At 46.3% G+C, this 144,179-nt stretch overlaps 3 protein-coding genes across 5 annotated transcripts; 2 read left to right on the forward strand and 1 right to left on the reverse strand.

Annotated features, from left to right (window-relative positions):
• Positions 1-8,643: 8,643 nt before the first annotated feature.
• On the reverse strand, positions 8,644-112,921 carry SSTR4 (somatostatin receptor 4). 3 transcript variants are annotated; one of them, XM_074947188.1, is made up of 2 exons: positions 110,790-112,921; positions 8,644-8,753 (listed from the first exon to the last, which is right to left on the reverse strand). In XM_074947188.1, exon 1 carries the CDS (start codon positions 112,188-112,190, stop codon positions 110,949-110,951), a length of 1,242 nt encoding a protein of 413 aa, XP_074803289.1. In that variant the 5' UTR covers positions 112,191-112,921; the 3' UTR covers positions 8,644-8,753; positions 110,790-110,948. The 3 variants fall into 3 exon arrangements, with proteins under 3 accessions (XP_074803289.1, XP_074803291.1, XP_074803290.1); XM_074947190.1 differs by lacking the exon at positions 8,644-8,753 and adding an exon at positions 56,657-56,748; XM_074947189.1 differs by lacking the exon at positions 8,644-8,753 and adding an exon at positions 91,529-91,903.
• On the forward strand, positions 70,967-77,696 carry CD93 (CD93 molecule). The gene has a single exon (XM_074949703.1). It carries the CDS (start codon positions 71,124-71,126, stop codon positions 72,918-72,920), a length of 1,797 nt encoding a protein of 598 aa, XP_074805804.1. The 5' UTR covers positions 70,967-71,123; the 3' UTR covers positions 72,921-77,696.
• On the forward strand, positions 97,713-102,291 carry THBD (thrombomodulin). Its single transcript, XM_074949704.1, has one exon. It carries the CDS (start codon positions 97,713-97,715, stop codon positions 99,354-99,356), a length of 1,644 nt encoding a protein of 547 aa, XP_074805805.1. The 3' UTR covers positions 99,357-102,291.
• Positions 112,922-144,179: the final 31,258 nt, after the last annotated feature.

Genomic DNA, 144,179 nt, shown 5'->3' on the forward strand with positions numbered 1-144,179 from the left:
GTACAGCATGCACTTAAGAGTCAAGAGCTCCTCTAAAAAAAAAAAAAAAGAAAAAAAAGAAAAACCCAATAACTCATTTCTCAAGGTGACATGCAGTAATGTATGGTTTTCTTTTCTGGATTTATTTGAAATCAGACATTTTCCATAAACCATAAGATGACTGATCTGTGGCTAAGGCTGATTCAGAAGATCTGATTTTAATTCCTGGCTCTGCCCCAGACTTCCTGAGCGAGGCACATAAATTGCTCAGTGCCTCAGTTTCTCTATCTGTAAAACGGAGATAGTAGTCCTCCTTTTCTCCCTCCCTTTGTCTGTCTTGTCTATTTGGACTGCAAACTCTTTGGAACAGGAACTGTCTCTTACTGTGTGAGTGGACAGCACCTAGCAGAATGGGGCCCCAATCGTGGCTCGAACTTTTAAATACTATAAAAAGAACAAGGATTACTTGTGGCACCTTAGAGACGAACAAATTTATTTGAGCATAAGCTTTCGTGAGCTACAGCTCACTTCATCGGATGCATGCAGTTGAAGAAACAGTAGGAAGATAGATACACACACACACACACACACACACATACACACACACACAGAACATGAAAAAATGGGTGTTGCCATACCCACAGTACGAGAGTGATCAGTTAAGGTGAGCTATTATCAGCAGGAGAAAAAAAAAAAACCAAAAACTTTTGTAGTGATAAACAGGATGGCCCATTTCCAACAGTTGACAAGAAGGTGTGTGTAACAGTAGGGGGAAAAATACTCACTCAAAAGCATTGCCATTTCTCGGCAGCATTTCGGCGGCGATGCTTCTTTTGGCGGTGGGGTGTCGGGCGCCCGCCACAGTCTTCTGGGAATAGCAATATGCTATTCCCACAAGAAAGGTTGGGGATCACTGATTCTATTCTGCAATGCAAATGTGAATTAAAGACCCCCTACTGATACACAATAGACCATACCAGCTTCAATGGATTTCCTCTGCATCTCATTGATACGCTATTGTTTCAATCCAGCCCCATAGCAATGTCATTCTCCAATATGGCATGTGCCTCTGTCATAATTTTGAAATTAAAATGGCACTATGAAACACAGTCATTATTTAAAGATAAATGCTTATCTGCCCTTGCAAAAGGTTTTCTTACAGTCTATCTGACTGCACTGTTGTCTTCTCTCTTTCCCACACCTTCCATTAAGCCGCTTTGAGTCAGCACTGTTTATAAGGAAAAGGAGAGGTCACAGCACATTTGCTGTTGCCATGAACTAAGCCCCACCAAATGGCATAGGAGAGACACAAAAATTCCTGTGACAGAAAAGTTTGGATGATCCTTATCTCTTCACTCATACTGTGCAATCTCTCTCCTTTCTGAAGAGTCTGCTATTTTTGGAGCCTTCCCACATCACTTTCACCAGCTGGAAAACTCAGGGGTAGTCAGAAATTCCCCCAGACCTCACGTAACAGTGTAAAGAGCCCCATGGAAGAAAGCTGAAGAGGGGGTTCCTCACTGTAGATGACATCCATTTGACCCTCTGCTCCCTAACTAGGAAAAGCTAATCAAAATTAATCTTCTGTGTCAGCTACTGGGAAGCTCAGACAGTCATGCAGGTACCGCGAGGAGCCTTTTTAAAGGGAAAAGATGGTGCAGTGGTTAGACTTTTAGCTTAGGAGTCCGGAGACCTGAATTTAATTCTCTTATCTGTCAAAAACATCCCCAGTGACCTCTGTGCTTCAGTTCCCCATCTGTAAAATGGAGATATAATAGCACTCTCCTACCTCTTGGGGGCTTTATGAGGACAAATCCCTTAAAGACTGGCTGGTGCTCAAATGCTATGGTAATGAGGGCCAAAAAGTACCTAAGGTAGACAGAAACTCCAGCCCAAATTTGTAAGCTTGTGCAACCCCAGTGTGAGACTTTGTTCCCCTATTGTGGCTAGAGCTTGCAAAGAGATTTTAGGAGTCTGCTAGCTTTGCCCACCTAAAAGCCCTGATCCATAGGTTCAAGCAACAGCATGGCATGCGCCTCTAGATACAGAGGTCTTGGGTTCACTCCCTGTAGATAATCTGATGTAGGGCACTGTTACCCATGTATGCTTCTGGGGTGGGGGGATGGCATGGTCACAATCTCCCAAATGACTACAGCAAATTGGGTTTGTGTACACATCCCTAAAGGCACACTGAGCATGGTGGGATTTATGTCTAAATCAAGACTGTATGAGGGGCGGCACTTTGGCCTGAATTCTTAAATGTATTATTTGGTGTATTCAAAGGAACCTTTGTGTGCGTTCACAGGAACAACCATGTGTCAGAGTCACCAACGATTATGCTTCTGTCAGCAATAAAAGTCAAAATCAAAATGTTGCTTTGAAAATAATGGTGCCCCAAAGCCATCCGCTTTTTGCTTGCTACTCGCTGGAATGCCTTTTGATCCACCTCCTCTATTACTAAGCTAAGAATGACACAGTCAAAATATATGTCCCTGCAGATCAAGAAGAGGAAACACATGAGATATCAAGAGGTTAGGCTTCCAAACGTGACCCCTTTCTCCACAACCATGAGGACCAGAATTTTTTTTAAATGAAAACTGAGATTCTCACATAATCCCATGACTCCAAGAACTAGGCCATTAAAAAAATTGGCCACCACCAAATATTGACTTGCAATAAAAATCAGAAAAGTTGGCAACACTTCTCCCTATAGTCTAATTACTTAGCAGAACAAGTGCTTCCCCAGAAGCTAACGTTCCCTCATGGGCACACTGGTCCAGACTACATGCTGTAGAAGTCGCTGCATATTTGTGCTGGTGTTGAAATGAGCATCAGACTCACACTGACTTAAATCGGAGAGCAAGCAACATTGCCCAGTGAATCATGAGTAGGGATTTGTGCTGTTAAAATGCGTGTAAAAGCATACAGTCAGCATGTAACTATGGAAAAAGTCATTTAACTATTGAAGGAAACGCAAAACAATAAGCACAGAGATAAGAAATCCACCCAGTTAAACCTCTCCAGGGCTTAGCTCCACCCTTCTCCACCCCTCTATCCAAGCAGCCCTCCACCCCATCATCTTTGAGGCTTTGTCCTCTCAAGGTCACACTGCTGTGTCTGTGTTAGGAAATTTTCTTAGTACAGAACAAAAATATTTGTCTTACATGAATGTAAACCCAGTAATTTAGATGCCAGAGCCTCAGGTGGTGTTAATCAGTGCAGCTCCACTGAAGTCAAGAGAATTATAGAAATGTAGGGCTGGAAGGGACCTCAGGCAGTCATCAAGTCCCGTCCCTGAGCTGTGCCAGGACCAAGTAAACCTAGACCATCCTTGAAGAACCTGTTTTTTAAAACCTCCAATGATGGGGATTCCACAACCTTCCTTGGAAGCCTGTTCCGGAGCTTAACTACCCTTAGAATTAGAAAGTTTCCCCTAATATCTAGCCTAAATCTCCCTTGCTGCCGATTAAGCCCACCACTTCTTGTCCTATCTTCAGTGGGCATGGGGAGCAACTGATCACTGTCCTCTTTATAACAGCCCTTAACATATTTGAAGACTTCTCAGCTCCCCCTTTAGTTCTTTTCTCAAGACTAAACACACCCAGGTTTTGGGGTTTTTTTTAAACCTTTCCTCATAGGTCAGATTTTCTAAACCTTTTAGCATTTTTGTTGCTTTCCTCTGGATGCTTGCCAATTTGTCCACATCTTCTCCTAAAGTGTGCCACACAAAATTGGACACAGTACTCCAGCTGAGGCTGCACCAGTGTTGAGTAGAGCGGGACAATTAACTCCCATGCCTTATGTACGACACTCCTGTTAATACAACCCAGAATGATATTTGCCTTTTTTGCAACTGCATGACAGTGTTGGCTCACATTCAATTTGTGGCTCACTGTAACCCCCAGATCCTTTTCAGCAGTACTATCCCCTAGCCAGCTGTTTCCAATTTTATGTTTGTGCATTTGATTTTTCCTTCCTAAATGAAGTCCTTTGCATTTTTCTTTATTGAATTTCATTTTGTTGAATTCGGATCAATTCATCAACGTCAATTTGAATTCTAATCCTGTCTTCCAGAGCGCTTGCAACCCCTCCCAGCTTGGTCTCATGTGCAAGTTTTATAAGCATACTCTCCACTCCATTATCCAAATCCATTTATAAAAATATTGAATAGTACCAGACGCAGGACTGACCCTTCCGGGACCCTACTAGATACCCTTACCCAGTTTCACAGAAAACCATTGGTATCTACTCTTTGAGTAGGGTCTTTTAACCAGTTGTGCACTCACCTTATAGTAATTTCATCTAGACCACTGTTCCCTAGTTTGCTTATGAGAATGTCATGTGGGACTATGTCAAAAGCCTTACTGCCATCAAGATATATCACCTCTACTGCTCTCCCACATCCACTAGGACATGTAACCCTGTCAAAGAAGGACATTAGGTCAGGTTGACATGATTTGTTCTTGACAAATACATGCTGGCTGTTCCTTATAACCCTATTGTCCTCCAGGCGCTTATAAATTAATTGTTTAATTATTTGTTTCAATATCTTTCCAGGTACTGAAGTTAGGCTGACTGGTCTATAATACTCTGGGTCCTCTTTGTTCCCCTTTTTAAAGACGGGTGCTATGTTTGCCCTTCTGCAGTCATTTGGAACCTCTCCCCCTTATTGCTAACGGTTCTGAGATTGCTTCAGCTAGTTTCTTAAGTACCCTAGGATGAATTTCATCAGGCCCTGCTGACTTGAATACATCTAAATTACCTGAATATTCTTTAACCTGACATTTCCCTATTTCGTCTGGCATTCCTTCCCTGGCCACAATAATTCTGTGCCGATCTACAGCAGCTGAGGATCTAGCTCTTAGGTCTTTCATGAACCAGGAGTCAATGGAAACAGGAGGTAATTTTGTACTCGACCACTCCTTAGCCATGTTGAAAAACTAAATAACCTCATTGTGCTAGGGGATAGGAACCAGAAAGTGACCCTGACTAATCTATTTTCACTGTCCAAACTGAATGTCAATGCCAAGGAGTCAAAGAGAGAGTCACTTTCTTCTAACACTGAAGTAGTAACTTTGTTGAAACAATATGATTCCTAAAATTATTCTCTCTCTCTGCTTCACTTCAGAGCTTTGGTCTAGAATCTTCCCCAACCTCCCTCCTGTCCAGTTTCCTGCTACAGATTTAAATAAACAGTGCATATATCCTCACACGGAGTGAAGTAAAAAAAGGAAAGATCTAGCACAAGTGATTATGATCTTACATTTATTTAATGAAGCCCTTAACAAACCAGATTTGACAAATATGCATAGGTAGACACAGCTGGGATGAAACATGGCAGGCAAGCAATTCAGGACCAGAGTGAAGACTATCATAACTGGCTGATACTGCAGGAGAAATTTAGGTGGAAAGGACATGACGAACAACTGGGAAGTTTGTCAAGATACCAGAGCTGAAATCCCTAATCTTGCAAAAAGTTCCAAAGAGGCTTTCATGATCAGAAGTGTCCGGGTTTTCCATCTAATGTGAAAGACAGAATCTTCTAACACCCCTGTGTTGCTCTTCAGTGCCACAATGAGTCATGGAGACACAATATTCAGAACGGGTTGTTTCTGTTGAAAAACTGCCTGATTTGGAGTTTGTGAAATGTCCTTTAAGTAGAAGCAAGTTGAGGAATTTTCCAAAGAAATTTCAAATGAAAAATGTGATTCACTGTTGAAAGGACTAGGAACATTCTGTGACTCTGATTTTCTAATTTCCTGCTAAGTTGGTTGTGTAGTTAACATGGCTGCTCAGGGCCATCCTACACCAAAGTTTGTAAGGTGCTCAATAGTGCACCAGACATACCATGGCGCAGAGGTAAATGTTGTCCTATACGCTCCTGCCCCCACGGGTCCCAGTCAGCATTCATATGGCTAAAGTGATGTTATACGAGGGCTAGCACGAAAGAGAAAGGTTTCAAATAGGTACAGTAGCATATGCAGGTAAAATATAATAATTCCTAGCTTGCCCCTACGGGCAGTCCAATATAGGGGTTAGGGCCTCTCACACTTAATGCCTATGGTGCCCTCTTCAGTCCAGTCCTCTGTTGGAGACCATTGGTTAACTGACGGAATACACCCCTGTATTCATACCCTATGCACTACTGTAATAATCTTTGTACAAAGTATGCCTTGTAAGTATGCCATTTGAAAACTCATATTTTGCTCGTCAGTATTGTCCTGATAAACGATGTGTGGCAACCTTGTATGTGAAGTTATAAGATTTCTCTGCATGGCATTATTAACACCTGTTCCAAACCCCAGAAGTTGGCAGACAAGTCTGTTCTGAACAAAGGAATGTGTGCTCTGCTTCATTTGCATTGTATCAGGAAACAGAGTCATCAAGCAGGAAGGGAAGACAAAGGATGTTCAAACAGGTGAAAAAGACAGCAGGGAACATCCTTCCACACAGACTCTTTGGCTCTTAGTTCTCAGCTGGAAATGTTTTTCAAGAGTGGGAGTAAAAGTATAAAAAAGAGGGACAAACACCCCAAGGGACCCCTCTTTGTCCATGCCCATCACATTCACTGCACTTGAAGAGACACAGAAAGCAGGGGTTGAACTCAGGAGGAGGGGACCTGACCTGAGAGTTTGGTCAGTAATCTGTGGTGAGAAACTTTGCTTGAGTGTGACCCAGTTTAAGTTTGGCATTAGTGAATGTCCTATCTTTATTTTTCTTGTAACCATTTCTGACTTTTTTGCCTCACTTAAAATCTCTTTGTAGTTAATAAACTTGTTTTACTGTTTTATACAATCCAGTTTGTTTAAACTGAAGTGTCTGAATAACTATTTGAGATAATAAGCTGGCATATTATTCCCTTAAAGGAATAACTGATTAAAAATATTTGTACTGTCCAGGAGAGGGCTGGGCAGTACAGGACATACTTTTCTGGGAGAATATCTGGGACTAGGAGTGTTTTGGGGTCACCCTGTAGAATAACCGAGGCTGGTGAGAGCCAGAGCATAACCCATGTGTATCTGGCAGGCTGCAGTTACATACAGACACTCGGGGTGCAGCTTGCATGCTGGAAAGCTGCTTGTGAGCGGCCCAGATAGGAGCTATTTCAGCAAGGCATTGTAAGTTGCCCAAGGTTGCAGGGCAGGGGTGACACAGCCCCCCACTGGTCTGTAGTGTACCCTGGTATGTCACAGTGACCTGCAGGCTTCCTGGAGAGGAGCAGTCATTGGTGTGTCCCACTGGGTGCGTTGTCCCCCAGCTGCTGTGGCAGCATTTCCAACCTGGCATCCGCTTGCAGGCTGTCCCAGCTGCAGTGGCTACTAGGCTCAAAGGCCCCCCGCAGTTCCTGATTGTCCATTTACAAGGACAGTGCCTCTTCTCTTGGATCCAACAGCCGGCCAGAGCACACTGACCACTTCCCAGGCTAACCCTTGGTGCCCAGCCTTTCACCAGTTCCCATCCCTAGAATGCATAAGAGCCTAATCTAGCCACTGGCTCTATGACTCAAGACTTTCCCTCAGGTCCCTCTCTGCTCAGCCCTCTGGTCCTATTGGGATCCAGGAAGTGGGCGGGCGGGAGGATCGGAAATAGGCCCCACGGTCACAGGAGTCTCCATCGGCCAACCTCCTCTCCCTGGTCTTATAGATGGCAGGGCCACTGCTCATGCTCTGCTGCTTCCCACAAGTTCTGCACACATCTGTGTCCTGCTGCAGTGCCTGCCACTTCCCTGCAGCCCGATTCCCTGCTCTGCTCCCAGCCTGTCATGCAGTCCCTCCAGCCAACTCCTGCTTCCCATGTGGCTCTGCAGCCCTCCTCTCCACCCAGGCTTTCCCCAAGCAAGAAGGATCACATCTGGGATCAGGCCCTTTCCTCCCCTATTGGCTTGGAGAGAGGCATGGGTCTACTCCCCCATATCGGAGGGACAGAGGTCAAAGGGGAAGGGGTTGACAATGGGAATACTAGTTAATTTTCTGCTTAGTAGATTCCAGACGGCTGCTTGTTCGCCAGCCAGACCCCCTGCACCGCAGTCCCTGGTACAGCAAAGAACTTAGCACATGCGTAACGGTAAGCACGAGTCATCCCAGTGATGTCAATAGGACAATTCACATTCTTAAAGTTATGCACGTACTTAAGTACTTTGCTGGATTGGGGCCCAAGAGCCCCACCAGCCCCTTCCGAGGTGAACTATAACAGCTCAAGGGCCTCTAGTGGGAAAAGAAAATCATCAGCAGATTTTACAGCCTCAGGGCGGCGGGAGGCCTGATTCATAATGAGAAAGAGCTAGAAACTGAGGACTTGGTGCAAACAGCCCAATGCAGCCAATGGGAGTCTTTGCACAGATAAGGTCCTTATTTTCCCTTTGTATATGAGAGCTGATATTTTGGGGGTACTGTTCTCCCCACCTCCAGCTGAATCCTGCAGCTGTCCTGGCATCCACGCTTAGGGGATGAAAACACCACAGGACACTCTTTGTTCCCTTAAGTCTGACTTCCAGTTGAACTCTGTGCCTTGTAAAACAAAGCTGTCATAAGATGGGGCCATCTAACATGGACCGTACTTACCTTCGGCTTTGTCTTGACTTTCTGTTTATGTATGATTGTATTACGAAGCCTACATTGAATAATGTCTGCTCAAGATAACTCCCTTGTTTATGTTGGATTCAGCATGCTTGGATGACACAGGAAATAAAGTTTAAGCAATGCTTACCAGCTGGACTGTGACAGGTCTCTCATTTCTTCAGGGGCAATCCCAGTATACCTCAGACTACGTCCAGCCTAGGAAACAAAGAACCGTGTGCTAAGAGTACAAATAAAAGCCAGGGAGCTTCAGGAGGAAGGCTGCCACTCCACATCTAGCTTGGCCCCTGGTTGAAAGCTCTTGGAAAACATTCTGACCTTAGGAAAACCTGACAGAGACATCCTTATTGCAGGGTTGCAAAGAAGGAAAAAACTTTTCTGTTTTTGCCTCCACATATTTTTCAATAAAATATTAAACCTGAGATTCCCAGTGGAAGTGACCAAAGAGGAGTTGTGTCTTTGTGCAGACAGCTGAGGGCTTGTCTACACTTACCAGGGGATTGTAGGGCGATTATCGATGCATTGGCAGTCGGAAGACCTGCTAAATCAACCACCGATCGCTCTCCCGTTGAGTCCTGTACTCCACTGGGACAAGAAAAGTAAGGGGAGTCGACAGGAGAGCGTCTCCCGTCGACATTGTGTAGTGTGGACCCCGCGGTAAGTAGATCTAAGCTAATTCGACTTGAGTTACGCTATTAACATAACACAAATTGCATAGCTTAGACCGGCTTTCCGCTGTAGTGTAGACAAGGCCTGAGCAAGGGGTGGTGTATAAGATCTACCACCCCAGGAGTAGCCCTAGGAGGCAGATGCCCCTCTGAGTCACTGGACAAACCCCTCCCTCCCCCCAGATAGAGTGCCTGAGGCCCAGACTTACACATTGGTGAGGGAATCCCTGCATTTGGGTCCTATTACTCTAATTTTGCTGCCATAAATTGCAGAGCCACAGGCTTGTTGGCCAAATTGATTAGATAGGGAGTAAGTAAGCACCAGACTCAGCATACTTGACAGCTCTTTAACTTGTGATCTTTGCTAATCACTTTCACATTTATGCAGGATCAAGCCCTTAACAAATAGATGTTTAAATTATGGCCCAGACTTGCAGATACCAGGACTGTGCAGAGGAAGTTTTACCATTAACTTCAGTGGAAGCAGAGACAGGCCAACACTGAGTGCTTTTGAAAATCCAACTGGAGTTGCTTATTGCATCACAAAGGGACAAGGCATGCTGAAATTGAGTGCCAAATTTTACCTGTGGCTCCAGATGCCCATTTAGCATTAAGCTCAACAAGACTGTTTGAGTTCAGACATTTGCTGGGGTACAGTCCTCTGTCTAAACAAATATCAGTCTTTACAAAGGTTTGGTTTCACATCCCACAAATGTAGAAGCTTTAGTTCAGGATGGTTCTGATATTTTTCAGGCCAGTTGATCCTTCCCTAATATAATTGTTCTGGGATCTGCTGAGCAATGACCACAGCATTTTCTGTCTTATAACAGACTGTTTTCTGCCTTATGTTAGCAGTAAAATTTTCTCTCCACTTGCACTGAATGACAGGTTCACAGATATCACTGACAGCCTTACCGCTTTCACCACTCCGCACACCAGAGAAATAAATCCGAAATAAATCCGACTGTATTGGAGTGTTTAAAGATGGAATTTCTTTGCTGGCAGATCTAGCTTCAGCCTGATCTCTTCCTTATAGCACTATATGCTCTTCTCCCAAATATGTAATCCCTGGGATCTGACCTTGAGAATTGCTGATCATTCTCAGCCCACAAAGTCAATGGGAGTAAAGGGTGATCAGCATGTCACAGGAATTGCTCAGTGTCAGGGCCCATATGTATACATTTTCAGAGAAACGTATACCACATTAATAATTTCGGGGGTATTTTGCCAATAAGTTTGGATAGCGAATTGCAGTCTCTTTGATGACTAGCAATTCTGGTTGATCACATCACAGTTTACAGCTCTAAACCAAAGGAAACTATAAAATAGAACATCTAAATACACCAGTGGATGTAAAGGAAGATGTCTTGACCCTGTGCCACACTACCTCGGAGCCTGGTAGAGTAGAGACTGCTGTGACTGGTCTTTTCACACCTGGTCAGATCTATACTACGGCTTAGTACACACCTCTGTGGCTAACGGTCACATTCCAATAGAACTAGTAAAGAAACAGGAGGAACTCTTAGTTGGAAATGTTGCCCTATTTTTTGTTACATCAAAATTACACATTTCAAAGAAAAAAATGTGTCAGAATTTCAAATTTCAATGTTTTTTGACCAGCGATAGAGCTCATTAAAAATGGGGAGGAAATTTTATGAAGATTCTTTGCCGCTGATTACTATGTATGTGGTGCAATAGGAGAGGAAGGGGAGCAACACACAGCTTTGTAAGCTATGGTATATGTAGAGTACAAACCAGCTCCTGAGGTACAGTCTCATAGTGAGAGTGCTAATCTGTCACTTGGGACACCTGGGCTCAATTTCCTGCTCTGCCAAAGACTTCCTGTGTGACCTTGGTCAAATCACTTAGGCCCATAGCCTCAAAGGTATTTAGGTTTCTAATTCCCATAGAAATCAATGGGAGTTGAGCATTTAAATACCTTTGAAGATCTTGGCCTCAGTTCTCCATCCATAAAATGGGGATAACACCACTTCCCAACCTCATATGGGTGTTGTGAGGATAAAGATATTAAAGATTGTGAGGTGCTCAGGTTGTATAGTAAGTAGAGCTATAGGGTACGTCTACACTAGAAACTCTACAGTGGCACCACTGCAGCGTAGATTCTTACTAATGGGATGAAAGGGGGTTGCTGTATTAAATCCATCTCTCCCAGAGAGAACAGCCAGGTTGACGGAAAAAATCTTGACCGAGTGGTGTCTAGTCCATGGCTTAGGTTGGATTAATGACGTCAGAAAGGGTGTGACATTTTTCGCAGCCCTGAGCAATGTAGTTAAGCCAGCTGAACCTGGTAGCATAGACCAGCCCATATAAGCACTAGACAGACAGACCAACAGACAGAAGCAAACAATGGTAGAAATGGGTAAAACCGCGGCCCTTCCTAGAAGGAAGGTGGTGAGAGGAATTGGCTGCATGTCCTTATACCTCTCATGGCCACGATGGCCATTTTCAGAAGTGTCTCAAACTAAAATGGGGGTTAACAAGGAAAAAACTTGGGGATCTGGCTCCTGCTGATAATTTGACAGGTTGATGAGAGGCTGAGACTAGGATGTTCACTGCCGTGGGCTGCATACACGTACACATTCTGCCTTATAGGCACAGCCCTGCATAGGGGACGCTGTTGGAGCCACACATTGCAGCAGGACCTCTGGAAGGCACCACAATGCCCACCAGAGCCTTTTAGCTCTTAGGGGAGTTACCTGCTGTGTCATCCACCACCAGGTGCAAGATGTGCTCCTCATCTCCATGGGCAGCTAGGTGCAGAGTCAGGGACCCTGCCATAATTCTGCCTCCTCCCCATCCCTTCTGGGGTGCTTGTGCCCACCCCGCAGGAGACCAGAAGCCTGTCTGCACTGATTCTTTAAATCTACAGCAGGAAGGCAGGCGGGAGGAAAATTGGAGAAGATTCTTGGCTGAAGCTTGAGTGAAGCAGAGAGAATCACAGTTGATTTAGGGGTAATCCTCTTTTCCTCGTTCTAATCAAATTCCTTGTTCAGTGCTGGAAGAAAGTCTTTTTAGCCTGCACCCTGACCCAAAAACCCTCTTTGCACATTTCTTCCAGGGTCAATACACAGTTTCAGCTGCTCCGTCAGCATGGCTCCCTTTCCCTTGGTCTGTTCTCAGTTCCTGAGGGTACGTCTACACAGCACAGAAAAACCCACGACAGGCCCATGCCAGCTGACTTGGGCTCGGGCTGGGGCTGCAAGGCTGTTTCATTGCAGTGTAGATTTATGGGCTCAGGCTGGAGCCCAAGCTCTGGGATCCTTCCACCTAGCAGGGTACTACAGCTTGGGCATCAACCTAAGCTCATATATCTACATAGCAGTGAAAAAGCCCCGTGAGCCCGAGTCGGCTGGCACAGGCCACCCGCGGGTGTCTAGTTGCTTTGTAGACGTACCCTCTGTGTTCTCTTCCTCCCCAACACAGCTGGTCACAATACTCAGTCAAACCCTCCACCCACCTGGCGCTCGTTTCTGGGCACTCTATGTTAGGTTCTGTTTTAGGTGTGGCCCCTTCACTCGCTCTTACAGACTTCAATGCAGGACTCATTCACACATCAGTTTAAAGAGGTTTTAACTCAGCCCATAACATAACTCAGCCCACCCAGCTCACAATTATACTAATCATAATAATGATGCCCACAATTGATGCCCATTTTATAGCCCCCGCTGGCTCTTGTCTGTTTGTTAGACTGTAAGACCTTTGGTGCAGTGACTGCATCTTCATATATGCTTCAACATTGCCAGCTCTCGGGATTTCCTTCTGGGTAATTCTGGCTGGGGCTAGGCCCAGCATCTCCACCAGGCAAGGCACTCCAGCCCTCTGAATTTCAGCCCAAAGGAAACGAGCAAAGCATGCCCCTCTCAGCTCCACAGCGCAGGGGGAACCGACACCATTCTCGAAATGGGACGGTGTGTGGGGAGCAGAAAAAGCCCCATTCTGTGAACAATGGGTCAATCTGCTCTCTTGTCTCCATTACCAGGCCTGGGAAAAGGGAGAGGAGAACCAGGCTGCAGCCAAGCCAAGGAGATGGGTGGTGAAGAACTGAGGTGAGACTAGAGGACAAAGCTGATGTTGTGGTTGGAGGCATAATTAGTTACAGGACAGGGGGATGGGCAGATGTGGGCCTGGGGGGTGGCACAGAATTAGGGGAGAAGCTGGAAGCGCCTCTCCATCCATCACCTCACTGTATAAAACTTGAGGAACTGGCAACTGTGTGTTTCACACACACACAAAGTTGGGCAGGGGGAGTTCAAAAACCAAAAGACCACAAACCATAATATAATCTTGTACAGAGCTCTCATGCTTTGGGGGACAATCTCATGAGATTTTGAGGGTCTGACTCATGATTTTTGAACTTTTAGGATTGACAATACGGTGTTTGTACAGCACCCAGCTCAACGGGACACGGATGCTCAATGAATGGATAGGTATGGAGTACACAGGAATCAGTGGTTGGTATGCAGACCCCTGGGGGTCCACAGACTATGCCTAAGAGTTCTAAAGGAGTCCGCACCTCCATTTGAAATTTTTTAAGGGCCCTGCAAATGAAAAAGCGTTGAAAATTACTGATTTAAATAGTTCCTGAACTCTCTAGTGGCTCTGTCTTCTTCATGTCTCGGAAGCCACCAGAACCCAGCCCGTGCAACACTGTATGTGTAGCTTAATCTTGTGGGTTGTATATCGCTCATAAACATGGTTATTTGGGTTCCTTCACGTTACATTTGTTGGGTAAAGAGAAAGAGTTACAACAGTGTAAAAGATAATTACTTTTCCTCTTATACGGCAGAAACCCTAAATAAAATATGGAACTAAAAGGCCATGGGAGAAAATTCTCTTGGTGATAGACTTTTGTTGGTGTTGGGCCTCGTAGTTTATTATTAATAATAAACATTTATACTGCTGTAGTAGCTAGAGGCCAGCTAGGTCAGGGCCCCCATTGTGTTAGGAGCTCTCAGAGCATGATTAATATACATGAACACATGGGACTCATTTATTCCCACAGAACCCCACTGACTTCAGTGGGCCTGCATGGGCTATCAGTCAGGACAGAATTCCATCGTATGCTTTTAAGAATAGTCTACTTTGCTTGCAGTGCCATGGAAGCCTGATCTAGCCTCTTTACTGTCTTCACTATTGGTTTTTCACGAGAACGAGAGAGTTACATGACATTGAAATTTTCCTTGTAAAATGTTATTCATTAAAAAAAAATTCTGAAGCCAGATCCTTAGCAAGCGTAAATTGGCATCATTCCACTGAAAGAGCTGAGTAAATTAATAGCTATTAAAATAGCTCAAAAGCAGTTGAAGTTTGTTCCATTTTCATTTAGTTTGTCACTTTTAAGTGGCAGCTGCAATCATTTCGATAAATCTATCAAACGTACTTATATGGTCCCCATTATCAGAGTCTCTGAGCCCCTCACAATCTTTAATGCCTTTATAGTCACTACACCCCTGTGAAATAGGGAAGTGCAACTGTTTCCATTTAAAACTGGAGCACAGAAAGTCTTAGGGCTTGTCTACACAATGACAACTAGAGGGGTGTGATTTCTTAATCACTCAAACGGGGTTAAGTTCACGTTGCTGTAGTCCCATTTCAAACAGGACTCCATTACTGTGCACTAGGCACCTTTTAGAGCATGCCAGGACGTCTACACAGGAGAGTTACCTGCTTCAGAAATCACACACCCTAGTTCACACCTCTAGCACCATGTAGGCAAGCCCTAAGTGACTTGCCTAAAGTCACACAGGAAGTCTGTGGAGGTGCAGAGACATCAAGCCAGGTTTTCCTGCTCCTGGGTTACTGCCCTAACCACTGGATCATGTATCCTCTCAAATGGATAAGAAGCTGTAATAGTACCCTATTATTTTAGGTACATACAGCAGAGGGTGCTACTGTGATAAAAAAAAACTCCTCATAGAGTTGGTATCTCCTGGGATAAAATAGAAAGCATGTAGGAATGTTAAAACTAGTGATGTAGTAATAAAGCAGCTAGTTAATAGTGCTGGTAAAAATACTGACATTTCAAAATGTTGAAATTTTTCATGAAAATGTTTGAAAATTCTTTCCCGAAAATTTCCCACCCACCCAAGCAGCTTATTGAGCTAATCAAAAGCTTTCTGAAAATTAAAATTATCTTCCCCCCCACACACAAAATTTGAAAAACTTTCACAGCCTTGACTTTTTGTAACTAAAATGGTCCACATTTTCCAACCACCTCTGCTAATTAACTGTTCATGAACATTGTCTCTATGTGGAATTATTCCAGCTTCAAACTTCTTTTGTTAACATTTTTATTTTCTTTACATTCATTGTATTGTACGTAGATTAGAAGGGCAGAAGTGACCTTTGTAATCATCTAGTCCAGTGGTTCCCAAACTTGTTCCGCCGCTTGTGTGGGGAAAGCCCCTGGCGGGCTGGGCCGGTTTGTTTACCTGCCGCGCCCGCAGGTTCGGCCGATCGCGGCTCCCAGTGGCCGCGGTTCGCTGCTCCAGGCCAATGGGAGCTGCTGGAAGCGGTGGCCAGTATGTCCCTTGGCCCGCGCTGCTTCCAGCAGCTCCCATAGGCCTGGAGCAGCGAACCGTGGCCACTGGGAGCCGCGATCGGCCGAACCTGCGGGCGCGGCAGGTAAACAAACCGGCCCGGCCCGCCAGGGGCTTTCCCCACACAAGCGGCGGAACAAGTTTGGGAACCACTGATCTAGTCTGATCTCCGGTCTAACACAGGCCATAGGCTTTCCCTGAACGGATATGTTTGAACTAGAGGATGTGTTTAGAAAAACAACCAATCTTGATTTAAAAATTGCTAGTGATGTAGAATCCACCATGACCCGTGGTAAATGTTTCCAGTGGTTAATTACCCTCACTGTAAAAAAAAAAATTGCACCTTATTTCTCGTCTGAATTTTCTATCAAGTGGTACCTCAGATAATGCCCCAAATAAACTACTGGGGAACTTCTCTTTACTCACACAAATAGCACTACTACTATTAACTGCAGTAGATCCACAAGGTCTGGATTCAGAAATGTTGAAAACTAATTTGCCCATTGTCATTTGTATAGGTTATTAGAAATAACGAAACAGTAACTGTGATACTTGGGCTTGCTGTGACAGGTATGGCAATTTACTGTAATATCCTTGGAAGACCTTAATGTACTTCCAATATCCCTAGAAGTCCGGGCTGGTATGTAACCTCTCTCGGTGGGAGATGTGAGACCTGGGCATTCAAAAGACTACACTGAAAATGTGCTAGACAAGTATGGACTTTGGGAACATTAAGTATTAAATGGATTTCCCGGGGAGAGGTTAATGCAAATTCCCCAACTCCAGGTAAACAAAAGCCCAGCCTTTTGAAGCTACACCCTGAGGAGACGGTCAGTGTCTGCTGAGTGCAGAAGGACAAGATCAATGGCCCAAGCTGCATAAAGAACTGGCTGACCTGTCCAGTCTGGCTTCTGGTTCCATATCTAAGATGGAGAGGAACTTGTAACCATGGGGAAAAACCAGTTGTGGGTTTTACAGGACTAAAACCTACCAAAGCACCAGGCTGGAGTTGGGGGGTGACCTTTTTAGTATGCATGTAGGTTCTTTTTGTTTTTAATATGCTCTCTCTAATGCTTTTACTTTAAGAATAAAAAGTGCTTGCTTAGAAGGAGCTGTGGGGTAACTTATCACTGCGAGCAATACACAAGTCATAGCCTTAGGAGAAAAAGCAACACATAGGCACTAGCCTTTTTAGGCAATCTGGCTTGCTGGGCATATCACAGTATAAGGCAGGGAACTGTGCAGCCTTTGAAACCCCAGTCCAAAGGGAATGAGTCATGGGTGTCCACCCAGGAGAGGTGATGGCTGAGAGCCAGAAACCTTTAAGTGGGTGCCCTCATGGGACCACAGAGGGGGAATACAAGTGCCATTACCCTGAAACTGTGACACTTAGCACAGTATCATCTTTTGAAACATGAAGGCCTGATTGTTCTATCAACTATCCATTTTCTCCTACTGAAGCCTTTTCAGCTGACATCCTTGGTACATTGTAGTGCCAATGTGTAAATATTTGAGAGACTCTTCAGGTATGTTTAGACACTGCCACTGGAAATTAAATAGAAAACAATTTTGTGCTTACATTATGATGCACTCAGAACACACAGCCACATGACAAAGTTCACTTCTTTGAGTTGGAGCCATCCAAACGAATTTTTTTCCCAGTTAATCAAGATTTCAAGCTAAAAACTCCTAATGTTGCTGATTCACAAAGCTGTGACTAGGGTTGCCAGCCCTCCAGGATTGCCCTGGACTCTCCAGGAATTAAAGATTAATCTTTAATTAAAAATGGTCATGTGATGAAGCCTCCAGGAATATGTCCAACCAAAATTGGCAACCCTAGCCATGACTTGTTTTAATTGGGCCAGGTTTGAGGGGTTTGTGTATCCTTTTACATCTATGGCCTCAATCCAAAGCTCATTGAAGTCACTGGGAGTCCTTCCATCAACTTCGATGGACTTTGCATGAGGTCCTCTATGCATGTGTATTAGGCGCACAAGGATAGGAAGTAGCAGGAGAGGTGGAACAGAGAGCTGCATAAGATTACGTGGTCTTGATTTGATTCAGGGTCAGACTGAAATCTTTACTCACATAAGCATTCCCCAAACTAGATTGCTTTTTCAGTGTTAATAATAGTATTAAGAGTGTGACACTCAGCGTAGTCTGAGATTCAAAGTTAAGGCTGACACTACTTAGGTGTTGCTGATAGGAGACTATGCTACTTTTTGCATGTCTTTCAGGCTCTCTGGATAGACTCGTCCCACTTCCAGAGATGTGTATGCACTGAAATGTCAGAGTAAACTGAGCACCAGAACTAGGGGTCACCAAATGAAATTAATAGGCAGCAGGTTTAAAACAAAGGGGAGTATTTCTGCACACGACACACAGTCAACCTGTGGAACTCCTTGCCAGAGGATGTTGTGAAGGCCAAGACTATAACAGGGTTAAAAAAAGAACTAGATAAATTCATGGAGGATAGGTCCATCAAAGGCTATTAGCTAGGATGGACAGGGATGGTGTCCCTAGCCTCTGTTTGCCAGAAGCTGGGAATGGGCAACAGGGGATGTGTAGCAAAGCAAGTCTTATGGGTACAGTGCCTCCTGCTGGTCATCTTGGGAATTAGCTCTTGTCCAGCCCAGAGCACCCTCCAGTTTCATCTGCCTTAGAGCCCCTGTATCCCTCCCAGACCCCAGTGCCCCTTACTCTGGGGTTCTGCCCACGGCAGTACCCCCACACACTGGGTCTCCCCTTCCAGGGGAACCCCAATCCTCTACATCCACCTTGCCTCAGTGGCTACTGCCAGTCATCATCTACCCCCCTCTCACTGGGGCAAACTGCAGTCCATAATGGCCACTTATCAGCAAAGGGGTTGGACCAGCTGCCTCCACCTATCTCTGGGCTGCACCTCTGTAGCCCCAGTACCTCCTTTGGCCTTAAGCAAGGTCTCAGCCTGGGAAGTTGCCAGGCTAGAGCTCCCCAACTTCTTTGCCTTTCCCCAGCACTGCTCAGCCTCAGGTACCCTGTGCTCCTTCAGGCAGCTAGGTCCTCCCCAGAAAGGGAGACTCTAACCCAGCTCCTCCCTGGGCCCTTATAACAGGACCAGGTGTGGCCTGATTGGGGCATGGCCCTAGCTATGGCTGCTTCCCCAGTCAGCCTACCTTTTTCAGGACTGGGGCAACGGCCCCGCAACAGGAAGGATCACTTTGATGACCTGTTCTGTTCATTCCCGTTGAAGCACCTGGCATTGGCCACTGTCGGAAGACACGATACTGGGCTAGATGGACCTTTGATCTGACCCAGTAAGGCCGTTCTTATGTTCACATATTCACAGTTTGGGGTGGCTTATGTTAGGATACCAAAGGGATTTTTCAGATGTAACCAGAATGAGTCTGCTGCCAGAGAGTCCCATTGCAGTGAATCCTAGTCAGCTGATGTGGTAGAGAAAGCGGATCACTGCCGTGCATGGTGAGCCCCCGCAGGCACTTGCAACAGCACAGCCTTTTGGATTAATTGTTTCCCTGACTTCTTGGCTTACAGCTGTAATTGTGACTTGGCATTTTTGTTCTGGAGGCCAGATTTCATCAACTCCTGATGAACTGCGACCTGTGTCGTGGCCTCTAATGAATCACTACGATACCAGTTGCTCTTATTAGGACTGTAATAGCATCATAGCCCTCCCTGGCACATCGAAGCAGTGTGGCGGGCTCAGTTTCCATCACTGGTAGAGAGAGCGCTTGGGGTTTAGATCTCCAGCCAAACCTCTTAGAGAGTCTTCCCCTTTCTGGGGGATCAACAAAACGATACTGTTCTTCACCCCTGTTAGTTCAGGACTTATGCTTCTCAGGCTAAACAGTCTTTTGTGCAGTCATTGTAGTCTGAAAGTCAGACTACAATCAATATTACTTTTGCTGCTGCAGACTTGTGATAGTTTCTTAAAGCCCCAGGACCTGGAGTCAAGTGAATATATGAGACTCTCAGCTTTTGTTTACAGGCAGATGTAAGGTTCTAGCTCTCTTCATGTGGAGAAAAGCTTAAAAATGTGACCTGAATGGACACTAGAACTTCAAAAACCAGACAGCAAATAAAGATACCCCAAATTCATTACTTTAAAAATCATGGCTTTTTTTTTTTTTTTAAACTAGGCTGATGATTTTTGGGGGGTCTGACCCCTGGATTTTTTGAATGTTTGGGGTTGGCAGTACTATAGTCAGCATGGCAGAAGTGAGTCATCGACAGGGACTTTCAGAGAAGGAGCTTTATGGATGATGCTTACATTACTCTAAAGCAACACCGATGATTCACCCTGCAAAGAGTAGCCAAGGGGTAATGCAAAAAGACCTCATTTCACATCCAAATTAAATAAAGCTTGTTAAGAAACTCTACAGAGAGAATTTTGGATTTCTCAGCAAGTGGTTTGGGTTTTGTTCTTCCATTAATTCATACTGTGCTTCTAAGCAAGTAATCTTAGTTCTAACTTCTTAGCTATGAAATAATTCCCCTGAATCCTACCAGGTGCTGAGCACCTCCTGGAAGATGCTTTGTGCCCTCAGTTGAACTGAAATCAGTCGGAGTTAAAAATGCTCAGCACTTCTCAGGATAGGGCCTTTCCTACAAGCCACAATCTGACATCAGTCACTTTGAATAGTTTCTTACTCCTTGAACTCCTAGAGGAAGGTGCTCGTCAGAATGAGTAAAGGGATCGGAATCTGTTCGTATCCTATGAATCTTACAACATGTTCCTTCAGGGGCAGCAGAGGGTAGAGGATGGAATATTAATTTACCTCAAAATATTTTATTTAATTTCCTTTTTATTCTACTGCTGGCTGAATCTGAAGTTAAACCTGGAGATGTTGTCAAGTGGCATCCATCGTTCTATCCCTTTTTCTCAAGGAATCAAAATTATTCCTTGTTATTTAGGACTTGTATCCCAGTAGCACCTGTAATATGTTCGCTTGTGCCCAGACAAGCGGGACGGTTTGGGCCTGGCTGTGAAGAGCTCCCAGGCCAAGGTCTGATCCAAAGCCTGTTGAAATCTGGAGCTGCAGGGCTTTTTCTGTTCCTCACACACCCTTTCTCTTCGAGAATGGTGTCGGTTGCTCCTCTCAACACTAACTTCAGTGGGCTTTGGATCAGGCTTCGTCCTGTGTCGTTTGGAAGTGTTTGCAGAAATCAGTATTTCTTTCCTGGTCCCCATGCATTAATTCTTTTGTATTATTATAGCAACTGGGCTGCTGAGGAAACAGAGAAGCAAATGCTCCCAAAGGTACCTGATTAAAATGCAGATCAGCAGCACACTAGCTGCAAGCTGATATTCTTGTGCAGTGGGAAAGGTTACACCGAGCTGTTCTTCTCCTTGTAGGATTTCCACCTTTCATTTCCTTCCATTTACTGCCACACGCTGAGCCAGGCTGAGAGGGTGACTCCCATCTCCCTGCCAGGGTTCACGTCTCCAGCTCTTGTTTCCTTTCCTTCCCCTTCCTCAGTTTATTCCCAAAAGCCAGGTTGGCTATCTTCAACTCATCAGTCCCACCCTCAGTCAGTTCCTGGAACCCTGAAGGTAACAATGGAGAAAATTCAATCATTGCGCTGAACTGGGGCTTTAGGGATAGTGCTGAACAAAGGCGGGTCCACTGGTCCACACCCCCCCCAGGGGGACCCAGATAGGCACACGCCCCTCTGAGTCACAATCCCATCCCTCCCTGTTCCCACATTGTGGTAATTTATTGTTGGCCTGTACGTTATTTAACAGAAAAATCTCAGCCCCTCCCCACCTAGGTTATGAATGTTGCAAAGACAAGCACCTGGCAGCTAGGTTGCCTGTGGAACCCTAATTCTTCCCCCTATGCTATGTACATTATAATATAGGTCTTGGAGTTCTCCGAGTAAACATTAGATGCTAGGCAATTTAGTGTTGAAGTAACAGGAAATTTAAAAGAACACAAATTTTGTAAAAGAACCCCAAACATGGGACAGGAAACTATAAGTTAAGGCTAACATTCCAAAAAAGATTCACATTTAAGGTCACTGAAACAGTCTTAACTCCGCCACAGAAAAAGCAGGCACTTGGAGGCAACCTTTATCCACGTGTGTGCGTGCAAGTGTTTGGGTTTAGTCTCCATTTCAGTATTGCTCCTTAATGCAGGTTCACCTGGTCAGTGACCACAACAGCTAGAAGTATTCCGTTCTTGTGACATTCCTGTCGTTTTCTGCCAGCCCTACTGCTGAGCCTTCTTTTACCCCATCTCTGGGTGCCAAAATGGAGCAGCACCACGGTACAGGGCAAGGGTCAAATGGGGCAGGGAGAGGGAGGAAAGGAAGTGGTACTCTTCCAAGTTTTGCACACAGAATACATGCCAACCAGGTGTCACTATAAATGAGACATGGCTCAGAATAGATTGTTCAGAACATGACTGAACATGTTCACTGAGAGGCACTGGACTTTTCAAGCTTAACTCCCCCTTGGTGGGACTTGACTTGGTGGGGCTCAGTGACTTGGTTGGGGGGAAGGGGGAAAATGGTGGCATCTCCCAATGCCACCCAAGATGTGGCACCAAAGGGTAACCTATTCAGAGTCAATTTGTGGCCCTCCTTCTGCATTTGTACAGGAGGAATGAAATAGTTCCAAGTTGTTTACATTGGCCAGGTTTACACTCAAACAAGCTAGCTACATCACTCCGGCATGTGAAAAACCCACTCCCCCTTAGTGATGTAGTTAAGAATACAGCGGGTCCCCGGTATATGTTGCGGTTGTGTTCTGGAAAAGGGCCACGGACACCTAAATGATGTATACCGTGGACCCTCCGGTACAGCAGTGGCATAGGCAGGAGGGGACACTGGGTGGGCCCCGGGGTGGGAAGGCAATCATGGGGGTGGAAGTGATCTGGCGGCCTCTGCCCACCTCCAGGTGTCCTTGCGGGGGAAGGACGCAATAGATGCTTTGGCCAGGGGCTCCTGTAAAAATAGGGAGCCCCCTAAAAATGTACACCCCCACACTACCACCTGCTCCGCTCCCGGTGCTCGGTGCCCCTTCTGCCCGCCCGGGGCTCCTGCCAGGGAGCTGGAGCTGGGTGCAGGGGCTTGTCCTGCTCCTCCTGCCAGGGGAGCAGGAGTGGGGCATGGGGGCTTGACCCACTCTGACCGCCTAGTGCTCCAGCCGGTCAGGGACTTGCCCTGCTCCGCCCGGCAATCCTGCCGGGGAGTGGGGTTGGGACGCTAGGGCTTGCCCTGCTCCAGTGCTCCAGCCAGGGAGTGTGGGTTGGGGGCTTGGAAGCCCCCACACTCTGACCCCGCTCCCCAGCTGGAGCGCCAGGCGGGCAATGTGGGGCAAGCACTGGGGTGGGAGCAGAGCCAGGACTGGGGGCAGTGAGGTGTGCCTGGATGTTAAGTGGGTGGGCCACAGCCCACCTGTCGCTATGCATATCTGTGGCATATCCATCGCTCATCAGTAGGGGAACATGTTCTGATTCACATCCATCCGCATAGCCATTGTTTGCAACTTACAGTACAGTACTGCAAATGACGGATATGCGGATCGGGACCGAGGTGAATCGGAACACTGGAGGAGTGAGGGATATGCGAAACAACGGTTAAGAGGGAGATGTATATCGGGGACCCCCTGTACCTAACCTCCAATGTCCACAGCGCTAGGTTGATGGAAGAATTCTTCCATCGACCTAGCTACCACCTCCTGGGGAGGTGGATTAAGGAGAACCCCTCCCATTGCTGTTGCGAGTGTCTATAAAGAAGATATGCAGTGGCACCACTGTAGTATTTCAACTGTAGACAAGCACATTATCCCTAGGCATCTGAACCACCACCTCACGGAGATGACTGGGGCATTTTACGCCTCTCAGATCTATTGTTCCAGGCTCTCTGCAGACTCAGGTAGAACTAAGCAAAAGAGGGGAAGCTGAAATTCTGGGGAACAAGACAGCAACTTGAAAGAGGTGCTCACAGACTGCCCCCCTGTGTGCCAGCCCAATTCCAGCCTGTCTTCAAGGCATTCATTCTTGATATTTCTATGATTAAAAAGCAACAACGACAAGGAAGCAGGGATAGCCTCTTTCTGTGTGGAAAACTTTTCAGCCTTCGTTATGCATCATGAAAAAGCCAAAAAAGCCGTTTGCAGGTCACCTTTAAGAGGAATGATGCAGCATTTCTTTGTTAATTCGATATATAGACTAACACCAACACAGGCATCCAGCCATATCTGGCCTCCTACCTTTCAAGGCTTAAAGAAGTTGGTAGCCCGCAGCTGTCACCATCATCCTAGTAGAAAATGATATGAGAAGGGGAGTGGCATGGTATTCCATTCTGTCAAGCACCTTGCCCTCAGGCACTAGGATTTCATTTCCTGCTTTGCCACAAACTTACTGTATGTCCCTGGGCAAGCTGACACACAGAGGCTATCTGTACAATGGGACTAGCAGCACTGTCCTACCTCACAGGGGTGTTATGAGGATAACTACTTTAAAGATTGTGAAGCGCTTTGAGCTGTCCCAATGAAAAGTGCGACATAAAAGATAAGCATTGTAATTATTATTACTATTTGCAGACACCAATGCTGATTTTTTAAAAGTGTTTATTGCCATTTGGCCTTTCCAAATTCTATTGAGTTTGGAAACGCCACAGATGTTAAATCACCTTGCACAATGCTTCCTTCTATTACCACTGCATAAGTCACTTTCTTAAGTGACCTCAGAAGTAATACAGCAGCAATGAAGGGGAGTTACAGGGTGTTACAACAATCTTCCTCTTGCTTCCTGATGACCCTTTGAGGTTATGGCTTCTCGATATGCAAGTCTTCACCCCTGAGTCTTATTTCTGATTATTTTTGAACATTGGATTTGGCAATACAGAGACAAAGAGCCATATTCTGAAAAGCATGAAATTTTTAAAACAAATAAGTTTTGGTTTCTTTTCATTTGCATTCTAGCGTTTGATCCGTTGGGGTCACATTTTCAAGCTTTTCTCCACAATCATGAGGGCTAGGAACTCCCCACTCCCAGTTTTTCCATGATTTTTTAAATTTTCATTCAAAAGGCTTGTTTTAAAAGTGAGCAAATGCATTAGATGCAGTTAAAAAAGTTGATAGCTATTTTGATTCTTTCCATTTGAAAGGGTTTCTTTTTACAAGTATTTGGGGGGGTGGGAGGGGGAGAACCAAATTGAAAAAAATTAAATGAGTTCATTTGGAGCCCCAGTGCTGATATCTCGAAACTTTTTGCTCAACTACTTTTTCATGTTTGGACCAGTATGTGACTAGGAACAATACTAAAAATAATTACTACTACAAATTTCCTGGATTTCTAACATTTGAGTTTGAAAGCTAGTGTTCTTGAAAGGCATTTAAAACCTTATTTTAGTGGCACATACCTTCCATCTTAACTCCAGTTTAAGAACATTTTTCCTTTGCTTGGTTTCCCTTCCTCTACTGCTTTGCGATCTCAGTGGTGTCAAGCATCATGTGGCGCACAGGTCAACAGCAATCCACGTTAAGTCCCTGCTTTCCACCCCTCCACTGCTGAGCATTCCATAGTAAGTATATGGCCGGGCATTCAAGGTGCAGGAGGGGCATTACCCACATCAATTATTGCAATATAATGCAGTAATGCACAGAAAAGCGTTTCCTAACTTTTTCACAAGTTTGGGTACAACATCACTTTTCATACAAGCTCTGACTGAGTTTATCAGGCTGAACTGGAAAAGGCACACTTTTTTCCCCTAATAAAAAAAAACTATCCAGCAATGCTGTTATGAAAGAGCCTAGGTTCTATCCCTAATAAAGCCTTCAATGCACTATGCTTTTGATTACTTTTTCTGAATGATACACAATTGACTGGAAAGTGACAAATTGTGGGCACCTTGAAGACCCATCTGCGTTGCATTTTGGGTCTGATCCCACTCCTGTTGATGTCCATGGCAAAACCCTCATTGACGTCAACAGGGCAGAATCAAGCTCTCCCTGTCAATGACCCACTGCATGGAGAAGAGGGCTTGCTGGCTGTTGTATTGAATAGCTGATCAGAATTTATGATTTTAGGGAGATATTTGCAAAGGCACAGATGACAGTTAGCTCTGATCTGCACTGGAAAGTTTTACTGGCCTAATAGCTGTGTCAGCTAGAAGTGTGGGAAGAAAAGTCACATTCCTAACCTAGTAGCTATGCCAGAAAGACTGTCCTTTTGCCAATATATAGTAGAAACTCAAAGTTACAAACACCTCGGGAATGGAGTTTGTTCATAACTCTGAACAAAACATTATGGTTGTTCTTTCAAAAGTTTACAGCTGAACAGTAACTTTGAAACTTTATAATGCAGCAGAAAAATGCAGCTTTTAACCCTCTTAATTTAAATGAAAACAAGCACAGAAAGTTTCTTTACCTTGTCAAATTTTTTTAAGCTTTCCCTTTTTAGTAGTTTATGTTTAACAGGGTACTATACTGTATTTGCTTTTTTTTAATTATTTTTTTGTCTTTGCTGCTGCCTGATTACATAGTTCCTGTTCCAAATGAGGTGTGCGGTTGACTGGTCAGTTTGTAACTCTGGTATTCGTAACTGAGGTTCTACTATAGCTTATTCCTTTTGGGGAACCTTTTGCTGATATAAGCTGCATTTCCACTAGGGGGAGCGACGAGCATATCTGTACTAGCAAACCCTTTCTTGTGTAGGCAAGGCCTCCCATAGTACCCAATTGCCATTTGGGCCCTTTAAAATTGTCCCCCTCTATTATTAAAGGGATAGAACTATTATTTTACCTCTTAGCTACCTAACTATATAGATTCTTAAATGAATAGAAGTGAACAAATGTTAAATGTCACCATTTATGCTATTTGTTTACTAGGTGCATTTAAATCAGCTGTTGAATGGTGGGTTCTCATGCAGCAAGGGGGGATGTTTAAATTGACAACCAGCTGTTTGCACAGAATTTTTTAAAATAGCCTAAAAGCATTTTTATGTATATTAAGTTTTGTAAAAAAACTCTTTAAAAGATAAAGTATACATTTTGGCCTACATTACTTGGTGAAGCCCTTTCAAATGATAGTTTAGCTGGGAGTATGGCAATGTATTCCCAAATGGGTTAAAGATGTTTAAAATAGCTTTTAACCAGGAATCAGATTTTTGCCTCCCAGTGCCACCTATTGGCTGGAAAAAACCTCCAGCCAAAAGGCTCAGTTTTCTATCATTTGATTTTAAACAAAGGCCAACTCCTATATAAAAACAGACGACATCATCTCTTGCAGTAACACCCAGAGGCCCTAATAGGAATGGTGCCCCATTGTGCTAGACACTACACTGACATATGAAGAGACACATTCCCTGCCCCACTGAGCTGAGGTGCCAGGATCCCCCACACAGGCAGTCATGACAAAGGGTCAGCAAACCTGAGGGGAATAACAGAGGAGTGCTTAGTGGTGTTCCAGGCCAGGGTTGATACCAAGGGTCAGAGTCCAAGTCAGGTTTCAGGATCCAAGGCAAAGTGCAAAGCAAGCCAAGGTCAGAGCAATGAATGGTCATGACAGCTATAAGAGAATGAGGCCTGGGTTCTAGACCCCTGGGGTCTTACATGAGTCTGGGATTTTCAAAGGCTCTCCAGGGAGTTAGGCACTCAAGTGACTTAATTGTTGCTACTTAGATGTGTACATTTAAGCATACCTTCCTGAACCAGACCAGGGTGAGACTCTTACTTAGGCAGGGTTGAAAAAGGGGGCTGTTTAGGTTGGACATTAGGAAAAAAGGAGGTTTTAGGTTGGACACTAGGAAAAAACTTCCTAAAAACTTCAGGGTGGTTAAGCACTGGAATAAGTTGCCTAGGGAGATGGTGGAATCTCCATTATTGGGAATTTTTAAGAGCAGGTTAGACAAGCACCTGTCAGGAATGGTCTAGATAATACTTAGCCTGCCATGAGTCCAGGGGACTGGACTAGATGACCTCTTGAGGTCCCTTTCAATCCTTGGGTTCTAAGAAGGAACTACCATACTGGGCACTTTACCCACACAACCATGGAAACCTAGTAAACATCCCTCTTGCCCGATGTCATGTCACTGTTGAATCTAATTGTGGGCCAGTTTGCTCCCAATGCTGTCAAAAAGACCAGGGTTGGCCTAGCAGATTGTAAGCTTTCTAGGGAAGATTCCATGAGCTGGATTCTCTGGTCTGCCAAGAGTTTAAGCTGGCTAGAGAGTCCCACAGGAGAATTCCCTCTGGCACAGAGCGGTGGAGATGGTTTCCTTTGATGCTAGCTCCTGCCTGGGACTGTTAGGGCTGGAAAGGGTACGCTAGATCCAGACAGCACCAGGCCTAACCCGTAAGATCTGTAATGCTGGAAAAGCTGATGCCCCAATCCCCTCTGGGCCCAGCATCCAGGGATAAGAGAGCCACAGCTCAGATGTAGGCAAGAATCAGGGCCAGACTCTGTTCTCACCTTGCACACCTGTGGTACTATATATAGAGGCATTACAGTGAGTGCCCATTATTGCCTCCAGCCTATTGCACAATGCACAACCTGGCAAAGTTCAGCCTTTGACACTCAGTTACACAGAATCAGGACTCCCTAATAACCTTCAGTCCAGTGGTTAGAGAACTAACCCAGGGAGTGGGACAGGATTGTGTGGGGCTAGGTGTGCACTGCTGTTCATTCCAGAAATGGCTGAGGCCTGAAGAGGGATCCCAGCTGCAGATTCAAAATGTAGAGAGGCTCCTTGCTCCAGCCCAGACTTAGGCACCGAACTCCTTGTGGGGCAGGGCTGAGGATACACCCCTCTCCCCTACATTTGCTATGGGCTAGCTTAGGCATTTTCCTGCCTAGCTGTGTTGACTTTTTGAGGATCCCATTCTGAGATGCCAGTCTCTCCCCATTCTGTGTACAGGGGGCCTAGGTGGCTCATTCGGGGTTTGTGGATTGCACTGGGTGGCTAGGCACCTAGGAGTTAGGAGTTGTGACACTCGGAGTTGCAATGCCTACATCCCTTTGTGGGTTTGGGCCAGAGAGACTAAGTGACTTGCCAAAGGGCACACACAAAGTTTGTGGCAGCGCAGACAATTGTAAGGAGACTGGGTAGTAGGTGGTCAGGCCCAGTGCTCAGAGCAGGAGTCATAACTAGTGGTTGGAGCGGGAGGTCAGAACTGAAGTCAGACTCCAAGTGTCAGAGCCAAGGTTCATGACAGAGTCAGCAGCAGGAACCAGGGCCAAGGGTCAGAACCATCGCCAGAGTCCAGATGCCAGAACCAAGGGCCAAGCCAGAGTTGGAGCCAGGAATTATAGCTGACAGTCATTCCTGGAGTCAGGAAGGCAGGAGCCAGGCTGGTGCCAAGGCAGGAGCCAGGCTTAGGCAGGACTGGAACAAGGCTGGGAATGGAACGGGGCGGGGCGGGGCGGGGTGGGGCGGGGCAGGGCGGGGCAGGGCAGGGCAGGGCAGGGTCTGGGCAAGAGCAGTGCAAAGCAAGGAGAAGCAGGGCTTGCAGTGAGTCAGGCACAGGAAGACAGAGAATCCAGAGGCCCATGCATTAAGTAGTAGCCACTGATCCTCTGCAGCTGCTGGGTTTAAGAGCAAGCTACCTGACTGCCTTAGCCAATCAGGTGGTTCTGCTGTGGCCTAGTTGTGCTTGTTGGCCCCCTGTAGGCTCTGGGGGTGAGTGGGATCAGGTGCAGGCCCTCATACTGGACTGAACTTCAGTCTCCCAAGCACTAGGTTAGCACCCCAACCACTGGTCTGGCCTACTTCTCTTCTACTCCCGTATTTGAGACCAGGCAATATTTACTAATAATTCAGAGGTATAAATGCCTTAGAAGTGGAATGAGTTTGTTGGGATTTTTGAATTTAAAGATTGCAGTGAGAAATTTTAAATTTCAATGGCAAAATGGGGGGGTGGAATTTGTTGGGTCAAGGAATAAAGTATGGAAAGGCTGCAGGGAACCCCCCAACAAAGATATAGGTCCACAGTCCTTTACTGCGAGCTCCAGTATCTATCACCTGGTTGGTGCCAAGCTAGTCCTCCTTATGTAATCTCCCTTCCCCTCTCTCTGCTGGAATGAGGCAAGTAGAATCCGGTGTATAGAAACCAAACCAATTGTTTTTATTTTGGGGAAACTGAGGTACATAAATGGGAATGGGAAAAATGCATAAAACAATATCAGAAACTTATTCTTTCTCTAGGTACAGTAACTCAGAACATCTGTGGACTGAAGCCAAGACCCAAACTAGACCCCCATGGAGTACAAAAGGTAAGTGAACATACAATGTCACCCTTCTGGTGGTCGCCCAGGACCTCGATCCTTTGGCTCGTACAGAGCCTCAGGAGAGGAACTCTGAGGAAACCCCTCGATGACTCATCCTTCTCACTGGCTCCAGATGACACGGCGGCAGACTCATGAGATGACAGCTGGGTGTTCACAATGACCACGATGGATGTTAACTGCTGCAGAAGGTAAGTAATAGCTGGAGATGACACTTGTCCGGAGTGTCGATCACTTTTGGAAGCAAACCCCTGCGCACGTGCCACTCGGATGGGCAGCCCCCAACTGAGGTCACTGCCGCTCTTATATAGACTCTATAGCGCGAAACCCCTTAGGGAAACCCCCTAGAATCCCCGGGAAAATCCAGTTAAAACTGGAACTTGTTTACTACTTGGGCCACTGCTGACCATTGGAAAGGGAGGGAAAACACTCCAACTGCCCTCCTGATCACGTGACCAAGTCCTCCATTTTAGATAACAAAATGGGTTCCATACAAACATAATAAATCATAATACTAATAGCCTTACAAACACAGCTTCAGGAATTTGCCCCTAACAAATTCAACCAAATTTTAGCAAAATCTTCTCTCCTTGAATTTTCCATCTATCTTTAAAAATCCCAAAGGGGATTGTGAAGACTCTTGACATTGTCTAACAGAAGTGTTCATTAGACTCTTATAGTTTTCAGATGTAAAATTATCAGCTGTTGCTCCATCGAATATAAACATCTCGCTGTGTTGTAAGTTGCACAATGAATAAAGCAGAATTAGCACCTGATTATGATTATGCATATGCATGCAGCAAAATGGGATCATTTGGGCTGATTTGGTGCAAAGGATTCTGGGATGGCATTAGAAAGATTATGCCAGAGGGACTCGAAGAATTCTGCTGTGTAAAGTGAGGGAAGTATAAAGTGGTGGCCTTGTGAGTCACAGATGGGAATAGATTAATTACCTGGAATAAATCAGGATGAGATGATATTTAAGGTGGTATATACAAAGACTAGCTGGACCCAACCCAATGACTTGGCAGGAAAGCGTGTGGGAAATTTGGGTTTGGGAGCTTCTCAGGCAGGTGATACACATATTCATTAATTATAATAGAGGTGATTTGCGATGATCTGTCCTTTCTCCCTGTATCTTATTTTGATCAGTTCAAGGTGTGTCATTCTTGTTGGCCTTGGAGAGAAATTCAGGATCCAACCTTGCAGCAGGAAAAGCAATGGTGAGATGTTGTTTCGCAAACCATCTGATAGTATCTAAGATCACAGCTTATTGTGTTCCTACAAAATATCAGGGCCCAGATTCTGATCTCATCCACACTAGGGTGAAATTTGCCCCGTCCATACTGACAACATGAGGCCCAGGCACCACTTAGGCCCCTGAGAAAAGGGTTTAAATGGGATTTTAAGTGGAGCCTTAGCCTGGAGCAGAATTTCACCCTGTATGAATAAAAATTTGTAAGTGTGCCATTGGCAAAGCAATACTTTTAGAGCCCCCTCCGAGCTTCTTGTGATATTGTTCTTCCTTTTCCCATGGAAAATGGGGTCTAACGGAGATATCTGATTTATTTATAGTTCTTCTTTAGGTTTATAAACTAGGAAGAGGCGCCTCTCTGAACACTCTAGGCAGCTCTGACACATTCTTAAAAACACAACTAGTCGAAGCAACAGCACCATAACATAAAAATAGGTACCCAGACAGCACACACACAAAGCAAATCCCCCATTTATCTCCAAACATCCCCCCCAACAATCATGCTTAATTTTAAATATACAAGTAATCCCATCGACTCCAGTGTGCTTAAAGTTAAGCGTGTGCTTAAGTGCTTTGCTGAATACAGGGCGATGTTTGCTCCTTCAGCAGGTGTTGCTTGTGACCATGGATGAGAGGGGAGGTCGTCACTGAGATAATTTCTCTATTAACATGTGGTCCATGCCAGGAACACACTTGAGAACCCCCTATTATACGCTGTTCATTTGCAGTGAAAAATAAAACTACCATTATTGGGGTAACAGAACTAACTAAAAGCCAATCCCTTCAGATATGCTTAATCAACGGCTGGGAAGTGCCCTAGGCATTGCAAAATCAACCATATATTCCCGTTACATTCAAATGTTCCAGAAGGAGCTGCCGTCGTCTTGTCCTGTTTTGCCATTGCAACCAGGTCCAGCCTGAAGAACCAAGCATTGCTCAAGGCCTTGCAATGCATAGTTGTCTTTCCACATGTTATCATTCAAAGATCTATTACTTAGGCAAATACAAGTACCCCATTCCCTTTTATTCTAACAGTCATGGGTAGGCCAGGACCGTTGTAATTCTCCCTAATCTACTGTTCCAACTAGTACTTCAAGTGGACCTTTTCACATACTAGCTAGAGAAAAGCCAGTGACAGCATTGCCAAACAATCTAATCACTCACTGTGATTTCATGCTTAATTAGCACAGTAACCTTGCAGTCACCACAGATGAAAGAGAGGCATGTCTTGACTGGAGTTTATTAGCTTGGCTCACTTGGCTGCTACTAAGCCTGCGAAAATGTATCAAGCCAAGTCTTCAAACCTTATTTGCATTTGTGCTGGTGCATCTTTGCATGCAGCAGTCACCGGAGTGAACAGTTTCTGTCCGCTGCATAAACGTTGTCATTCGGGATTGAAAGCTTTGTGCAAGTCCTGGGCACAGGGGTGAATTTCACCCACAGGTGAGCACAAGAGCGAAAGGATGATCCAGTGGGCAGAGTGCTCACCTGAGACTTGGGATGGCCTGGGTTTATTTCCTTAGTCCACCACAGACTTCCGGTGTGATCTTGGGCACGTCGCTGTGGGTGTGTCTACACTGCAATAAAAGACCTGTAGTTCGCCCAGGTCAGCCTACTTGGCCTCATGGGGCTCAGGCTGTACAGCTATAAAATTGCAGTGTAGATGTTTGGACTGGAGCTGGAGCCCAAGCTCTGAGGCCCTTCCCCCTTGCAGGGTCTCTGAGCCTGGGCTCCAGCCTGAGCCCGAATGTCTTACCCTGCAATTTCAGAGCCCCGCAATCCAAGTCCCACAAGCCTGAGTCAATTGACCTGGGCCCTGAGACTCGGTACCATGGGTTTTTTATTGCAGTGTAGATGCACCCTTGAGTTCTACTAAGCCTGGGCTTACAGTGCTTCTTTGTCTCTCAGTTCCCCATCTGCAAAATGGGGCGCTAACAGCACTGCCCTGCTTCACAGGGGTGTTGTGAGGCTAAATACAGTAAAGATTGTGAGGTGCTCAGATTACTTAGTAATGGGGCTATATTCATTCATTAGGTAATACACCCACACTAAGGTGATTTAACCAGGTGTCCTGGATAAATTCCAGTGAGTGACGGAATTCCACTTTCCTGAATCTCCCTCTTCAGAACCAAGTAGAGAATTATTGTTTTATTTTTGTTTCTCCTCCTAAACTTTACTATGTACATTGCTAGCTGCATCAGCATATCAGTGGGCAGGGGTTCCCAAATACACAAATGCCATGGGACAATAGTTAATCTCATTCCCTTGCTTTTCTTTCTAAAATGCTCTCAGCTAAAATTTGCTTGGTCTGTAAGAAATCTGTGTTGAGATCCTGTTATCAAACCATTAATACACTATTCAGCACATTCAGTATAGCATGGTCAGCAAATGTAATCCATCAGTTTTAAACCATATCACTGAACTTTCAAATATAAGAAACAGATTGGGGAAAGCAATCACTAGTGTAATAAACATTTGGGACAAATGGCTGTGTAACAAAAGTTAATATTAGCTGGATTAAACATTTATATGAAATGGCATTGACCTTTCCCCATATGCTTCTGATTCTTTCATTGTTCAGGTCAGCTGCTCATTTCAAAGATGGCGTTGGCTTTTAATTCTCGATCCAATGGTTGTAAATATATTTTACCAAAGATTCAGCCAAATATGCACATGATAGGTGGGGTCCTAAATGACTTAGGTTCTTCTGGAAAGCCCACCTGATTAGTTTATGATGCGTTGTTAATCACTATGGGCCTCAGTTTGTGCCAATATGGTAAATAATAGATAGTACGAACTCAGTTGAAATTCTGTATCCACCCCCTTTACTGGTTGGCTTCTCTGTAGCATTTGTCCCAATTGTTATTATTTTTATTATGGTACCACACAGGTGCTCCAGCCGAGACTGGGGCTGCATTGTGCTAGGCGTTGTCCACACACATAGCAAGAGACAGTCCTTGCCTCCAAATAAACAAATCTAAACAGACAAGACAGACAAAAGATGGGAGAAATGAAATACTATTGGCCTAATTTCACTGATGGGGGACCTGAGAGACAAAGGGTTGAAATGCCTTGCTGAAGATCAGACAGGATGCCTGCAGTCCAGTGCAGTCTCCTGACTCCCAGTCCAGTGCCTTAACCAAAAGACCATCCGTCCTCTCTGACAGAGGAAGCGTCAGAGCCCTGTGGAGCATTTTGCAGTTCAATGCATTTAGCTCATTCCAGTTGCAATTTATCTGTGGAACAGACTTAAGGTGAATTCCTGGCCCTGTTGAAGTGAATGGCAAAACTCCTACTGATGCCAACAGGCCAGGATTTCACCCTTAATCTTTTAGGTTTTATTCCTAACTCAAGATTATTCAGTGAGTGGCCCACGCTCACACATTTCACCCTATGTATTGCTCCAATTGTTTGCTGCACCTATTGCCCCCAGGATTTTCCTACATAATTAGCAACATGTGGGGTGTGTTTGTTCACCTAAGGGGCACATGGTGCTGTTACTGCTCTAGCTGGATGACTCGCATATGCCCACAGGGCTTTCCAGATGACTGTGTGAACACCTCTACAGTGACCGTTTCTGCCAACACCCTATTCCGATGAGGTTTCACAACGCTCTCCCTTTCCGCTAGCATCTTTGCAAACAGAAAGGTGCCCTGGTGCAGCTTTGGCAATTTTCTCATGAGCCCTATAATATTTAGTGTTTTTCTTACAGCCCCAGCTCCTGTAGTCGGGTCATTTTGTGAAAATATATCAGCTTTCAATGAAGCTTCATGGTCGTGGAGGAAAGCTTGCAAATGTGACCCAGGTGGCCTATAGGCTCAAAAACCAAACCACCCTCCCTCCACCACCACCAAATGGAACATAAATAAAAAGAACCCAACATTTTACACACACACACAAAAATCTCATGATTTTAAAGCCAGTCTCATTATTTTTTTGGGGGAGGGGCTATGACTCCTGATTTTTGAATGCTTGAGTTTGGCAGGGCTGAGTATTAACAGCTGCAGAAAGTGAATGAAAGGGATCAGCCAAGTTTTGCAAAAACAGAAACTTAATATCAGGCTTGTAAATTCGTATGTGGGCACCTAAATAAGTGGGCTAGTTTTCTGAAGCGTTGAGCCCAGCATTCCCATTGATTTCAGCACTGTTACATGCCTGCCTTGCACCATCCAGAATTCAGGGTACTCTTAATGGGATGCCTCCAGCTTCCCCTGTTAGTCCTACAAAGTCTGGATTTTGGATCATCAGCGTGAACAGAAAGAGCTGTCTGTTTATTCAGGCCTTTCCTGAGTGAGCAGCATAAGTTTCTTGTGGAGGCTGGAGACTCCGATTCCAAGTTGATTTTTTGTCAGCTATTGTTGCTGCTGTTACATGGGGGTGATTTATTGCAAATTCAGCTAGAGATGGGCACATGCTTTTTACAAAGATAATAAGGATTAAATAAAAAGTCTTCTCCGGAAAACAAAGAATGGGCCCAGGCTAGAGATACAAAAAGAGATAGGGCGAGATCTGTAGCTGGCATCAGTCGCTGTAGTGCCATCGACTTTAATGGAGTGCTGCTGAGTTTCACCAACTGATGATCTGCATTTTGAATATATTTCATGATTTTCAAGCATAACAAGCGGCTGGCAGGGTGAGTGTAGGTGCAAGGAAACAGATAAAGGATTGTTGTGAAATGCAGCTGTCTCGTGGGAAGCAGTGGGCAGAAGAGCTGAATGCCCACTGAAGCCTCTTTCCAAAATCCTTGCGCTGTGCATGCATTTAAAACCTGCACGCTGGCCCCTAGCCACACCCTGGTGTGAGCTCATTTCCAGCTGGCTTGAGTGCCCACACAAATAAACACTGTCCAGTGCATGCAGAAGGAGTGTGCATTGGTCCGTTATTAATCCGGATAAAACTAAGTTCCTGGACATGACCAGCAAACAGTCTCCAGCTCCAGACTACAATCAGCTCAGTATTAACCTGTCCTAAAGGGACACGGAGCAGGTGGCAGCTGTCACATATTTGGGCAGCATCATACACAGAGCTGGAGGGTACTCAAGAGATGTGGACACTAGTACAGCAGTAGCTGTTGTCATGTTGTTCACACCCTTTAACGGCCTCTGTGGGGACACTGGGACATCAAGCTTGCTACAAAGCTGCAGCTCACAGTTATACCAGCTCTGTTATATGGAAATGAAACACGGCTCCTGAGGAAGGCTGAAGAACGCCTGATTGAGGTTTTTGATGCTCTTTTGGTTCCGTCAACTTCTCCACATCAAGTGGCATGATAAGATCAGGAACAAGGATATTCGAAGCCGAACCCAGCAACCACCTCTCAGCACTGGTTCGGTTTTGGTGGCTTTCTTGGTATAGGCATTTTATTACAGTGGAAGAGTAACAAATACGGAAGCATTTGTACCGCGGAATGCTTCTATGCAGCTGGTGATCATATGGGTGCTAAACGCTCCGAGACTGCCAGCGATGGACGTGAGCTGGATATACAATCAGGCCACCTTAAGCACTGGGCCAGAGATTGAGCCGAGCGGCGCTTGATTTGCAAGGACACCACGTCCGCTTGGAATTTGCCACGGTGCTGATGAGTGCATGCCGAGAAACGCATACACAAAAGATTCATTGTGCCCAGGTACGTGTTTCTCTGGAAAGGAAGCTGCGAGTTTTAGCCAGGATCAGACCGGAAGCTGCCATGACATACGGAATCACAGCAAAGAGGAGGCGGTTATTAAGAAAAAACGGCTATTCACCCTAGACAAACAAACAAATTTCCATACAGTGTGAGTTCCTTCTTGATCTTTCTTGTTTACCATACTGTGGTGGACCTCCATATAGCATGTCTACTGACTGAATAATAGGCTGCAAGTAAGCATTATGCAGGAGGAAATATAGCTTGGAAAGTATTGCTCTTATGAGATGCAGTTGGTTTGCTCCACTCTTTCAAGTGTGACCTGTAGGGCAGCTCAGGCTAGAACATAAGAGAGTGTGCTCTAGCTTCAAGATCTTTTCCAACTCTAATTTCTGTTGGCTGGAGGCTGATCCCCTTGTTCACACTGGATAGCATCTTTTTCTTCAAGTACCCCCGTTGAAGTCAATGGGATTCCTCATCGGATTAAGATGCTGCTCGCGGTAAGTACAGGTAACAGGATTTGGCCCTCTAATTCATTGTTGTTAGCAATGGTCCAGAAGCAGTCCCTCCCTGCCAGAAGTTGGGCGACTAACCGTCTGCCGAGCAGTATGCTTTACTTTGAAGGAGCCTGATTACTGACCACTCTGACGCAAACTTGGAAACTGGTGTCCTTGTCTGACCGACAAAAACACGTGTTATCGATTATGATAGCTGCTCATAAAGCACTATGCATTTTCCTGAGTATACTGGCTGTGAGCTCACTAATGTCCGGTCATACGCAGAAGCCGGGTGTGCCTGTCACTGATTTCTTCAAAATTGGACTCAGAAAGTCAACTGACAGCATCCCAGAAAGTCCAGCAGGCTGGGACATGATGACAGCATATGATTCAAACTCCCCGCCCCTATCTAACACAGGGGTTAAGGTGGGGGTGACTCATGTGGGTAATGACAATATCCTAGCTGGCGTAATGGGCAGGGTGTCTCAGTGCCTGCCCAGGCAGATGACACTAGTCTGTTGGGAATGATCCTGCAAACGGAAGCCCTGCTGAGTGATCTTGTTCTAAGTCTGTTTCCCAAGCCACCATATTCCCCCGATCCCTCTGTTAGGCCACCAGCTCTGTGTCTGTGTGTGGAGAGGGACCTGTCCCCACAGAAGAGGGGTATTCTATCCCTGCAGTGTGAAGTCCCCCGGCTTTCCCCTGCCCAAGATGCTCTGTGGATTTACAGCTCTGTGCAGCAGGAAGGGGAGGTAGGCCAGGAACCAGATGGGCATGAAGCTGTATGAACCTGTGCTACTTTCTGCTCACTACATGGAACACCCTTTAAGGGAGCAAAGAAGGTAGGGGAAGCCCAGGAGATGGCCCCTCACTCGATGAATAGTCCTGCTGGGCCAGATAGCGGAGCCCTTACTCAGCCTGGTGGCCACAAATACTACTCATGTGGCAACCTTTACTCATGCTGAGTAGTAGCCTACTCCCTTGAGTAGTCTCACTGATATCAGTAAGTCTGCTCCCGGAGTAAGGTGCGAAGCTGGCACCGATGGGAGCAGGTTACCATCTCCCAGCACAGTTCTGCTGACTCACCAACCTGGCTTCCATTTTGTCTGATTGAACTTCAGTCACTTTGCTCTGATCCAAGCCGCTATCTTGCTCTGGCACTGAGAAAACAAACACAGCACCCCTGAGTCACAGGGTTGCCATCCCTCCAGGATTGTCCTGGGGTCCCCAGGAGTGAAAGATTCATCTTAAATTAAAAACCACGGCATGTGAGGAAACCTCCAGGCAAAAGCTGGCAACCCTGCCCGGAGAGAGTGCATCAGAGCATGCCCAAGGAGGCCAACAGAGAGAGGAAGGAATCCCCCGTGGTTAGGGCACTAGCCTGGGGCTTGGGAGGCTCAGGTTCAACTCGCTGCTGTCTCACACGCTTCCAGAATACTTAGGTGGGAAATGATTTCTCCTTCTGTTACTCATCTATCATCTACTACTTTTCAGCCAGGCAGATTTTGGCTTACACGAGCAAATGAAATGCCATCACCATCCAATTACACTGGTATAGCATGTCTAAATTTAGCACGTATTTACTTCAGTGGGGATGGGGTGGAATTGCCAGGTATGTGTGCTGTCTATTATTTTAATTACATTTAAAGGGTCACTACAGATTGAAATCTAGGTAATTTTTTTTTAAAAGAGCTGAAATAACATCTGGTTCTACACCTGGCCCTAAATTGTCCTGCTGCTGTGTGTAGTTTTACAAATCACATTTTCCTTTTTTTAAAAGTATTTCTCTCTCTCCCAGAGCTATGGGACAGACACACACAAGCCACAGGGAAACTGAACAATGCTACAGGGGAAACAGAGCGCTGTCATATGTAAAAAAAAAAAAAAAAGTGTACAAACTCAAAAATAATAGAGAGTTTCCCCCCCCCAAACCTCTTTCAGTAGTAGTCCCCTAAGGTGTTACTTGTAATAATAGGAAGTACAAAAATTTCAGATGTAAATGTGATTTTTAAGTTGATGGTCACTTAGGACAGATCTTTTGGGTAACATGCAAATACAAACAATTCTCAAGACTTTTCATGTAAGGGGCCTAATGCAGAGCTATCAGACTCAGCAGGGGCATCTTCATTGAAGTCAACAGCAGTACACTTGCTTGGGAGGCAGTGCTGGCTAGTAGCTAAGGGCAGTGACCAAGACTCCAGAAAGCTGGGTTCTGCTCCTGGCTCTCAGGTGACCTGCTGGGTAACCTTGGACAACGCACTTCTGTGCCTCAGTTTCCCCATCTGGAGATAGTGATATGCATTTCTTTGTAAAGCACTTCAAGATCTACTGATGACGTTATTTTATATCAAATTTAAATTTGACCCAATTACTTTCTAGCTTGCAAGGACCAAATAAAGCTGAGAAATGTACACACACATTCTTGCTGATTTATCCCTGATGAGCTCAGCTCTTTTGCAACTCCCAAGCTAGGAGGAGTGCTGGACTCTACCTTATCTCCTTTGGAAATTCCCACCATAAAACTCTTCCCAGAAGTTTATGTCAGGTTATTTCTGGTCTATGACACTCAAGTCCTCATAATCCTAGTTTTGTTTACTGTATTACACTTCTCTTTCTGAATGTATGGATCAAATTCTGGAACTGATCCTGCAGTCATCATTCAGGCAAAACGTCTGCTGCCTTGATCGGTGTCGGTGAGGAGTTACTACGCAGATTCACACCAGCTGAAGATCTGGCCCCTTACGTTTATGTAGCCATTTGCTTAGATGATTGCCCAGTGTGTACATGCGACCATGGCAGCTGCGTGTGCAAATCAGACAAACAACTGCAGGCATATTATTGCACGTACGATTGCATGTGCATGTTAGTTTCATTGTCCAGATGAAGTCTGGATTGCAAAAAGTGCTGTTTATTTAGGGCACCCTCACTCACCAACCTAGTGACCCATTGGAGACAAGAGGTGGATTCATGGGAGTAAGAGTTTACAGAGTTTTGCCTGAGCAATGAGCACAGAATTAGGCCCTGAGTTTTTAAGGGACTGATCCTGAAAACCTCTATTGTCTTGCATCATGCGTTAGTCATTTACCAACCTGTGCAATGAAGGGGTTAAATGTTACCAATAGGAAGAATAGTGTTTTATACCCATTTTGCACTCGTGTAAATGACTACTCGTGGTACAAGGCAATGGCAGACCATGCCCTATGTGCATAAAAACTATGGGCCAAATTCCTCTCATTAGCCAATGAAGTGAATGAAGAGAGTTACGTTGAAGACGATTTATCAGAGGACTAAATCCACCCTGGGAGTGGAAAGCCAACGTTGATGGGGATACATTGACTTCAGTCACATAGAGGGGGATGCGGCTGCTATTCCAGCTAGGGGGACAGACTGGCAGTCCCAAGGGATGCACTGTAGGCCTGTGTTGGGAGTGGTAGAATCCATTTAAGGCAGTGGTCTCCAAACTGTGGGGCGCACCCCCCTAAGGGGGCACGGTGGGCCTGGGTCAGCCCCCACAGGGGCCAGGGAGGGAGCGCCACCCAGCCCTGCTCTGCCCTAGCTTCACTCTGGCCCTGCTCCTAGCACTGGGCTGCAGCTGTGGCTCCGGCTCTGCTCCCCGGCCCCTGCTGTGGCTCCGGCCCCACTCCTGGCCGCTGGCCCATGGCCCCGTTCCCGGCCCCAGCTCATCTGTGACTCAGCTCCCGGCCAGCTCTGCTCCCAGCCCCAGCCCCGCTCCGGGCCCCAGGCCTGGCTCAGCTCCAGGCACCTGGCCGTGGCTCGGCCTCCAATCTCCATTCCCAGATATGGCCCCGCTCCCCGGCCCCTACTGCAACTCCAGCCATTGCTCTGTCCCCCAGCTCCATTCCTGGCCCCCGGCCGCAGCTCGGCTGCCAGCCTGCAGCCCTGCTCCCAGCGCCCCACTCTCCGCCATGGCTCCCACCCCTGACCCCACTCCCAGCCCCCGGCCCAGCTCCCATTACTGGTAAGTGGGAGCGCGAGAGGAAAAGTTTGGGCACCACTGATCGAAGGTGACTATTTAGCAGTGATGTTGTTTTTCAGTCTCTCTAGCATCATTTGAAAGAAGCTGGCCTGCTTGTGAAATCTAACAGTGCCGACCCCCATTTCTAGGAGAATCAGTGGTTAGCAAACAAGAAAATTAACTCGGAAGCTGTCATTTCTCTGGGATTTGATGCTGAGTTATTTGTGGTCCCAGTGGCAGAGCTAGAACAGGAAATTGTGTTTTTCTGCCTTTCCCAAGTTTTCAGTGATTAAGTAATACAATTCTTTGACCCTTTACCATCTGGCAGAGGTGCCAATGAAGCTTGGTTCATTTAACACAGGTTTTGTACAATGTTTCAGTAACACGCCCACATTTTCTGATGTTTGGACAAGAACTTTTCCTTATGCTTATTTCACAGTAATCAACTGAAGCCAGCGTAATCAGAAGGAAATGCATATCTGATCAACAAACAATATAATATTACCTAGCTACTGTAAATGTCTGTCTTAGTACACGCAAAATCCTAAATATTTGTTTCAGTTTTTGCTATCCCCTGGTCTTCCTAACAAGAATAATTTCAGATGAGAAATTATTCCAACGTGTCTTTTATGTTTTTCCAGAGAGTGTAATCAAAATTTATTGTTTTATCCAGCAAGAAGTGACAAAAGTTTCCTGAAGCACCCAGAGATCAAGTTATGAGATTCTACTACCGCAGTCAAGTTCTTGGGCAATCTTATTATTTATGAAGTTGTTTTTTTCAGCAAAGAAAAGCCATGTGTCCTTTTGAAGCTAAAAAAAAAAAAAGGCAACGTGCATAAATGATCTGGACCACATTTTACAAACATTTGGGGCTAGAGCAGTTTGTATCAATTGTCTGTTCTCTGGCCGTGCAGATTTTTTAATTTATTTAGTTAGTTTTGGGTCGATCCAAAATGAAAGTTTTTCAGTGAACTCTGTAACTTTATCCTCACGCACAATTATTTCAAATTTGGGGACAATGTATACCTCCAGACCCGTGTCACCACAATGGGCACCCGCATGGCCCCACAATATGCCAACATTTTTATGGCTGACCTGGAACAACGCTTTCTCAGCTCTCGTCTACTCACGCCCCTTCTCTACCTATGCTACACTGATGGCATCTTCATCATCTGGACCCATGGGAAGGAAACCCTGGAAGAATTCCACCATGATTTCAACAGCTTCCACCCCACCATCAACCTCAGCCTGGACCAATCTACAAGGGAGGTCCACTTCCTAGACACCACAGTGCAAATAAGTGATGGTCACGTTAACACCACCCTATACCGAAAACCCACCAACCGCTATGCTTACCTACATGCCTCCAGCTTCCATCCTGGACACACCACACGATCCATTGTCTACAGCCAAGCGCTGAGGTACAACCACATTTGCTCCAACCCCTCAGACAGAGACCAACACCTACAAGATCTTCACCAAGCATTCTCAAAACTATGATACCTGCACGAGGAAATAAGGAAACAGATCAGCAGAGCCAGACATGTACCCAGAAGCCTCCTGCTGCGAGACAAGCCCAAGAAAGAAACCAACAGAACTCCACTGGCCATCACAAACAGTCCTCAGCTAAAACCTCTCCAACGCATCATCAGTGATCTACAACCCATCCTGGACAACGATCCCACACTTTCACAGGCCTTGGAAGGCAGGCCAGTCCTCGCTCACAGACAACTCGCCAACCTGAAGCATATTCTCACCACCAACAACACACCGCACCATAGTAACTCTAACTCAGGAACCAATCCATGCAACAAACCTTGATGCCAACTCTGCCCACATATCTACACCAGCGACACCATCACAGGACCTAACCAGATCAGCCACACCATCACCGGTTCATTCACCTGCACATTCACCAATGTAATCTACGCCATCATGTGCCAGCAATGCCTCTCTGCTATGGACATCGGCCAAACTGGACAGTCCCTACATAAAAGGATAAATGGACACAAATCAGATATTAGGAATGGCAACATACAAAAACCTGTAGGAGAACACTTCAGCCTCCCTGGACACACACTAGCAGATTTAAGGGTAGCCATCCTGCAGCAAAAAAGCTTCAGGACCAGACTTCAAAGAGAAACTGCTGAGCTTCAGTTCATTTGCAAATTTGACACCGTCAGCTCAGGATTAAACAAAGACTGTGAGTGGCTAGTCAACTACAAAAGCAGTTTCTCCTCCCTTGGTGTTCACACCTCAACTGCTAGAAGAGGGCCTCATCCTCCCTGATTGAACTAACTTCCTTATCCCTAGCCTGATTCTTGCTTGCATATTTATACCTGCCTCTAGAAATTTCCACTACATGCATCTGAAGAAGTGGGTATTCACCCACAAAAGCTCATGCTCCAATACGTCTTACTCTATAAGGTGCCAGAGGACTCTTTGCCGCTTTCACAGAATAAAAGGATTTTGATCAACTTGAAACACAACTTTTTGTTTCTGAGGCATTTGTTTTCTTCTTTAAAAATGTTCTAAAATAAGTGAAGTAAAAATTGCAAAACAAAAAGTTATTTCAAATTTGAAACGTTTCATTTTGAAAATGTTGTAACATTTTGATTTTGATTTTTTTTTAATTTTGACCAAAACATTTCAACAAATTTGACGCAAATATGCAAAATGTTTCAATTGACCCAAATCTGCATTTTTTTTCAGTGGGGAAAAAAAAAAGTTTCCGCTGAAAAATTTCACCCAGCTCTCTTTGGACCACATCTTGCATGTCACCAAAACAACATGAACAAATTCCTTTGAAGTTGAATTGTGATGCAAAAGTGGCATTGATTCTTACTTGCATATCCTTTCTCCATGAGAGAAAGATGTTTCTCCACTAAGCTATTAGCATACCAAGAGCACTGCATTTTTCGGGACTGGGTATTCCTCTGTTCCCAAGATCAGCCTGTTCTTCAGGAGAATGGCAAGTAACAATGAAATGTACTTAGCCAGCAATGAGCAATTCTTCCGGTGGAAGCCCACAGTAAAGAGGGACTTGCATCATCACAGTTATGCGAGACAGAAAGTGATGAAAACGTCCTTTGAAAAGTGAATTGAGGGCTAGATTGCCCCAGCCTGACTCTGCTTGGTTAGCTCTTGGTGCCATTCATTTCAAAGGGACTACTTGTGTGAGGAAGTACTCACCAGCATAAACAAGGCTTGCCCACTCCAGCTCCTAGTGCTGCTGACAAATGCCAGACTAAGAGCTGTGGAATGTACAACCCATCCTTTGTCTACAGAACAGAGGAATGGCACAAACAGGGCCAGAGCAATGGCTTCCATTTTGGATGACACCCCCGCGACTCAACCACGGACGTCCAGATCTAAAAGCTTGAGCTGCTACAGCTTGAGAGCCACGGTTCTATAACTAGGGGCTGTGACAACTCATATCCTCTAGAGTTCAGCACAGAGCAGGACCTTTAACACACACTCCCTCTCTTAGGGGCGTCGTGAGGATAAATACGTTAAAAAGATTATGAGACGCTCAGATACTACAGTAATGAGGGCCATGTAAGTACCGTAGTTAGCATACAATGTGTACAGTATGTAGGAGTTTCTGTGGCTGTCTTTTTTTTAATTTGTTGTAATTGGAAATGTGATATTATATGTGTGTTGCTGACTCCAGGCTTTTGCAAACGCTGCATCAGAAATCGGAAATTCTTTTGGGGATTATATCAGTCCATATCTGAATCTGGGTAATATTTGTATTAAGACGAGGTTAAAGAACTGGAAACATAGGATGAAGTAGTTTTACATCTGCAATGTGAGCTTACTGCGTGAAGCCAGTGACCTTAGCTACTACTTGGAAACCCCCTTTACTTTTCAATTCCTGGAATTGTCAGTAACCATAAAAGAGCTGTGAGGATTCACTGGGTGTCAAAGATGTGCACAAGCTTCGGAAAGAGCAGAGGCTCTCAGAAGAGGCCTGTATGAGAGCTACATTTTACGGTCATAATTCATGGCTTAAGGTCATATTATATTTATATAAGGCCTGACTTACTCCCCACAGGAATGTTATGAGTCTGAATTAATCTTTATACAACACTTTGAAGATGAAAAGCCCAGCACTGACGCTAAGAATTATTATTATTCATCCAGATGTGATATAAAGGGCTTTAGGTACTGTATAGCTAAGAAATACTTCAACTACCTCTGAAATGTGGCCAGGAGGCAGTCAGGCAGAAGGCAGCAATGAAGAAACAACCAACTGCGCAAATACAAAATGGAAAATGACTTCCTCGGAAGGAGAACCGCAGAAAAGATCCGGGGGTTAGAGTAGATCACAAACTAAATATGAGTCAACAATGTGATAGTGTTGCAAAAAAAAAAAAAAAAAAAAAGCAAATATCATTCTGGAAGGTTAAATTAGCAGGAGTGTTGTAAGCAAGAAAGGAGAAGGAATTCTTCCACTCCATTCATCACTGATAAGGCCTCCACTGGCGCATAGGATCCAGTTCTGGGCACCACACTTCGGGAAAAGGTGTGGACAAATTGGAGAAAATCCAGAGAAGAGCAACAAAAATAATTAAAGGTCTAGAACAGTGTCTCTCAACCTTTCCAGACTGCTGTACCCCTTTTCAGGAGTCTGATTTGTCTTGTGTCCCCCAAGTTACACCTCACTTAAAAGCTACTTGCTTACAAAATTAGACATAAAAATACAAAAAAGTGTCACAGCCACTATTATTGAAAAATTGCTGACTGTCTCATTTATACCATATAGTTATAAAATAAATCAATTGGGATATAACTATTGTACTGTACTTACATGTCAGCATATAGTTTATAGAGCAGTATAAACAAGTAATTGTCTGTATGAAATTTTAGTTTGTACTGACTTAGCTTGTAAAACGAGGCAAATATCTAGATGAGTTGATGTACCCCTGGAAGACCTCTCTGTACCCCCAGGGGTATGCATATGCCTGGTTGTGAATCACTGGTCTTGAATATATGACCTATGAGGAAAGACTGAAAAAATTGGGTATGTTTAGTCCAGAGAAGAGACGACTTGGGGGGGACATGATAACAGTCTGCAAGTATGTAAAAGATGGTTATAAAGAAGAGGGTGATAAATAAGGACAGGATAAGAAGTAATGGGTATAAATTGCAGGAAGGGAGATTTAGGCATTAAGAAAAACTTCCTAACTGTTAGGGTAGTTAAATGCTGAAACAAATTGCCCAGGGAGGTTGTGGAATCTCCATCATTGGAGATTTTAAGAGTAGGTTAGACAAACACCTGTCAGGGATGATCTAAATAATACTTAATCCTGCCTCAGTGCAGGGGACTGGACTAGATGACCTTCCAGTCCTACTTTTCTATGATTCAGTGATACCATATCCGCAGGACAAGGGGAAGTAAAGAAAGAAATTGAATTTTTGATCATGAATAGATTTATTTATCTAATTGAAATTATAGGTTGGCAAAATGATCACTCAATTTGGAGTTTGACCAGGACACACAAAGTAGATGACTTTGCTATCAGCAATGCTAAATGTGTACAGTCATCTGTATCTTTGTCTAGCACAAAATCTTCCCTTACGTGCAGAGCACAAAAAGGTAGACTCCATGGGCCAGATCTTGGCCCCATTGGATACGTCTACACAGCAAAGAAAAACCCGTGGCTGGTTTGTGCCAGCTGACTCAGTCTCGTGGGCCTTGGGCTGCGGGGCTGTTTCATTGCTGTGTAGATTTATGGGTTTCAGCTGCAACCCGAGCTCTAGGACCATCCCATCTTGCAGGGTCCTAGAGCCAAGGCTCCAGCCTGAGCCCAGATGTCTACATAGAAGTGAAACAGCCCCCCACCTCGAGCCCTGCGAGCCGGAGTTGGCTGGCATGGGCCAGAAGTTGGTGTCTCGTTGCTGTGTAGACACACCTTCTAAGTCCTCTTTGTGCCATTCCAGTGGCACACTGGTGTCTTGAGGCATCAGCAAACCTTTTAACTGACTCTACACCAGCACCTTCTACCTCTTAGGCATAGGAGGACGTGGGATGGGCTGGAAGCAAGAACGGGCAGGGCATGGAGCATGAAACCCGCTATCTCCCAATGCAAGTAAGAGCAGCCCTGAGGCTGCTCTAGGCTATGTTGAGGGACAGGTTGGCCCCCACCAGTCCCCAGGATCAGGGGAGTGAAAAGTTGGGATAAAGTTGCCTACGACCCACCCACCCGCTCGCTCAAGAGGTGCCAGTGCCACCGGAGACTTAGTCCCAAATGCCCAGATTTTGACTAAATCAGTATGAAACCCATTCACCTCCCAGCACATTTTCCATACAGTTTGCTGGTGTCTGGCTCTCACAGCAGTTGCTGGCTCATTTGGCTCGTGATCCTGTGTAAGGCAGCCAGTCAGCAGTTTTACAGCCGCAGCTCACTGGTCTGAATTGTCTGATTTGGAATAAGTCCAGAGCACATGCCACCATGCACCGCTTTCAGTTCTTCCCCTCATGCAGACAGAAGACAGGTCTGACAGCCGCCTTGACAAGCTCATTGCGGTGTAGGAGCCTGATCCTCAGCTGGTGTAAATCAGCAGAGCCCCATTGACTTCAGTGGAGCTATGCTGATTTGCCCCAGGTAAGGGCTTGGCCTAGTATGTTCTGCGGACACATAACAAATGAAAGGCTATAAAAGAAGTTGCTGGCCTCTGACCAATAGGTCATTTGCCCTTTGCTCCTTAATTCTGGCGATACCATGGGTTGTTTGGAGCACTGTGTTGTATGTCACAGAGATAAATGTATTCCCAGCATAGCTCACTCGCTAGAGATTTGTCATGAACTATGACCTCTTGATGAAGATTGGGGAGAGGAGGAGCTGGAGCGAGACCAACACAGAGTGACTCCCTCTCTACAAACCAATCAGGCCGCACAAACATGCCGCCCCAACCCTTCCCTTCCTTGGTTCCTGCTGCAGGGTTGGCGCTGATCCTCTGGCAGCCTCCCTGAGCTGGCTGAAGCTCAATCCAAAGCTTTAGTGCTTGAGTTCATGAAAGCATGCCGTGAGGAAAGTCAATTGAAACAGAAAGGTGTGCGGATTGTATAAGGATGTGCACAGACCAAAGATCAGCCTCCATTTTGGAAGGCGAGGCTCTGATGTGGCAGGGGGCAGATCTGTGCCAAGTAAAACAACATCATTGTTCAGGACAAGCTCACCGTGCCGTAACAAGAACCCACCGCAAGGGGGAGGTCTCACCAAACTAGTCCAGGAGGAGGAGAGCTGAGGGGGAAACTTCTTGCCCCAGGCAGGGAGAGGAGGAGGAGGAGCTCCTCTCTTTCTTAGCTGAGTGGGGGAGCTGTGTTCCTCTCCTCCCCCTCCCTTTCCTGCTCCTCCTTAATTTAACCCCTGAACATTTGGATAGTAGAAATACATTTAAGATTAGCAGCCAAACTCTGGATGTTAATCTGAACCAAGATCAAAAAGAACCTCTTTGATGCTCTCCTGTTGCTCTATTATAAACAAAACAAAAAGTAACTGCTCAGTCATATGATTAAATATTATAATCATTGCAAATGAATAGTAATTAACTCCTATGGGGCCAGATCATCAGCTGGTGAAAGTCAGCAGGGCTCCCTTGAACTCAAGGGTGTTATATCAGTTGGGGATCTGTGCCCTTACTGCATTCTGTTTAGCGCCAATTATTTAGCTCAGTGTCTTCTCAGGGTTCACTCTCAGTGAGTTAGACCCCACCCGATGGCCTACATTGTAATTCTATGCTTACACTATGATGGACAGGCTCAAGAACCAAATGTGGAAGTGTAATGGCTGCTATCTTCACCCACCCACTGAGGAGTGAACCATGGACTTCCAGACTTAAAAAGCATGAGTTCCTGCAGCTTCAGCTACAGTGCCAAGGCACTAAAGATGTGGCCTGTACAACTCATAGCTTCTGTGGGTTGGCCCAGCGGGACCTGTAACATGCACTCACCAACAGCTTACAAAAGCAGCTAGCTGAAAAGATCCATATCACCCAACTGACTGTCAAATGAACTGGGAAGTGACTATATGGCCAATTCAGTGTAAAAAAAAAAAAAAAAAAAAAAAAGTTAAACCAAACTAAACATATTGGAATAGCAGAACCACAACACACACAAAATGTGATTTGCAGGAAACGTTATGTGTTTAATCGTAGTCATGCTCTAAAGAAAAAAACTTGAAATAACTGGTGGCGTCGTTACAAATGGCAGAGTGTGTATGTGTGTCTGCTTAAAGTGGACTGATTTGTGAGTCAGGTATTTGTAACTAATTCTGTGTTCCCTGGGACCACTGGCTGTCTGTTTCAGCTACATAGTGGTTCAGTAGCTCTCAGTTACATCACAGTTTTCATTAGCCTGTTAACCTCAAGGTCATTCTGAGCTTGCCTTTGTGCCATCTGATATGGACAATGGTGATAAACTCAGGTGACCAGCACAAAGTGTGACAGTGTTTTATTAGGTGTATCTGTTGAGAGCATAGGAAAGGAAGAAAGAAAGGGAAATGTTAATTTATAATAGCAGTCAAACTCTTCGTTCCTTGGGAAATCCTTTGTATGGATTATGCAGTGAAAAGCAAATAGGAACATGTGTAGAAGGGCAGTAGAAGATGACAGGAGAGAGATTATGAGAGTCAGTAGTTCAGTTCACTAAAACAAAACTGAACATTGCGATTTGTATTTAGAACATACATCCTGGTGTAAATCAGCATTGCTCCATTGAAGTAAGTCACACCACACTGATTTACAGCTGCTAAGGATCTGGATTTTTATGGCATTATTGTTACTTTTTTCATTTCCTAATGTGATCAAAGAACAAATATTTTGAGGGAGGATCTGAAGTATAGCATTTCAGCCTGTGTGGGATAATTCCTCCAATCTATCCCCCCCCCTTCCCAAATACAACAAATGGGAGTCCTCAGCAAGGTAGAAGGGAGACACTTAACGTAGATAGTTACTTAGATTGTAAGCCCTTTTACTCCTGTGTTTGTAAAGTGCCTAGCACAGAGAGGTCCTGATCAATGCCAGGGGCTCCTAGGCTCTGCTTCATAAATACCAATAAGAAATAATTAACAAAGGAGTAGGTTTCCACTACATCTTTGTGAAACACGGAGTACAATGAGACCCTAATCCCTCTTTGCAGCCTTTAAGTGCTACTTAAGGCAAATAATAAATAACAATAATTACTCAGTCAGACTTTATAGTAAGGTTCCATTTATAAATGCTTTATGAAGCTGTGACGCATGGCCAGAAAGGGTTAAATATCCTTCAAAATAAATAACCCTCAAAAGACATGCGGAGAGATAATGTTTGTGTTTTTGTGTATTTACAGATGTATGAGTAGGGTCGACAATGTAATCAATAGTCCCTGTCTATGCTGTATTCTGATATCATTTAAATGAATTGTAAACACGGGATATCTCAGTTTTCACCTCTCTTTGAAATGTACTGTGAATGGTGGAGGAACAAGCAAATGGCCTTATGTTAATTCCTATAGCTAAGTACGGGTGATGGACCTTCTTCAAAGTCATCCTAATTACCTTTTGTTACCAACTTGTCAAAGAGGACATGAAATTGTATAAAAGATCCTTGGGCCCTGATTCTGTCATCTCAGATCTGCTTAGGCTTCATCCGGGGAAGTTTGAGTCACAAGACTGAGGTCCCAGTTATGCCGGTACCCCTGAATATGAGATTGGGACATTGGACTATGACCTATGAACTGAATTCTAAAGGAACTCTTTGCAACTACGAAGCTCACTATCTCTGCTATGAATCTGCATCTCAATGAATTGAACTCATGTCTGTATGTATATTGCCCACTGTAATATATTGCCTACTGTATACAAAGCTTTAGGCAGTTTACTATAGGATTGGCTATAAGCATTGTCTTAGGTGTGAGATCTAAAATGCAGTTGACCTGGGATAAATGACTGGTCCTTTGGGACTGGGAGTAACCTGAATATTGTAGTGATCCTTGGTGTATGGCAGTGTTTCCCAAACTTGGGACACCACATGTTCAGGGAAAGCCCCTGGTGGGCTGGGCCGGTTTGTTTACCTGCTGCGTCCGCAGGTTCGGCCGATCGCGGCTCCCACCGGCCGCGGTTCACCACTGAAGGCCAATGGGGCTGTGGTTAGCGGTGCGAGCCGAGGGACGTACTGGCTGTCGCTTCCCGCAGCCCCCATTGGTCTGCAGCGGCGAACCGTGGCCAGTGGGAGCCGCAATCGGCTGAACCTGTGGACGCGGCAGGTAAACAAACCGGCCCGGCCCGCCAGGGGCTTTCCCTGAACAAGCGGCATCCCTAGTTTGGGAAACACGGGTGTAAGGGACCATCTTTCACAAAGATAGGCTCACTTGGGTGGCAAGACAGATTACCCAAGGGAACTGTCTGTAATTCCATGTTAAGGCTGATATAGTGCCTGAGGAGTTCACACTTGATAATTGGCTGGTGAAATCTGAGAATAGAACTCACCACCAATTTGGGGTTTGTGCCCTGGTTCCTAACAGTCTGCCCTGAGGTTCATCCTCATGCGCAACTCACTGTCAGACAGCTTGACCGTCTCCCTACAACTGCTGTGTTATGCTGTATTTAGAAAGACTTGTTCTTTCCTCTTACCTGTCCTATATTGTACATACGGGAAGCACTGTCCAGATCCTCGCTAGAGACAGGATGGGATAGGAAGAATTATATTACTGCAGAGCAGTGGCTGCGCCTTTATCTGTCAATATCCTAATTTTTGCTTATGAATGTTGCTCTGTGTTTAAACAATCCTCTGAGGGCAGGATCTGCCTGCTTGCTATTGCCTCTTTACTGGCCCTGTTGGCAGCCCTTATTAAAAAGGACTGATCTGTTAAAAGCATCAGGTTTTTGTACTGTTTGGAAACCTCATAGACTCATAGACTTTAAGGCCAGAAGGGACCATCATGATCATCTAGAAGGTGTGAGTATCAGCGGGGGGAATTAGTTGGGTCACTACAAAAACTAATTTCCCCCTGCTGTTACTCACACCTTCTATCAACTGTTTGAAATGGGCCACCTTGATTACATTGGCCTCATTAGCACTACAAAAGTGATTTCCACCCCTTCTTGTCAACTGTTGAGAATAGCCCACTTCCACCTTAATTGAATTGGCTCACCTAGCACTGACCCCCAACGTGGTAAGGCAACTCCCATCTTTTCATATGCTGTGTATTGATACCTCCCTACTGTATTTTCCACTCCATGCATCTGATGAAGTGGGTTTTAGCCCACGAAAGCTCATGCCCAAATAAATTTGTTAGTTTCTAAGGTGCCACAAGGACTCCTCGTTGTTTTTATTGTAAAGACTGTATAGTTGGGGGGTTTGATCCCTAAGGGGATATGATATATTGTGATTGTTTCCATATGAAAATCTTATCCGGCTGAAACAAAGCGATAAAGGTAAATTATTCTCAACCTGTTACATTACGGTGGATGATTTTACTAGATTCCAGGTTTTTATTGTTAAGATGCCTCACTCATTTAGCTGTTTTGTTGATTTCCCTTAAAATTACTCCCTGTTTTTGGCAAAGGATTCCACCCCAGTGCGGCTGTAGTAGCCCACCACAATGCATTGCCCATGGCATTCCAAGCTGCTTATGTCTTCTGTTGCGATGGTACTGTTTACAGTTACCCTGCTCTTACAATAATGCTCTTGTCATCATGCCAAATTTCCTTTCTTTGTGGCTTTCAGTTTGGGTAGTAAAATGTTTTATTTTTCCTTTTTTAATTCCAAACACATGGAGCCAGAGCATATAGCCATTATATAAGCACTAAGAACAGGCACAGAGCACTATCCCCCTCTGACTGAGCCTGCTTTATGAGTCATATCAAAACACCACAGTGCTGGTTTGCTTCTTTCCTTAACTATTGCGTAATAAACACCCCGACGGTCAGTGAGTATCAAAACAGAGACGCTGTCATTGAAATGAAGGTCTGTATGTATTAGGAAACAGTTAAAAGCCCCTTCCACACCATCAAAGTGGAAAAGGTTGAGTTCAGCAGTTTCCCTGCATGCTAAAAAACAAACAAACCCCAAGCTCTGCTAGGCAATAGTACACATTTCAGTCCTGGGAATTCACATAGCAGTTATCAAGGGCACTGATCTGCTTATGCACAGGAAATGGAGCTTTAGTGGCAAAAGTCTCCTAAGTTAGGTGCTGCCATTTTTTGTCTGATGGGTCAACCTCCCTTTCCTGACTCGGGGATACTGAATTACGTCTTATGTTTTCTAGACAGCTTTTGATGACTGTGGAACTATGACAGAGCTGTCAGCATGCATAAAACGTTCCATGTAAGAAGACTGCTGTGGCCGCATACAGCCCCGGCATGCATTTCCATGCATAAATGCTGTCTTCATTGTTCCTGCTATAAGCTAAGAGATATCCCTTTCCTTCCTCGAATCTAAGGCTACAGTTATGTCATGGAGGTCATGGAAACCGTGACTTCCAGAGACCCCCGTGACATTTTCTGCCCCGGGGCTGGAGCTGTCAGCAGGCAGCCCCACAGCTCTCAGCTGCTGCTGGGCCCTGGGGTTCCCCCTCGCGGGCAGCGGGGGAACCCCAGAGCTCCCAACTGCCAGGGGCGGCAGCCCCCCCTCCCCTGCAGCTGCCCAGCCGCAGCTGGCGGTGAGGAGCCCGCAGAGCCCCCAGCCACTGTGGGCGCTGGACCCGCTTTCCTCCCCATTTTGTCAGGGATATTTTTAGTACAAATCATGGACAGGTCACAGGCTTCCGTGAATTTCTGTTTATTGCCCATGACATGTCCGTGATTTTTACTAAAAATATCCCTGACAAAATGTGAGCCTGACTCATATCCAATACAATGGACGTTTCCGCTGGTTCCCAAACAGAAGACAAAGCTTAGATTCCAGCTGGCCTAAAAGAGGAGGCCCAATCGCTTTGCTGAGGAATCTTTCAGATATGCACCCGTAGGCCCATATCTTGCAGACACTTATGTGTTTGCTTTAACTGTACACACTGTGTGTGTCTCATCGGACTGGTGACGTGCATAAAGTTAAGCCTACGTGTAACTGTTTGCAAGATTGGGGCCTTAGGGAAAGACAATGGGAGTCTTTCCATTGGCCTCCATGGGCTTTGGATCAGAGCCTTAGGGAAAATATAGGTAAAAAAAGGCAGGCCCTTACTGAAAGAGACCAAATGGGCAACAGAATGGTGCTGGCCAGGTGTTAGTGACAAGAACCATTGTGAGACACAGCACAAGGCAAGACGCTTCAGGATGGGCAGTCCTACCATGCGGCAGGGTTCCCGCTTGTGATCTTTTGAAAATGAGCAGTGGGTGCCCCCAGGTAGCACAGTCTGCACTAGTTAGCTTGCGGGTCAGGCCACGCTGCCTCATTGGACCAGACCCACTTGGGACTGTGCTTTTGGGGCTGGCGTGGGAACGGTTTCCCCTCCTTGGTGTTTTCTACAGCACACACCTGAATTTTGCATGATGCACAGGGTAGGAAGAAGGGAAGGAAGAGAACAAGAAGCTTACTAATCCCTCTTCCAGCACTAGAGCAGCTGCTCAGCACAGAGATTATTAGCCTGCTGGCTCAATACAGATAAAAAGACAGGGGCCCCGCCCAAATGATCTTGCAATGTCAAGCCCTGGTCCTGCAAAGAGCTCCAGGCAGGCATCAGTCCCACCCCAGCTGCAAAGGGCATAACTGAACAACAGAGAGGGGATGAAGGATGAAGAACTGAGGCTACAGCAGTAAAATCACACGGTGACTCAGGCTATGTCTACACTACAGATCTTACAGCAGCACAGCTGTCCCGGGGCAGCCACGGCTGTAACGTCTCCCGTGTAGCGGCTCTACACCGACGAGAGAGAGCTCTCCGACCGGCATAATTACACCACCCCCAAGAAGCAGCGGTAGCTATGTTGGTGCCCCCATAGTGCTGTCCACACTGGCACTTTTGTCAGAGAAACTTATGTAGGTCAGGAAGTGTTTTTTCACACCCCTGGGTGACCAAAGTGCTAGTGTAATCATAGCCGCAGGGTAGCCACAGGGGCAGTGTGGTTTTATTTTTGTGGTACATAACTAACACATTAATGCATTTGATTATTTTCCTTTGCATCTGATTCGTTTGCTGCTGTCCAGCAGTAATGCCATTGCAAAGGCATTGTACATAGTTTGGGAGTCAAATTCTTCTTGTGCAACTCAGTTGAGGGAAGGTATTTTCCACCCCAGTTTTGAAGGACGGGGTTGTGGCTAAGGCACTGGATGGGGACTCAGGAAGTCTGCATTCAACTCCCAGCTCTGCCGCAGACCTCCTGGGTGAGTTTGGGCAATTCACTTAACATAAGAATGACGGTACGAGATCTGACCAATGGTCCATCTAGCCCAATATCCTGTTTTCCGACAGTGGCCAATGCCAGGTGCTTCAGAGGGAATGAACTTAATCTCTTTGGGCCTCATTTCCCACCTATCAATGAGACAATAATCCTTCCTTGTCTATTTAGATTGGAAACCCTTCCAGATAAGGTCTGGTGTATGTACAGCACCTAGCACAATGGAGCCTAAACCCAGGTTGGGGGGCCTTTTGGTGCAAGTGTACTATTAATAAATAAATAAATAGCTGCTATAAGTGGGTAACCGAATACAGTCACAAGTATCCAATCATTTCAAAATCTTATGACTAACGTACCATGAGTAGCCAAGCGAAATATAATTGTCTTCCGTGTCAGCGGATAATGGGATGCTAATAATTATGGGAACAATGTTAAGTTGCAACCAACTAACTGGCACTTGACTCCAGCAAGGACGAAGACCAGATGTTTTCATGGCACATCTCCACAGCTCAGGATAATTCCTTTGTGGATTTCAACGTTTATGCAAACTGCCTGCCCTCAACCGTCACGCCCGTGGTTTCAGTTACAGAGACAGGACCATTAGACAGTAACCGCTCCCTGGAAACATGCAAGGAAAGTAATTGAAAATGTAACCATCCCCATGCCAACTGCTACGTGCAGCAGAGTTGGAAAGTAACAGGATTTGGAGCAGACTAAAGAAAAACAAATTCAGACAGAAAGTGACATTTTCCTCATTTAGATGAAAGGGCTGAATAGAACCTGGAATGATTTTATATTTGATCAGTCCTAAAGCTGCTGTCATACAGTGCAGGGGAGATCCTCCTTCGTGCACCATGGCTGAGTTGTTCTCTGTGTGCTGGGGATCTGGCTTTATCTATGGATTTCCACTCACCCTTCCAACAGGCAAGAGGACTAACGTGCATCCAGGGTCAGATCGAAACCACACTGACGTCAATGGGAAACAACAGCCCCATCCTTCTTCAACTGAACTCCATGGCAGCTTTACTGTGGGCCAGCAGGGCCGGGCCTCGAATTGCAGACACTGTAAAGCAAGGACAGGGCGGTAAGAGGCAGACTCCTCTCAGCGTCGGGTTTGAAACGAAAAGAGATTTATCTGGCGACCAGACATCTGGAAAAGAACTTCTCAGTGTACTTACCCAATAGCCAGAAAAGTCATACATCCATTTTACATTGAAAACCAAGTTATTAAAAGCCATTGAAATGAATGGTTGCAATAAAAAGAAAAGTCAAAAGGGGTAGGGTTTAAGGGACTGGATCGCACTGCTTTTTTCTTGATCTCTTGCCCTGTCCATATGTGTCTTAATTCCTCCTCCTCCCCCATATTGTATGTTTTTTTTAGTCTCAAGGAGACAAAACAATCAGATCTTTTAATACACCCCAGAATGATATTTGCCTTTTTTTTTTTGAAGAAATAAGCATCACAGTGTTGGCTTATATTCCATCTGTGACCCACTATAATCCCCAGATCCTTTCAGCAGTACTATCCCCTAGCCAGCTATTTCCAAATTGTGCATTTGATTTTTCCTTCCTAAGTGTAGTACTCTGCACTTTTCTTTTATTGAATTTCATCTTGTTGATTTCAGACCAATTCTCCAGTTTGTCAAGATTGTTTTGAATTCGAATCCTGTTCTCCAGAGTGCTTGCAACCTCTCCCAGCTTGGTGTCATCTGCAAATTTTATAAGCATACTCTCCACTCCATTATCCAAGTCATTAATGAAAATATGACTAGGATCGGAACCAGAACAGACCCCTGCAGGACTCCACTCAATAAACCTTCCCCCTCCCCGCCCATCCCACTTTGACAATGAACCACTGACAACTACTCTTTGAGTACAGTCTTTCAACCAATTATGCACCCACCTTATCATAATTTCATCTAGGCCACATTTCCCTAGTTTGTTTATGACACTGTCATGTGGGACTGCAGCAAAAGCCTTACTAAAATCAAGATATATACATTAAACTTAACAGCTTTCAGGGGCAAATTCCAAACTGATACACCCTGTGCAATCCCTTTGGCTATCACAACACTACATGGGGTTTAAGTCAACACAGAATACAGCACCTAAGAGAACGAAGGGACACGTACTGTAGGTCACAAATGAATGATGACAGAATGAAAGCGTGAGACCTCCACCCCCTGGGGATTCGCTCTGCACTGGAAGAATTCCTGGGTAGCTGCTGAAGCCAGCATAATTTGCAGAGCAGCACAAAAGGGCCATAGAAGATAGACCCAATATGAAGAGTAAGCAAGTAAGTGTAAGCAAATCAGTGCCTTGTCAACAGCATTCTGTAGTGTCAGAAGCAAGGAATCCCACGTACAGGGTTGGCAATATTGGAAATGATGGGAGACAACACCTTGCAATAGCCTGTTGAGTTCAGTAGCAGGATGGGTACCAAAATTCTACTGAAAAGTGACCCTCTAGGCCAAGATTTTCAGAAGTAGGAGCCTCTAGACAGGCTGCTAAATCCTGCTTTATGCATCTAACTGGTTGGCCTGGTTTTCAAAAGTGCAGAGCGTCTTTTCTCCATTTGGCACTCTGGCAGAAACAATCACTGGCCATGGGTCTCAGTTAGCCAGCTCTGAGCTCCAGGCTTTTCAGACACAGTATGGTCTCCACTGACAAAGTGGGCAATCATATGCCATGTCATTTGCATCAAGCAGTGGTTTCTTAAGCACTGGTTGGATGATTGCCTGCTATAGAGAGGACTGTAGATTTCCTTCTTCAAAGAAAGAAGTGGTGATCTCCATCAGCAGGAGTCCCAGGATCAAATACAGTAGCCAGAAAGGGTATGGATCAGAGTCACAAGTGGTGACATGGGTTTCTTGCCGAGTGATTGGGTTAAACTGCGGACCAGAGGCAAAGCCCACTGAAGTCTATGGGAGCCTTTCCGTTGATTTCAGGGCCTGATCTAAAGCCTGCTGTGATATTAATGGGCCAGCGTTTGTCAGGCAATTCCTCAGAGGCCATCTCAGTGTGAGGCACCCCCATGCAGTAGACCAATGGCTCCTTGCAGTGAGTGCTACCGGAATCCGCAGTACAACAGAGACACGCTGATGCAAGCCCCATTCCTCGATATAGCAGAGTGCAGTGTTTTACAATGCTAGTAAAATAACCCCAGCTCATTAGAAAGAAAAGGGAAAAAAGATCAATAATATTGGTCATACAGGGGGAGCCTTCTCTAAACAAACAACTGTTTGTTTGCTCCTGAAAACTACGACCAATTTAACCAAGGGAGATAGGAAAGGACAACACACAGAAACACACAATCATACTACTTGGATCCTGGTAATAATGGCAAAAAAAGACATAAGGGAAAAATCTAGCTCTGCATTGGAAAAGGAAATAAATGCATCTTTTAGACTAAGCTCCTCAAGGCAAAGCTCTGTCTTTATTTGTGTCTGTTACATTGCTAAGCACAGCATCAGCACTTCACAACTACAGAATAATGGAATCACAATATTTAATAACTGAAAAATCCTCCTTCGACAATGCCCATTTCAACTGCACAAAATAAGAATGGTGGGATACATCCTTAGTAGATTACATTGACTTCAATGGAGCTAACACCAATTTACACAAACTAGCACATAGCTTCACAGTATTTCTAGTTGGGATTTCAGGTAGATAAATAGTCAGAGTCCAGATATCCTCTTCCTCATCTAACAAGTCAATCAGGGGAGATTTTGATTTTTCTTAAGCTGAACTTCTAAAGGCCTTCCTAGCACCCCCCACAACAAAATAAATAGAAGTCTCTCTCTGAAAGTTAACATGGTACATAAATCACCCGGATGCCGGACTGATATTGTTGTACAGTTTTCCAGAAGGCAGAACTTAAATGTATAAAGTGTATCCTTTAAAAGAGTTCTGGAAAATGAGAATGATCTTTAAAACAAATGAAACAACGACCGAACCTGACCCAAAAGGAAGGTTAGAACAGTCTTCATTCAAGTGATTCTTCTTCGCAGCGGTAGAGATCCTCCTCTCCATCCAAAATGCTACTAGAAATATAAAAAATCTGTGACCTTCACGTGCCCCAATCTTGCAAGATAATCTCTGTGGGCAGACTGCTGCATATGAGTAGACTGCTGTAGGCTCTTTGGGACAGGGACCATCATTTTGTTCTGCATTTGTACAACGCCTAGCATAATAGGATCCTCTGCCATGACCGGGGCTCCAAGGTGCTTCCACAATACAAATAGATCAATATTATTATTACACGGGCCTGTGGGGATCATGTTGCAGAACTGGACCCTTTGATATGAGTCTCTCTCTAAATATCATTTTCTGTCCTTACATGGGGAAATTAAGGAAAGAATCTGATCGCATAGGCGCCGACTTCCCCTCTGCCCCGTGGGTGCTTGACCCCCCCTCCCTGCCCCTGCCCTCACCCCTGCCCAGCCTCTTTACTGCCTCCTCCCCCAAGCGCGTCGTGTCCCCACTCCTCTCCCTCCCTCCCGGAGAGTCCTAATCACTGCCAAACAGCTGTTAGGTGGTGGGCAGGAAGCGCTGGGATGGGGAGGAGCGGGGATGCGACGTGCTCGGGGGAGGAGGACACGAGGAAGGGGCAGGGGGAGCTTGGCTTCTGGTGGGTGCAGAGCACCCGCTAATTTTTCCCCGTGCGTGCTCCAGACCCGCAGCACCCACAGAGTCCAGGCCTATGTCTGATCATCTGATCACTGGACCATAATAACCAGTATGAGGAGGGGAAAAAGCAGTTCCCACTATATCCTTAAGAAAATTCCCAACAGGATGTCCAATACAGTATACACGTCTCTACATAAGGCTCACAATTCCATTATGGATTTTGTTAGCATTTTCTGAATTCACCATTCCTAACAGACCTCTACCCAATTGTCACCCTTTGCCCTGGTAGCTTGATTGCCAAAATTTTCCTCCTCTTTGAGTAAAACATCGGTTCCTTCACTTTGCTCCCAAAATGTCCCATTTCTTAGACATCTCAAATGTGTCTTTAATTTCTTTCACATCTGAGAGGGTGGGAATTTGCCATGCCCTGGTGCAGTAGTTCTATTATCCTGCTCTAACTCCTCAGCCACATCCTCAGGGGGTGTAAATCAGCAAAGCACCATTGACTTCAATGGAAAGCAACACAGAATCCAGTAATCCAGGGCAGGCAGGGAAAGATGCTGGCTAAATGTATAGGGCAGCATGGCAGTGGTCAGACACCAGCACCCCTTGTCTCCATTGCTGGTACCTTTGCTTAAACCTCATCATCCTCATTCAGAACCCATTGTAGTCGGTGCAAAAATGCTCACTGACATCATTGAGCCTTGGAAAGGCCCCCATGTTAAGGAATCATCCAGTTCAATTCTCTTTGACCCTTCTCATGGTTAGACACATGTAAGATTCCATCTACCCACCCAATCCTCTTTATCTAGAATAGTTCTCTCAGGTTGAAATGCTCAGCCTCCATTTGAGATTATATGAAGCACGAAGGAAAGGGAGGAAGCAACCCCTGAAACTAAAAGAACAATGTCAATTCAATCCTTTGGTGATAATATCTATGATTTGTTGCTTCTCCATTGTGTGGCTGCACTAAGCTATGAAAAGATCAGCAGTAAACGGAGGGTTTTTTCACTTCTGGTTTCTTTTCATGGGGCTACTGATACAGAAGAGACTTTTTAAATCTCTGCCTTGCAAGAGCATCATAATCACCATGCTCTCTGCTGGTTTACAGAACCAGGTGAAGGAACACCATTCCTCAGATATTGGATCCTGTGATTTGACCCAGTTGACCAGTTTAGACCCAGTTGACCAGGGACCTTAGACTACCTCTGGTGCACCAGCTCAGGTAGGTGGATTGCTTTCTACCTGACCTGGCAATCAGCTCTCACAGTTGCTGTCTGATTTACTGGTGTTGTCAGGAAAAGGCAATTGCCGATAGAGAGGTCAACCTCACTTGGCCCCCTGCTGCTTTGCTGGCAGGAGTCACGCTTTGGAAAAATCTGGCTCTCTGAATCCTGTCCATTGCCTTTTGGCATACTTCTGCTAGTCTAGACTCTCTCCAAAGTCACCCACAGTAGGTCCAATTTGGTGTTTGTAGGAAGTTGGTCTTCTTGTGGCTTTGTTGGTTCACTGCCCTTCCTCACCCCCACTGTCCTTTTTGTTAGCAACTTGTGTGTTTGCTTGCAGTAGTATGCCTAACATCCCAGTGGAGAACATAACCTGGGTTACCAGGTCATGAACATTCCTCGTTTTCCTACCAAAGAAAACAAGATAAAAATATACCTTTCCCACTACTACAATGCCAAATAACCCAAGTCTTGTCTTGGTTCTTATGTTTACTTTAAAAATCTAATAAGGAACTTTAACATTTTAAAACGAAAGAGCATGAAATAGTTCCATGCACTTCCTTATGGGCCAGGTTCTGCTACCTTTCCTTACAGTGAGTACTACCTTATTCTGCATGAAGTCCCACTGAAGTCAGGGGGCCTGCTTGTGGAGCATGGTACTTCTCAATATGAATAAGAGTGGTAGGATCTAGCCCTAAGTAAATAGTATGTAAAATTTAAAAGCAACGTAATAACTCGGTAGGATGACAATTTTGTACAAAGTAGAAGATGTGTTTGCAAATAAAATGAGGCACCAGTCAACACTTACAGAATTATGCTGTGTTATACTAAATGCGAATTGCACAAGCTCTATAAAACAGCATTTTGCTGATCCAAAATCCATTCTCGGGGTGTGATACCCAATGCAGTGGATCACCCTCTCACTTCATCTGCCAGTATGAGATGATGAAAGTGGGGGCCGGGAGAAAAAAAAAGAAAAATCTTACAAACGGATCCCCTTCGGGGGTAAAATCTCACTCATTATTACCCCAGGCGTGTGGATCTGCTTTCCATTAGCAAGCACTGGCAGGTGTGTGTGTGAGTTTGCACTGAGTTTCCTGATGCAGTCAGCAATCTGTGTTATGCTAGTGTAATACTTTTTTTTGTCTTCAGTGTTGTTTTTTACTTCCTTCCAGGCATTCTGAATAATTCCCAGGGCCTCCAGCCGCTTGGCTAAAGATGTTGTTTGTGACTTCTGATATTTGTCTCTCAGGAGGTTTTACAGATGAGCACGAGTTTGTGCTCTTAAAAAACTAATGCTGAGGCCCAGCTTGTGGGGCTAAGCAAGGGAGCATAACTGCAACTCCTGACTCCCCACCCAGATGTTTGTGCTAGAAATATTAGCTTTGCTGAAGGAGTGGAGCGCATACATGCAACTGTATTTATTAGAGTACAAGTGGGAAGAAGAGTTTATTTTGGGGGCCTGATCTGGAGAAACTCCTGGATTTCCTGAGCCTCTTCAGGTCCCATTGATTTAACTGGAGTTAGGGATACTTGGTACCTCCAGAGATGCTCAGCACCTTGCAGGATCATGCCCTGAATGAGTTCTGTGCTGCTTGAAGGTGCTGAATGGACCATCCCAGAGAATGAAGTCCTTAGTTTATCCAAAGCACAGGCATAACACAAGCCATAGCATCGCAGGCATCCAAACAACACATGTCCACCATGCCTCATTTGTGGTTTACAGGGACTGCTTTTTGGAGTGAGGCTAATTCAGCCCCTATGCTCATTCCATTCAGCTATTGATCTGTCTGGTGAGATGATCAGCAGTGGTGTCACTTAATGCTAATGGCTATGGTGGTCATCCTTTTCCCATCAATGAGTGGGAAGTAGTTCTTTTCTGACCCCCTAATCATGAGATTTGAATGATCATTCTTTCCCTGACCTTGCAGAGTGACAAGAGTTATGAATTATCCTCAAGTCATCCAGACCTCCATTTTACAAAAAATGAAACCATGCTATGTCTCAATGACTTCCAGGGGCAATGAATAATATTGACAAGGTGCTGTGTAAAGAAAGATGTCCTTTTGTGCTAAATCCATAGCTCTTTCATTTCATCAGGCTTCCCTCTGTTCTTATAGAGCTTTATCCTGCAAGCTGCTGAACACACCGGAGAAGTGCTGAGACCTGCTACTGCTGATGTCAAGCTATTGAGCTACCTGATGGACCTCATTCCACAACTAGGACCTTCTACAACAGCTGAGCTATTCGGGAGCAATGTGACACAACGTTCACTGAATGAACATGTACCTTCACAAAAATTCAGCTTCTGAGAGTTGGAGAGGGATTTTTCAGTGTGTGGCCCACAGATAGGTGACCATCTTCAAGACAAAGTGCAAGACCTAACTCTGCCCAAAAGAACCACTTCATTTCTTTTCTTTCAAGATGCTAAGATTCCACAGTGATGAGCGCAGTATAAATGTATAGCTAGACAGACAAAGAGTTAGATGGATAGACAGATAATTATTAGAGAACACTACCTTTGGAGCCCATCTGTTATATGAGAACTTTAAAGGTATTTTTCACCCATGTGCCAATTATCCAAATAAAGTTTAATCTGCTGTAATCTTCTATTTAATCTGTCACTGTAACAATGGCATATTCTGCCATGTACAAACAAAATAAAGAAACACCATATCGGGGGCGGGGGGGGGGAATATTTTTGCTGAACACTTTTTCTTTGATTTTGTCATAGAAGCTTGCTGATTCTCATTTTGCTACGCTGTAGATCCAGTAATACTCCCCAGAAACTGATGGTTAAACTCCACTGCTCAGAAGGTGCAGTGGAAGAGTATTGTAGTGAGATTGCATATTACTAAGACTTTACTACTTTTAAAAAGGTCTATTGCAGTCCATTAATTAGTATGCAATGAGGTGGATTGTAAATCATTAAAACTAAACTACACTTGTCAAAATAAATGAAAAAGTTCAGTTGGTGAGGGAGAACCCTTGATTATTTTTATTTAAATTCAGGGTTGTTCACTTACTTGGTACTTCACAAAACTCAGTAATCTGCCACGGATTAGTCCAGTCATTAGTGCAAATTAGCGAGGCTCTATTGTAGTCTGATTTACAAACGAGCGCAGGGATGTACAATTTTAAAAGGCCTACAAATGCAAGTTGCCTTTGGCTTTGGGTCAGATTCTGATCCCCCTGAAGTCAATAGCAAAACTCCCACTGATTCCAGTTGCAGATTATCAAACACCACAGTGATGGGCCTGGTATAAGATCACAGAAATTATAAGCTTTTTGGTGCAGAGGTATTGTTTTCATTATGTGTGTATACAGTGTCTAGTGCAGCGGGCCCTTGATCTTTACTGGGGCCACTTGCTGCGACTGCGATAAACATATCAAAAAGCAATAATGATAAAGAAACAGAATGGTATGCCATGGCATGACATGGGAGAAGCAGCAAGAGCTTGTTTGATGGCACTATCATAAAGCAGCACAGATTCATGCACCACCTGGAACTGGGCCATCAGTGCATTGGCTAGTAATGCATGCAAAATATAAAACACAGGGGGAAACTTCTCAAAAGTCATATGAAGTATAAACACAGAAATAAGAGATAGGACCATAGGAATTTCCATTCTGGATCAGGCCTGAAGTCCATCTAGTCCAGTATCATGCCTCAGACAGTGCCAGCACCACATAAGCAAGCAATCAGGGGCAAAGAAATAATTGGAGTGCATACAATTACAATAGTATGCATATACTGCATATGGACACTATCACATACCGAGGACTGTATGGTAGAGACAACTGACTCTTCATTGACATCATCGATTAACAAAAATAGCTTAGTCTCTCATCTCCCTTGACTTATATAGACAACACATAAACTACTGCAAATAATAGCATTGTGCAGACCTTACATTTTTACGTGATAACTGAAGTTTGCAGTGAGCATCTCAACACTGCAGGGCCAGAGTCTCAACTGGCATAAATCAGTTTAGCTCCACTGAACAGAGCAATGTCCATTTATACTCACTGTCTGGCCCACTTTACTGTATATGGAAATTGTGTAGTTTCAAACATCCCCAGAGAAGGCATGAGTTCCTTCTGTTCTTCTAGAGCATGATCTTTCTGCTATTATTTATGCAGGTGCTACTTTATGACTTTTGCATGCTATTGTCCATTGTTCCAACCCTGATTCTTTCTTTGGGAATTGTTGTTGACTTCTAACAGATCTTCTAAATTTCCTTCTTCTGGCTTTGGTAACAGCTTTATAATGAATCCTTTTGATAATCTGATATGTTTTTATATATATTGTGCCCTATTTGGCAGGAGATCCAGTCTTCCTAGGGCAATTTGTGGTTGATTGTGATCTGAAACATCAGTTCATATGTACAAGTGTTAAATGGCTTATTAAAAATAAAAAAAAAACATGTAATTTATTGGGGGCACTTTTATTGCTATTTATTGGCAGGATAATTATTTGGATCTTTTTTATTTTCAAGTGAGATCATGTCTATAGAGGGGAAGTTAAATTAAATGGGTTATTTCATACAGGCAACAGAAGTATGCTTGTATCTTTAGGGGTTGCTATAAATTATTCTCTTAATTTGGGAAAAGATTAAGAAACTTGATAGATGGAGTTCTTTTTAAAAATTGCAATCTACTGTTACTTATTTATTTTCAGATGTTCATCAATAGCTCTAATGGTAATGTTCAATTTTCAATATTTATTTAAAAAAGAAAAAATGCTGAAAGTTAGGAAAATGTCAGTGGCACTACTTGCTAAACTTTTAAAGTATGTAGTGAATCAACAGGGTCAGATACTGCGATCCTTAAACGGAATTCTATTCAACAGGGATTTTGGCTGGAAATAAACCCCACTGGATTAATATACTTAATATACCAAAAGGAAAAATACCAACATGAGCTCAACACCAAGTGTGACTGTCTTAATGTGCCTTTGAAAATCTTTCTGAGTTGCAAATTTAAGAGTATGTTATTTAAGAGTATGTTCATTGCCATATAAAATGACCCAGAAGTAAAGATAAATTAATAATGCATTGTGGGACTGATGAAAATACTTTTATTTTGTTGGGAGCCACAGTTGTTTACAGGTTCAACATTGGAGGTAAAGTTAGTTGGGAGAGTAGTTTTACTTCTATATTTTGGGGGCAGCTCCAATCAGGCCCAGAGGGACGGGTGTGGGGGGAGAAATTCCACGCCGGCTCGAGGCTTTCAGTTTGACAGGGCAACCCCCTGTCCCTTCTCCCCAAAACGAGGCCAACAGGAGTGAGCCAAATCTATCATTGTCATGTCTACACCAAGAGGCATCTGCAAAACTTGGTAAGCTTTCCACCCAAATCCTTCACTTCCACATGGTGACAGAGGTGGTCTGGAGAGATTGTAGTTCTTCAGAGGGCTACAAGGGGCTTATATTAAACTTCCTCCTCTCTTGATCCATTTCTCTCGCCTGTCAGTTTGTCCTGTCGTCCAACCCTTGCTCCCTCCCTCATCACTACTGTCAATAACTTCTGATGGGCAGAGGCCTGTACTCTAAGGTATCCAAGGAAACAAAAATCCAATTCAGTCTGTTACATAAAATTGTTTGTAAAAGTCAGCAAAAGCTGGAGACCAATAGACTGGGACAAACTGGATTGTTTAGGTTAGTTGAAGAGGAAAGATCTTCAAATGCTCCTGGTAGTCATCGGTTGGCATGACAACAAGCTGAAAGATTCTAAATATGGGTGGCAATGTGTTTTCATGGGTTAATATGGAATGGAATGAGGTTTACACCCCTTCTTGAACATTATTTACTTGGGGGACACTAGATGGGAGCAGCAGGATGGGTAGACTGGAAGGAGCGAGCTTTACTGTCATGGCTCCTACCCCCACTGTCTCATGAGACCCTAACCACCAACCTGACACTCTTGGGCCTTCATCGTCCTGACCCGACCAGGCCATGACATCACCACCTTCAGCTAACTCCTGAACACCAGGAATGTGAGAGTTGAGTTCCTGCAGTCACTCACTACACATCTGTCATTTTCCTTCCTACTGCATTTCTCCTCTTTCCTCCCTTGGTCTGTCTCTGGCTTAGCCAACAAGACGTCTACACCTCTTGCAACACTGCTCTGAGAAAGCAATGCCTTAAGCAGCCATATGCAGATAAAAGTTTGCCAGGGCTTGGAGTGGATAAGACCCTGTGCTGGGCTTGTGTTTCCTCAGCAGCAAGATCTCACATGAGAGTCAGCACCAGAGACAGAAGCGGCATTTTCCATGTTTACTGGTCTCTTTTTTCTCTCCCCTTTTGTGTGTGTGTTTGTCTTGTTTTGACTTAAAGAAACAGGACCGGACTCCAATAAGAGACAAGAGATCCAGACTGACTGAACTAACCTTTTCTCCTCCCCCAAAAAACAGTTAATACCATCTTTAACACCATCTAAAAACAGTCATGGAGAGGTTTCTCTCTACAAAAGGCTCTCTACAGCTAAAGGGAAAGGGAATATGGGATATTGTGAAAATGAAAGCCTGACTTACTACTTCACATTTTAAAGGCTGTTAACTGCTTTTTCTGTGTCTTTAATTAAAAGTTTAAAACATTTTATGGTAGTTTTCCCAGTAGGAGTCACCAGCGATAACGTGAAACAAATCCTCAGTCCATACTGCACTGTTTAATGTTGTAACAGTGACCATGGGTTTCAGAAACATCTTATTTCTTGTTGGGCCCCAAACACCCCTTTATCAATACAACACTCTTTTTTCTCTGGTTCTTCCCCCAACTCTCCACAACGTACCACTGTTCCTGAGTCAAATTCAAACACAGTGTGAGCAGGTACAATTCCACTGACTTCTGATTTAAATCAATAGAGTTGGGCCTGCTTCTTCACACCCCAGCTCAGAATTTAGTCCCCCCTTTTTAAAAAAGCTCTCCCATGACCCTGAAGCTAACTATTGGCCCATCTCTATTTCCCCTTTCCCAAAGTTTTTGCAAAAGTAACTCCCTCCTCCATCACTCCAACCACCTTTCCCACAACAATACGCTGGGCTAATTTCTCTTTGAGTATTGGTCTAGCCATAGCAAAGAAATCATTCTTCTGCAGAGAGTTAATAAACTTTTTCCCTACCCATGATGGCTCCCTCTGCTTTCTCATTCTCCTTGACCACACAGGCTTCTACACTGTAGTCACAGTTCTGTCCTCCTGGACCAACGCCTTAGATGTGAAGACATCTCTGGCTTGCTGTTATTCGTTCCATTTTTGCCTATCAACAGAGCCGTCCCTTGGGTAGCGTGAATCGGGGTGACCATCCTGGGCCCCGTGCTTTGGGGGGGCCCCACACTTCAATAAAATCAGCACTGTCCTGATATTTGGCCCTTTGTCCCGCGTCCCAACCAATGTACAATCAGGATGCCATTTGTCCCGATATTCAGGTGAGGCGGGAGGGGGGTGGGTGAGTGGGGTGAGGAGGCGAACAGGGAGGCGAGCATCAGGTGGGCAGGCAGGCAGGAGGAGGTGAGGAAGCAGGTAGGCGGGTGGACAGCAAGGAGGAGAGCGGCAGTCGCGTGGACGAGGGGACGCGCTGGACAGACAGCGAGGAGACTAGGGGGGAGGCTGATCTGTGCCAGGCCCCGCACTCCCCTAGGGACAGCCCTGCCTATCAAACTGCTCTTTCTATATCTCTGGCAATGGTTGACCCTTGTGCCAGGATGTCCCACCTGGGCTCATTCTCTAGCATCTGTTCTCTATTCTCTCCCTTGGTTACTGTATTTCATCCTTTAACATTGCCACAGTTACTCTGATGACTGTACAAATGAACTGTATGTACAGTACATTGTCTTGTGACAACTGAAATGACTGCCTACCTTGACCAAGTTAACTTTTTTCAGCTGAATGTCTCAAAGGCAAGAACTGGGAGGAAAAGAAGCATCCTGTCTTTTATATCTCTCCCTTCCTTGAGTCCGTTCCATTTGCCTTCACGGTCCATAATCTTGGCACTATCCTGGACTCTGTGTGGGCCTAAAGAGTGGGAGATATACCCCAAAGTGAAGTCCAAGATCCATGGGCATGCTTGCATATTCATTAGTGCACCTATGTTTGCACGCACAGGCCTATCTGGACATCCGCATCAGACATTTGGACACATAAATATATATTTAGATGCCTTCATTTCATCTATTCAAGTTATGCACACAATTGCAGTAAGTGTGCACTCAAAAGCAAGCACATGAATGCACAGGCAGAAACTGTGCATGGATCTAGGACCCCATTGTACAAAGAAAATCTGACCTTTAACCTCTCTGCATCTCATGCAAATCCCCATCTGCAAAATAATAGTTGTAAATAATTACACCTCAGTAACTGTGAGTTTTAATTGACGTCAGTAAAACACTTTCTGATTCTCAAATGAAGTATTTCTACTTTATTACAAAGAGGTCAATCAACTCAGTATCAATTGTGCTTTTCGTAAAAATTGCCAATCCCAGAAAAGGGGACTTTTGGGGCCTGAAGGCTTGTGCATTTTTAATGCATTTGTTCATGCAGTAAAACTTATCACACTAACTACTTGGCCCTTTCTTTAAGGTTCCTATTGACTTCACTGGGTTTGGCTCAAGCTGCAACTGAACTGATGATACAACTGATCACTGATCTGTAAATTCCCCAAAACCATTAACTTGGAATATCATTGCTCTGATGCTCGAAAGTCCCAGGTATAAGCAGCTGCTGTTCAGTGCTTTTCTTCTGTTTGAAGTGAGTGGTTCTGGACAACAGATCAGTGACTAAGTGGGCTGCATTTAGAAAACTCCCCACTGTACACTGAGTTTGAGTTGGTTTGGTGTCCTTAAACAACTTGGCTTAGTGCATGGAGCTCAGACATTCTCATGACCCAATCCCTATTTTAGGACTTTTCCATCTATTTAAAGTGCAAGAATGGGGGGGAAAAGTGCTTGAAATTAATTGTGTGGATGACTTATATGCACCAAGTATTCCATTTCTTCTAGAAGATGAAATGTTAACTATGCTTAGGATCATAAGCAGGGATTCCATGCCTTTTTTGTTGTTGTTTCTCCAATAGATACTGGAAAACTCCCTATTGGGGGTTAGAAAAAGTCACCGACGAGTAAGTAGTTTACGTCCTTTAAAAATAAAACAAGAAAGCAGAAGCTTTCAAAAGAGCAAGTTTCCAGCTAGTTTCTCCTACAGGGGGAGGGGAGCACTGGGCCAAAAATAAAGAAAGCCCTTTAATGGTAAATCATTTTTTAAACTGGTGTTAAACCACTTCACTTAAAGGAAGGCAAAGAAAAGCAGCTGAATATCTTGATTGTTATCAACAAACCACGGGGATGAAGCCACCAGTAACTAAAATACAGGAAATTCTAGTCTCCGGTGATAAATAAAAGTCGCAACAGCACAGGATGCGTGCAGGGCAGCTCCTTGGGCCAAAAGGATCTGAAAGGCAAACAGCTTCTGCTCTTTTGTTCTAACATCTGATGTGTGTCCCCTGCAGGTCCCATCTGTGCATCTGGTGCCTGGGACAGCAACAGCACTGATCCTGCCGCTCTCTGCCAGACCAGACCAAAGCAACCATGGGAATTGCCCTTTTCTTCCTAGGCCAGGCATTGCTTTGGGGGGTGCCCTCGTGGGCAAGTGAGGAGGCAGAGGCCCTGTGCGCCCAGACTGCCTGCTACACCGTCCACTGGGGCAAGCTCAATTGGGCGGATGCCCAGGAGAACTGCAAGAGCAACGGAGGCAACCTGGTGACCATGAAGAGCCAGGAAGAGGCCTTGCATGTCCAGGATCTGCTAGCCAAGCTGCCCAGGAGGGAAGCTGGGCCAGAGGGGCAGGCGAGGCTTTGGATCGGGCTCCATCGGGAGAAGGGCAAGTGTTACCAGCAGCACCAGCTCCTCAAGGGCTTCAGCTGGGCCTCCGGCGGGGAGGAGACCGACTACACCGGCTGGCTGCGGGAGCCCCGGGAGACTTGCACGAGCAGGCGCTGCGTGAGCCTGCACTGGAACAGCACCGCCCCCAGCGCCCCCGGGCTGGGCTGGACCGACGGGCCCTGCAGCGGCTCCTCCGCCAGGGTCCAGGGCTACCTCTGCAAGTTCAGCTTCCAGGGCATGTGCCGCCAGCTGGCGCTGGCCGGGCCCGGCAGCGTCACCTACACCACCCCCTTCGGCCTGGACAGCGCCTCCCTGGCGGCCGTGCCCTTTGGCTCCCTGGCCGCCGTGTCGTGCCAGGGCCAGGCGGCGGGGCCCTTCCTGCTGTGCACGGCGCAGGAGGGCGGCGGGTTCGCGTGGAACAGCCCGGGCCCGCTGTGCGCCTCGCCCCGCCACGGCTGCGCCTACAGCAACGGGGGCTGCCAGCACCAGTGCCTGGAGCTGGCCGGCGGCTCGTTCCGCTGCGCCTGCCGCCCGGGCTACCGGCTGGGCGGGGACCTGCTCTCCTGCTCGCCCGTGGACTACTGCAGCGCCCAGCCGTGCCAGGGGCAGTGCCTGGGCCGGCCGGGGGGCTTCGAGTGTCGCTGCCCCGCGGGCTACGCGCTGGCCGGGGACGGGGTGAGCTGCGGGGACGTGGACGAGTGCCTGGGGGAGCCCTGCCAGGGCAGCTGCCTCAACACGGCGGGGGGCTTCGCCTGCACCTGCCCGCCGGGCTACGAGCCCGCGGGGCCCGGCGGCCGCCAGTGCCGGGACTTGGACGAGTGCGCCCAGGGCGCGCCCTGCGCCCAGCTCTGCACCAACACGCCGGGCTCCTTCCTCTGCGCCTGCCGGCCGGGCTACCAGCGGGGCCCCGACGGGGCCTCCTGCCGGGACGTGGACGAGTGCCTGGGGGAGCCCTGCCAGGAGCGCTGCGTCAACCAGCCCGGCAGCTACCAGTGCCTCTGCCCGCCGGGCTGGGCGCTGGCCCCCAACGGCGTCTCCTGCCTCTCCGGCTCCAGCCCCACCACCCCCGGCAGCGCGGCCCCGTCCCTGTCCCTGCGCCCCGCAGGAGAAGAGGAGCCGGCGGCTGGGGGTGGACAGCCGCCGGACACCCACCCTGCTACCGAGAGCCCAGCCCCGGGCTCTGATCCAACCACCCGAGCCCAGCCAGGAGGAGCAGAACCGAGCACCCTCCAGCCAGCTGCCGTCAGCAGGGCGGCAGGGGTTGGGGAACCCATGATGAAACCCGACGCTGACCAGGCCACCGATGGCCCCAAACTGCTCCTGTACTATATCCTGGGCAGCGTGGTGGTTATCCTGCTGCTGATGGCTTTTGCCCTGGGCTTGCTCATCTATAGGAAGAGGAAAGCCAAGAAGGAAAAGAAGAAAGCCAGGAGTGCCACAGACAACTACTGCTGGGTACTTGAGCAGGCAGAGAAAAAAGCAGTAGACAATGACTACAGGTAAAGGCAGGAGTCTGCAGAAAGGGTAGCATGCTTGCAGGGACTAGGGTAGCATCAGGGTTCTCTGGAGGGAGGGAACACTTAAACTAAGGATAATTGTGTGCAGCAGAGAATATTTCCCATATTATATAAAACTATGCTTTCATTATGTGACTTAACTTTAGTTTTCACTTTAGAACCCTGGGTTTGGCATTGTCTCAGTGTCAGAGGAACAATCAGTCTGCCACTTGGATCAAGATCCCACTACTGTTCCCACTGAAATCAGTATCAAAACTCCCACTGATTTTAATAGGACAAGGATTAGGCCCAGAGTGATAGGTTGCTTTTGAAAAATAAAAGCAATCACCCTGAAGAGCTCATTGGAACTTTCAAAAAGATAAACATCTTTACAATCAGAATAATCATGGCCCTGATCTTGCAAACACTTGTGTACCTGACAGGTTTCAGAGTGGTAGCTGTGTTAGTCTGTATCAGCAAAAACAACAAGGAGTCCTTGTGACACCTTAGAAACTAACAAATTTATTTAGGCTTAAGCTTTCGTGAGCTAAAACCCACTTCATCAGATGCATGGAGTGGAAAATACAGTAGGCAGGTATAAATACACAGCACATGAAAAGATAGGAGCTGCCTTACCAAGTGGGGGGTCAGTGCTAATGAGCCAATTCAATTAAGGTGGAAGTGGGCTATTCTCAACAGTTGACAAGAAGGGGTGAATACCAAGGGAGGAAAAATCACTTTTGTAGTGCTAATGAGGCCAATGTAATCAAGGTGGCCCATTTCAAACAGCTGACAAGAAGGTGTGAGTATCAGCAGGGGAAAATTAGTTTTTGTAGTGATCCATCCACTCCCAGTCTTTATTCAGGCCTAATTTGATGGTGTCCGGTTGAGAAAGCATAAGAGGATGCAAGATCAAGAAGTTAGGAAAAGGTATTTGAGGAGGAATTGCCCATCTATTGTCACTTAGGATAGAAAATAATCTCCTCTTTCAAAATATAGTAATATCAAAACCCAAACCATGCCTGTTTTATTCAAATATGTGTGTATTACAGTGTCATAGAAGCTTGTAAGTAGTCCAGGCTGGGTATATTTGTTTTTCACCCATTGATGAGAAACTGTCCAGGGTTGTAGTGTATTTGCTAATTAGGGGAGTTAGGATATCCCCTTCCAAAGTCATATCACTTTTCTCAAGGTGAAGTCATCCCTGGCCCTTGTATGGGTCTGCAATGCTGGGGAGAAAGTGGGTGTCTGTTAGCCCCTTGCATGCTGACAGTAAAGTTCAGTCACAATCTCAGTCTCTGCACTCATTGCTCCAGAAGTGGTCAGGAGGAGATGGAGCCATGGCCCCCACGCCGTTCTGAACTAGCTCATCGATTTTTCCCCTTAAATACATCTTATGGATTTCATTGTGCTATTCACCATTGCTTCCTTGGATATGTTTATAAAGTGTATTTATGACAAAGCAGAATTATTGTTTTTTTTTAGAAGTGATTGATGATTTTAGGTGCCTCCATTTCTGGGTGCTCCACTGAAGAGACCTAATGGGGCCTGATTTTCAGAGGGCTGGTTGTTGTTTTTTTAAATGAGGCCCCTTTAAGATGTTTCAGACTGGGCACACCCAAAACTGAGAGACCCAATCACTAGTCACTTTTGAAAATCTAAGCTTAGAGTCCAAGTCTTGCTCCTAATCAAGTCAACCCCAGTTTTGCCATTTACTTCAATGGAACAGCACCATGCCTATACAGAGTACAAAAGGTGCTAAAGAGGAATATGGATCTGGTTATAAGGGTACATATTTTCCCTGAAATACCCACCACCTTTATATTCTTGCAGCTTTTATTGTATACTTGAGGCCACATTTGACAGAAATGTGAACTTAACACAAAAGAGTTAGCTGTGAGCCTCACAGCTACATCCTGTTCTTTTTAGTGTGTGGAGGAAAACCCTTTCCTGCTGTTTTTCGTCTCTGGTTATCCATTGTACAAGTCAAGAAAACAGGAAAATGTAACTTCTAGCAGCTGTAAATGTTTTGAATAGTTTGTATATGCTTCCATTTCTCTGGACAATAGTTGAAAGAAGCAGTGTACTCATCCCTGGTTTATTGGGAAGACCTGCAGAAAATTCATACTAACTAATTCTTTGTTATGACACCAATCTAGTCAAGCATGTAAGCACGTGAGTAGCTTTAAGCATCTTTGTAATCCCAACAATAGGACTAAGATTAATGTTATGCATGTGCTTAAATGCTGTGCTGGGTCAGGGCCTATATGAACAGTCATACCAACAAACTTTAAAATTCTGGGATTATTCGTTTTGCTTTGTGTCATTTTCAAGATGTTTATAATCCTCAGTCTTTCCCCATTCATTTTGTGGTGGAAGATATCCAGGCGTTTCCATGTTAACTCTTTTCACCCAAAATGAATGGGAAACTAGAAAGTATAGGTGTGGAACCATAAAGCCAGTGTAAAATCTCACATATTTATTCAGAAAGGTTAATAGTTCAATCCATAATCCTGAGTTTTTAGTATTATATAAATTTTGTGTATTCTGGTGTGTCTCACAGGATTATGAGTAAAAAATTCTAATCAGTTAAGGCCACCAAAAACATTGATTTGCTATGTATGTAGGTTTAGCTTTAACTGCCCTTTACCTCACCAGGTGAAACCTCTTGAGGCCAGTTTCATTTCAGTGGAGTCACATCAGTGATGAATTCAGCCCTTGCTTGCTTTTTGCCATGAATCAGTTTTCTTGATTCAGGGCTCAATGCAGAGCCGACTGAAGTCAGTGGAAAGACTCCCATGGACTTCACTGGGCTATGGATCAAGCCCTTGAAGTGAGTAGGAATGGCAAAGGAACAGATTATGGTATCTAAATGAAGAGTCAGGAGATCCCAAACGTTAATGTGGGTTCTGTATGTATTTGCTCTGTGGCGCTGGACAAGTAACTTCAATTTCCTCCCTGTAAATGGGGAATAATAGTGTTTACCTGCTAACCTCATGTGGGCATTGTGAGGACTGATTTGTTAACACATGTGAAATGCTTTAAACACAGCAAGTGCTTTGTATGTGTTGTTATATTCCTGTTATGCCAGGGTTGTATGCACAGACCTCCTCAGTGCTAATGGGAATTACCAGTGCTTAAAGTGCACCAGGTTTAAACACGTTACAGGCCTGGGAAATACAATTGCTAAGAAGCCAGCCAGCTTGCTGAGATGCTCACATTTTTAGTACCACCTGAGGAACGTCCTTCTCATTGGCGGCTTTCCCGACTTGCCCACCTTTGGTGAAGAGCAGCTAATCTGAGCAGCTGGAGGAAGCAGACCAGAGTCTTCTCCTTTTTCCCTTAGCAACCCAGTACCAATCTCACAGGATGCACAAGGGGAGCGGAAAGACTCCAGCATCTCAGAACAGCTCTGATCCTTCCTTCCCCCGCCCCTCCTGTGAGCAATGGGACAGCTCCTCCCCATCCCAACGCTATCAGGCCTGGGAAGGGATACAAGAGGCTCTCACTGCAGAACCTCCTCCCCTTTCCTCCAGGCCTGGGAAACCAGGGTGAAGAATTCCAGGAGATGCAGGAGGAACAGAGGTGAGGCTGGGTGGGCAGAACTACTGGGGGCAGGCAGATGTGGCGCGATAAGACCCCCCACACACACTTTTTCAGATCCTTTTAATGACTGGTAATTCCATGCAGCTGCCCACAGGTTGAAATAATACATGCCCGAAAATGTTCTGTTCTTCACAGGTAGCAGCATCATTGGTGCATCAATGTTACATTTGTGTATGATGATATTACAGGTGTTCTCAAACAGTGTTTTCCTTTTTTTAACTTTAATACCGTAACTAGCATTACCTCAGTGGATACATTGGTCTTCTGATGGAAGCATGTACAAACAAAATCCAAATGAAATGTGTCATTGATGCTTTGAAATAAACATGATGTTAATACTTATTGATGCAATACACGATACATTGTTTTATTTGTGATGTTTCAAATAATTTGTGTAAAACTGCCCCCAAACCAAGAACTTTTTTGTACTAAAACTGACAAATAATTGATTTGTTTTTTTTTAGGAAAGCAGATACCCTCTGTGAAAAATGTCATTTAGATAAAAAAAAAAAAAAAATTGACAGAAACCTGGGTTTTGAGGGAAAATTTTTGACTAGCCCACTGATAAATTGTCCTTGCTAGTCAAGATTAAGCAGGGCAGTGCTGGAAAACTATCTGCATTGTCACTGCTCATGCTGTACCTGCTCTGTACAGAGGACTTTGGTTTCTGGAGCTGTCAGTCAGGTACCTTTCATCTAATAATGATTTAACATGTATACTAATGAAGTGTTTTGAGGCCTCAGGCAAAATCAGGGCCTTTTGTTCTAGGTGATGTACAAATGTATACGAAGTAAAGGTTCCTGCTCCCCAGAATTTAAGCCTAAGGCCAATGGAATGCACTCAGACAGACCCACATGGAGCCTTTTTGACTTCAGTGTCGTTCTGGAGGGGGCAGGGGTCTATTCATGCGGCTCTCACGGCAGGACCAAGGCACAGAACACTAATTTCTTTAAAACAGCAAAATATTAATCATTTGGGGTTACCAAGATAGATCTGCTCGGCTGATGAAAGATTCATCTAGGAAAAATTGAAACATAAGCAAAAATTTGAACTAGCCTTACTGACCAGACCCACTCTAAAGATTCTCATTTCTATATCCCCCGTGTCCTCCTACCAATCACAGAAGTTTTTGTTAAATGGTATATTAAAAAAAAAAGATGAATAAATGAGCATTTTCAAAACAGGAAAAGCTTTTCTGGATTCATTTTGGCTAGTATCAGTGTCTGCCATAGGAAGAGATGACTAAAATTAAGTACCACTATGATGCGCATAGTCTCAATATTTATACAGGGAAGTGAGATAGATAGGTCATGCACTACCACTACCTAATTTAGGCTGGTGATCTGGAGAAGAAAACAGAAATGTGGTTATATCTGACAGAAGTGCAATATGGTGGAAGTGAACTGCTGATTTTGTAGCACAGTCATTGCTATAACATGGTCAGAAACCACTATTATTGCTATTGATGTTCATTATGGTAGTGCCTTGAGCCTAACCAAGATTGTGGTAGGCATTATACAAGCCCAGGGTACAGAGTGCTATTACACTGAAGAGCTTATAATCTAAACAGGATGGATAGGGGAAAGAGATACAAAAATCATAGTTTGTCCATTCTTTTAGTCAGCCTACATTCAGACCTACCATTTACTGCTGTGGGATTTCTCAACCAAGAGCCTGAAGTCAATGGAAAGACTTCCACTGATTTCAGTGGCCTTTGGATCAGGCCCATATTAGTTATTTTGGCCCTTACTTGTCACAGGTGCAGTAGATCGCAAATGAACTGGGACACTGTCAGGGTAAGCCAGGATATCGCACTCCCTGGGACCAGTGCTGAGAGATAAAATCTCCACAAGGATAGTTCTGGGCCTCTGAAGTTTCCCCCAGGATCTGCAGACCCCCTTTTTCCTGTGGGGCAGGGAGTATGGAAAGATTTGGAGGAAAAGGTGTCAAATAACAAAATATGATGCACTCTGCAAGGATTAACATGGCTCCCTCAAATCTACTATGTTCCCCAAAGTGTCTCACGCTGCAAAAACAAGTGCTTTAAAAATGCCTTTTCATTTCCCTTGCAGAAGAGTGACTCACCAGCCAATGCGCCCCCTCATGGCTGGGCATAGCTTATTAGACTGTCCTCCTCTGACACCCCTTGCCGACAGCCACTGTGCCTCTTCTTAATACTATGGTCCAATGGCCTTACACCAGGTCTTCAGCTCATCTCTGGGCTCAATGGTCCTTACACCTCGTATATTGGGGGGACTTTCACAAACTTAGGCCCTTCCTGTACTCTGGGTTCCAGTCTACTGGCCCTGTAACAAGCAACTAAGGTCTGCACCCTCAGCCCCCTTTCTGCTTCCCTAGACTACTTCTTACCTCAGCCTGTTTCTAGGACCTGTTCCCAAGCCCCTTTCTGGGGTCACTCTTCCACAGGCTTTTCTCCCCTTCTCAGTCTCCGCAGAGGTCTTTCCCGCTATTGCACAGAGTGACACCTCCTAGATGATTCCTCCCTACCAGTTTAATTCTCTCTGTCTCTGAAGTCCCAGCCCTGGGCTGGCTCAGGGGTGTCTCTTATCAAGGCCTATCACAAGAGCTTACTTCACTCTGGTCCTTACCAGAGGCTCCTATCCCAGAAGAGAATCCCTAAGACTTCTACTGCCCTGGAATCCTTCCTCTATTAGTTACTCTACTTCTACTGGGACTGATCCTTAATTAGGCCTGGCCCACCTTTCTGGTGCAACTGGATGGGCTAATTGCTCTCTGGCTTCAATTAGCTATCTCTATACTAGTGTAGAGTATATATCCCATCACATACCCTCCCCCTCTAATCTGTGCCCGTTTTCATTATTTTTATCTTTTAGTCCTTTCTTGGCATTTGACTCTCTCAGGTCCCTTCAAAGTCAGTAGGTGACCTTCATGTCTTACCAAGTACATTGCAGTGCTGTTGCCTGATCTTTAGATTGTGTATTAATTATATTGATTACTTAAGAATCCCCAGTTATCACTTCAAGGGTTGCCAGGTTCTTGCCCCAAGATCAGGCCCAGTATTATTCAAATTATTATACTGGTGGGAACCCTGACGTGCACAGTTGCACTATAGGAACTCATATTTACAAATAGAGTTTATTCATACATTTAGCATAGTCACAAACACCCCAACTCAGTAAAGGTAGATAGAGGTACTACAGAATGTCCTTCTGCACATCCATATAATCACACCATCTCCTATAGAACAACGTGAAATGTTAGCGGTCATCGTCCTCATCACCATCACCTTCCCCATCATCACCAGTGGCCATCATCCTGGCACCTCCCAAGGACTACACCTCTCTCTCATACCATGCCTAGGCTGGGATGCCATTTTTGTAATATGTTACGCTGACACTGTTGTGTTTGATTCATATTCAGTAGGGGATTTTTTCCCCTTCCTTATTTGTATTTCCTCACCTTGCTAACGTTGGAATGTTTTTTTCGTATAGGTTAGTATATCAATGATCTCAGCTTATTATCATATATGTCCATTCATTACCATGGCCCTTTTGTGGTTAGGTATCACATTTGTTATTTCTGTCCTAACCGATTATTTCAGTTCTTTCCAAGTTCCAAGTTGTGGTGTACCTGATAAGTTTAAAAGGGTATGAACTTAGGAAAGCCCCTGTGCCAACCTACTTTAACGCATCCTCTATGTTAAAGGTCACAGCCATACATGGACCTTATGCTTTAGCTCTTCACTATCTATCTAGGTGAAAGGTCCCAAACATATGTATTCTAACCTGGCCTTAGCTCGCCATACAGGATGTGGCCTGCAGGTCCCTTGTGTTACAGACAAAATATACTCTAATATAGACCTATAAACCTATTATAATAAAATAATCAAACCCATAAGAAAATAAGAAACTTACAAGAAAAGATATATAAGCAAGCAGGCTAGCCTTAAATATATCCCATGTACCTGTAACCAGTTCGTTGCCAGGACACTTCTGTGGTTGAATTATTTACGTCAGAACTTCCCCTTAAACTCTATTTTCAGCTCCCCAAATACTTGCGGTTTTCCATTGGACCATTTATCTGTGCAAAGTTTATCTGTTCAAAGTTTATAGGTTTCAAGCCTTATGCTAACTTGCTGAAGCTAATGTCTTACAGAATACAGGCCTGTAGGTTTCTTGCATTACTGCTGAATATAACACAAAGCAATAAATATAATAAAGGCAAACTAGCCCACTGGGCTACAGTGCTACTTGTGACAATGTGACCGAAGGAAGGATCCAGATTGCTAGGAAGACAAGAATTAATGTTTTTTAAAGATGAACCCAGAGAACTTCCCAGGTTAGGAATCTGCTGTTCTCACTTATGTCTCAGAAGATGTTAGAGTCAGCAGAGAGATCGCGAGAAAGAATAATAGTCTGACCTCCCTGAATGTGCAAGACTTGAAGCTTTCCTTCTCCATATCCCCAAAAATACTGGGGTGCAGACAAGTTCAACACCTGTATCCATTGTAGGTACGGTTATACATCAGCCACCACTGTTACATCTGAAGCATATACCAGTAATGGGGCACTGGTCTTTTATGGCCAGGGGAGGTAGTTTGAGAGGCCAGTCATCCCGCTGCGTGTCCTGGGATGTAAATGAAGCAGTCACTAGAACAAAGGAAGTTGGTCCCCGAGGAACAGTTAATGTCTGGTAGGGGGAAGGTATGGGAAAAACTCAGATTACTGTTCCTTTAAGGGCCCAGGAGCCTGGCTGGAGCAAGCCTCCTCTCTGCCAGCCAATCCAGACAGAGGTTTGAGGTTATTACACCCAGCTGGGAAGATTAAGGGAGTGGTGGGATGATTCTGTGAGCCTCTCAAAATGAGGCTTCAAGCCCAGGCCAGCAAGAGCTGCTAAGAGCATAGGAAGAGGGCTGTGAGAATCTCATTTACAGGAGTGAGTTTGTGGGCTGGGAGATCAGAACTTGAACCATTCAATTCCCAAAGGCAGGCTATAGGAACCCTGATAGAAAGGGAGCTTGCTTTGGGAGCTAAACTATGCTGAATCAATTAGATCCTAGGAGAGGGGGAATACTGTTCTAAAGACTCTTGCTGTGAGTGGGTTATTTCTGGGAGCTCAAAGGGAAACTGAGGCAAGGAGGTGCCCTGGGATGGCACCTGTCCACAATGCTCATTGTTTTTCTAAAATGGATTAGGATGGCAGTATGAGAAACAAAAGATGCACAGTACAGGTCCCAGATCCTCACTGGTATAGCTCTCTTGTCTTCAATGGTGTTGTGTTAACTTACATAGCCTCTTCTATTGTAGAAGATGTTTTTCTTCTGCTGTGTGTTTTTCTCTTCTTTTGCTGTCTCACTTGGTTTCCCCCTCATGCTATGGCACTGATGATTAGTGTTTGTAGTTGTATGCAGTCACCAGATAATTAATCTAGCAATCCCTTTTGGGAGGCACATGGGTGAACTGGATTTCAAATGTTACTTCTCTAAGGTCTGATTCAAACTCCATTGAAGTCAGTGGGAGTGTTCCCATTGACGTAAGTATGTTCTGGATTGAGCACCTAATGATTTGTATATTTGGTCCTTTTCCCTCAAATGAAATTCCAGAGCTGCCTGTTGCTGAGCAAGATGTCAGTCTGTCATTTCTCTAAGCAACTTCTATATGTGCTCAAAACCACAATGAAATGGCAGAGCTGTCAGCTGATACACATTGTAACTCCCTTAATAGAAGAACTAATATAAATGTAACAATTTTATAAATAAAAATATAAAAGTAATCTGCCTGGTGGTGTATGAGTCAGAGCCTCTGTCATCATGGTTAGGGATCCACCCTCGCTCACGTACATCTGCTTTCATATCAAGAGGATTAAAAATGTTTTCATTTGCCGTTACCACCCAGTTCTTCTGCATTTAACCTTTGCTTAGAGCTGGGACAGCTCATTGCCGTGCCATGGCCCCTTGACCAAGTTGACTGTTTTCTGTGATGCTAAACCTCAAGTGTGACACACTACCTCAGGAGTGAGTAGAGTGGGAGGAAACTGGGTGACAGTGAAAATCTACCCCCAAGGGTATGTCTTTCACTGCAGAATTAACTGGAGTGTGGATCATTGGACAGGTTTCAGAGTAACAGCCGTGTTAGTCTGTATTCGTAAAAAGAAAAAAGAAAAGGAGTACTTGTGGCACCTTAGAGACTAACCAGTTTATTTGAGCATGAGCTTTCGTGAGCTACAGCTCACTTCATCGGATGCATAGCATATAGCTATGCATCCGATGAAGTGAGCTGTAGCTCACGAAAGCTCATGTTCAAATAAACTGGTTAGTCTCTAAGGTGCCACAAGTACTCCTTTTCTTTTTTCTTTTTTGGATCATTGGAGTTATTTTTCTCCTGTTGTTTTGCAATGCAGCTGCTTCCCCTCAAACTGACACTCAAGTTGCTGTGTCCACACTGATGCTGTACTCACTCATGTGTAGAGCTGGGTGAAATTTTTTGATTGAAACTGTTTTTGGCAAAAAATGCCAGTGTAGCAACATAGAAATACTTCCCCGGGGTACGTTGATGTTGCTGAATTGTTTCAGTCAGGAAAACCTGAAACAATTCCCGAAAACCTAACTTTGTTTTGACGCTTTCTGAAAGAAGCATTTGGATTTTTCAATTTGAAATGACTTTGTTTTGAAATTTCCTTTTAATTTTATTTTTAAAATGTTTAAAGTTTTTAAAAAATCCCTCAAAATCAAAACAAAACATTTCATTTGCCCCCACAAGTGTTTTTTTGTTTTTGTTTTTTTTATTCACCCAAAATTTCAAAAAACTCACTTCAAATCAAAAAGACCCCACCCCAGAATTGCCGGTCAACTCAAATCAGCTATTTACCCAGCTCTACTAGTGTGTGGCTCTAAGATTTCTGGGGGCCCGTCGCACGATTCTCAGCACTGTAGTCAGCTGAGCTGCTCTGTGAATTCTTTTGCTGTGTATCATGGGAGAACTTGTTTGTTCTTCCTGGCCACATAGTTGAGAACTCTTTCAAGTAAACCACTTGTGGCTTGGTGCGCTTCCATTTTGTCTGTGGTCTCTGTTCTAACCGGTGACAAGGCACCCATTCAGGTCGGAGGAAAGACCTGTACTAAAGGTGGGCACGATTGCAGCTCTCACTTGATAGATGCCCCGAGATATAGTGGTAGCACCCCCTCTATAGTCTGAGTTTTCACAGAGAATGAGAATATACTTTGGTGTCTTATTTTCTGGGATAAGCATCCATGCTAACGAGTGTGATCATCACGTGGTGCACATCCATGCATCCATTTGTAGGGAAAATGGGCAGGATTTTCTCTTACTCATTTTAATCAAAATGAATGCACACAAATACTGTTGATGTTCCTGTGTCCTGAGAAGTAAAATTTACTCTCAATATTACATCACCTCAATATTCTTGTCATGCACAAGGGGGATTTTTTAAAGAATATTTCCATCACCCATGTCAGAAATGTTGGGAGCCCCTTATGTAGGCAAAACTCCCATAGTTGTAGGTTATTTTAACAGGGTGCCCATTAAACCTGCTCACAGCAAATCTAACCAACAAGTCAATTACATTTACACCCACCTTTAAAGGGCCTTTACACTGCCAGAGACATGTAAAAAGGCACCTATGTAAATGAGAATCAGACCCATAATAACTAAACTGTATTCAGCCAATTGGACTCTGACTTCAAAGGGCCTAGTTCAAAGAGGTCTAGCATGTGTTAACTTCCAAAACAGGCTAACTGAGAATCCAAGTTTAATTTCCCAATAGGAAATTCTTGGAATGATGAATCTTTATTGTTAACATGTTAACAGCACATGGATTATAAAACTCTTGCAGCTGGGCCTATTGCAGTGATGGAGACCACTTGGGATAGGGAGTCCACTCCACTCCAAGGCCTGGAGGGGTAAATTAGGCCAGTTCACCTATCATCCAGGGGTTCTCAATCTTTTCCTTTAGTCCCAACCCCATGCTCTAAAAACTCCATGGCCCACCTTTGCCCCAACAACTGGTTTCCTACGTACCCAGTAGATTAAAAGCTGCGTTCGATTGATAGTTATACAGTTAAACACAAGCGCGCACATCTAGAATATAAAAAAGAAAAGGATAACATAAGTGCAAAAATAAACAGAACCATTATTTTTTTTTACTTACTCAGGGGGGAGCTTGTTGCTGGTGCTGACGCACAGGCTGGGTGGCCCGCTGAGGTGATCCGGGGGTGGAGGTGGTCCGTCCTCCCTCTCTCAGCCCTGCCACCTGGGGCCAAAGCCCGGTTTATTTCGGCAGACCCCGTTAAAGCTGCTCGCCCACCTCCCTCCTCAAGCGGGCTGCAGACCCCTGGGTGAGAACCGCTGTTCTAGGCGGAGGAAAGCCAGGAAGCACGAAGGGCTAATTGGCTGAGGGAGTCCCGCTGGGGGAGGGGCTGGGCTGGGTTTATAAAGGCAGGAAGCTGGCAGCAGAGGGGGGCTGCAGGGAAGTAGTCTGCCGTCACCTCCCTTCCATGGGCGCCAGGTTTGTATAATTTTTGGTGGTGTCCCAATCAGGTCCAAGCAGAGCCATCCCATCCATAGGAGGGACCGGGGCAATTGCCCCAGACCCCGTGCTTTGGGGGGCCCCATGCTTCAGGGGGACATGGGGTCCAGGGCAGCCTGGGGGGTTAGCAGCAGGGCTGGTGCGGGCAGCAGCAAGCAACCCGGCCCCAGCCCCCTCCACCCTGCCCCACACGGACAGCTCCCGGCATTGCTCAGGGGAGGAGGCAGAAGACGGAAAGAGGTGGGGCAGGGGCTGGAGCTTGGGGGAAAAGGAGGGTGGGGGCAGAGCAGGGACAGGAAGAGGCGGGGTGGGTCACTTGCTCCTGCCAGTGCCAGCCCCCCCGCTAACCCATCTGCTAACCCCCCCTGCTGCCCTGGACCCCGGGTCCCTGTGAAGCGTGGGGCCACACAGAGTGTGGGGCCCTAGGCGGTTGCCCCAGTCCATCCTATGGACAGGATGGCTCTGAAAATTTAAGCCCAAACATTGGTGGAGCTGGGCCCACATTCCTGAATATTGCTGGAGCATGGTCACCATGGACCCATATAACTCGCCACCTATGCTCCCCTCTCCCCGGGAATGTGGTTGGGGCTGTAGAGGCAGGTAGCCTATGGTTAATCCCTGTGAGGAGGAAGTTTGGGCTGGCAAACTCAGAGGAGTGGGGAGAGCCAGAAGGTACAGAAGAGGCTCAGGAAAAGGCAGCAAGATTCAGGAGGGAATCAATAGACCTTGGCTGCTGACGAGAGGGTCCCTGAGGTGCAACCCAGAGTAGAGGGTGGGCCGGGGTTCCTCTAGTAGCCACTGCGGAAGTGACACCATCAGGGCAGTGCTGGAGAAGACTGCCGGAGCGAGACTGTTTGTGCAGAAGGACTCTGGGATTCCCAGAAGGGGAAACCACGCAGTGACCTGGCCAGAGGGCCGAGTCACGATGAGGAGGCTGAAAGAGGAGGAGACAGTGATGGAGTGCGACTGCTGGAAGGGGCATGGGCCTGGCAGAGGTAATCCTCAGACCCCCTGGGAGGCGGCGGCAGCCAGCGGTGAGCTGAGCACCCGGTCACATCACTCTTTCCTTTGATCACGTGGCACAGTATGGAATCTTCACTAGACGCTCTGGGCCAGATTGTCCATTGTACTAAGTCCCCTTTACGCTGCTCTGGCAGCCTAAAGGGGCTATAAAGCAGGCATGAATTACATTGGTATCTGTGTAAATGAGAATCTCTCTCTCTTTTTGCCATGTTGGCTTTACGTTTCCTCAGTTGTCTGAGATCTCCCCCTGCCCCACTGTCTCTTCCTCTGTCTTGCAACAAAGTCAGAAGACATCTGAGTTCAGGGGAGAGTGTCATTCTTTGTCCTGAATATCCTGGCTTTTAATAACTTTGTTTTCTCGTAACGACAGCTGTCTTTCAATAGCAGCTATTCCCAGCAGGAACCCTGGCAGCACTGAAGTCCCACGTTACAGAGGAACTGCTACAGAACTGAAGAGAGACCCCCTTGTAGTAATAGGCATTGGGACTAGAAGTAGTCTTGGGACTTCTAGGGCCTCTTGTGAATGAGCCTTATCCTCCACGATGCTGACCTCCTCCTAGGAAGCAAAGAGTGGGAGCTGCATGCGCTGCATATCTCCCAGAAGATGCTTAGCACTTGATTCTGCACTGCTAAAGGGAATGGGTCTGATTCTCCATTCCCGTGCCCCTTATATAATCCTTTATAAAGCAGGGGTAAAACACAAGCACTGGCATACGTGAACAGAGAATGATGATTTGGCAGCATATTGTACCGACTTGGCAGAGGTATAAATAACTACACGAGAGGTATGGCCCTGGAGAATCAGGCCCAGTGGGAGTTCTACACTGAGTTAATTGGGCAGGATTGAGCCCAATATTTAGAGTATGAAGCATTGGGCAAACTGGTTCTAAACGCTTCAAATGTCTTCAGAAACATGGGCCAGGTTTCTTCAGTGTTGCATGTTCTCTTCTGGAATAGAAACCTGGCAGGTCAGGCACAGGGCTCTGTCTTTTATGTATGAATTTTTACCAAACTACGCTCACTACACACAACACCTGTCTATGGGAGTCTTTTTTTTTCCCCTCCCACTGACTTCAGTGGGCTTTGGATCAGACCTGAAAATCCTAAAACCCTCTTTTCAGCATTTGGTTCAGAAGGCAGCACCCTCGATTCTCAAACGTGCTTCTATACGAGGCTGATTTCATCATCCTCAGTATGGCCAAGCTGCTGAACCCTGTGTTTGGTCCATTCTACAAGCTCCTCAGGAAGAAAGCCAAAAATGAGCAGAGATTCTTGTGCTATTTCCTTCTTGTGGTCAGTCATGCTGAAATGACTTAATATTTTTTCATTGTAGTTCTAAAATGTTCCAAGACAGGTGAAAGTTTGACTTGGACGGGCTTCTTTAGTGTTCCTAAACTGGCCCACATTTCTGTATAAAAAAGGGTTGGGATTTCCTTTTCAGCTGTCTAGGTACAGCATCGTAACTGGGGATTTCTGTGGCTTTTCAAAAAAGACAAAAAAAATCTGTCATGCTTGTCCGTGTATAACCCATCTGCATTCAAAAGTTAAGAATCTTATTTTAAAATCAAACCAAAAAATCCTTGACATAGTCTCATCAAGCAACCAGAGGTCAGGGAAAATTATTGGAAATATTCTCTATCGGCACTCCTTTGATATAAAATTTATGACAGTTTTAGATGACTCAGTTTGAGATGACTCAGATGAAAAAAATTAAAGGTCCCTCTTTTGTTATCACAGTTGACAGCCGGCAGTGTGTTACTATAACTTTGTAAACTGCACTGCAGTATGATTGAGAGACTGCTTTTAATCAAGCCTCACAAAGGGGAAAGAAGTACATCTGGGGGAAATGTTTCTGTGCATGTCATAGAGTTGAAGGCCGGAAGGGTTCACCAGATGATCTAGTCTGACCTCCTGTGTATCACAGGCATGGGTGGCGGGTAGGGGAGGCTGAGCATCCACAAACAGCCAGGAGTGGCCCCGCCCACACTCTGCCCTCAGGGCTCTGCTTCGGCTGGGCTCCAGGGGTTAGGGCCATGCCTCTCGCCTTTCCGGGCCTGGGGACACTATGGGCAATAGCCAGCCTGGGGTGGGGGCTGGTGGCTGGTGGCCCTGGGTGGGGGGGGGGCTGGCTTCCAGGGCACGCAGAAGGGGCAGAGCCTTGGGTGGAAGGGGTGGGACTGGGGGCTAGCCTCCCCCAGCCAGCGGTTCACGCGCCGCCCATGATCACTGGCCTCCAGTACCACCCAGCACCCACACACTAAATCCAATAACTGAAATTAAACCAAGTATTACAGCCCACAGGAGTCTAGGCTATCTTGCCACAGGCAGAGAATAGGAGGAACGGAGGTGCACCAGTGCCTGAGGCCTCACAATGACAGGGAAATTATTAAGTGAGATACACCCAGATAACCCTGGTAAGTCCCCTGGACCCATGGGCGGCACGTGAACCACTGGCTGGGGGAGGTTAGCCCCTAGCCTAACCCCTTCTGCCCAAGGGCCCCCCTCCCCCTCACGGCTGCCGGCCCCCGGCCCAGGCTAGGGCCCCCAGTGCCGGGAGGGCGGCGGGGCCCCAGACCCAGAGCGCCAGGAGGGCAGGCCACCCACAAGGGGACTGGAGCCACTCCAAGCAGGAAGTGGGGGTGCAGGGCCTGAGTGCGGAGCGTGGACGGGGCCACGCCTTGCTGTTTGGGGAGGCTCAGTCTTCCCCAGCCTTTGCTACCTGCTGCCCATGCCTGCAGCCCCATGCTGCAGAAGGCGAAAACCCCCAAATCAGACTGGGAAATCCACATGATCAGATGCCTATGGTGGTTTGAGTTAGTTGAAACTGAAGATGAGCAGAACAAAAAGGGTGCAGCAGCAGTCAAAAAAGCTAACAAAATGTTAGGAACCATTAGGAATGGGACAGATAATAAGTCAGTATGGCTGTCTATGAAAGGCCCCAAAATTCTGCTACCGCTCCTCAGCCAGGTAACAATCGGAAAACAAGGAAGCTGGCTCTTCACTGTCATGTTTAGCAAGAAATTAGCCAAAACTTTGCAACCGTAATGCTATTGTTTACAAAATGGCCAGGCTCTTTTGATATTGATATTGGCAATTAATGCACCCAGTGGCTTTGGAATGCCCCGTTACTCCTATCCCCAAAAGGCAATTGAGTTGGGGGAGGTGAAAACCCACAAACTTCTCCAGCAGAGGTATAGTAACCTCCTAGATAACTTGTTCGAACAGCCCATAGGCAAAATGGGGAGTCACCGGTCCATCTCCGCTCTGGAGGGTCAAATAGCTCATGGCAGTCCTGAGTAGTCTTCTGCATGGCCACGGGGTAGCTGGTAAGAGTGGTAAAAGAGGGCAAGGATAGGGAGCATGTGAGGCAAGGAAGTTGCTTGCATGAGCTCTTCCCCCTCTGATTCAGCTTGGCCAACCGTGCAACTCACCAGAGGACAGAATTTTAGAGGTTTATTATTATTTTCCCCCGTCTCTATTTGCACAGCAGGAGCCAATCTCCACAACCTCCTGTAACCTCTGTGGCTTGGACTGGACTGGAAAAGGATCAGACGTACAGTGTGAGTGAAAGAGAATAACATCGTTGGAATGAACCAAGTAAAGAGTGATATTGATTTTTTTTTTTCCCCTGCAGGGAATTCCAGAAGCTAACTGCTGTGATTCTGTTTTGTGGTAAAATACTGCTTTCTAAATTGAAGAAAAGGATCAAATACACTTTCCTCTGAATGACTGAGATTTAGATGTTTGTTTTTAACTTTCCCTTTGTGCTGGCTGCCCTCTGACAGTACGGCTGAGCCTACATACAAAAATATCACTGGAAGGATTAAAGTTGGTAAAAGGTTATGCTTTCCCCAGCAAGTCAAATTGCACTGCAAAGGGAATGTAATGAAGCCTTCTTTTCACTGAATACATGATTTACGGTGTTGTGCATTGGTCAAGCCAGTTACATGTATTATCGGTTTTATTTATATTTTGTAAAGTGTTTAAGAATTAGAAGGAATTAAGAGGGAAAATGGTGATAGGTGCAGAAAATATCTATAAATCTGCCTTGTTAGAAGCCTAGAGCCAAATCCTGGCTCAGATACTCAGATCTGCAGATGAGGACAGAATCTCCCCCGTAATTAATGGGGTACATTTTTGTGCTTCAAGACTTGGAAATGTTGGTCCTGGAGCTGGAGTTACATTTCTGTGCTTCTGAGATGGATTGGAAGTGATCTCCATGATAACACGTCCGATTTCTACACTGGGATCAGGCCAGAGTACTCTTTTATGTCACTTCCTCCCCTCCCACCCCCCAGCTCTTTCATTTTTATCTTTTACTGAATAGTCACTGCCAAATCCTTTGCACATGAGCTCCCTCCTCCCCTCCCCCTCCCCCCCCCCCCCCAGACCAGCATAGGACAGCCACAGAGAGAGGCAGCACTGCTTTATGTAGAGTATCTCCCCTGTGGGGCAACAGGTGCTCTGCTCTGGTGAGGCTCCGCTGGGCAAGCATGTCTTCTGAAAGCATTCATTTACTTCTGCCTTCGCAGCCACGCCTTGGCCTCTGCTGCGCATTACTGCAGCATAAAATGGGAACTTTAGGGCCTGATCCAGAGTCCAGTGATGTTCACGAGAGCCTTTCCATGGCCTCCAGTGGGCTTGGATCAGGCCTTTATGCAGCAGCTTTACAAAAGAAAGAATTAGGCAGTCATTTGTACTGCCATGTAACTGCATAGTATGGGGGTGGGAGTGGGGGGTAGGGTGACCACAGGTCCCTAATTAGGCGGGGCAGTCCCGAAATGTAGATTTCAAGTCCCAGTCTTGGGCTGAATGACTCCAGGACAGAATTTGTCCCTGATTCCCCTTGACACAGTTCAAATTTACCGCTTAGCAAGGGTCAAACCACAGCACAGCACAGTGCAAATCCCCGCCACTGCCACACTATCCACAATGCTGACACAGTCCCGGAACGACTGACACATGGTGTAGCCAATGTAAGACCTCAGTTATCATCCCAGTAGCATGTGACTTGTTACACGTCTCCCCTGTTTCCAAACAGCTGAAACTAATCTGCTTTGGCGATGCAGTCCAATGAAGAACAAGACACATTGGCAAACTGATATTTAATTTTTAATTACCATTATTAAATACAGAATATAAAATGTGTACATACACTATAACTCCCTCTCCCCCTACTTTTTTAAATGCCATGCATTCTGTTTTTGCATTTTGAAAGGTGGTCGCCCTAGGGGGAAGGGAGGGAGAGGAGTTGTGTATAGTCCTGAAAAATATCCTCTTTGGAGCCCAAATCATTCAGGTTGCCAGCAACTGCACCTGTATGCTGGGCTCTGTTTACCATCCCAGGGGACATGTACATGCAGCTGGCACAGCATACAAGTGGACAGCTTATGAAATTCTCTGAGTAATCTAGAGGCTGAGTCTGGGTCAGCGCAGTTTATTCGGGTTGGGTAACCAGCAGCTAACACGAAAAAGCAGAGAGGAAATCCCCAAAGGCTGTCTCATCAGCTAATCCATTTTACCTCCACTCCCCTGCCTCTGCTTTATTTTGCAGTTAACCACTGTAGAATGCAAGGGGCCTGTGATGATCATTCATCATTATTAATATAATGCTTCAAGCAAGAGGTAATGTTTTCCAAGTCCCCAGCTGCTATGGGAAATTTCAGTAAATTCCCACCGAAGCTTTCAGGCTTCTTTCTCCTCTTCCAAAGAGCAGAGAATCTTCCCCAGACTAACCCTTTATTAAGGAGCCTGACACGCCAACGCGCGCCTGGCCTCTTTGTTACCCGCTTCATATGTCGAAGTCAAGATCTGTTGTTGCTGTATGTCTCTAGCCTACAAAAACGAAACAGCCTCCATTAGAAAGTGAAAGCATCTTGTTTTCCCTTAAGTGAGTTAGCAGAATAAAAACACTACTATATTGTAATGTGTTTAACCACCACCGCACTTACTTAACCGCAGCTCAGCATCCTTGGAGTGCGCAATCAAATGCCATCTGCTGGCGGAGACAGGAGTTAAAACATATTAGAGAGAAGGCAGGGTGGGGTAATATCTTTCATTGGACCAACTTCTGTTGGTGAGAGAGACTAGCTTTCAAGCTACACAGAGCTTCTTCTTCAAAAATGTCGCCTTGCCACTGAAAAAACTTTCACGCCTTCCTACCAATGGCTGCAATGCTGTTAAAATCCCGGGGTGAGATCCTGGCCCCACTGAAATCAAAAGCAAAACTCCCACTGATGTTAAGGGGGCCAGAATTTTGCCCCTGGCTTTTCCACTGGGGACCCCTCAAGAGCACACCTAGGGAGCACAGCACATTGTGATGGCTGGCATGCACTTAACTGTCATGTCATCCACTCCATGCTGGCTCTGGTCATGTGAAAAGGCAGCGCCGTGGAATTGAATTCCCTGCCCGTTCACAAGAATGGAGCAGACAAGCACGGGTGAGATGGTCCCTGGAGCATTCAGAGGATTATAAGAGGAGGTTGGGTTCAGAGCCTGGGTGGGATGGGGGAAGAGTTGAGCCAGGGGAGATTCTGAGCAGTGGGGAGTTTCTCTGTGTTGGGGGGAGGGGGGAATCCTAGCCTGAGGAGTTGTGGATTTTACCTCCTCATGGGAGAAGGGGCTGAGCCTGGTGGGGTCAGGTGGGATGGGGCAGCAGGGCTTGAGCTTGAGCTGGGACTAGGGACTTTCTGAACAAGAGGAGGCTGAGCTGGAGGAAAGGGGCTCCAGGGGACTGGGTGGAGAGTTCTGAGCTGGGAGGGAAGAGCATGGGGCAGGCGGCATGTGGGGGTGAAATGGGGGATGATGATGAGTATGGCTGAAGGGATGTGGGTACGCATGAGGGCAATGGGCAGGAAAAGGTTAGAGTGGAGGGACAGTGAGAGGAGAAGGCTGAGAGAAGGCACTGAAGGAACTACAGAGGGGAACCCAGTGTTCTTCCACCATGTCCTTCACTGTGAAGTATCTCCGTTTATCATCCTCCACTATAACCCTCCCTCAACACCCCACCAGTCTCCTGGTTTTCCAGTGTGAAAATCTGGTCAAGCTCTAGGAAGGGTGGGAATCAGATGGGGGAGAAAGGTATGGACCCCCACCGCCACTTACATTGGGCACCAGCCACCGCTGCATTTGGCACTGCTCCAAAACTAAAAGGAATGTCTTGGAGTGCTTCTATTATTTACATGTTCAGTAAAATCCTCCTCAACCACGGTGTACCAGAGTGACCTTTTATCCCTGCTGAGAGGAATTACTGGCTAACAGAAGACACTATTTCTGTAACAGAGGCAGCTGCAATCCTATGTGTTAAGAGTCTGCAGACTGGGGTCTATTCCCAATTCAAGGACTGACTTACTGCCTAACCTTGGACAAGACATTTAGTTTCTCTGTGCCTCAGTTACCCTCTCTGGAGTAATGGGGATAGCAGAGCTCACCCACCTTTGTAGAGCACTTTGAGATGTGCAGGTCTGAATTGCTATATTGGGGTTCTCAAACTGGGGGTCATGACCCCTCAGGGGGTCACAAGGTTATAATATGGGGGGGTCACGAGCTGTCAGCCTCCACCCCAACTCCCGCTTTGCCTCCAGCATTTATAATGGTGTTAAGTATATAAAAAGTGTTTTTAATTTATAAGGGGGGGGTCACACTCAGAAGCTTGCTGTGTGAAAGGGGTCACCACTACAAACTGTGCGATATAGAATTGACTTTAGTATTATCACGGTAGTACTGTGCTGCTCCCTGAAACATTGCATAGGCAGTGAGTTACGGGACAGGCTGTGGAGTTGGTAAGTACTCTGTGCAGCAGAGTGGGAACTGAACTCGCTGCGTGCCCACTCTGGCCAGTAAGGACAGCTGCAAGCCACATGGCATGTAGCCCTGTATGAGTAGTTGGCTGGGAAGCAGCAAAATGACAGCTGGGAACAGGTTATATTAAATAAATCCATACTCTTTTTGCATGCGTCCCAGCTATGGAGGGACTGAAATCTCCTACCAGAGGAGCAAATAAAAGGAGGCAGCCTGAGACACTCAGATGGCCTAAGCCCCCAACCATGTAATAGATTAATAGATTTTTAAGGCTAGAAGGCACCATTAGATAACATAGTCTGAGCTTAGTTCCTCAGACCCCAACAGCCCATTAACTGGAATTATCATTCGTATTAAACAGTCCTCACTGCTGGCTCTGTTCAGTGAGTTTAAATCAGTTTCTCAAGCCTTTGGATAGCAGAAATGCATGTGCACACAGTGAGGGCTGCATGTAGCCCATAACACCACCCTGAAATATGGTGTGGAGCAAGGATGAGCTTGTGGTTAAGGCACTGGACTGGAACTCAGGTGATCTGAGCTAAATCCCTGTCTTTGACACAGACTCCCTGTGTGATTTTCTGCAAGTCACTTAATCTCTCTGTGCCTCGGTTCCCTCTCTGTAAAATGAGGGTAATAGCACTTCCTTTCTCCTATTCTTTGTCTGTCTTGTCTATTTAGCCTGTAAGTGCTTTGGGGCTTTCTCTTGCTCTACGCACAAACTGTGCCTAGCACAATCATGAGAATACCTCTCTTGTAGCACTTTTCATCCATAAATCTCAAGGCACTTTCCAACGGAGGTAGATATCATTATTCCTATTTTAAGATAGGGAAACTGAGGCACAGGGAGGCAAAGTGACTTGACCGAGGTCACCCAGGAAAGCAGTGGCAGAGCAGGGAAGAGCATGCAGATCTCCTGAATGCCCTGATCTTGGGCGGGACCTCTAGACACTACTGTCATATAATAACGAAGGTAGAACTTTATAATTTATCTGAGGAACTCATGTACTATGAATGATACATATAGAGACACAGATGGAGATATACTCTGATAGATACAGATGGCTCCTGAGCTTTGAGAGTCTTGGATGGAAGAAGCTAGAGATGGCCAGTGGATCATTTAATCATAGTGATAATCCCTAGCTCTTACCTAGCGCTTTTCATCAGTACAGCTCAAAGCACTTTTCAACTTTTAATGTATTTCTCCTCACAACACCTGCTATGATCTTCAAGCCTGGTGTGGTCCAATCCAGTGTAGGGCAGAGCTCCCCAGAAAACTCAAGGGGAAGTTCTGCTTCAAAACGTATTGGCAAAAAGAAAAGGAGGACTTGTGGCACCTTAGAGACTAACAAATTTATTTGAGCACTAGCTTTCGTGAGCTACAGCTCACTTCATCAGATGCATGTATTGGGTCGATCTTACCCTTTGTCCGTAGTGAAACTTCCTGCTGCTCCAGACCACACTGGCCTGGCAGGGGCCCAGCTCCCTTGCATGCTGCTGGCTGGTGCTCTTGTACTTTGGGAAGAGAGAGGAACCTTTCCCTTTCCAGCCCATGCCTCTGACGCACATCTGAGTCACTCCAGACCGCCCTGCCCACAAGGAGGGGTATTCCTGACCTCCCGGAACCCCTGCTTGGTGGGGCTGTGCAGGCTGACGCATGTGGCTCCAGCCAGGCAGCCAGGTGACCTTTTCCTCTTGACAGGATGTTTTAGTTGGGGATTAGTCCTGCTTTGAGCATGGGGTCGGACTAGCTGACCTCCTGAGGTCCCTTCCAGCCCTGATCTTCTATGATTCTATGACAGGCACAAGGTGTCCAGTCCAGAATCATATTTCAGCTCAGGGAAAACAGAAGTGCCCCTCACCTCTCCACTCTCGCAGAGCAGGGAAGAACAGGGTGAATGGGAATCAGAACCACGCGGCTCCCAGTTCCTGCTGCAGTGCATGGAGCTTGCCAGCTTCCAAACGTTTTAATAATTGCAGGTCGCAGACTTACATGGACACTGCATACAAAGGCTTTAGGGCTGGGAGAAACCTCACTGGTGATCCCTTTATGAGGAAGAAATGTCCAGATTTGGGGGCTGGGAGTACATTCATTATTTTTATTTAAGTTACTACACTGGGGGGCGGGGGTGTGTGTAATTTTAGACAACACAAAATCACCCCAGAAGAAACTGACAGAATCATAGAAGATTAGGGTTGGAAGGGACCTCAGGAGGTCTAGTCCAACCCCCTGCTCAAAGCAGGACCAATCCCCAACTAACTCATCCCAGCCAGGGCTTTGTCAAGCCGGGCCTTAAAAACCTCTAAGGATGGAGATTCCACCACCTCCCTAGGGAACCCGATCCGGCGCTTCACCACCCTCCAAATCCGCTGTTAAGTATCCCTCCCTGTGTTCACGTCGGCGACACTTGCAGCTGCTGTTGTCCATCAGGGTCAGGGATGGGTTTGGTGTGGTTGCTGGCTCGCTTTCCCACGGGCGGGCTGGGAAGAGCTCTCAACACGCGGGCGGAATTCGTTTGCAAAAGCCAGGGAGAAAGAAGACTCCAGCTCCCCCCAAGAAAGACCCGAGTTCCTTCCCTCACTTCCCAACGGGGAATGCGGAGCAGGCAATCCGCTCTGCAGAGGCCGAAGCGAAGCGCACCGACCAGGCTGCGGGTCTGCTAGCTCAACAAGGCGGGTTCGGTTTACAGCTCAGCTCTGCAGCGTGTCCTTTGCTTCCCCAACTTTGGGCAGGGAAATCCATGTCAGTGACGCTGGGGAGCTCAGCAGCGCCCCCAGCTGGAGCTGTAGGCGGTGTGCGCCTACAGCTGCCATGAGACAGTCTCCAGTCTGCAAATCTCATTGCCATTTTCCCCCCTCTGGTTTGCGTTACACCCGCTCAGTAAATCCTCCACCCTGTGCTGTGCGGCTCCCCTGTAATGTTCGGGATCTTGCCCCAGTAATACGATACATATGAGCAATCATATCAAATCTGATGAAATAAGAAGGGGCTATTAGGGGAAGCCACACGGCTTCCCTACGGAACGGGCAGTCCCGCACAGAGTCAATCCACATTCAACACCAGTCCTCTGTTATAACCTGGGAGCAGGCACGGGTTGCTTCTCGTGCACTTGGGGAAACGGGAGCTGGGATCGGGTTTAAAAGCGTTCAGTCAGGCGTGTGACAGGGACACATGCCCACGCCTGGAAGATCCGTGCTGGGAAATCTGCTCCCTGAATGGTCTCTTTGCCAGGAGCAGGGGAAGCGTCCACACGCAGCAGTTCGTACCTAGACCAAAAAGCAGAGTTGGGACATAACGATTCACTTAATGTTCCCAGAACTAACCTCCTCCGTTTGCCCTGGATCCAAACGGGTCTCTTGTGGGGCCGGAATGAGCCACCCCCTCTCCTTGCTGCGCTAAAGCGCGTTTCAGGGCGTGGGCTCAGAGACCCCCGAAATCCCTGCTTGGGGTGGGGCGCGCTGAGTGTCCCCCCGCCTATCCGGCCGACTCCCTGGTGCGGCAAAGGGCCAAGCTGTTATTCCAGGGACAGGCGAGTTCACAGGGCGGAGGGGGTCTGATTGTTTCATCAGCGCGCCCCCCCACCCCGGCGGCCTCCTTCTGCAGACAATGAGTCTCCCACCCACCCTCCTTCCGCCCCCCCGGTGACCGTGATTTGCTCCGGCGGCTGGGGGCGATCCCAGCCCCGGCCGGCGCTTCCTGCGCTGCAGCGCCCCTATAAAAACGTGGGCACCGAGCGAGCGGAGGCATGACCGAAACTTCCCAGCGCCGGGCGTGCCGGGGAGCAGCCGATTGCTCGCGGGGAGCCCCCCGACAGCCAGCCCCTGCTCAGCTCCGCCGCCCCGCACCATGCTGGGGCTCTGCCTGGCGCTGGTGGCCACGGCCCAGCTCGGGCGCTCGGCTCCCGCCCCGCCGCAGCCCGTGGGCGCCCAGTGCATCGAGCACGTCTGCTTCGGCCTGTTCTGGGGGCGGCAGCGGTTCCCCGGCGCCAGCCGGCTCTGCCAGGCCCGCGGGGGGCAGCTCATGACCGTGCGCTCCACGGTGGCGGAGACCGCCATCGCCCTGCTGGTGCGGAACCAGAGCGACTCCAGCCTGTGGATCGGGCTGCAGCTGCCCCCGGGCCAGGCGTGCTCGGAGCCCGCCCGCCCGCTGCGGGGGTTCCGCTGGGTCACGGGCGACGAGCGCACGGACTACACCCAGTGGAGGCCGGGCGGCCCCGTCTGCGGGCGCCAGTGTGTCGCCGTGGCGGCGCTGAATCTCACCTGGGAGGAGAAGCGGTGTGACTCCGAAGCAGACGGCTTCCTGTGTGAGTACAATTACCCTGACACGTGCGCCAAGCTCTCCCCCGGGGCAGGCCTGGCTGTGACCTACACCACCCCCTTCGGGGCGCAGGACAGTGACCTCCTGGTCCTTCCTCCCCAGACCACTGCCTCAATCCCGGCCCTGGGCGTGGAGCTGGTGTGCCAGGAGCACAGCAGCGGGGGCATGCGGTGGAGCTCAGCCAGCCCCGGGGCCTGGCACTGCCAGCTGGAGAACGGCGGGTGTGAGGATTCGTGCCAGTGGGACGGCAGGACCCCGCGCTGCACCTGCCCCCAGGGGAAGCAGCTGGACCAGGACCAACGCAGCTGCTCTTCCCTGTGTGCCGACGCCCCCTGCGAGCACCACTGCATCCCCCTCGCCCTCAACTTCACTTGCATGTGCCACGAGGGCTATGAGCTGGCCGGGGATGGCATCAGCTGCAGAGACATTGATGACTGTAAAACCAACCCGGGCCTTTGTGACCAAGTGTGCATCAACACCAAGGGGGGCTTCACCTGCCAGTGCCACACGGGCTACGAGCTGGTGGAGGGCAAATGTGAGGACGTGAGAGATTGCGACGGAGAGAAATGTCAACACCAGTGTGACGATGTGCCAGGGGGTTACCGCTGCAGCTGCTCCAGTGGATACGCCCCATCCCCCCTGGACCCCCATAAATGTGTCCTATTTTGCAACCAGACTGAATGCCCAGCAGACTGTGACCCCCATACACAGGATACGTGCTACTGCCCCGATGGCTTTGTTTTGGATCACTACAACGGTAGTGCAAAGATGTGTGTTGATATTGACGAGTGTGAGCTAGGCTATTGTCAACAGCTGTGCACAAATAAGCCAGGCAGCTACACCTGCTCTTGCCAGGAGGGGTACAGCCTTGACAAGCTGCACTTATGTATTTCTGAAGATGAGTTTTCAGGTGAAATGGAACCCTACCCAAAAACAGCAGCCCCCCCGCATGTCCCACCGCCGGCAGACAGCCTCCACCCCGGAGTGCTGATCGGAATCATTATTGGCATCTTGTCCACAATTCTGGTCCTGATGGCCATTCTCTACCACCTGATGAAGAAGCACTTCCCAGTTCATGGAGCCATGGATTATAAATGTAGCAACAAGACAGAAAAGGGAGTGGTGCTGCAGCAAGTTCCCCCCAGATGCCCCTCTGCTAACCAGAAACTGTAAAGAATCCCATTGGATTGAAAGGGGAAAAGATGGAATTGGGTGGAATTTTTCAAATTTCCGATGAAAACTTTTCAAGGAAAGTCATTAAAACTTTGCAGGGAAAATATTCACTATTTTTCAACGAGCTGCAGAAAAATATGCTTTGCAAGAGATGAGAAAACTGAATGGTAGAGCATACAATGCTGAGCTAGTCCCATTTGTGTGTCTTTAAAGAAACCCCTAGATGCCTTTTTGATTTTTCCCCCCTTTTCCAGACTTGGCGAGCTTTGTGGGGTTTAAAGAGAGAACTTCATTATTTTTTGTGTGTTGAGAAAACTGCCCTTGTTTGGAACTGACTATTGAAATCTGACTATAAAACAAGAGAATATATGCAACTGACTAGTCAACCGTAATAGACTTTGAAGTGGTATGGTGAAAGCGGCTTTCATCCAGAGACAGTGTCATGAGTTCTTTCCCACATCAGGCTGGAGCTACTGAGCAATCGAGAAGAGGTGGAATGCTCCTGCGACAGATATAGGTTTGGTTTATTTTTTAAAAACTGCTAATTACTAACAAGTAGCAAAGACCTTTCCATCAGTTCTTCCCCTACCTTCCATCATCCTGTCCTCTTTGTTATCTGTAAGAAATTGCAGCTCCCCACATTTATCTATCTTAGGGGTTTGTGCTGCCACCCATTACCACAGTATCTGAGCACCTTTCATGTAAAATCAATAGCAAAAGCAAAGCCCCTTATGGACTTCATGGAATCTCTGCCCCTTCTCCCTTTCAGGGTCAGAACTCTGCTGATTTGGTTGCTGTTTGTTTGTTTGTTACAGGTTTTTTGTTTTTGAGGGGGGCGGGTGTTTGGGTACATGGAACTGTCAATGGTGTGTCATTCTTGCTATGGTGGAAAAGCCTTCCCATCTGATGGTTGTGTCTTCCATTCGCATTTTCTCTAGAGGTTTTTTCCCCCTTCTCTCACTGTCAGGTTAAAACATCATTAACAAAACCACTTCATATTCTCCTGTTGATGAGAACATACGAACCGCCATACCGGGTCAGACCAAAGATCCATCTAGCCCAGTATCCTGTCTTCTGACAGTGGCCAATGTCATTGACTTCAATGGGAGCAGGCTCAGGTCCTCTGTCTGCCATCCAGTACTATAGTGGGCAAAATCCGAAAAATTTATTTCACATTTTCCTTTCCAGATCCTTTTATCAAGTGTTGAGATGAAGGGTTAGGAGGCTATAAAAGCCAAGGGTCAGACCAGTGTTCAAAGGAGATTGTGGGAGAAAATAAGCCGAAATGCTGAGAGGACTCTAAGGGCCTTTTTCTGCTTCTATGGAAGCTTTGACACTGGCTTCAAGAGGAGCATGATTGAGCTCTACCAGATAGGGTCCCGTGCCTATGAAATATTGATATGCAGCAGTGCTCAGTTTTCTAGCAGTACATTTTACAATTCTGGGATAGCAAACCCAGACATATAGGTGACTGCTTGGAGGTCATCTAGTCCAACCCCCTGCTCAAAGCAGGACATAATCCCCAACTAAATAATCCCAACCAAGGCTTTGTTAAGCCTGACCTTAAAAACCTCTAAGGAAGGAGATTCCACCACCTCCCTAGGTAAACCATTCCAGTGCTTCACCACCCTCCTAGTGAAAAAGTTTTTCCTTATATCCAACCTAAACCTCCTGCACTGCAACTTGAGACCATTACTCCTTGTTCTATCATCTGGTACCACTGAAAACAGTCTAGATCCATCCTCTTTGGAACCCCCTTTCAGGTAGTTGAAAGCAGCTATCAAATCTCTCCTCATTCTTCTCTTCTGCAGACTAAATAATCCCAGTTCCCTCCGCCTCTCCTCATAAATCATGTGTTCCAGCCCCCTAATCATTTTTGTTGCCCTCTGCTGGACTCTTTCCAATTTTTCCACATCCTGCTTGTAGTGTGGGGCCCAAAACTGGACACAGTACTCCAGATGAGGCCTCACCAATGCCGAATAGAGGGGAATGATCACGTCCCTCGATCAGCTGGCAATGCTCCTACTTATACAGCCCAAAATGCCATTAGCCTTCTTGGCAACAAGGGCACACTGTTGACTCATGTCCAGTTTCTTGTCCACTGTAACCCCTGGGTCCTTTTCTGCAGAACTGCTGCCTAGCCACTCGGTCCCTAGTCTGTAGCAGTGCACGGGATTCTTCCTTCCTAAATGCAGGACTCTGCACTTGTCCTTGTTGAACCTCATCAGATTTCTTTTGGCCTAATCCTCTAATTTGTCTAGGTCCCTCTGTATCCTATCCCTACCCTGATTGATGAACTGATTGATAAAGAAGCGTGCAGGCTACCAGCTGGTTGTTCTTAAGAAAGTTTACTGTTAAGAGATTGAGAAACTTGATTTTTCTAATCTTCCCCTTTTGGGGTGAAAATAACTGTAGGTACATACAAAGTGAGACTGCTAACACATGGTATTATTTTTTTCCTGATATGCCAGAATGATCAAAATACATTTCAAATTTTGAAAAAAAAGAAACAGAAGAAGAAATGTGTTACATGAAATCTAGCTTTCTTACTGTAAATGGTTCAATCCATGGCTTTGTAAATGCAGCACATTTGTAAATAGTTATTTATTGGAAATGTACCCTATGCAATGCAAAATCACTGCGTGATTTCACAGGCATACAAATAAAGCTTGACAAACCTGGTTTATAGAACATGTGGTAATGAAATGTTCTTTCTCTCCTCTCCCCACAACCTCCCTGAATAACAGCAGATGCTGATCTTTCCTTACCAAGAACGATTTTGTTACTGGCCAGATTATCAGAAGTGCCCAACTCCCACAGATCCCATTGGAGTCCACGCGTGCTGCAAGTTCCAGCACCTTTGAAAATCAGGCCAAACATTCTTTTATAACTATTTTGCAAGTGTGATTATTATCCGTGATAATGGACTGTAAATAATGGAGAACAAGATTTACATTAAAAGATCAATGTTAATGAAATAGAAATAAAATGATAGCTACGTAGGGCCAGATGTATCCTTCGTGTCACTCCACTGAAATATCTATCTATACACACATACAAAACTCCTTTGAAGTGAGTGGATTTTTGTGAGTGTGAACAGGATTTGGCCCTGTGGGAGTTTCCTGTGGCTGAGACAATTTTGCCATGTGTCTTTATCCAAATCCTGTTGACTTGAATGGGAGTTTAATATGAGCAAGGATTGGGCCTAAAGTTTGTACATTACTGCAGATTAAATTAGTGGTAGTGGCACCTGTTAAAGTTGAAATGCAGCTCCTGCTATAATCTTCCTTTTCCAGTTGCTCATAAATTTGACAAATTCCTTTTGGGCTGAATTTACTCCCATTCCCAGCCCAGGGGTGAGTTTGTTTATAGAAAGCTTCAGCAAAAAGTTCTGAGCTACTTTTGAGCGCTGCACAGGGGAGAAGAGAATCTCCTCTGTGTGTTCTGATCAGAAATTGCGGCACTGGTGAATTAAACACAAGACTGAGAGTGGGGAGGCCTGGCTGGCTCCACCGGGACTCCTGTGTGACTTTGCCACATCTCTTTAAACTCTCTGTGCTCCAATTTCCCCATCTGTACAAAGGGGCTAAGATTACCTTCCTCTCAGGAGGGTTGTGAGGATTGATTAATCCTTGTACAGTGCTTTGAGAAAGAAAAGTGCTGCATGAATAAAAATAATCACAGAAGAAATGTCCTGCCCAGTATCCTAGTTTTACTGACTTCTGCAGGGAACAGAGGGGGCTGGGGAATCTGGAGGGCATATATGTTCCAAAGAAATGAGGAGGGATCAAGGTTGGGGGAGGAAAGGTTGCCAGAAGCATTTTCTTTGGCAAGAAAATGCAATGAAAAGGTGATGGGTGAAACCCTGGCCCCCTTGAAATCCATGGGGGTTTGGCCATTCACATCCAGGATTTCACCCCTAAGAGAGAAGATTGACAATAAAAGATGAAGGGGTGGCCCACTATCCATGGGTGGTCAGGAGGTTTTGGGCAAGGGTGGCTGGTTTTGCAAAGCTTCCATCCAGGGTGGCTGGATTCCAGTGATCTCATTCAAGGATGGTTAGGAACTGGTCACTTTATTCAAGGGCAGCAGCTAGGTTGTGGAACCAGTCCACATAGGTGCAACTCAAGGAACTTGCAAACTACTGGCAATTCTTATTGTGGTTTCCCTGGCCCCCTTTATTTCTCTAAACCAAAGCAACAAAAGTCCCAGAACCAGAAAATTAAAAGGAATCCAACCTTACTCTAAATCCAGGCTGATGAATGAAAACCCTAACATCATCCAGAAGTGCCCTTGTTTCTGTGCTCCAGCCCCATGCATCCAGGGGCTTGTGTTTGGTGCAGGAGTTACCTTTTATTTATTTGTTCTCAGCTGTGCTCTCTTTCCCAGGATTTGAACCCAAATGCTCCTGTCCGCCCCCAGCTGCACGGGTCCAACTCCTTGGAGGGTAACGATGTAACAGAGAGTAGGATTTGCCCCTTTGGTTTTCTAAGAGTCGATTACCAACACTTGCTGCAGCACCTCCAGTACCCATCATTCGCCATTTTAATAACTCCTTTCACAGAGACTTTTTGGCCATGTCCCCTTATTACTCACAGGCTTTTAAAGTCTCCAGGCCTGATTCTTAGTGACATTTAAACCACTCTAACATAAAGGAACCTCAAAGGGGTGAAAATGGCCCTCTAAGAATACCTGGCCAGTGAGAAGCGGGTGAAATGCTCTACAGCAGCCTGGCTTCCAGGTCCCAGCACAGGAGATAGATCAGGGGCGTGGCTGGATGGCACTATGGCTGTTCATTGCTTCTCAGAGCTAATTGAGAGCCATGGGAAGCAGCGTGTAAATTAGAGCCACCCTGAGGCTTCTCTGACTTATACCAAAGGGCAGGCAGCGCCATGCATAGCCCCAGACCATACTAAAAGCCATTTCATCCCCTCTCTTCATCTCTGCATTCTCCCTGCCCCGGTGCAGGAAAGGAGCAACTGGGAATCAAGCTTTCATTATTCTAAGAGGTTTACATTATGTACGTCCACTTCAATTTTTATTCAAAGCAGCTACAAGTAAATGAAATACAGATGTTTCCCCTAGAGTTCCTTCATTGTATGCCCATAAATAATATTGTTTTGTTTTAAAACAACCCCAAAAGTTTACATCTAACAGTGCATCCAAGTGTTTCCCTTTGGATGGCATATGAGAGACTAAATCCTACACCAGGAGGCTCGCTGGAGTCCAGGAGACCCATGGGACAATTCCTATGAGGAAGGGAAGTGGGATTTAGTGTGATACGATGAATTCCAGCCCTACAAATACCCCACCTGCCACTGATGTAATCCGTTGAATATGGGTTCCAGATGATCCACCCCACCCTGATTTACGTGTGGGAGATCTTGGACGGCAAAGTCAGGTCAGGGTTTAAACTCCCAGCTGAGCCTTCATTTGAATGAACTCTTGGAAAATCCAGCTGTGGGTGAACAATTCCCCCGTGATTTCAGTCCTTTTCTCCCTCTGCCTTTTGAGCTTTGCCCTGGGCTGCTGTGTCAGCCAGCTCACCTGTCTGCCGACAGCGGGAGAGCTACCAAATATTGTTTTAACTGTTCAGGGTGAAGCAAAATGTAATTGAAGGGCCGGATATTGCCAGACTCTTTCTACGGCGCGAGGAGGAGATGCACCCAAGGAACTTGCCATCTGTTTTAAGTGCCCTGCCCACATGCCTGTGACAATGAGACAGAGGCTGCTCCCTCTATGCACCCTCTGATGCCCTAAAGGGGTTGGAGAGGAGGAGGACCCATCACCCTTGTTCCCCTGCCCTCCATGCACCGGTCAGCTCTGCTCCCAGGCACTCAGTGGGCAGCATGTAGCAGCAGACAAATTCTTCCTGTGCATTAGGGAGCTGCAGCACAAATTCCTGATAGTACAAACTGGGGGGGGGGGGGGGGGAGGACGTAAGGAGTCTTGGTACAGGGGCCGGGTAATTGCAGTTAAACACAGTGACTGCTCCCTGTTGGAGCTTGCGAGGGTGCGGCCTACCTCATGGGGGGCGGGAAGTCTGTGGAAGGAGTGCCCCTCCCCCTGCCATCCACTGATACCAGTTAGCAGAGCTCACCAGTTATAGAGAGGAGATCTGCTAACCAGTTATGTGGAGGAGAACATGCTGCCATGACACTCACCCCTCCCCCCCCCGCCCCACATACTTATAAAATAAACAACACTGAGAACCAAACTCCCCACACCCCCGCCCCCAAGAAATAGATTCCTCTAAAGGGACTTCCAGTTAGGGTTACCAGATAGCAACTGTGAAAAAACGGGACAGGGGGTGGGAGATAATAGGCGCCTGTATAAGAAAAAGTCCCCAAAAACGGGACTGTCCCTTTAAAAATGGGACACCTGGTCACCCTACTTCCAGTGGAATTCACGTCCTGTTCACACTGCCAGCTGTACGGTCTTGATCTTGCACCTTGTGACTTGCTCCCTGTGTAATCATTGACACCAGTGCAAGATGCACGCAAAGCAGGTGCAAAGCAGTTGCATAATGCTACCACTCTGGTTTGGTGGTGTTTAGCATTCTTGGAGTAACTGACCTGGGATGATGAATAACAAGTAAAATCAGGAGGCATTAAATACCCAACACTTGAGTTTTTGAATTTTGGTTTGTAAGTGACAAAAATAACCAAGCTGGAGAAATGAAGCTTCATTGAAACTTGGTGATTCATGGGGAAACTGATCCAGACTTTTACAAAGAGAAGTTACCTATCTGATCCAGACTTCCAAGTCCTTCATTTGGGACAGGCCACTCTTAATTGCTGAATAAAAGCAAATGGAAGGTACCATATGCACGGCTTCTCTGCCCCCATGTACTCCATGTTAAATGTTCTAATTGAACATTGTCCTCTTCTCCAGTGAATCCAGGCTTTGTAACCAGGTTAACGTCCTGAACAGAAAGGGAAGGCCAGAGAAACTTCTGAACACCAACAGTAACAATCTTCCCCAGGATATATGTTGGTTCAGAGTCCTAAGCCTCCGTGGGACGTTCAAAAGCAGTCAGTGTTGGTCTAAGGCAGGGGTGGGCAAATTTTTGCGCCCATGGACCACATCAGGGTTGTAAAACTGTATGGAGGGCCGGGTAGGGAAGGCTGTGCCCCCAAACAGCCTGGGCCCTGCCCCCTATCTGCCCCTCCCACTTCCCGCTCCCAACTGCCCCCCTCAGAATCCCCGACCCATCCAACCCCCCACTCCTTGTCCCCTAACCGCCCCCCCGGGACCCCACCCCCTATCCAACCTCCTGCTCCCTGTCCCCTGACCCCTATCCACACCCCTGCCCCCTCACAGGCCCCCCCAGGACTCCCAGACCTATCCAACTGCCCCTGTCTGCCATCCCCTGACCGCCCCCCCAGAACCTCCGCCCCATCCAACTGCCCCCCATCCCCTCACTGCCCCCTGGGACCTCCTGCCCCTTATCCAATCCTGCCCCCCCTCGCCCCCCGCGCTGCCTTACCATGCTGCTCCGAACAGCAGAAGCTTGCCCAGCCAGAGCCAGCCACACCACCGCGGTGGTGCGGTGAACTGAGGCTGCAGGGAAGGGGGGACAGCGGGGGAGGAGCCGGGGGCTAGCCTCCTCGGCCGGGAGCTCAGGGGCTGGGCAGGACAGTCCTGCGGGCCGAATGTGGCCTGCGGGCCGTTGTTTGCCCACTTCTGGTCTAAGGCCTAATCAGCACTTAAAAGTTAGGTTGACATAGCTATGGTGCTCAGGGGGTGTGAAAAATTCCCACCATTGAGTACATGGCTAGGCTGACCTCACCCCTGGTGTAGACGTGGATAGGTCAATGGAAGAATTCTTCCTTCAACCTAGCTACCAATGCTCAGGGAGGTAGATTATGTAAAGTGATGGAAAAACCCCTTTTGGTGCTGTAGGAATCACCTACACTATGGCTCTACAGTGGCACATCGCTGCAGTGCCGGACCTGGGCCACTGTAGCAACTGTAGTGTAGACGCAGCCTCCCATTGAAATGAAGAGGAGTTTTACCACATGGGAACAGGATTAGGCCTGGTCTACATAGGAAAGTTGGACTGGTATAAATATGATAGTTAGGGGTGTGATATTTTTTACTGATACACTTCTACTGGCACAAGCTCTGAGGAGGATACAGTTATGCTGGAATAAAGATGCTTTATACCAATACAGTTTATTCCTCATCCCCACCCCGTTCCAGTGGTGTGTGGTTGCCCCACTTTAACCAGACCAGTATAACACTAGCCCTATACCAGCATAGTGAAGAGGCAGAACTTTCTCGTGTAGACAAAGCCATAGGCCAACACTGACAGCTTCTGAAAATCCCATCCAGTGTATCTGAACTAGCTGAAAAATCAAGAAAAAGGACCCCCCTTAAATTAATCATAGTAAAAGTCCCCCAAACACGCCTTTTCTACTATTTCCTCTCACCCTTCTACTTTGAATAATTTTTATAGCAAAAAAACAATGGAAAAAATCAATTAAATATCCAGAGGTGTTTTAAGTGAAAAAAGTCACAACATAAACAAAAACCTACTCTATAGCCACCCCTAAAAGAAGCTATCCAGTGGGATTTTTTTTAGGGTTATCATCTTAACTCAGTCAGATGGGAAATAAGATGCATGTTTTTACCAGTGAGGGTAATTAACCACTGGGACAGGTTGCGAAGGGATGTGGCAAATTTGCCACCACTTGGAGTCTTTAAATCAATACCGGACATCCTTCTACAAGATACACTCTAGTCTAGTTCATCCTGCAATGCTGGGTTTGATGTAGGACTTGCTGGGTGACGTTCTGTGGCTACAGGGGGTCAGATTAGGTGACAATTCTGGCCTTAGATCTCTGAATCGAAGACACTTAACTAAAGCACTCTCGAGATTTGACAATATCCTGAGTTACATGCCGTGTCAGGGCTCCTGTGAGCAGCAAGGGAGAGAAGGGCGTGTTTCAATGTTGGGAACATTTGTAGTCATGGGGCTGAGTGCTATTGTACACACCCAAGGCATGGCACTATCCCAGCACAGGACACACCCAGAAATTAGATTTGTACGTCTTGTTGCTTGAGCATAATTGAAATGTTATTAAAGAACCTCTCCCATGCCAAGATCCCTTTGCCTCCCTTGTGTGCAATTGAAAGTTAAAAACATCGTAACAGTTGTCAAAGTCAAAAGAGCAGCATGGGGTTGTCCTTTGGGAACATAACCTTTGCCTGTACATCAGCTGGCAGTGATGCAGTTGAAGAGTGATCAGCAGCTCTGGGAAATCGTGCAGGGCCCAGCACTGGTGGTCGCTGTGCAAGCGTTTGTGGGGCCTGAGTCTCCGTTGCCCTGCATCTTGTGCCATCCTTTACATGAAGGCAAAATGGGCACGACATGTTACCGGATCAGAACACTAGGGACACTTTACACTGGTGGAAAGGACTGCACAAAGTGAAGAGCCAGGAGAACCAGCCCCGTGATGAGCTGCCAGGAGAGTGCAGTGATTAGCCAGAGGACAGGAGTCACTTAATGCCATTTTACAGGGCATATCCAGCAGATGGAATCCCTTACATAAATCTTCCCAGGACTGCTATGGCTCCCAATGCCCTGATCTCGAAAAGATAGAAGCACATGTTTATCCACGCTGCAAGCTGTCTCATTGACTGACAACGGGACTACTCGCAGTGTGGAATGGTAAGCATGTTAAGTAAATGGTTCAATCCCTGGTGGGGGCCCAAATTTGAAGCATCACAGATAAACCTGTCCACCTCAAATTATTGTACTCCTTTGACAACTGAGAGTGATGAGGATTAAAGTGGTCTCCAGCGTTTGTCTTTGGACATGTGACTACTTAGATTGTGAGCTCTCCAACTGTCTTTTTGTTCTGGGTTTCTAGTGCAATGGAGTCCTGGTCTCTGACTAGGAGCTTTGGTAATGGTAATAATTAACAATAATGAGTGTTGTAGAAGAGAAGACCAATGAGACCATGTTGATGGATGTTGCCACGCCAGCAGACAGAAACATAAAAAGGAAACAAGACGAGACGATAGTGAAGTACTATGCAGAGCTCTGCCACAAAGTGGAACGATTATGGAAAACTCGGACAACAACGATTCCAGTGATTGCTGGAGCACTTGGAGCAATCTCTTTAAGGCTATGAACGGGCAGCTCAAGAACATGTTAGGTCCATCACAATCAGTGACTTCCAGGAGACAGTGTTTTTAGGTACTGCAAGAATTTTAAGGAAAGCCAAACAGGAACAAGTGCATTTGAACACCTAAAATGCAGGAATTCTGCGGAGGGTGGAACAAAACTCCTGACTACCCAAACCTTCAGAGTCAGTTCATGGTTAGGATTTATTGCTGATTCACCGGGATACAGTTTAGACTGTAGCTTCTCACTTTTTATGCCTAAAGATCTTGTATGTTGTGAAGGCTGTTTGTTTAAAACACAAAACCACTCCCGTAATGTAATCCTGAGGGATAATAATAACAGCGTTACAGGCCAACATTATGGCTTTTTATTTTTCCATGGCACAATTACAGATCGGATCATTCATGACACAACTGCAGCTCAGTCCTACCCACCGTTGCTCTTTCTAAGGATCTAAAAGAACCTCAAGCATTTAAAAAGTCTGGATTCTGTTTATGTTCATGTCAATGGCAAAATTCTCATTCACTAAATCGGAGCTAGACTGAGCCTTAAATCAGTACTTTGGGGTTAGGTTACTGTCACTCATTGTACTTTCTGCAAACTAGGGTACTATTTTCCCTTTAGACACACTTTACTAGGTTGATGGGTGGATTTTCAAAAGGACCCTGCAACCCCCATTGTTCTTAATGGGAGTTGTGCCCTTCTGAAAATCTAGTAATAAATTGCTAAGGATGGCACATCCCTTTCCAAACACTGGTCACAAAAGATTAAAGAAGATATACTCTCTCTCTCTCTCTCTCTTTCTCTTGCATTTTAATTACCAGCCTGGCCTTAGAAGGGCTGAGCCTGTTCCCAGTGAGAGCTGCAGAAAAACTCCTCCTGAAGTCATCGGGCTCAGGATGTGGACCCAATGCTGACCATTAACCTGTATCATATCGCTAGCCTCTTGTGCTGAGCAGGCTCATAGGAAACAACCCATGTCAGAGAAGCCAACAGAGAACTCCTGCCCTGTGAGCAAATGCCTGGGATGGGAGTGGCTAAGAGAATCCTCATTCTAGACCCTTTGCCACCTTGAGTGGCACCTTACTCCAAACATGGTCCCCACAGTCTCAGTGGCAAGGGATTGCTCAGGCTTCAGAAGGAATCGATCAAGAAACAAGCCCAGCTACCCAAAGAGAAAAAAAGCAGGGGCAGCTCCCTCAGCCAGCTTACCCAGCAGCCATACAAGCCCCATCCCAGCCACAGCCCAAAGGCAGGAGCCAACCTAGAAGCAAATGGCCCTCAGGCTGAGGACTTACGCAGGCTTCTTTACCCCGCTCGTCTGTTTCTGAAGGGTGAGATGCAGCAGCAGGGCGATGGTGCTCATTACAAGATGCTGGTCCTGCAAGGCGCGGGCTGGGCCAGGAGGAGGCACCGTTTCGGAAGGCAGGGGTCCCGAGGAGGAGGACACATGCCATCTAGAAGGTGGTGGTCTTTGCAAGGAGGGTGCCAGGTGTACAGCAGGGCTCAGGGTGCACCGGCTCCCGCTGGCAATGCAAAGATGGGCACATGCAGCCCTTGCTCGTCTCCTCCCCCTTGGGGACGGCACAGTAATCTAGCGGCTCCTCCTCCTCTTCCTCCTCAGCGCCATCCAGGTCCGGGTGGCGGCAGCAGCAGAAGCTGGCGTTGCAGCACCGCCGTAGCGCCCCGTGGAAGGAGTGCCTGAAGTTCTCCGAGAGGAAGCCGTAGAGGATGGGGTTGGTGCAGCTGTTGGAGTAGCTGAGGATGAGAGAGGCACTGTTCACTGTGGCATCCAGGTGGCCGGGCAGCAGCAGATTCACCAGCTGAACCACGTGAAAGGGCATCCAGCACACCATGAACATGGCCACCACGATCAACACCAGCCGGGTCAGCTTCCCCTCCGAATGCCGCCACTGCTGCCAGCCCACCTGCTGAGCCACCGCCCGCATCTTGCCCACAATCGGCAGGTAGCAGAGGCCCATGGCCAGCACCGGCAGCAGGAAGCCCAGCAAGGTCGTGTAGACCACAAAGGCAGCCGACCAGGCCGGACTAGGCCACAGCAGGTTGCAGGCCACTGCTCGGCCGTCGTGCGTGGTGGCTGTGCCGGCGAAGATGGGGATGGGCGAGGCCACCAGAAGCGAGAGCAGCCAGACCCCTCCGTTGACCATCTTGGCCACCCGGGGCCGGCGGTAAGTGGCTGCCCGCAGCGGGTGCACCACAGCGATGTAGCGGTCCAGGCTGAGCACGGTCAGGCAGAAGACGCTGGTGAACATGTTGAGCCCGTCCACGCCCAGCACGGTGCGGCACAGGGCCCGGCCGAAGGGCCAGTGGTGCAGCGCAGCCGAGGCCGCCACGAAGGGGATGCTGAGCATGAGGAGCTCGTCGGCGATGGCCAGGTTGAGCAGGTAAATGTTGGTGGCCGTCTTCATCTTGGCGTAGCGCAGGATGACGAAGATCACCAGTGAGTTGCCGAGCAGCCCCAGCAGGCACACCAGGGCGTAGATACACTGGATCACTACCGTGCCCGCAATCTCTCCGGCATTGCCACCCCACTCCTCTGCCCTTTGCCGCTGATCCAGCTGTGCCAAGGAGGTGCTGGCATTGGGAGGGACATCAGAAGCCATCCAGCTGGATGGAGTCCACATAGCCCCGCTCCCCTCCTGGGATCCTGCAGGCAGGTGGTTGGCATCCGTGCTCATGTTGGCAGCTGTCCCATCGGGAGGAGAGGGAGCAAAGGGCTGCAGGGCCTGGATGTGGTTGGGGATGGATGATGCTAGAGCATGGGTGATGCTGGGGAGGGGGATGGCTGGTTTTGCCTGCTAAGGAATGGAGGCTGCTGAAGGATGGAGGCTGCTGCCAGGAGCTGGATTCTGTTGGGGGACGAGTGGCTGCTGCCTGCCAACGGATGGTGCTGCCGGGAGATGAAGAATACTGCCGGGGTTGGAGGATGCCGCCTGGCAGGTACGCTTCTCAGCATGCAGATGGTTCAAAGAGAGACAGAGAGAGAGCAAGAGGCAGAAATGTGAGTTTTCAGTGCCTGTAGCAGCAGCAGCTGCAAAATTGTGCTCTCTGCTGCTGCTTCCTTAATTGTCAAATCGCTGTCACACACCTCCGGTAGCTCCAATCACAGGCCGCCCTCCCACCGGCGAGGGTGCCTTTGATTTGCTTCACGGCGAGACAATAGTGTACTGCAATATGCAGCCCTCGGAAGCTTCGGCATTGACCGATTCAGACAATGGACGCAGAGCCAGGGGGTGCGCTGTAGCGCTGTCATTTGCTGCGACGCCTCTGCAGCAGTGGCCGCTGGCCGTTAAATACAAAGGAATAATAATAATTAAACTTTTCCTCTTCACTGAGGTGTTCCCCAGACCTTAATTATTTCATTAGCCCCTGCAAGGAAGGTACATAGAATGAACAAACTTTACCGCTGCTGAGCAGTACTCCTACTCTGCAGACAGCCGCAATGACATCAACAGGCTCCGGGCACAGGAAGGTCCTAATCAAGGTGAATAAAGTTAGCGGGATCTGGCCTTTTTAAAGTAAAAGACAGGCCATTCTCCTTCCATTTTAATCTGAGTTATTCTCATTTGCTTGAATCATTTCTGGCATGTTTCCACAAGAAGGTACAACTTTCTGATCAGGAGTTTCACCTTTAAAATCAATGCCAACCCTTCCCCCTTCTGTTTGATATTCTCCTTGCCAGTGCTCTGAAAATGGCTGAGGGAAATGCTTCCTTTTGCAGGATCTCCACTGTCAGTCCGAGAAGCCTGTTAGAAGGTGGGGGGGAGGTTCATAATACACAGATCAAACAGTTGCCGGTAACCCTGCGTAATAGCTGCTGGTTGCATTGCAGGGGCTCACAACCGGCAATACGGGCATCTGGGCGAGGGGGAGAGAGGTTCACGGCAAAATTGTCCCCACTCAGTAGCAACATTTACATTTATCATCCCAAAGGACTGCGCAAATCATATACGTACAGGACTCAAGGAGGTACCTCTGGGAGACAGTCATGCAGGCGAGCGGCACGCCGCACAATGCAAGGTGTCACCACATGGGCTAGGCATCTGAGGAAGGAAGGTTTCCTTGGCAACTAGAGATGGCCCTCCCTGATTGGCTAGCGCTCAAGTGTTTGGTTTGAAATCACTTCCCACTGCAGAGAAGAGCAAAGGGTTGGGGTTTGCCTCCCCCCCCCGTGCCCCCCAGATGGAATTTCTCTTGCCAGTCTACTGAAGTGGACACAGAAGCAGAGCAGGGAAAAGGAAGGAAGGGAATCAAATAAACCAGTGGTTCTCAATCTGGGGGTCTGCTCAGACTATGTCTGAGGGGTCTGAGGGCTTAGACTGAAAACTGACTGAACAGAATTCAAGTATATATACACAGACAATAGATTTCCAAAGGGGCCCACGCCTCCCTTCGTCATTTCCAAAGGGGTCCGCAAATGAGAAATAAAAAGGTTGAAAACCACTGAAATAGACCAAGCGAAAACCGAGTGCAGAAGTCATTCTGATCCCCTGACTCTCCTTACTCCACAAGCAGTCCCATTGGCTCGGATTATTCGTGGAGTAAAGTCCCATTTGGCGTGTGTAAGGGTATCAGAATCCATCCCTCCGGGAGCAAGGGAAGGATTCTCTGAACAAGCCCAGTGGGGAAAGGGCAGAAAGAACAAGGAGCAGAGTGAGCTGGAGCTCTAGAATGAAGCAGACAGCTGGCCTAGAGAAAGGGACCTGGGGAGGAAATGTGGACACTGATTATGCCTAGTGAGGTGCAGCTAAAGCAATGACCCCAGCCGGACCCAGAGGGGAAGCCTGGCTGCCCCAGACCAACCAGGTGTGATGTGGAGGAAAATCAAGGTGCAGCCATCAGCCCGTAGGAATGGAGTAGTCAGCTGTGATGGTAGCAAGGGATTTGACCACCAGTGTGTCTGTTCTTTTCTAGAGAGACAAGGTGGGTGAGGGAATATCTTTTATTGGACCAACTTCTGTGAGGGACAGAGACAAGCTTTCGAGCCACATAGAGCTCTTCGTTGGGTCCCCTTTTCTATTCGTTTTCATTTTGCTTTTTCTGTTCATTTATCATGAGTATCTTTCTTTGGCATCTCCACCTGGGGGTCGCTATCAGAACAAGCCAGTCTTATCTTGGTAGTGGAGCTGGCAGGGGATTTGTCCATGGCTTCACATTTCCATCAGAAAATGTAGATTCAGGGAAACTGCAACTTTTTGTGCAAAGGTATCAGTTCGGCCAAACTTTCATTGGGAAGATTTCTCCGATCTCACGCGGAATTTCCGGAGGGAGAATGAGAGATGTGGGAGATGGGCAATGGGAAACCCAGGTTCAAGTCCTTGCACTGCCTCATTCAGACCAGAAACTTGAACTTGGACCTTCCATCTCTCAGATGAGTCTCCTATTCTGGGGTGGGTATCTCGCTCTTCCTCCCCCCAAAAAAAAAATTGGAAAGGTCTTGGGTTTGTTCTGATGTAGAATGGAAACGAATGTTGAAATTCTGAGGTTTTTTTGCCAAACAGAATTCTTGTTTTCCAGCCAGCCCTACTCTGTAGCAGCTGTGTGGTGTCTATCAGGGGTCCTTTGACAATATTTTGAATATGTCTGTGTGTTTGAGTTTTCATTCCAGGGCTGGAGGACTGTGGCGATGGGAGTCCCAACCCGCCCCAGGAAATAGAAAAGGAACTGGATAGTTTACATCAGGGAAATACTTGCTCTGGGTTTTCTGCTCTGAAGTGAGCACCACTCACAGCATCCTCCACATGGGTTCTCCACAGCGTATTTTATTTGGAAAATACGTATGTATATCTTGTAACACGGTGGCTTGCTCATGGGCTGGAGAGCCTGGGGCTAAGGCAGCCTGGATTAAAAGAGGAGATTTACCTGAGGGGAATCAGGTGATTTAACATAAAAGGCAGCAGGAAGCTTCAGGGGGTGTGGCTGGTTGGGAGGCTGGGGAGGTGGGGGTCAGATGGACGGCCAGAGCTCTGTCCAGAGAGGGCTGGGAACTGGTGGCTTCAGGTAGAGCGTATGGTTTTGGACTTATGTTGGATTATTTTGTGATCACGGCTCCTACTGTATTTAGTATTGAACCAGCCCCAGAAAGAGGTGCTAAGCCACAACAAAGACTCTGTGGAGTGTGAGGGGGCTACCAAAGGGAAGGCACTGCAGAGAGACCTGTGGCCACAAGTGGGTGCTCATATAGCTCCTGAAAGCTTTGTGCTGGAAGGTATCCCAGCAGCAGACACACCGCTTCTGGAGTAAGTGACTGGAAATGGGATTGGTCAATCTGTCTATTTGAGACATGCGATGTCAGCAAGAAAACGACACACTTCTTTTTATAAATAAAGACATGATGGAAGGAGGAATCGAACAGGCTGGCAGAGGTTCTGGAGCAGGTTGGCTGTCCCATCACCGGGTTAATTAAAATGTTCCCAAAGCATTATATAAATGTTATAACGCAAAGGTTTCAGAGTAGCAGCCGTGTTAGTCTGTATCCGCAAAAAGGAGGACTTGTGGCACCTTAGAGACTAACAAATTTATTTGAGCATAAGCTTTCGTGAGCTACAGCATCCGTACATAAGCTTTCGTGAGCTACAGCATCCAATGAAGTGAGCTGTAGCTCACGAAAGCTTATGCTCAAATAAACTTGTTAGTCTCTAAGGTGCCACAAGTCCTCCTTGATAACACAAAGGGTGTGTCTCCAGTAGTCTGGGACACCTGATTCTCAGCATTTCATCACAGGCCTGTTTCTTGTTCCTGAGGAAGGAAATGGTGGTACCTTGCAAAGGAGTGTACTACCCCTTTAAGGGACAGCCAGGTGCTCACAACCAAAACAGCCTCGGGTAATCAAGAGGGCTACCTGCTCCACCTGAAGGCTGTCCTATTGAAACAGGAACAGGAAGCAGAGCAGAGAGGCGACTAGAAGCTATCCAGTTTGTAAGTGGTGGTGAGATCTCTCCCTTGCTGCTCCAGAAGAGAAGCCTGACCAAGTAGAGGCTTTGTTTGAGGACTTTGAGTTAAGGAGCTCTGAAGCAGGGTCCTAAGGGCCTTTGCTCTGATTACAACTGCTCCTTCCATGAGACTCTATTCAAGGAGACGGACTCGTTTGGATTGTGTTTGTTTTTTGGCTTCCCTTGACACAGATCCTTTGCAGGGAACATTCTGGTGTCCCATCTGTGGAAACTAAAGTGGGGCTCACCAGCAGTACCTCACCTGACCACAAGGGGTTGCGCAGGGAGGGCCCCCACCTTTACATGCCTGCGTCACCAGCTCCGTTAACACGTGCCCACCGTCCCATCTCGCCATCCCGAGAACATAAGTGCTGTCTGTGACCACTGCCATGGGCCCCACCTGCTGAGTCGGGGCATCTGGCTGCGCTTCAGAGGCCGTGGCCAGTTAATTCCGGTGCAGCCCACAGTCTCCTCCAACTTCCTGCTGTGCCAACACTCACCACTTGGACCGCGGCTGAGCCAGTTTCACAATGACATGAGAAACTCCAGCCCTCGTCCAATTTCTAGCCCTGCCCAGGGGGAAGGCCCCTCTGATTGGTTGCCTCTTCCACTTCCCTGCCTCCTGGGGAAGAACAGCCAATCAGGGCTGCTTTGGCAGCAGGGAGAGCTCTCCCCTCCCCAGCCCTTCGGGACCCAAAAGGAGATTTGGGGTAAGGGAGAGCAGAGAAGGGAGCAGAAAAACCCCATCAGCTTGGGGCGACTCTGCTCCCTCCCCACCCCACCCCCATGAGCAATGGACCAGTCTGCTCTCAGCTCCTCCTCCCACCCCCTCCATCCCTGCGACACTGACCGGGGTGGGGGTGGAAGACCCCTGGAGCTGCAGGAGGAGCAGAGGTGCAGTGAGGGGCACAGGGTGCTTGTAGGGCAGGGGGGCTGGGCAGTATTAATTGCTGGGCTGGGGAGCAGGCAGATTTGGGGCTGGGGGTGCAGAATGAGTTAGAATTTGGGGGGTTAGGGAGAAGCTGGAAGCTTCGCCCCACCCGGCAGCCAGTGAGCGCGCCGAGAGCAGGGGCCAAATCACCTCACAATATAAAATTGGGAGAGATGGCGGCACTTGTAACTGTCTCACACACGCACTGGGGTGAGCAGAGGGGGGGTCAACAATCAAAAGGCAGCCCCAAACCCCCATGCGTCGCCTTTAAAAACAAAAACCAATTCCTGATTTTGGGGGCAGTCCTCATGATTTTTTGGAGTCTGACTCATAATTTTTGACCCTTTGGAAGTTAGCAATACGGTTTCTGGCACTTGTTTTGATGACCTCTTCCTTGCCCTCAAGCAGTCTGCTTACACACGTCCAACCGCCATCCATCATTTCTTCTACAAGGTGTCTCCCTCCACAACTTGTTTGCAGCGGTGCTGTAGCCATGTTGGTCCCAGGATATTAGCGAGACAAGTTGGGGGAGGCGATCTCTTTTATTGGACCGACTTCTGCGGGGGAAAGAGAAGCTTGCCAGTGACCCAAAGAAGAGCTCTATAGGACTCCAAAGCTTGTCTCTTTCACCTACAGAAATTGCTCCAGTAACAGAGATTACCTCCTGCACCTTGTCTTTCCCTTCACAACTGACTGCTGTATGGAAAACACTAAAATACCCGGGGCCAAATCCTCAGCTGGTGTAACTGGGCACAGCTTCAACTTTATGCTGATTTATACGAGCGGAGGCTCTGAGGAGGTACAGATGCCCTGAATACCGCCCAATGCATTTCATTATAGCAACTTCCCCATTGCTTTCTGTGTCTTGCTGGAGGATCCTGAACATTTAAATGTGGTGAAAGTGAAGCCTCAGTCTGGCAAGCTCATACGAACATTCTTAAAAGACACTATGGCCAAGTAATACATTCTGTTCTGGAGGTGGGGGTGCCGTGTTAAACATGGTTCCTGTTACAGCAATAAACCGGAAGGTGTGCAATAAACCAGTGTAATGGAACGCAGATTACATTGAATTGCTCCAAGTGCTAGAATTGAACAGGAAATGATTAAATACTCTTTTACTGTAAAGGAGGAAAGTGGTGTGCTCCAAAACTTCTTAGCAATTACCGAGGTTTTAGCAATTACTTATTCCTATCATGGAATTTGGCTTGAAACAATAAAGAATTAATCCCGTGTCCTGAAATCTAGTGTTTAATTAGTATAGTGAGTGATTAGAAACATCATCAGCTGGCAAGTGAGATCAAGAGTTCCATGTACTGTGATAATAATGTATCATGGGCTTTCATATATGTCTGAATGCGTGGCATTTTGCAAAGGCATACCATGTCCATGCTCACATTGCTCTGAATATTGTCAGCTGGACGTGACACACCAGTAGTTGAAACCAACTTGTAACTTACAGATGAGGCAATGCTGATGTCTTAGGTTGGTCTTGTGGGGCTGGGACTCAGGAGATCTAGATTCCATTCTTGGCTATGTCACAGACTTCCTGGGCCTCAGTTTTCCATCTGTAAAATGGGAATGATAAATCCTTCTTTTCTCTCACCATTTTTCTGTCATGTCCGTTTAGACTGAAAGCTCTTCGGGCCAGGGACTGCCCCTTACTGTTTGTTTATGCAGTGCCTAGCACAATGAGGCCTGATCTTAGTCAGGGCCTCTAGGTGTTATTGTAACATAAATAAATAACAAAAGTTATGCAACTATCAACTCATGCACTATTTTTTAAAAAAAAATCAACCTACCATAAAAATCTCTCTTTCCACTTCCTCCGTGTGAAATTCCCCCACACCTAAATTTCTTTGGTCTGAGGCCAAGTGCTGGACTGTTGACAGGTTTAAGGAGTAATGTCTTATAGCCCATTTGGACTGGGAATGGAAATTTTGTACCATGGGATAGGAGATATTCACGGCTTTCCAGTGAGTGCTTGTTTCTAACCCTGCCAGGTCCTTGAGATCTAGAACTTTAAGGCCATGGCATTTGCATGTCCAGAAAAGCTATTTGAGGTCATTGTAGAGGATCTCAAATTGATTGTTTTTCACTTGTTTCTGCTCAGTCAGACTCATGGTAACTGTAAAAATTGGGATTTCCATCCCAAATTGGGATGAAAAGTCAAAACATTTTGTGGAAAGGAAAGCTTGAAAATATTTCAGTTCGGAAATGGTGAAACAGTTCTGATTGAAACAAAACATTTTGACATTCTTGAATTCAGAACTGTGCTTTTTTTTAATTTGGTGAATGGAACTGAAAACATTTCATTTCAGCATGGTTCAACTTTAATCTGTGTCCCCCCTGTGTCCCCCTGCTGTAGTACCTCATGGGAGACATAGTTTAAGTTGCTCATGCCTTCATTATCCTCCCTGGGCGAGTTTCCCTGGTCAGATTACATCTCACGTGAAAAGTGAAAATTTTCAGAAAAAAAAATATTTTGGCAAAATCAAAACATTGATTTTGCAGAAACTGCATTTTCTGCAAACAAAATAAGAAACCAAACCCACTATATCAATGGAAAATTCCCAACCAACTCAAGTGTAACTAAGGGAATTGGAAAGGTAGAAAATAGTAGTCCCAACAAAAATTTGAAAACAGTTTTAGAACCTTCTGAATTTGTGAGACAAACTGGGTGAGATAATATCTTTTAATTGGACCAACTTCTGTGCATGAGAGAGGCAAGCTTTCGAGCGATACAGAGCTCTTCTTCAGGTCAAAACACATGGTCTCTACTTGCCAGATGATGATGTTTCTGGTGACTCAGTATACTAACAACTAAATGCTGTACTGTAGCACACAGGATTAATTCTTAGTTTTTCAAGCCAAACTCCATGGTAGGAATAGGCTGGTGGTAACTGCTAAAACCTCAGTAATTGCTAAGAAGTGTTGGTGCACACCACTAGCTTGGGACCAACATGGCTACAACAATACTGCATAGATCCTGACTGTGTGTAAAATAGGTGCCATACAGAAAATATACAATGGTGTGGTGTAAAGGTTTTACAGGCCTTCATTGAGATGATTAGCGAAACTCAATTGTGGTTTTCACCTCTCAAGTGGTAAGAAAATATATATGGAAATTTATTTAAATTTTGAAAAATGACAACATCTCCCCCAGCTCTAGTGTTGAAAATTACTGGGAAAAATATTATTGAAAAATGTCTTTGTTTTGGGGCAGAAACTGAATTTCCAATGAAAATGTTTGGTGAAAACTCAAAATTTGGAAAATGCCCACCAGCTGGACTCATGAGTGATATGGCCATTCCCAACTCATGCTTATGAAATCTTTATATGACACTTCATGTATCCTCCTGTATATTCTCTCTCTTGCTCTCATTGGTTGTGAATTTTCATGCCTGTGACTTAGGTTGGATCAACAGCTTTGGAAGGTCCCTCCTTATCAATATAATAATAATTAATAATATTATGTCTTGCCTTGCTGCCTAAGAGCCCCAATCACAGACAAGGACTTCATGGTACTAGGCACTGTACAAACACATAACAAAGAGACAGTCCCTGCCCCCAAAAGCTTACAATCTAAGTAGAGGTCGAAAGACAAGACAAAGGGGACACAAGGAAAGACAACAGGTGAATATAGACAGACAAAGGGGACACAAGGAAACAATGAGACAACACTAGTCAACTTGATAGCAGTCTTAGCATATCAGCTGTCTAACTATTGTCAAGTGTTCTGTAGGCATCACAGCAAAGGAGAATTTTAAGGAGGGATCTCCAGAAGATCCATTGCCCAGGACAAAGTGAAGCAGTTTATCCCAGGATCACCTACAGAATTCTCTCATACCCTGAACTGGTGGGACAATGCTAAGTGCTATATGGAGCATATTCTGATCCCATTAATACCATCGGACTCCACAAATCCTATCAGTGCTACTCAACCTGAGCAAAGGGAATCAAGATCTGCCCGAATGGCAATGCCTATGAATAAATGAGAACACTGTGTCCCCTCTTCTAAAGTTGTCCTGTGGGTGCCTACTGCGTGCCAAAGTCTGTACTGTGCTAGACTTTGGTGAAGCACAACCAAAAACACCAGAAGAAACAGAATTCACAAAATTATCCCTCCCGCTTTATTGGAAGAACTTCTCTTAGGAGGAAATCCACCTCCCAGAACCCAACTGAATCCTGAGGAGATCCACAGGAGGTCAGGAGAAGGAGGAATCCTTCCCCTAAGACATGGAACAACAGTAGAGCTATTCCACAGAAGATATTCCCTCCTCATGCCCCCAGTTACAGAGGAGAGGGAGGCAAGAGTTTGTGTGGTGCAGGTCATTAGTCCCTTCTCTGGTTCACACTGCGCCACCACCAAACTCCCCTATCCCCTGCTGCACAGAGACCCACCCCAGGAAGGATGTGCAAGTCTCATGCGTAGCCCCCACAGTCCTAGAAACCTTATATTGCTGTAGCACACTGGTTCCACTGCCAGGGGTTTTCAGCACCTGTAACGGGACTCAGGATTTACCCTCTATAGAAAGAAGAAAATATGCTTATCTTGTAACGCCGCCTGCTCTGCACGTGTCTGGGTGAAAAACTGTGTTTGCTCAATCTGGATTTAGGGAAACTGTTCCCTGCACTGTATTTGTTTATCTGCTAAGCAATCAATGGGTGAGGCTTTGCATCTTTTGACAGCTGGCTAATGAAAATACGTCCTGTCCTCCCTACAATATGGTCAGCCTAGAGTTTCATCTTCAAGCATGAAGCTTTTCTCTTTGGTGCATCTTTTTGGATTCAGCAACTATGGAGCTACAAACCCACTCCTTCTTGATTTCATGAACTGTCTGAAGTAATTTCATATGAGATACAGTGCTAGTGCTGAAGGCTTATTGCTTAGACTTCCTTACCACAGCTGGTATGCGTTAAGGTAATGCATTCAAAGCACCTGTAATCTAATACATGGAGGGTGAAATCCTGGCCCCACTGAAGTCAAAGGGAATTTGACTGGATACTCATCATTTTTGAATGTATTATTGTGAAACACTCACTGAGTCCGTAGGGCTCATTTTCAGTGTAACATTAAAAAATGTTCCTTTCTGTTGGTATAATTAGATTTATTATTTGTATGATGGTGGCACCTACAGGTCGCATCTGAAATCAGTTCCTTCCAGACCAGTGCTAGGTACAGACCAGTTCATACACGTGGACAAAGACAGCCCCTCTCCCAGGAACTTACCTTCTCGACAGGAAAAGGGGAGGAGGCAGCAAGGATTTGGGGGAACTTGGACACAAAGAAACCCAGATCTCACAGGAAGTCTGTGGGAGAGCCACGTAGAGCAGAACCTCGGCGTGACGAACACCTCAGGAATGGAGGCTGCTTGTAAACTCTGAAATGTTCAGAACTCAGAACAAAACGTTCTGGGTGTTCTTTCAAAAGTTTACAACTGAACGTTGACTTAATACAGCTTTGAAACTTTACTATGCAGAAGAAAAATGCTGCTTTTAACCATCTTAATTTAAGTGAAACAAACAGAAACAGCTTCCTTACCTTGTCAAATCTTTTTCTTTCTTTTTTACTTTCCGTTTATTATTTTAGTAGTTTACATTCAACACAGTACTGTACTGTACTGCTTTTTTAGTTTGGTCTCTGCTGCTGCCTGATTGCATACTTCGGGTTCCAAATGAGGTGTGTGGTTGTTGACTGGCCAGTTTGTAACTCTGGTGTTCATAACTCCAAGGTTCGATTGTATTGAACTTGCCTCTCTTGAGTTCTGGTTTATTGCCTTAACTCCAAGACCACCCTTTTCCCTAAAAATTGCTGCTAATGCCCCATATCCTACTTTCTGTCTTCTCACTCCAACTATTCTGGTAGTAGCATTATGACAAACAACAGTAGTATCTTCTGAAAGTTCATGAGGCCTCTCTCCCTTATGCTCCTCTAATGTGGCCTTTATCTGTAGTCTTTACATTCTTCCCATGCTTCCTGCAGGACTCTCCTATGTGGGGAACCCATATTTAATAATGGGCTCTTCCATCCAGCTGGGAAAGGTATAACAGGATCTAATGGCTGGAAGTTGAAGCTAGACAAATTCAGACTGGAAATAAGGCTTACATTTTTAACACTGAGAGTAGTTAACCATTGGAACAATTTACCAAGGGGTCATGTTGGATTCTCCATCTCTGATCATTTTTAAATCAAGACTGGATGTTTTTCTAAATGATCTGCTCTGGGAATTAGTGTGGGGAAGTTCCCTGGCCTGTGTTATACATGACGTCAAACTAGGTGATCACATTGGTCCCTGCTGGCCTCTTCTGCTTAGCCTAGACGCAATGTGCTTCAAATGGCACCTGACCAGGATTCATCACGGAATTTGGTCCTTGGAACCTATAACTCTCTGAACTGCAGCCTGTGATCATCGTTAGGTAAATGGTTGTAAACTTTAGTATTCTGTCTCTTGTACCAAAACACATTTAATGGTTTATTTTTTCATGTCAGAAGCAAAAATCCACCTTGAGACAAAGCCGAAGGACACAGAGGGTGTCCCCATCACCTGAGTTCATAATGCATGTGCGTACTGCTCATCAAGTACTATCTATCATTATTGTGTATTACTGTAGCATGTAGGACCCCCAGTCATGGACTAGGACCCCACTGTGCTAGGCACTGTACAAACTCAGAACAAAAAGCCCTTACACTATAAGTGGTGGCAGAATCATCTCATTTATTTTATTTAGATGGTATCTTTCCACTCTGCCCTACGTAAGGGGTTTGCATGTAACCGCCGCACCCAGGGGCAACCCAGAGCATGAGTCCTTCCCTGGGCCCCGCCCTGCTCTAGGTGTGAGGAGTAAATTTCTTTTGTCCTCTCTGTGGAGCAGTTTTCTCACCCCTGTGACCTCAACCAGTTACTCTGGTTGGCAAGCCGAGGGGGTGGAGCCAGGCTCTCCTCCCACTTCCCGCCCCTCTCCCCCTCCTCCTCTGTCACTCCTTTGCAATGGAGGGTGCCTGGCAAGTGCCCCCTGCTCTCTCCTACTGCCCACTGTGTTGACAGTCACGCTCTGTGCAAGGCACTGAGGAGGCCCTTTACCCCAGCACTTTCAAGTAAGGGCTAGGACAACCTGAGGCTTAGATTTATACAGGGCAAAAAAGATCATGTATCCCCTCACTCCAGGTGCCCTTAACCTCATTTGAAATACCTGTACGTCAAAGTGTCTTCATTCTGAATATGCTGAATTGCCATTTTACAATTGTTACACATTTTGCTACCACCGCAGATGCCACTTCCCTTCTCGTTTGCTGGGAGATTTAATCCATCTATCATCTGCAGATTCCTGGAGAGATTTTGTCTTCAGCATTGCACAGAGACCTGTGCAAGAAAACCCAGGGGGAGCCAGACTAGCTGTGAGCTGGCAGCATTTCCAGCCCTTGTTGTGGTTCGCCAAAGCAGCTTTCTCTAGAAAAGCCAATAATGTACATGTGATGAGGGGGCTGATTAACCAGAGATTTTGAATTCCGTAGGACCGGCTGGGAACCGTTGCCTGCGGTTCGTCAGACGAAGGCTTTGTCAATGGTGTGCTAACTCGCTTTTAAATCATAGACCCAAATCCTCAGCTGGTGCAAATCAGTGCAGCTCCATTTATTTCACTGGGGCTAGGCTCAGGATCTGGCCCGGTACCTGTCGAGCGATATCTGCGTGGTGTCTCCTCCCAGAACTGACTAAAAGGACGGCGCCTTGGTTACTCAGCTGTCGGTGTATGCAGGGTCAGAGTCGCAGACGTGAGTGACCAGAACAAGTTTTACTGCTCTGTGCTAATGGCAGCCTTGCAGAGGTGTAGCCCACCCTTAGTCGCTGTAGCGCTCTCATGGCTGGGCTTCTCCATCTTATGAGCCTCTCCTGCCTGAGCTAAAAGAGCGAGGTCACCGAACAGCCTGCTACAGCCTTGGTGCGGTGACCAAGGTCTTTCCGCTCAGGAAGTAGAGGCAATATTTAGCCTCCAGAACCTCGCAAGGCCTGGCAGCCAGGAAAGAAGCTTCATTTGATTTATAAGCTGAGCACAACTGATGAGGAATCACTGAGGCACATTAAACACGGGATCTCAAGGTGCCGCTTTAGAGTCTCTTTTCAGAGGTGAACTGCATTTGCCTGCCTGCCTATAGGTTAATGCCAACGAGCTAGACCCTCAGCGGGTGTAAATCAGCATAACTCCATTGACATCAGTGTGGTTATGCCTATTTACGCCAGCTGGGAATATGGCCCTGCTTTTTACTGCTGGCAGCTAGAATGTACCCACCATTGGACAAATGGGGGTGCTTATGGGGAAAAGGATTACTCCATACAGCCAATTCTATGCTCTGATAAATAGGGCTGGACAGGAAATGATTTTTTCCTGCAAAAAATTTCAGTGAAAGGAAACTTTTATTTACAGAAAATCTGAAAATCCAAACCCCAAATTTCATTGTTTCCAAAACCAAAAAAACAAGAACAAAAAAACAATTTTGGGGTTTGTCCTCACTGGACAGGAGGAGATTAAGGAGCAGCTCTGGGCTATGGAGGCTCTGCCCCTGCAGAATATACTCAGGTTAGAGGCAGGCTTTAAAAGGCAGCGAGACAGCTCAGTGATGGGCTGGCAGAGGAGGGAGAAGGACGTGCTCTGGGAGCTCCAGGGAAGGACATGAGCTGAGCCCACACCAAGCCAGGGAATTGAGGAGCAACAGGAGACGGAGACCAGGGCTGGAAGCCAGCATTCCCCAGGGGCGGCTGATGGGGATGCAGAATGAGGGAGGAAGTGACCCAGGGAAGCTGACTTGAGGCTGATGAAAAACACCATCAGGCGAGCGAAACGGAACCAGCCTCCCAGGACCCTGGGTCGGAATCCGGTGGCTTGGGAGGGCCCGGGCTCCCCCAGAACTGTGCCCACGAGGCGGGGTTGCCGCCAGGGAAGAACTGTTGGGTGTGACTTTCGCCTTGGGCCCTAACCGCTGGGCAGGAGAACCTGCTCCTCCTCCCAGGATTTCAGACAACCCCCCTGCCCCCCGCCCCCAACATTTTAAATGAAAATTGGTGGGAGTTTTTTTTGGTGAAAATTTCTATTTTTATCTAGAAGCCCTTTTCCACCTAAACAAATATTTTGCCGGGGGATGTTCATCCCACTGCACTGATGGAGCGGAGGTGTTCCACCCGCACAGCACTCCCCTACCTTCCGCTTCTCCCCACCCAGCACCCAACTCAAACTCTGCTTTTCACCGATGCTCCCTCTGTGTCTCCCACATTCCCACTCACAGGCCATGCTCCCACCTGCAGCCCTATGGGCCTCTGGGTTTCCCCCAGACCCCCATGCACAAACCTGTTCTCTGCCTGAGCCCTACAGCCCTGCCCCCACTTTCCTCTGAAAACTCCCATGCCCCTGCAGCCCCACTCCTCAGGGTGGCCCTAATCCTGCACACACAGAAGCATATGAGTAAACTTACTCAGGCAAGTCTATGGGGCTACTCTGCTGAGTAAAGTTGCACATATTCTTGAATGTTTGCTCCTTACCAGTAGGGCTGTCTGTGGGGAGGCAATCCTTTCATCCTCCAAATCAAAGCTTCTGTGTTTTTTTAAAGCCAGAAGAGGGCACTGTGATCACCTACCACAGTGTTTCTCAGCCTTTTGGATACCCGGGACTGGCTTGCGTCAGGGAGATCTCAGGGACCCGTCATTGAGAAACACTGCTCTAGCCTGACCTCCTGCATGACATAGGCCAGAGAACTGCCCCCAATCATTCCTGCAGGGGCGGGAGTGATACTGCCTTTTTACCTGGGTGACCATGTTTGAGTCCAACAACTTGTGGTTGAATCAGACTGCATTTTGTAAAAAGACATCAATCTCCATTTAAAACCTTCAAGTGGCGCTGAATTTATCCCTGCCTTTATTAAGCTGTTAATTACTTTCATTATTAAAAAGTTGTACCCCAGCTAATACATCTTGTTATACCTTTGTCTGCTAGCTTAGAGAGAGCCCTAAAATCAGATATCTTCTCCTGGGTAGGTACTTAAGAGGTGGTTTGATCAATCTATTACCTTCTCTTTGATTAAAATGAACAGAGTGAACTCCTTAAATCTCTCATTGTAAGGCATGCTTTCCAGTCAAGGTATTTTAATAGAGATGAGAGAACACTGAGGACTAATAGCAAGATCCGATTTTAAAAATAAACTATAGCAGTGCAAACATGTTCGTGATTGTGATGATATATGATTGAAACATGACCATTTATATCACAAATATTGCCACTCTTAAACAATTGCCACAAATCTTGTACAAAGTACATCATGTAAGGTGTCAACGGAAAAGTTATGATTTGCTGAGTAAGAGTATCCTATTTATATGCATGTATCATTTTTGTATCTGAAGTTATGGATATAGGCTATATAGAGCTATATCTCAACTGTATTTGCTCCTGGGATAACACCCACAAAGTAGTTTACATCCAGGCTAGCCAGCACATTGTGAATGGACCATTCAAGCTGGTGGCCCATTAAAGAACACAATAGGCCACAGAAGAAGCTTGTCCCCGCCCGCTGAGCCTTCCTGTAGACCCTTTAGCCAGAATATGGGTAATGGCTGTTCCTATGAGTCATCAAAGCATGCAAAGGCATGTGACTAGCTCATGTGGCCCTGGACTCCATCTTATGCCTGTAATTTTCCACAAACTAAGTCTGGGAGCAGTCCCTCCATTTACGTATAAAGGACCCTGGAAGCGTCTCCGTTTTGTCTCTTTCCTGATCTGATTTCTGGACTTGTGCTAAAGGAAGCATTTCAATCAATGGACTGAGGACCTTCCAATCTTTTGGAAATTACTAGAGACTTTACGAGCCAGCAGTCTGTAACAGCACTGCTACAAACCTGCTCCAAGAACTTTGCAATGATTGTATGTATTTGACTTCCTTCACCATTTTAACTCTCTCCTCTTTCTTTTCTCTTATAAATAAACCTTTACACGTTAGGTACTAAAGGATTAGCAGCAACGTGATTATTGGGTAAGATCGGAGTTATACAGTAAAAGCTGTTTTATCCAGAATGTTGGGGGAATGGGGGGTGCTGGTAAGTTAAACATGTCGGTTAACTAAGAGGGTCTGGGATAGGGTGCAGGGTGCGGGCTCTGGGAGGGAGTTTGGGTGTGTGAGGGGGCTTGGTGCAGTCGATTGGGGTGCGGGAGGGGGTGCAGGGTGCCGGGGGCTGCTCCTAGATGGAGGCAGTTCCCAGCCAATGGGAGCTGCGTTGCTAGTGCTCGGGGAGGGGCGGGGGCAGCGCGCAGAGCCACCTGCCGCACCTCTACCTAGGAGCAGTCAGGACAGGTCGCTGCTTGCAGGGAGCTGCCCTAGGAGAGCAGCCCCAGGATCCAGCACCCCGCGCCTCCTCCCAAGACCCCTCCTGCACCCAGACTCTCTCCCAGAGCCTGCGCTCCACACCCCTTCCCATGCCCAAATCTGCTGCCGGCCCCGCACCAACCGGACTATAAACTGGAATTTCAATGAAGCTCAGAAATGCTGGTTTATAGAGCTTTCCAGCTGGTGAAGTGCCGGATAAATCAGCTTTTGCTGTCTATTGACCTATGTGGCTGAGCTCTTGGGATTAGAAGGATCCTTTGTTTGATGAAATTGGTTTTAAATAGGTTTCAGAGTAACAGCCATGTTAGTCTGTATTCGCAAAAAGAAAAGGAGTACTTGTGGCACCTTAGAGACTAACCAATTTATTTGAGCATGACCTTTGTGAGCTTCAGCTCACTTCATAACCACTCATCACAAAGTCCAGTGTCTGGGTGGTGAAGTGAGTGCTGGAATGCTAAAGGAGACTGCATTTCTGACTTCTTGTTAACCATTGTGGTGAGACAGAAATTTACTTTTGTTACTGACTTGATATATCTGATGGTAGAAAAACCACCTGTGTGGGATGAGTCTTCCCTATTTCTCAGCAGTTTGTCCTGAACCTGTCATCCACCACTGTGACCCACTGGGGCACGGTGACAGTGATGCATTGCTCTTTGGATAACTTTTACATAGATCAAAATTTTTTCCCCATTTTCAATGTCCCTTTGATGAAGAAATTGGACTGACTTCCCTTCTCTGCAAAGGATTTTGGGTAAGGAAGCTCTCTGTCAAACACTGAGCTCTCCCCCCTTCCTTCTCACCTCCCCTTCCCTCCCCCAGCTAGGGAGTCAGAGTTGCAAGGCTGGTGCAGAAGGGTCACCTGGAAGAACCTCAGCTTGTTCTAAGATGGATGGAGAACTTTGGATGGGCAAATAGGCTGATGTTATGGAATGATATCCTTTGTTGTTGTTTTAGTTCTTTAGAAGGGGGGCATGGGTCAGCATTCATGTCGCGCTCCCCGTCAGTACCCGGCCCGGGCTGGGAAAGCTAATGATCCAAGCAGCGGACCAAATTCGGTGATGAATGCTGGTCACATGCCACCTGAGGTGCATTGCACATACTCGAAGAAGAAGTTATTTAGAATAAATTTTGGATATATGGTTTATTACAACATTCTATAACCCACTAACCCCCTCTTTTTACTGTATGACTGCAGAGGTGTTAATGGGCCAATCTACCTCGAATGGTCCCTTTGGTTGGGTGTATCAGGCCCTTTGAGTCCCCCTACTGGAAGCCTAGCAGTCCTACCACACCCTGCCCCTAAAAGGCAGCAGTAGAGGTGGGTCCTCCAGCCTGCCTAGAGAGACTGCCGGGAACAGCCAATCAGAGCCCAGTATAAAAAGGAGCTGCTGGACAGAGCAGACCAGTTGCTGGCTGGAGCCAGAGGAATAAGGATGGTCTTGACAGAGAAGTTGCTGGCTGGAGCAAGGAGGGTGTTCCTGGCCAACTGTGGGAATGCAAGTGGGATCTTCAGCCCTGACTTGAAAGTGAAGGTGCAGGGGCTGTGGGGAAGTGGCCCAGGGAACAGTAGCCACAGTGTTAAAAGGGATGCAGCACGTGGTTGCTATTTATAGGGTCCCTGGGTTGAGACTTGGAGTAGGGGTGGGCCCAGGTCTCTTCCCTGCCCCCCCCCTCCTCTCCAGCCACAGGTCAAGTGGCCAAAAGCCCTAAAGAAGGGAAGTTTAAACAGGTCTGGGGAATGGACTGAGGACCCTAAAGAGGGTCAGCATTTGTTGACTTTGATACCCCTGGAAGGGAACTGAACTGAGAGGACTACTCAGTTGGGGTCAGTTGAGGCTTGCCAGGAGAAGAAGAGTCTCCAAGGAGGGAAATCTGGGGGGCGCTGCTCCATCCCAGAGCCGGGACCCTTTGAAAGCCAGCCCAGCTGGAGGGCTGAGCACTAAGTCTGGCGAGATGGCTAAAGATAGGCCCTGTTGGACTGATTGGGGATTGAGCCCAGGGACAGGGCTACCAATAGAGACCCAGCTAAGAGCACTGTGAGAAGACTGTGGGACTGTGTGCCCCGAAAGGGGCCTGTTTTCTTGTACATTTACAGGACATTTCTCAAGATCAGGGGGACAAAGGACAAATGATGTCCCAGGAGGTGAGGGTGGCAGCTGTGATGGCAAAGCTTGCTCCTTCCCATTTTCTCATCTTCCAGTTGTCCAGCTTTGCAGTAGGCAGCTTTCCGCCCAAAGTCTTTTTTAAGGCGAATGATGGGCAGAAAATCCTATCCCCTTGTTTACCAAAAATGATCTTAACACAGCCCTTGAATTATATCAGTAAGCCTTTTTATTTCAACCTGTGGTTTTCGACCTGCGGCCTGCAGACCCCTGGGGGTCTGCAGACTATGCCTAAGATTTCCAGAGGAGTCCACACCTCCATTTGAAAATTTTTAGGGGTCTGCAAATGAAAAAAGGTTGAAAACCAATGATTTACTAGTCTAAGCCAGTCCCTCTGTCTCCCTTTTGCACCTTCCCCCCCACAAAATTTATTGTCACAGGTTATTGTAACACTTTATGAACTTTTATCCACTTTCCCACAGTTAGGCTGACCAGTGGGGTAGACCTACCAGGCCCCAGTTATCACTACAGACCTGTCATGGAGGCAGGCACCACTCATCATGAGTAAGGGTATCAGAAGCATGTACTAGGAGTCAAGGGTCTAAATACATTAGGCCTTTTCTTTTTCTTTCTTTTCTCCCTTACACATCCTTCCTTTTCTGTTTCTCCAGCACATTTCTTAATGTCCTTTTGTGTCTCTTTGTAAGTTCTGTTCATCTTCACCTTCTGATCTCTTTTCTGTGTCTGATATCTCTCGAATGGCGAATGTCTTTCAGATCTTAGTTAGAAGCTGAAAGAAGCAAATAACATAATGGAATCTCAGATCTGAGGACTGCAATGGCCTTTCTTCTAGGAAGGGCACCAGTATCTGTTCCATGAATTCTCTCAGATACCAAATGCTGGAAGAGTGTGTTATTGTGGTAACTTACCTCTTTGCAGTAGCCAGGGTCTGAAAACGTTAATTTACATAGGGATGCAGTTGGAATGCATAGCTGGCTATTCTTTCCCTTCTCTAGACCACTGAGCTCAGGTCAGAGTGGGTCAGATTAGGAAGGGAATCAAATATATGATCTGGGGATGCAAAACTTTCTGTGAAATTGAGACTCCATGACAAACTCTGAAGATGCATTTTAATCTGCTCTGATTCTCTCAATTAACCTGTGGAAAAGGTACCAAGAAACCATGAGGAGCAAGAAAAGAGATTAGGAGGACAAGAGTTCATGCTAATAACATAACCTACCTAGAGCTTTAATTAAAGCTGCTGCTTCGTTTTTGATAAGCAGTTACTGAGACAATGACCTTTCATTTGAGTGTACAGTTGTGCCATTAGGGCCTGATTTGAAGCCCATTGAAGTCAACAGCAAGACTCGCAAGCTGGTCAAGTTCAAATATCACATGCTAAATTCTCTTTTCTCTTGGTTTAATATAGATAAAATTGCAGCATCTGCTCAGGGTAGGGTCTAGCATCTGCTCCCATCTTGATGCTCAGGCTTAGGGCAAGTTATTTGGGAATGTAGCAATGAGCTAAAATATATTAACGGACTATGCTTGCAAAACTGCTGTTTGCTTAAGCAGCTCTAATGAGAATATTCTAGTTGGCACATTGTGTCCTGTCAAGAAAGAGCTGTCATGTTTTGTTTTTTCTATTCTCCTGGAATGCCTTACAACGATTTCTATCGATTGTCTTTGTGAAAATAATGACAGCAGGGTTCATGGAGCTGTAACCTTCTTCTGCAAGGTTTAGGATATCCTGAGAGAGCGCATGTATCCTCCGTTAATAAAAACAAATGTCTGCAAGGAATGCTGTCCTTAATTTATTTTAATGAACTTTCAAATTGGAGGGGGTAGAAAGCAAACATGAGCCGGAGGTTCAGCGTGGGCAAATCTGCACTGCTCCATTGATGTTAGAGCTGGGTGGGAGCTGAGATGTCATCCCCTGGCCCCATGAGCAATTTAGATAAAATCAAACAGGTTTTTCACTTTTGTTGAAAATCTTTAAAGTTGTTCACCAAAAACATGTTTGTTTGTTTGTTTGTTTTTGGCAAGTCAAAAATCCCCCAAACTGAAAAACTTTCCATCTGGGTTTTTGACAAAATCCAGAACAATTCCAAAAGAAACAGAATTTTTGTAATGGAAATTTCCACTCCCTTGAAATGCCATTTAAAAAAAAAATTGTATTGAAAACATTTTGAACAGCTCCAATTGACATTAATGCCAGTTTACACTTGACTAGGATCTGTCCTAGTTAGTTGAAGTGACATAGTTCCAGATCAAATTGTTCTATCGTATACCCTAAAGCACTGGTGAATAAAACCAGGACTGCTCACAAGCCCTTGCTAGATCATATAGGAGCTCATTGTAGCATAAGAAAACAATAAGCTCTGGCATCAGCAGCAGACTCAGGCAGAACTCCTTGCATGGTCATGGAAAGAACCTTTCTCCTGTTAATAAGAACAGCCTTGATCCTGTAAGATGGCTCAAAGTAAGGGATGAAGAGAGGTGGAGACTATATACAGAGAGCTGGAGGGAAATATGCTCAGCATGGAGAAGAGAGGTGGACTCCACAGGCGAGTGTAGCGTTCCTGTTTGTAAATCGACTCCTGCAACTAACCTGAGCCATCCAGCTGAGTGTTTGTAGAGTGGTGCCCAGGCAATGGGAATCGGTGGTTAAAGCAGCTAGATGTGTAGGTACAGGGAAAGCGTTAGGGCAGTAGCAAACCTTACAACCAGACATGCAAAGTGCAAGTTGTTACTCGCGAGTCGGCATCGCTGTGCAAAGTGAGTTGGTTATTAGGAGTATCCAATAACTATTGTCACAAGGGCAGATGTTACAGAACAATAGTAATGAAGATGAAACCTGACTGAAAATAAAAGTAAAAGGCCTAGGTATTTCACTCCCCCGCTCTGCCCTCTGGGTTACGGACACTTACCTTGCAGTATTGTGGCAGAGGGATTCATCAAGTGGTGAATGGCTCAGCTGAGTAATTACAATAAGGCTCACTTGTGTATCCAAGGCCAAGCTGTCTCTCAAACCTCTTAAGGTACGTCTACACAGCTTGGGTTGATGTACACACCCTAGCTCCGCTCAGACTAGAAACCTAGGAATAGCAGTGTGGTGGCAGCAGCAGCTTTGGCTGGTTGCCCGAGTCTGTACCTAGGATCTCAGATGAGGTTGTATCTCCCAGCTGCTGTGTAGACATACCCTTAACGGCAAGCCTTTAACCCTTTGACACCTTTTTAGAAGGAGCAAAATATGACAGGATTACGCAGTAACATAGGTTACAGTTTCCATAGTAGCGCAGGTGATTTATATTGAAAGGAAGGGAATTGCAGGTAGATACCAACTCTGTTTTGGAAACAGAATCTTTAGAGGAGGAAATTGTCAAGTGTATTAATGACAATACCTCCGTTGTGAGGGATAATGGGGAGAGTCTGTTAGGCCAGCTGCAGGGGATAGTTGATAAATAGTTGGTCCAGGGCTTGTTGAGCAATCTGGCCTATATCTTTGGGGAGTGCAGATCACGGTAGTACCAATATAGTGTCTTAACTACAGGCAAGGGACAGTTCAAGTAGGTGCCACAAGAAGGGGGAAAGGAGTATAAGGATTTTCTCATAAGAAGGTCAGGGAAAATGCTGACTAGAGCTAGTCAAAACATGGGCTGAGCTTTCACAGGAATGTGTTCCCAGCTGCATTGCTAACAATTAGTAGTTGTTATGGTGGAAGTCACCAGGTTGTGCTGTTACGCATAGTCTTACAAGTCCTTTTCCTTAGTGTGTGAGCAAGCTTTTAGCCTTTGAAGAAATGCTGAATTGTTAGTTTTGTTGTTGCAGATTTTTACAATCCGCTGTGTCCAGCAGCAGGAGAATTTGCTTTCTGCCTTGATCCCTATCACTCGAGTCAACCTTGGAGACAGAAGCTTCCTGAATACTAGGCATTGGGATGGGGCTGAGATTTCTGGAAGAGTTGTTTCTGACCAGGAATACTGTATATAGTGTAAATAAAATCTGTTACGCTAAGAATATACCCAGACTCCATGTCACTGATTTGGGAATCCATGTCCTCCAATGGGAAACTGACCTGTGAGCCCCTAGACATGTGCAGAGGAGCAACGTTATTTTATTTTACCTTTCAGGATGATGTTATTGACCTGACCAAAGTGTAGCTATGTTCATGTTATACTGTAGAAATGGTATACTGCTCAGTGACTAACACAGAGCGCTGCGTAGGAGACCCCAAGTTATGAGCTTGTTATTGGACGTGAGGCGGTGTTACAGAGGTGAGACGTGTGTGCTCATCCAAATAATTTTGGTTTGGAAAATAAAGTTGATGAATCTGGTCCTCTCTTGAAAGTGGATTCCAATGGTTGCAGTAGATTGATATACAAACGAATAACTTATTATGGCGACACTGTTTGTGGGGCTATAGTTTCAGGGTGAGTCAGGATTTTGCCTTTGACAGGATCATCAAACCTCTCTGGATGTACACACACAAACAAACGACTTATGTTTATTGTGTGGAGTCTTTTAGCTCTTTGCATTGTATTAATGAGTAAAACCCTGATTATTATTGTACGCTAGTCACATGGGCTGACACATGGCCTTTTGGAAAAGGTATAAACATATTTGATTTGCTCAGATCCGTGGGAAGCTGGTGTCACAGGTGTTGCCCCCTTTGGACAGCTGAGTTTGAGATATCACAGATCAAAATGTAATTTACATAGTTTTAAAAATTACTATTTGTTAGAGTAGCATCTGGAGACCCCAATGGAGATGAGGGCCCAACTATTTGTTTTCATTTAATGTAGTTTTTGGATATTTTTTTAATCTTTGGGGCGGAGGGGTTGTTTGTTAAAATAAATCTAGCTAAATCTCAGAACCAAAGATCATTTCCAAATGTTTTGTTTAAAAAAGTTGAACTAAAATTTGACAGGTTTGGCTAATAAGGGAAAAAAAATCTTTTTGCCAAATTTGACCCAAATTTCTGACTAGTTTCTGTTGACCCCAAATGACATTGGTGAATAAACAATTTGTCCAAAAATATTTGCTCAGCTCTATACTGGAGTTCATAAAGCCGCAAATTCTCTTAGGTGTAAATAAGTGCAGACCGTAGTCCTCAGGTTTTTTTGCTGTGATCTCATTACTAGTGACAAACATGTGGCTATGATTCAAATTTCTCCCATTTCTTAAACTGCAGCGTCTGGGGAAGACGAGAAGGGGGCTGAAAAATTGATGCCAAGATGTCAGTCACAGCTCAAAATAGAAACAATGAGCACTGGAGGGAAAAAATGCTAATCAGTATTTCAAATGCAGTGGTCTAGGATATCAAGTGCACTTACAACTTAGATAATAACCCATGTCTTCAGTGCATCCTGAGGTATTAAACGTGCACAGGCCCTTAATAACTGTTACTGGTGATGAGGGCCGTATCAGTACTTGAACAGATAGTATGGAACCTATGCCTGACTTCCCAGGGCCCCAAGAATCCATTCCACTAGGGTGGAATAGCCTAGCCATAGGACCACAGTGGCGGCTCTGTTGTCCAGGGATTTTTCTTTCACAAGGGGGATCTTTAGGAAGCCATTTAAGATGACTTTCCATCTTCTTTGATCCACGGGAGCAGCACAGGACAGCTGCAATGGGAACCAAAACCTGGCCCTGTTTCTTTTTATGGAGGCCCAAAGTGGAAACATCTTTTAGCCCTTGTCTTTGTTTCAACATTATATATCATTGGTTTGATTAGCTAGTCTATTAGGCAGCCCACAAGGGACCAGGGAAGGGAAAATTGGTGCAGAAAACGCACTGGCCCTGAACACCATGATTTCAGGGCACTGCTGTGCATCTCTGCTCAGTGGATGTCAGGCACAGCAAAATGGGGAGGGTCTGTGGGAAAGAAGGCATGGTCAGGGGAAAACAGTATCCCCTATATAGCTATGTGAAATTTGCCTTTGCAGCAGGTATAAGGGAGAGTGTGAAAAGCTTAAAGTAAACCTTGAAGGCAGCTTTAATGCTATCATATGGGTCAGAGCGTTTGCCTTTGGAGGCATTATATTGCAAGGTTTCTTGGCAGTACTAAGTTAAAGACCTTTACCCAGCTTCCTCTCTGTAATGTTGATCGTGGCATGAGAGGATCTCACTGATAGGGTACAGTGCAAGTATGCCTCTGACCACCCTGTAGAGGATGTCATCCACATCCTTTTCCTCCTAGCAATGGGAACGTGCTGTCTCAAAAAATGATGCTCCTTCCTAACAGAGCTCTGGGATGCTCTCCTTGAACAGCTTCCCCTTTGAGGCCAGGGTAGCGCTTGCTGTTGGCAATGGCTGGCTGTGTCAAACTTGTATCAAGATTTACTTTGCATGTGTAAAAGTGACCCCTGCCCTTTTCATCCTGATGAGGCAACTGAATCGGGACCAAAATGATATGCAAGTGCAAACTCGGATGGTTACATGTTTATATTGTCTCCTGTGACACGTGGAGGGTTTTCTTTGACTTGCCTCAGCTGATCCTGCAGGACTTCCGTAGCTGTTATGTCTATGTGATGGAACCTCGTGTTAGAAAACGCCGGTCACCCTCTTTGCAAAGACATGGTGAGATGTACCAGGGTGCAATCCAGACTAATGAGTAGATGTGTCCCCCTCTGCCCTGTAACTTGGGATGTCCTTTACAAACAGCCTCCAGCATGTAAGGCACTCCCAGTTATGTCTGGGGGTGCTGCAGCCAGCCAGCCACACCTTGGCTCTTACCAGCCTTAAAAATTACCTCAGGGTGACCCCAACCCACTCCCAGTGCCAGATTTTCCCCTCAGAAAGGTATGTCCTGTACTGCCCAGCCCCCTCCTGGACAGCGTGGATATACTGAGTCCATTATTCCTTTAAGGGAATAACATACACACAACTTGTTACCCCAAATGGAGTTACCTAGACACTTCGACTTGAACACACTGGATTAGATAACACAATAAAACAAGTTAATAAACTACAAAGAGAGATTTTAAGTGAGTACACGTCATGTGGCATAAAAGTCAGAAATGGCTACAAGAAAAACAAAGACAAAACACCTATTGGCGCCTGATTGAACAAATTTATATTCGATTCAAAGCAGTTTCACCACATGCTTCCAGTCATCTTTCTGACCAAGCCCTTTAGGTCAGGACCCCTCCCCCAGAATCCAACAACTGCTTCCTTTTGCTCTCCAGGTACAGTGACTGCGATGGGCAGGGAGAGAGAAGGGGATCTCTTGGGGTGTTTGTCCCTCTTTTGATACTTTCAGTCCCCCTCTTGAAAAACATTTCCAGCTGAGACCCAGGAGGCACAGAGTCTATGTGGAAGGATGTTCCCTGCTGGTTTTTTCACCTGTTTGAACATCCTTTGTCTCCCCTTCCTGCTTGATGACTCTGTTTACTGCTTAACTGCAAATTAGCAGAGCTCTGCACATTCCTTTGTTTAGGACAGACCTGTTTGCCAACATCTGTTTAGGCAGGGCTGTGGGGTTTGGAACATGTGTTAATAACACCAACCAGGGGAATCTTATAACTTCACATACAGTGTTGCCACACATATTTTACCAGGACAATACTGACCAGCAAATTATGAGTTTCCAAATGATACCTTACAAGGCATACTTGGTACAAAGATTATTACACTAGTGTGTAGGGCACTAAAAGGGTTATCTGGAGCTGGCAAACTCCATTAAGGTAGCTGGTCACCCTGGAGGGTGGGTCAGGCCCAAGTGAAGATGGGGGAGGAGCTGGGTGGTGAGCATAAAATGGGGAAGCCCAGATGAGAAAGAGGCTGCATGGAGATGGGGCAGAACTCTGCCATCGCTCTCTGGCTGCTGGAGCGTGGAGGAAAAGCCTAAAGGAGGCAGGTGTATAGTAAGCCCAGGGAGGGGCAGTGGGAAAGTGCCTGAAGGAAGGCCAAGGTAGGAAGAAGCCCAGGGAGAGAGCGAGGAGCCTGAGGAGTCTGAGCTACTCTCCGCAGACTCCATGAGCTGTAACCCACAGGAGAGGGAGGGCCTGGGTTGCCCTACCTGCTCAAGGGTGGGGAAGGACGGAGTTTGGAACTGGGCCTCTAGGGACAAAGCCTTGGGAGACATTGCTCCACACCAGAGAGTCCTGCAGAGCCTGGGAAAGGGTGAGGAGCCTGCCGAGGTGTGAGCCCAGGTAGGGACAAAGAGTTATGTTTATGTTTATCGGACTCTTTGGACTACATGTGACCTGGCCAGAGGGTGAGTCACAAGCAGAGGCAGACCGCAGCAGTGTTGGAGCTGATGTCAGCAGGGGGCAGTAGAGAAGGAGAGCCTGCTATTCTGTGCCCAGCCATGAGGGGTTGCACCAGTGCTGGGTCTACTCTTCCGCAGTTCTGTTTACAAAAGTGACTTGGGTACTTTAGGCTCCGCAGTGCCACTGACTTTCAAGGAGACTCCTGGATAAGTTATTTTTAAAAATGAGACTTATCCCTCTAAGTCACTTAGGCTCCTAAGTCCCATTTTCAAAAGGAATTTAGGGCCAGATTTTTAACAGCATTTAGCCTTTGCTCCGCTCAGCATCACAAAGCTTAAGTCCCATAGGTGCTATTGAAAATGTTACCCATAGCCCCTAAGCAACGCACATAGACCAATAATGTCCCTCTGTATGGGCCCACTGCGATGTCCCGCCATAATGTCTTGAAAGCCTTGTGACTCTATTGTAAAGAAGCTGGTGTATCCTGCGGCTGTGTATTATGAATACAGTGTTTAGGGCTGGATGGAGACTTGTACTTTGTGCCCATACGGGGGAGAGAGAACCCTTCTTCCCCATACAACCTTGTGTGGGCTCTTAGATCTTGGGTCTAATGGGAACCATCATGGCTCCATCGCTCTCAATGAACTGGAAGGGTGTAAGCCAGCACCAGAACTATTACTCCGTTGGAGGAAGGAGGAAGCACGAGGAGAATGGTGATGTGTAGGTATCTCTGTGGTCTGATCTACACTGCAGAGTTAGGTCATCGCTAAGGCAGCTTACATTGACCTAACTATGGCAGCATCCACACTTAACTGTTTCTCCCGCTGGTGTAACCACCCTGCTACGCCGACTTAACAATTGCATCCCCACGAGCAGCGTAGAATCAAGGTTGATGTAGTTAGGGCGATGCAGTGGCCGTGTAGACACTGCGTTGCTTATGTTGACTGTTACTGGCTTTCAGGAGCCACCCCACGCTGACAGTACAATCGATGCAAGTGCTTCGGGTGAGGACACACACCGCCGACACAAGGAGCAAAGTGTAGACGCACACAAATGATGTAATTACTGTGGCAGCTGTATGCTGGAGTAAGTTAGGTCACCTTAATTGTGTAGTGTAGACAAGACCTGAGTTGCTGACCCCCTGGGATTACTTCTGGGGTGGGGCAGATGATGCTCCGGGCTGTGCCTAAAAGGCCCAACCTCGCCTTTGTCTAGCTGATCTACCACTATCCTTTACTGGCTCAGTTCTTATTTTAATACAAAAAGCTTTGTGTAAAGAGAATTACACACACTTGAGCGTAAACCTCAATCCCCAGCAGTGAGGGAAGCCCTAGCTGGGGCAAGTCAGAGCTGCCAGCAAGTCTCATCTAGGCTTTGAGTGAGTCGTGGTTTCATCCATACTTGTTTCTACTGAAGCTTCCACTTCATAAATAACCTTACCTCCAGATGCAACTGACAGATCATTGTGAAGGACTAAGGAGTAGCCCACAGCTGGGTACCCATGCTAATACAGCCACAAGGTCAGGTGATGGACACTCCCAGCCAGACTGCCAGAGGAAAGGATGGTCTTCAGTCTTGAAAGAAATGTAACCAGTTAGGAGTAGTGATGGCAGCTTGCCCTGAACTTGTACAAAATATTATGCCTCATTATGAAAGCCAATGGGAGACAGATGGCACATCCTGCTTTTATCTTTAGTGGCAGGAATGATGCCATCACAACAAAGTTCTTCAAAGCCATCTGTGATGCGTCTGAACTCCTGCTTCAGTGGTTTTCCAGGTCCATCTGAGGGGAGCAGGATGGGGATGTGTTGTAGGATTCAACGGATCACAGCATCTTCAAAGAAAGGTTTGTCCCTGCTGTTATCCTGGATTTGCATGGTTTGTGTATAGTGACCCCAGAATGTTGTCAAGCTAATTGCAACCATATTATGGACATTCAGCCACCATGAATTAATAAAATAGAACACCACATAGTTAAGGGTTAATCTGAATAAAGTAGGGCTTCTGATGAAGGCAAGGTCAAAACTAGCGGCAAGGTTGCAGACTCTGCTAATCAGAATGGGAGGATGGGAGAGAAAAAGTCAACAGTTTGAGACTGAAAGAAACTAAGTGGATGAGAACCTTGAATTTGGGCGCCTTTGATATAGGAGCTTATTATGACTCAAATTGTTAGGAATGTTTGTTGATATTGATATTAGGAGAAGTGATGACAGTAGGGGTCACTATGATCTTTCTGTTTTGTAAAAGTTAGTTATAAAAGACAAGCTAATACAGTGAATTTTGGAGAAGTTCTCTGAAGCTATCCTAAGAGAGAGGTTTTTTCTGACACCGTTTGTTCCCCCGTGGGTAAGCAAGTGGCCGCTGTGGACCTGCTGTCAATTACTCAATACCACCGCAGAACTTTGGTAAATATTTGGGATGTTCTAAATCTATTCCTTGTGTCTGCATGTGCTTAAGTCTAATAAACTGTCATTTTAGATAAGGGCATGATTACTTGTATTAATCTTTCATCATCCGGAAGCGCTGTGTTCCCATTGATTTATTCCTGACACTGCCTGGAGTGAAACAGTTAAGTTACCACGGCTGTGGGTTCTGAAGACCCTGGGTAACACTGCCAAACATTCAGGTGTGGAATCGCATGTCCCAGCTAAACGCTATTCCTGGGTTATGGATTGGCCAGCAGCTTTCTGGGCTCAGATAGGAGGCACTGCCTTGTGCTGGGCACTCCCCTCTCTGCTGGGTTGTGCCAAACTCCTACCCTTCTTCCCTTTGGGCAGTGGCTGATTTATATGTGTGGTGCAGACTCATAGGGACCCCCCCACCCCCATGCAGGCTGCTAACTGGGCCTGTGCCTCACCCCCTGAGCTCAGGCTCTCAGCTGCTGTGTCCCTGCAGCACCGCATGTGTCCTCTCCTGTGGTCCTTTCGGAGAGGCATCCCGTCCTCCAGTCAGAGGAGAGCTGGCAGCAGGAAATTGGGGTGAGGTCCTGCCAGCTCTCTAGTCAACCACAACTCTGGTGGTGGAGAGGCCAGCTTCTCCTGTCGGCCCACCCCTGCCAATCGGGACTCTGGAGGGAAAGCCGGGCTTCCCAGGAATCACTAGGTGAGCTTCTGACCTCCTGCGTAACACAGGCCAGACACTGGATTATCATAATGGTCCCTTCTGGTCTTTAAATACATGGAAAGAAGAAATGAAATCTCAAGTGGCTTTGGTTGGAACCTTCTCTCACGACGCAAGATTCCCTGCACATTAACTTGCAAACTAGATATTGCATTGGAGCTAGTCCTGCTTATGAAATATTTACGACTCCTGTGAGATGCAGGGAGAAACAGAATAACCACTAGAGCAATAATTTCTCACGTGTGCTGGAATTTGGGAAGGGAGAATGAAGTAGCTGATGGTGAAAAAGGGAAATGGGAGATAGACTTTCAAATAAATATTGAAGATGGGGCTGCCGGAAAAACATCAGAAGAACATCTTCGTGCTCAGAGGGAATTTCAGTAGCTTCCAACAGTGCAGGAGGGAGCTCAGCTTGTGTGTCTATAATATGGCAAAAGTGATCACATTTCTCAAACAGCGCCATTATTATTAATCATTTGTCTTTTGGTAGTGCCAAATTAAGGATCAGGACCCCAGTTCTGCTAGGCTCTGTACGGAAGAGTAATAAGACGACAGACCCTGCTACCGCAAACTCCTAGTCTAGGTTGAGGATGACGAGCCTCAGCGCAATGAGATGAGGTGGACCCATGGGGTTGGGAGTTGTAGAACAAGATAACAGTTCAAAAGCACCTTTTAGGTCCGCACCAGCATCCATGGCTCCTCCCAGAGAAATAAGGCTGTTCACCAGGAGTGGCCCAGACAGATTTGCCAGCCACAATGAAAATATTTTTGGCTCCTCCACCCCCCAGTAGCCAAGCTTAAAAAAAAAAAGCCATGTGGTACAATGGATGTCACTGCCCACTGGTGTCCACCCTCACCACCACACGCTCCTCCTGGTGCGCTCTCCTTCAGGTGGAAGGGGCAGGGCTGGGGAGCCCATTGGTTCACCCACCACCCATGTGGCGCTGGCCAATTGCACCGGCCCGCGGGGCCCCCAAAGCACGGGGCCCAGAGAAGTTGCCCCCAATTCACCGTTCCCTAGGGACGGTTCTGACTAGCAGAGTCATATAATGAAGGGGGGTGAGACTTCCTTATATCCAATATCTCAGTTCCCAAGAATTTAAGATGATCCAAGATTAGGGCCAGCCCCATGGTGCTAGGCACAGTACAAACACCTAGCAAAAGACAGTTGCTGTTCTGATGAGATTACGGTCTAAAGAGAACAAAAGAAATTCTGCCCATGGAGATCTAAGGTACAGAGAGATTAAAAAGCTGGGGCTAGAACCCAGGCTTCCTCCACCTTTGCCTAACTTCAGCCACAAAACTACCCTTGAAGCTGAGCTGCTGTCCTCATCAGCCCTCACTCTGGTTAATAATAGCATTGGTATTCTGACACCGTGAAATCCCTGCCCAATGGTATATGGCTAATCTCTCTGAGTATTTTACTCTGGGATTTGTATAAATATTGGAAGTGTTTGTGTAATGATATAATGACCTCTTTGAAGGGATTTTACTGGTGATCTCAGTTTATACAGAGGTTTACACAGATGTAGATTCAGGAGCTGTGGGAAACTCATTTTACGGATTCTTTGCCATTAACAGCTCCTGAGACTGGAGCTTGGCTTCCCTTTCATTTCTTCCCTTGGCCAATATGGCATTGATTAAGTATGAACAAATGTGTTTAGAAACAATAAACCATCCCTTGCGTTAGATTTATAACTCCTTGGATTTATCCAGACTAGGAATGAAATGGAACTGTCTTTAAGCTTTTGGGGAACCGATTCCTGACTAGAAGCCAATGGAATGATGCTGAGTTTGCGTGAGAGTTAGTGGAAAAATGACAAACTCATTTTCCAGAAAAATATTGGATGTTGTGTTCATTTTGGAGGGATCAAAATGGACCCATTTTTCATTTTTTGTGGAGATGATTTTGTGATTTCCTCCCTCGGCAAAATGTTTGAAAACACCATCCGAATATTTTCTGTACCAAACCTCACGTTTCTGGTCAACAAAAAATGTCAG

This window comes from Natator depressus, chromosome 3, assembly GCF_965152275.1.
Source record: "Natator depressus isolate rNatDep1 chromosome 3, rNatDep2.hap1, whole genome shotgun sequence".
NCBI lineage: Eukaryota > Metazoa > Chordata > Testudines > Cheloniidae > Natator > Natator depressus.

What these genes read in the sequence shown, in the direction of transcription:
- CD93 (XM_074949703.1), top strand. Translation starts at nt 71,124, where the DNA reads ATGGGAATTGCCCTTTTCTTCCTAGGCCAGGCATTGCTTTGGGGGGTG.
- THBD (XM_074949704.1), top strand. Translation starts at nt 97,713, where the DNA reads ATGCTGGGGCTCTGCCTGGCGCTGGTGGCCACGGCCCAGCTCGGGCGC.
- SSTR4 (XM_074947188.1), bottom strand. Translation starts at nt 112,190, where the DNA reads ATGAGCACGGATGCCAACCACCTGCCTGCAGGATCCCAGGAGGGGAGC.